At 45.3% G+C, this 144,179-nt stretch overlaps 1 protein-coding gene across 2 annotated transcripts; it reads left to right on the top strand.

Moving 5' to 3' along the window:
- The first annotated feature begins 2,799 nt into the window (after positions 1 to 2,799).
- On the top strand, positions 2,800 to 100,163 carry LOC146867306 (trypsin-like). 2 transcript variants are annotated; one of them, XM_085614900.1, is made up of 6 exons: positions 2,800 to 2,902; positions 49,387 to 49,450; positions 67,174 to 67,327; positions 67,405 to 67,546; positions 97,651 to 97,902; positions 99,192 to 100,163. In XM_085614900.1, exons 1-6 carry the CDS (start codon positions 2,879 to 2,881, stop codon positions 99,336 to 99,338), a joined length of 783 nt encoding a protein of 260 aa, XP_085471026.1. In that variant the 5' UTR covers positions 2,800 to 2,878; the 3' UTR covers positions 99,339 to 100,163. The 2 variants fall into 2 exon arrangements, with proteins under 2 accessions (XP_085471026.1, XP_085471020.1); XM_085614894.1 differs by lacking the exons at positions 97,651 to 97,902; positions 99,192 to 100,163 and adding exons at positions 86,970 to 87,221; positions 88,511 to 89,486.
- Positions 100,164 to 144,179: the final 44,016 nt, after the last annotated feature.

Raw genomic sequence — 144,179 nt, forward strand, 5'->3', positions numbered from 1 at the left:
AGTCCCTTCCTCGTTTCACTGCTCGGCGGATCTGGTTTTGCCTGTTTTCTGTCCCGGTCCTCTTTCGGAGGTTGAGGTGCGACTGCATTGTATGGACGTTCGGCTGGCTCTGGAGGTGTACTTGCTGCATACTAAGTTTTTTGTAAGGTGGATTCCCTTGTTGTGACCTTTAGGATGGCTGGTCAAGGTCTGAAGCCTTCTGGGGCTACCCTCAGTCGTTGGCTGCGGTGGGCTGTGGGGGCTGCTTATGAGGCTTGTGGTGTGTTGGTGCCCGGGTCGATTCAGGGGAGGTCGACTCAGGGGGTGGCTGCTTCCTGGGCTTGTTTTCAAGGGGCTCCCATGACAGGGATCTGCAGGGCTGCTACCTGGAGTTCCCCTTACACCTTTATGTCCCATTATCGTTTGGTGGTGGGTGGGACTGAGTCTGTTGGGTTTGGGGACGCTGTGTGGCGTTCTGCTCTAGTGGTGTGACTTTTTGCTGCGCTATAATAAAGTCTGTTTTTGCTACTGAGTGAAGCCGATTCTTGCTTTGGTATCTGCTCGTGTGGTTTGGACTGGGACGGGGAGGGCTGATGAGGAGGTAATGTTCGGTTATTTACCGGAAATATTCATTACTCTGAGTCGTAGCCCTCCCCGTCCCAGTCCGGGTTTTTCTCAACCCTCCCTCCCTGTTCGGCTTCTTGCGCTTGGTGGTACAGGATGGGGATAGTGGGGTCACATTTTATATGCCTCAGGGTGTAGGTGTGGCCTGGAGGGAAGGGATGGGCTTATAGTTTTGCTTGGGAGTTTCTGGTGGGAGGAGCTATGCTCATGTGGTTTGGACTGGGACAGGGAGTGCTACGACGCGGAGTAATGAATATTACAGGTAAGTAACCGTACATTATCATGAAGGCTCTCAGTAAAAGGACAATACAGAATAAAAGCAATGTCATTAAGGCTCTCAGTAAAAGAATAATACAGTATAATAGGCTAAATCAAACAGGGACTTATTTGGATCAAAATCAGTAGGAAATAAAACAGCATCCGTTGTAGCATAGGATAGGTCTCTGACTCACACCTAAATCTGACAGTTTGTATAAGACTTCTTCTCAGAATGAAAAATAACCTGCAGATTCATCATGGTTTGAGCAAAGAAATATATTTTCAACAAATCAGGAAACTAGATTTAAGAGTGTAACTCAGCACTTCCACCTAAGCACTAGAGCACTATATGAGTATTGGGTCAGCCCCTCTGAAGTAATGTCATTGAAAGGGATGAGAACAAACCTTTTACAAACGCAACAGAGAAACATTGTGAATGAATACAATGCTGCATGCAGGAGGAAGAGCCTTGAAGACCTGATACATCTGTGATTTCATGCCAGAGTGTTCTTGGAGAACTGTGTCATTCATAAATAAACATGCCTTTCCTAACTGTGGGCAGCAGAAATGAACAGTGAGTGTGACATCCATTTTAGAGAAGATTTGGTTGAGGCCTCGTTCGCATAAGCCAAGTATATACACTATTACTGGTCATATCAAAATGTTTTCAAAAGCAATAGCATTAGCATAAGTGTACAAATGTGAATCGAGTGTAGATTACTAGTATGCACTTTGTTAAGAATGCACTTGCAATTTTTTTTAAAGTTTCCCCGAGCCTATGAATATTCATGGGGGGTTTCAGCGGCCCTTCACCACATTCTACATGGTCCCCAACAGTTTACTTTACACCACAGAACCTAAATACATATGGCGCATTGAATTGAATATACACGCTATGCTGCATATGCATGTTCATTGTCTTGCACGCATTTAATAGAAACAGCTACATTTATTTTAGCACTTGCTTCCGTCTGCTTTCCTTGTTGTTCTTGAATCATCACACACGTTTTCTTTAGAAACTCGTTGAATATATACAGAGCTGTGGACAGCAAAACCTACTACCGGTTGAAAACTGAGGGCATATCTGTTGTGCCATGCCGTGCCGTCTAGTGACCACGTCACCGCCCCCTTTTGGTGTCGCTGTTATATTCCTGGAGACTTGTTGCTTGCATTGTTTACAATTTGCAGCAGTAGTGCGTGACAAAATTGTTGGTGTCAAAGTGAGAAGCCTTACCATAACGTGTTGTAAAGCGCTCGTTCACCCAAGGGTATCTTGGCGCTAAATAACAAGGGTCAGATTTACAAGCCCCTTGCGCCACTTTTGCGTCACTTTTAACATGGGAAAAGTGACGCAAAAGTGGCGCAAGGGGCTTGTAAATCTGCTCCCATGTTTATTCAACTTGAGCAAATGGTAGCCTAATTCCTGGTTTCCTGGTGAGGCACGTTATGAAGATAATTTGCATTCTGAGGGCAGCAAATTTATCGGTGAGCAAGAGGAAGTATTCTGCTTTCAAGGCAGGCCCCGCGCTGAAATGTCAGCACACTGGATTAAGTCGGACAGCCAGCCCTGAGCCCTCCTGTCACTGCGGTTCCCCAGGGGGCCGGTCCACTATCCGTGTCGACCTACTAGGACTTAAGGCGCCCCAAGCAGCGCAGGGTGCCCCTAACCCTTCACGGGGCTCCCACGCAGCCAATGCCAACGAAAGTCTGTAAAGTGTGGGGGACTCGGGCCCCTCATTACATTCTACAGGTGGGGCCCTCATTGTGTGTTACGCAATTGCCGACCTGTGATTTCTTCTGCTCGCCTCACGATGAGCGGCACAAAAGGCAGAAACTACAATTTTCAGCCGGGAGTGGTACACAATGGCAGTGCATCGTTATTAGGTCACTGATTGTGCGGGGTGAGGGCGGGGGCTTTCATGTGTGGGAGCACCGGGGAGCTACTCCTGGTAGAAAGGCCCGCGCGGCGCGGCACTGTGCCAGTGAGGCATTTTTTTAGCCCAAAGCCCAGACTCCCATGCCACGGAGCGTTCTACCGACGGTGAGTACTCACTTCTCTTGCCTCTCGCATGCATTTGCTTTTTGGTTTCTTCGTCTCTTGGCGCTGCAACACGAAAAAGTGTGAGTATTTTTTGTTTCCGAAAAAGCAAGCAGGGTTGAGACTGAGATTGGGGCAACACAGGGAAGACGCTAACGATAGTGTAGTGGCGTCGGCTGTTCTAAGGGTGAAGGTGTTATGGGTGAAGGGGTAAATGGTTCAGGGGTGAAAGTTTAAGAGTTAGGTGGGATGGGTAAAGTATGTAGGAATTAATGGTTTAGGGATGAAGAGTTTATGGATGAAGTAAGAAGCATTTAGTCATGGAGATTTTTGGGGTGAATAATGAAGGGTTTATGGGCAAGGGTTGAAGGGGTTAGGGTGAAGAGTTCAGGTGTAAAAGCTGAATGGTTTTAGAGTGAATGGTTTATGGGTGAAAGGTTTAAGGATGAACAGTGATGGTTTTAAGGGTGAAATGTAAAGTGTTTATGGATGAACAGTTTTGCGGCAAACGATTAAGGAGTGAATGGCTAAGGGTTCAGGTCTGAAGAGTTAAGGAATTGATGGAGAAGGATTTAAGGCTGGAGTGATTAGGGTTTACAGGTGAAGGATTTAAGGGTGAAGGATGAAGGCTTAAAGAGTGAATGCTGAAGCATATAAGCATACATGGTTTAGGGTAAAGGGCAAAGTGGTAAAGGGTAAAATGTTTTAGAGTGATTGGTGAGTTTAAGAGTGAAGAGTTTGTTATTGAAGGGCTTAAACATGAACGTTGGAAGGTTTAAGGGTGAAGGGTTTAGGGGTGAATGGGTTTAAGGGCAGGCAGTTTAATAGGTAAGGGTCCAAGAGACAAGGGTTTACGGGTAAATGGTTTAAGGGTAAATGGTTTATGGGTTTAGGGGTGTAGGATTCAGGGGTTGAAAAGTTTAAGGGCGAAGGATGAAGCATTTAGGAATGAGGGCTTTATGGATAAAAGATGAAGGGTTAAGGACTTAGAAGTAAAAGATGAATGGTTTAAGGCGAAAGGTTTAAGAATGAAAAGTGAAGGGCTTACGGATGCTATGTGAAATGTTTATGGATGAATGGTTTAGGGTCTAGGAGTGAAGGGCTAGGGGGCGAATAGTGGCGGGATTATGGATGAAAGTCGAAGGCTTTAGAGATGGGAAGTTTAAGGGTAAAGGGAATTCAGGGCGTTGATAAAAGTAACATAAAAAAGGGGGATAAACTACTTGGAAAATGGGTATTGTCACAAGACAAATGTACAGAACAACGAGAAGGTGATGAACTCATTGACCAAAATTGGGATTTTTCCCTCAACAATGAGGAAATGGTAAATGTAAAAAAAGGAAAATGGTAAACGTAAGCAGTAAAACGTTGCAAGGAGATCGAGGACAAACAAACGGCAGGAGAGGAAATGATATATATACTGATATTTTGTTTATGTTTTAAGGTAATGCTAAAGCTTGTAATGCGGCAAGACATTCTGGGGTTGGAGAAAAAGTGATTGCAAGTAAATAAGAACGGAAGTTATGCATTTGCCTGTATTTAGATATTAATAAAGTATGATGTGACAATGTAATTTGCGGCTGACAACTCTAAAAGGAGTTGCTTATTTGCTCTTGCTGAATTAGTTTAGGATGTCCTCCTCTTGGGACCAGAGTCAGTTTCCTCAGTTGATAGGAGTGTTGATCAACATGGCCTGGAGATGGCCTGATGGCTTGGTAGAGGTCAATCAATCAATCATTTGTATAGCGCACTAATCACCCGTGAGGGTCTCAAGGCACTGGGGGGGGGGTGCAGCTACTGTTCGAACAGACAGGTTTTGAGAAGTCTCCTGAAGGTCAGCAGGTCCGGGGTCTGACGCAGCTGTGTGGGTAGGGTCTTCCATGTCTTGGCGGCGAGGTAGGAGAAGGATCTGACACCGGTGGTGGTCCTGTGGATGCGTGGGACCATGGCGAGGGCGAGGTCGGCGGAGCGAAGCTGGCAGTTTGGGGTGTAGAAGGTGAGACGTTTGTTGAGGTACGCTGGTCCGGCGTTGTGGAGTGCTTTGTGAGCATGGGTGAGGAGCTTGAAGGTGATCCTCTTGTTGACTGGGAGCCAGTGGAGGTCTTTCAGGTGGGCGGTGATGGGGGTGTAGCAGGGTATGTCGAGGATAAGGCGTGCGGAGGCGTTCTGTATGCATTGGAGTCTTTTCTGGAGTTTGGCCGTGGTTCCTGCGTAGAGGGCATTGCCGTAGTCCAGTCTGCTGCTGACGATGGCCTGGGTGACCGTCCTTCTAGTTCTGGTGGGGATCCATCTGTAGATCCTGCGGAGCATTCGGAGGGTGTTGAAGCAGGAGGAGGAGACAGCGTTGACTTGCTGGATCATTGAAAGCGATGAGTCCAGGATGACCCCCAGGTTGCGTGCGTGGTTGGTGGGTGTGGGTGCAGCTCCCAGGGCGGTTGGCCACCAAGATTCGTCCCAGGCGGAAGGGGTGGAGCCGTGGATGAGGACCTCTCTCTTGTCTGATTTAAGTTTCAGGCGGCTGTTCTGCATCCAGTAGGCGACGCCCTTCATTCCTTCCTGGAGATTGGTGATTGAGAGGATCAGCTGAGTGTCGTCGGCGTAGGAGATGATGTTGAGGTTGTGCGAGTGGACGATGTTGGCAAGCGGTGCCATGTAGACGTTGAAAAGGGTGGGGCTGAGGGTGGATCCTTGGGGCACGCCGCAGATGATCTTGGTGGCTTCAGAACGGAATGGGGGGAGGCGGACCCTCTGGGTCCTGTCAGTGAGGAAGGAGGTGGTCCAGTCCAGGGCTTTATCGCGTATTCCTGTGTCGTGTAGGCGTGTGCGTAGGGTGTGGTGGCAGACGGTGTCGAAGGCGGCAGAGAGGACCAGGAGGATAAGGGCCGTGGTTTCGTTGTTGTCCAGTAGGGTCCTGATGTCGTCTGTGGCAGTGATGAGGGCAGTTTCGGTGCTGTGATTGCTGCGGAATCCAGATTGGGACGGGTCCAGGATGTTGTTCTCCTCGAGGAAGTGGGTCATTTGCCTGTTGACGATCTTTTCGATTACTTTTGCCGTTGATTGAGACCATAGCTGAACGTAGTGTAACTCTCTTATGCAATCTACCTGCCAATTGAATAGAGGTAGGATATTGGTCACTGTGAGGAAGGTGGTTTATTATATGATGTGGTTGTGCAACCTCACTATTTAATAAACTCACTATGTGCATATGACCCCGTTAGATTTCATTTGAAAAACCATAGCTCAACCCTGAGTAACTGTGGATCTGAACAGTCATTTTTTAGCAAAGAAACAAGTGTAAATCATTAAAAGTACTAAACAATTGAATGAGAAAGAACGGCAACAAAATACTTTATAAAAATAGGTTACTTTGTTATCTATAAATAGATGCCTCAATGACAAAAATCCACCAGAGGGTTCTGGAGATATGAATTTCCACTGAAAAAATAAATCACTACTTTTTCATTCAGTGCAATAAATGATTGTAATAGAACACACACGGGTTCAACTTTGCAAACATTTAGAAATCCTTTACAAAGTTGTAAACTTCTACTCTGGCGCACTCTGGACAACCGGCCCAGGAAGGGAGCAAGACACAGGGGCCACAGAGGCTTTGTTAGACTGTTACCTCACAGTCAAAGCAGCCCCAGTCCAGTACCAGGATCTAAGAGACTTCAACAGAGTGGTCCTTTGTAAGGGATACAGGATGCTGCAGGATGCATCGGAAGCTGATCCGGTGACATGGAATTAGGGGCATCAATGCTCAAAATACATGGGCAGAGAAAGTGGCATATATAATGGGATCGGCAGTTCCTAGGTGCCACCTTCCCAACCTTACTGATGTTTATATCTGACATGGGACAAGAGACCAGTAGAGCACAGAAATTGTGGTGAGGCTAACAATAGGCTCCCTGGTAAATGTACTAATGTAGAATGAGTCTTGGTACAGGTCAATGAGGGCAAAAAATAATTGACTTGTATATAAGGAGTAGAAAAGTTGGTGTAGTGAGGGTAAGGCAGGCCAGAGTGTGGCATCAGGAAAGACTAAGAGTTAGAAAAAAGCTGTTGGAGTGGCACAAACACAGAGAGTAGCGAGGAGGAAGAACTGAAACAAACAAACAAAAGAAGGGCTTTTGAGAAAAGGCAAAAGACCATCTCTGAGACCTGGGAAGAGTATGTATGATTGTATGTGAATATATATATATATATATATATATATATATATATATATATATTCACTGAAAAAACCATAGGTTTCACACACGTTATAGTTAGGAATTAGCATTTAAAAAACCTTGCAAATTCACTGAAAAAACCATAGGTTTCACACATGTTGTAGTTAGCTGGACATTTTACTCATAAAAAACCAATGAAATTCCCCCGTTATAGTTAGTGCAGGCAACTATAACTCACGCGACCGCAATCCTCTGCTGATGCTAATACTGTATTTAGACACTTATTTGCCCATATCTTCTTCCATTAAATTTTAGCTATACATATATTACAAATATTTTTTTTTCATAAAGACACATATGTCATCAGCAGAGGATTGCGGTCGCGTGAGTTATAGTTGCCTGCACTAACTATAACGGGGGAATTTCATTGGTTTTTTATGAGTAAAATGTCCAGCTAACTACAACATGTGTGAAACCTATGGTTTTTTCAGTGAATTTGCAAGGTTTTTTAAATGCTAATTCCTAACTATAACGTGTGTGAAACCTATGGTTTTTTCAGTGAATTTGTACGGTTTTTTAAATGCTAAGTTACTTTACGCCGTTCGTGGCGTGCGCGCCCACTTAACGCAGTTCGTTCCGTGCGCACCGCGTGCCCACGTTACGCTGGATGGGCCATGTACGCACGATGCGCTTCGAGCACCGTCCGCACACGGAGGACATATTATGCGCTTCGTTGTGAAAGGTAAACTATTAAATGTACCGTAGTCTAATAAGCCATGCACAAAAGGTGCCCTGCGGGCACCTTTTGCACACAGGGGGGGGAAATGTGGTTAATTTTTTTTTAATAATTAATTTTTACTGTACGCGTACGGTAAGCATAATCGCTGTTTTTTCGAAAAAATATAAAATTGAATTTTTGGCCTTGGGGGTTCTTTTGGGACACCTTAATCAAGGCTAGGTGGTTAGGAGCTGTCCAACCTGCCCCTTTACATGTTTTCAACCTTTGTTTTTCCTCCCCCCCTCAGAGTGCGAGAGAGAAAATGGCGGCCGCCGCTTCCTGGTTTCGACTGATTCGAATGTTTACTAAGATCTAACAGCCAATCAGAATCGCGCTCGCGCACGGCACCGTACGCGTACGGTAAGCTTACCGTAAGCGCACGGTAAGCGCACCGTAAGCTGCCACAGATATATATATTGATTTAAATGCTATTTTCTCAGGAACTACTGAACAGATTTACACCAGACCTACAAAAGGCACTTCCTTGACCTGTAGACTACCTCTCTGCCAAATTTCAAGTAACTCTGTTCAGCCGTTCGGGCTGTAGCTGTGTCTAAAGGTCCTATGGAAAAATGCATGGGAAAAACGCGTTTTGGGACCCCCCTTTTTTCTCAGCCCCCGCTTGACAAATCCCCCCGAGACTTTCAGGGTAGGAGCGGAGCGTAGCGCCCCATTAGTTTCGAAAATTTCGCGAGGATTCGTTGACCGGCGCCAAAGTTATTCCAAATAGAATGTTGCGGTTTTCCTATGGAAACAGGGTCCTAACTATAACTACCTACTGGCGACCGCCAGTAGGTAATATATATATATATATATATATATATTACCTACTGGCGGTCGCCAGTAGGTAGTTATAGTTAGGACCCCTTTTCCATAGGAAAACCTCAACATTCTATTTTGAATAACTTTGGCGCCGGTCGACGAATCCTCGCGAATTTCTCAAAATAGGTGGGGCGCTACGCTCCGCTCCTACCCTGAAAGTCTCGGGGGGATTCGTCAAGCGGGGGCTGAGATAAAAGGGGGGTCCCAAAACGCGTTTTTCCCATGCATTTTTCCATAGGACCTTTAGAACGAGCTACAGCCCGAACGGCTGAACAGAATTACTAGAAATTTGGCAGAGAGGTAGTCCTCAGGTCAAGGAAGTGCCTTTTGTAGGTTTGGTGTAAATCTGTTCAGTAGATCCTGAGAAAATAGCCTTTAAATCAATATATATATCTGTGGAAGCTTACGGTGCGCTTACCGTGCGCTTACGGTAAGCTTACGGTAAGCTTACGGTACGCGTACGGTGGCGTGCGCGAGAGAGATTCTGATTGGCTGTTAGATCTTAGTAAACATTCGAATCGGTCGAAAACAGGAAGCGGCGGCCGCCATTTTCTCTCTCGAACTGTCAGGGGGGTGAATAAAAAAGGTGGATAATGTGAAAAGGGGGCAGGCTCGACAGTTCCTGACCCCCTAGCCTTGGTCAGGGGGTCCCAGAAGGACCCTCAAGGGCAAAAATAAAAAAAAATTATTTTTCAAAAAATCGCCGTATGCGCGTAGCGTACGCGCACGGCGACCTGCGGAATTACGCGTACCGTGCGCGCACGGAAAAAAATTTTTTGTGAAAAGGGAAGCTTAAAAAAAAATAAAAAAAATTGTGAGGTAAGGTTGGCTCTTATAAGAGCCGTTGGGTTCATACAGGGATGGAGGAAAGAAAGAATGGGAGTATTATGAGCGTCTACAAACATGCTGGTCTATCTTATTGTTAATAAGGGGAAGACTGACCTCCCCAAAAACAATAAGACCACCACATTTTGTACACCTCATTTCAACACTCGCAAATCGAGGGTTGATGTCCAAAGGAAAAGAAGAAGGTGATGCTCCAACAACAGAGGAAGGGCTCAGCTGAGCTGCCGATGATGTACTCGGCTGAGCATCTGAGGCTGGGCTCTGGTGACTTACTGAAGAGTTTTCTCCAGTATGTCGAGCAAAGGTCCTTGGGTGTTTGTCCTGAAGGTGTCTCATCATAGAGTGATTTCCAAAGGAATATTTCCTACTTGGATTTCCTCTTGATAAAACACGATCACAAAGTATGCAAGTGACCTTTGGAGCATTGACCTTTTTCTCCCCCTCTGGAAAAGTGAAATACTCCCATACAAAAGAAGTCTTTTGTTTCCTCCTTCTCTGGATCATGGTGGTGCTGCTGGCCTCACTCTCAGAAGAGCCCTGCTGTTCTGCCATTGTATCCCAATGTCAATCCAGCTCCTGCTCCTAGAGAATCACAAGCAGAAATGAGGGGAATGGGTGTGGTGTGGGAAGAATCTGGAACTGAAAGTAGTATCAACCAATGAAAAGTGTTCTTTCAAGCAGTAAAGAGGGGAATGGGTGTGGTGTGGGAAGTTTCTGGAAGTGAAAGTAATTTCAACCAATAAAAAGTGTTCTTTGTAAGTCACATGACCTACCGTGCGCGCACGTGACGCTTACGGTGCGCTTACGCAGCGCTTACGTCACTTTCGCGCATGCGCATTACACGCCCCTGCGTAACCGCGACGTTGCTTCCGGGTGTACGCGTACGGCACGCACGTATCACGTATCGCGCATGCGCATTACACGCCCCTGCGTAACCGCGACGTTGCTTCCGGGTATACGCGTACGGCACGCACGTATCACGTAGGCGCGCTGCACTAATTACGTCCAGAGCGCGTAGCGTCAGCTTACCGTACGCGTATTTTACAAGCGCGTAGCGTCAGCTTACCGTACGCGCACGGAAAAAAATGCATAAAAAAAAAACCTTTCGATAATGCAGGATATAGTACATAAATTATTAAAAAAAGGCTTACAAAAAATGAAATAAAAAAAATTTCCATTAAATTATAATAAAAATATAAAATCGAAATAAAAAACCACTATCCACATTGACCCCACCCCCTGTGCTTTTGGTGGCGTTAAGTGGGCGCGCACGCCACGAATGGCGTAAAGTAACTTAGCATTTAAAAAAACGAAAAAAATAAACTGAAAAAACCATAGGTTTCACACACGTTATAGTTAGGAATTAGCATTTAAAAAACCTTGCAAATTCACTGAAAAAACCATGGGTTTCACACACGTTATAGTTAGGAATTAGAATTTAAAAAACCTTAGAAATTCAGTGAAAAAACCATAGGTCTCACACACGTTATAGTTAGGAATTAGCATTTAAAAAACCTTAGAAATTCAGTGAAAAAACCATAGGTTTCACACATGTTATAGTTAGCTGGACATTTTACTCGTAAAAAACCAATGAAATTGCCCCGTTATAGTTAGTTCAGCTAACTATAACTCGCGCGCCCGCAATGCACTGCTGATGACGTCACATATTACATCACTCATGACATGGTCAGTGACATCACTCATGACATCACTGATGACATCTCAAATGACATCACTGATGACATCACTGATGACATCATCCTTGTGATAGAGTGGCAGACCTCCTCTTCCCCTAATATAACCTTTGACACACACATTCAAAAATAGAGACTAAAATTTACAAAACAATGGACATACCAACAACAACCTCTTCAGTAATTCTAAGATCCACATACACATCCACTCATTCACCAACAGTCCAATACAGTCACTCATACATGTACTCACTCATCATATGTACTCATACACCTATACATCCTGTTACACAATGCCACTCATCCATAGAGCAACTCACACACATAGTCACTCATGCTAATAAAGAATCAAACATACATTTACTTGCATATACAGTTATACACACACCACCACACTTACTTCTACGGAAACTTACACATACTTAGTCTTTTAAACAATCACTTATAGAAACACATACTTATTCATACAGGAACTCTTTCAATCTCTCACATATACTCACATATATACACCAATAGTCACATATACTAGTTTTAAACATATGTAGTTACTCATAAAGACACTATTGAGACAGTCATTCACTCACTAACACACCCATACACACACTCATCCACCCATGCAGTCCTGCACACATGCTCTGTTTAACACATACAAACAGTGAGTCACTCATTCATGCACCTATGCACTACGTAATACCCCCCACCGAACCATGCAGACACTCAGACTGATACTCAAAAAACCAACTAATAACCTATATAGACACCCATGTAGCTACTCACCAACCCATGCAGCCACTTATACACAAAGTGAGAGACTGATACAGATATTTACATATTTAAACATTACTCACTAAGCCATGTATTCACTAAGATACACTTAATCAGTCAGTTATACAATCAATTTTTCAAAAGCAAATCATCCATTTAGACACTTATATACCCATTTATTCTTCCATCGTCCTTGAGATATACATATATAAAACATATTTAATTTTCAGAAAAATACACATTCACTGGATGATGTCATCAGTGATGTCATTTGAGATGTCATCAGTGATGTCATGAGTGATGTCACTGACCATGTCATGAGTGATGTAATATGTGACGTCATCAGCAGTGCATTGCGGGCGCGCGAGTTATAGTTAGCTGAACTAACTATAACGGGGCAATTTCATTGGTTTTTTACGAGTAAAATGTCCAGCTAACTATAACATGTGTGAAACCTATGGTTTTTTCACTGAATATATATATATATATATATATTATCTACTGGCGGTCGCCAGTAGATAGTTATAGTTAGGATCGTGTTTCCATAGGAAATCCGCAACATTCTATTTGGAATAACTTTAGCGCCGATTGACGAATCCTCGCGAAATTTCAAAATAGGTGGGGCGCTCCGCTCCGCTCCTTCCCTGAAAGTCTCGGTGGGATTCGTCAAGCGGGGGCTGAGAAAAAGGGGGGGTCCCAAAACGCGTTTTCCCCATGCATTTTTCCATAGGACCTTTAGTCCAAGCTACAGCCCGAACGGCTGAACAGAATTACTTGAAATTTGGCAGAGAGGTAGTCCTCAGGTCAGGGATGTGCCTTTTGGTGTAAATCTGTTCAGTATTTCCTGAGAAAATAGCATTTAAATCAATATATATATCTATAAGCGTGCACCGTGCGCGTACGGTAAAACTTACCGTACGCGCACGCTGCCGTGCGCGAGCGCGATTCTGATTAGTTGTTAGATCTTAGTAAACATTCGAATCGGTCGAAACCAGGAAGTGTCGGCCGCCATTTTGTCTCTCGCAGTCTGAGGGGGTGAAAAAAAAAGGTGGAGAACGTGAAAAGGGGGCAGGGTGGACAGTTCCTGACCCCCTAGCCTTTGTCAGGGGGTCCCAGAAGGACCCCCAAGGGCAAAAATTTCCTTTAATTTTTTTGTGAAAAATCGCGGAGTACGCGTAGCGTGCGCGTACGGCAGAAACGGAAAAATTCTGCGAACTGCGTAATGTGGGCGCGCGGTGCGCTAAGCGCACTGTGCGCGTACGGTACGCGCACGGGGAAAAACCTTAAAAAAAAAAAATACATAACTTAGCATTTAAAAAACCGTACAAATTCACTGAAAAAACCATAGGTTTCACACACGTTATAGTTAGGAATTAGCATTTAAAAAACCTTGCAAATTCACTTAAAAAACCATAGGTTTCACACATGTTATAGTTAGCTGGACATTTCCCTCGTAAAAAACCATTGAAATTCCCCCGTTATAGTTAGTGCAGGCAACTATAACTCACGCGACCGCAATCCTCTGCTGATGACGTCAGATATTACATCACTGATGACATATGTGTCTTTCTGAAAAAAAAATATTTCTAATATATGTATAGCTAAAAATTAATGGAAGAAGACATGGGTAAATAAGTGTCTAAATACAGTGATGTAATATCTGACGTCATCAGCAGAGGATTGCGGTCGCGTGAGTTATAGTTGCCTGCACTAACTATAATGGGGGAATTTCAATGGTTTTTTACGAGGGAAATGTCCAGCTAACTATAACATGTGTGAAACCTATGTTTTTTTAAGTGAATATATATATATATATATATATATCTACTCCAGAATATCAAATACCCTGGGGCATTGAAAGTAAGCTGATATAGATAACTACTGACTGACCATTCTCAAAATACCTTGATCATATACATATTACCTTGTAGGTGAAAGCATCTGGGTACTTAGGTGTGAGTCAGAGCTTTTAAAGGAAAGGTATTTTGTGTTTTCTTAGTTTATTGTCATTTGGCATATCTGCATAAAACTTTTTAAAAGAAAGTACATCCTCTTTGGGTCTCTCATGAAATGAAATGAAATGAAATGAAATGGCGATTTATAGAGCGGGAAACAATCACCCAAGGTGTCACGGCGCTTGCTCAATTTGAGGCAGGATTTTAGCTAAGGGGTTCGCAGGCACTTTAAAGTCTAAACAGTCAAGACTTTAACGCTTTCCTGAAAGCTAACAGATGTGTTTCCTGTTTCAGTTTCCACAACCTAGTTGCACCCAATACAAAGCTTCTTCCCCCCAGGAGCATTTTTTCACCCTGGGAACAATAAGATCGTGAGCAGAGGATGAGCGAAGAGTACGTGCTGGGGTGTAGGGTATCAAATTCCATTTTAAAAATCCCGGTCCTATGTCCTGTGTGGTCTTAAAGACAATACATAGAGCCTTAAACTCAATACGTGTTTTTTATTGGCAACCAATGTAAATCCTGAGCGCCTTTGACACAGATTTGTGTCTTGGGATGTTCAACAAGAGCCTAGCCGCTGCATTCTGCACCACCTGCAATGTAGATAGCCACTTTTTCCGGGGCTTGATAAAAAGTCCATTACAATAGTCAGCCCTTGAGAGGACAAGCGCTGAGACCACTAATTTATGGAGCTCAGCTGGGATGAAAGGGAAGATTTTTCGTAGAAGTTTTAGCGTATATAAAGAGAGGGAGGTAACCTGGTTGACGTGGTTTTCAAATGAAAGTTTGGAGTAAAAAATGACTCCCAGGTTCTTAACCTTGGTCAATGGTGTCGGTAGTGACCCAAATTCCAGGGGCCAGAGATTGGGTGACCAGAAGTTTGTGTGAGCACCAAAAAGTAGGACCTCAGTCTTGCTGGAGTTAAGTTTTAAGCAATTGGCAGCCATTCATTCCCCCACCTGACGGAGGCAGGAATGGAACTGTTTCATAGTGTCAGTGGGGAATCCTGACACTGAGACGATAATCTGCGTATCGTCTGCATAAGAAACAGCCGAAAAACCCAAGGACCTGATCAATTTTGCCAATGGTGCAACATAAATATTAAAAAGGGTTGGGCTCAGAGAGGATCCCTGTGGCACCCCACATGGTAATGTAAAATTGGGTGATCTGAGGTTATCCAAAGCCACAAATTGTTCCCTGCCCGATTCAAGTAGGGTGAGTGCATTCTCTTTGACACCAATTCCCCTTAGAACTTCCAGGAGTTTCTGATGGTTCACCGTGTCAAACGCTGGCGAGAGGTCAAGCAGCACACGTGCTGCACTGCCCCCCGAGTGGAGTGTTTGCCTAATCATTTCCGAAGATGTGATCAATGCCAATTCGGTACTGTGATGTTTTCGAAACCTGAACTGAGTGTCATCTAATAGAGCATTCCTTTCAATGTATAGGATATTATTCATGGCTTTCTCCGCATTTTCGCTGGTAGCGGAAGTCTGGAGATTGGGCGGTAGTTATTGGGATCAGAATCATCAAGGTTTGGTTTCTTTAAAAGGGGGAGCACGGAGGCCAACTTCCAACTGGTGGGGAAAATGCCAGCAGAAAATATTTGAATAAAAATGGGCATCAGATGAGGCCCAAAAATCTCAGGTAAGAGATGAAAGATTTTTGGAGGACATAAGTCCAGTGGAGAACCTGATTTAATGGATCTTAGCAAGTCAAATGTTGCTTCCATTGTCAGTGCCAGAAAAGTAGATAATTCAGGAGAATCCCTGAGTTCAGCGTGGATATTGGGAGTAATACTGGCAATCCGAGATCCGCCTGAAGCATCTGAAAAGGTAGCTATTTCTTGATCAGCAGTATTGGCGAAACTGTCCTAGACCGCCTTAACTTTATCTTGGAATAACGTAGCCACCCTGTCGCAAAATGCCTCGGTTTTAGGTGAGTCAGCAGCCTCAGCGCATTTGGCTAATCGTTTTACTGTCGAGAACAGTTCCTTTGACACATTTTTTGCTGTCAGTATGGCCGTAGTGAAATAGCTATTTTTTTCTTTAAAAATGTGTTCTTTATACTCAGGGAAGGCTGATTTAGAGTTAACTTTATTTTCCGGGTCGGGTGATAGTCTCTACCTCCTTTCCAGACGATGACATTTTTGTTTTTGTGTCCTAAGTTGCTCGGTATAGCAAGGTTCGGTAGGTCTGGGCCTATGGCTAGAGATGCATTTAGCTGGTAGTGTTTGGTCTATTGATTTTCTCAGCCAGTCTTCAAATGCAGCCACAGCTTCATTTGGACCTTCTAAGGGTGGTGGAGGGTTTTGGGCTAATGCAGATTGAAACACGCCCACTTCCAACCTATTTCATGCAGATCTGTCAATCTTCTCATAGGAAATTTTGCTCTCTGGCACTGAAAATTGGCTGAACAAAATCATGACAAGTTTAATATGAAGGTAGAACTTTATTCATGGGTTAAATCCTTTCAGTAGTTTTATTAAAATGGTGCTTGGGTTGGGCATGAAGAGGTTACATTTTAGAGATATCTGAACTATTAATTTGCGGCAGAGTCGCAGTACCTGATCTTCGGACTTCCACGGCTCCAATATTTTAAAAATACTCGGATCTGATGGGCCAAGAGAAAATGTTCTCCCTTCAGCCATTTCGGTGGATCCACAGTATGAGAATGATCTCATTGGTTGGCAGGAGCATTGAGAGGAAATGTTGCAGCGGTTATTAAAGTATGCTAGGAGGTAAAGAAGAGGAGCATTTAAGGAAGCATGTGTGTTACTACATTTGTATATGTAGGTACACAGATCTAGAGTTAAGAATAATAAACCTATTTAGTTGACAATAGAGTGGCAGTGGATATCTCGGAGTTCATATTTTTGCAGATCAAACCTAAAAACGTAATATTCTACTTGTACAACATATGGACACTGAACTAAGAAGAGAGAGACAATTGAATTGTCTTTATTGAACAGGAAGGAAGAGTTAAGAGCGAATGATCATGGCATAGGACCAAGTTGGGATATGGGTGATACACTGGACAAGGTAAGCTGAATGCAGCACCAAACAAATGAGAAAAAAAGGCAATCATCTAGTCAAGGAGGAGATAGAGAAACTATGAAATAAAAGAAAAAGTGTGTCAAAAAGTGCCGGAAGAAGAGAACACTATGACCTGTGAGAACCAACTTGCATCGATTAATGCTTGGGAGAAGAGAGGAAGGCAGGAGAAGGTGCAGAAGGGGAATATAAATAGATTATTTCCCGTAAAACAAGGAGAGAGGGCAAGAACCCAGTGAAGAGAGCAGAGGAAGGCAGGAGAAGGTGCAGAAGGGGAATATAAGTAGATTATTTCCTGTAAAACAAGGAGAGAGGGCAAGAACCCAGTGGAGGAGTACGATAAATTATGTTCTGATGAAACAACACAAGATGATATAAAAGCTGTAAAGGAACTGGAAACATCACTGACCACAGTTCCATACCACAAAGTACAACTATAACAAAGGCAAGCGCATTGGAAAGAGACACACAGGGGCAGTGAGAGGAATACAATGAACTTGACAGGTATAGATGATAAGGTAAGCCCAAGAGGCTGCAAGCTACCCATCATGGCCACAACAGAACCACTGGGGGGGTTACTTACTGATGGCCACTCAAGCACAGAATTAGGCAGCATGTTTTGTGTCTCTAATCAAAAAGTTACACAGGGAAGTGAGGTACACCTATTGTTAAGGGAAGAGGAATGTGAACTGGTATGTAGGTTATCTACAAATATTTTAAATCTCACTGACCTCATATAATAAAACAAATATATAATATATAAACATATACATACATAGAGGGGTGTTGGACTTGGCCCTTTTTGCAGGGTCATCCCTGAACTTTTGCCTTCCTCCTAGGCTTTTTTCTGACATGGTGTTGGTGTTTGTAGGACTCTGGGCACTTTAGCACTGCTGTCCAGTGTAAAGTGCATGCGTTCTCTGTGGTAAACATGGTAAGATTGGTCTACACCTATTTGGCGTATTTTAACTTAACTGTCAGTCCCTTGTAAAGTGGTATATCAGATACCCAGGGCCAGTAAATTAAATGCTACTCGTGGGCTTGCAGCGCTGATTGCGCCACCCACCAAAGTAGCCTTTCAAACTTGTCTCAGGTCTCTGCCATTGCAGGGCCTGTGTGCGCAGTGTTACTGCCGCTGTGACGTGACACCTAAAGTTTGTGCCACGTCTGTGACCCCCCTTTTACTGCATGTCAGTCACCCCTAAGGTAGGCCCTCGCTAGCACTATGGGCAGGGTGAGTTGTAGGTGGAAGGTAGGACAGGTACCTTAAGTGTGTGACATGTCCTGTAAGTGATGAACAGCCAATTTGGTTTCTCACTACTGTGAGACTGCCCTCTTATAGGAATGCATTGGGGATTCCCTGCTAAGTGTTTCAGTGGTAATTCCTGATATGAGAGGGGCAGCGTGGTCAAGTTTGGTATGTTTGGAATAGTAATATTAAATGCTGCATGATGGTGTGCACAGATTTATTATCACTATTTTAGAAATGCCACTTTTAAAAGTTGGCATTTCTGTGTGCTATGAGTCTGCCTGCCTGATGTGTATTGCATGTCTGGCTCTGGAGTGACAGGGGCTGGTGAGGTGTGTGGCTCCAGAGAGGGCAGGGTGAGTCAGTGCTAGGCTGAGTGGGCAGATCTGCATTTGGAGTAGTGGGAGGAGTAGTCCCTGACACTGAATAGGTCTGTGCCTGCCTGGGTGAATGCTGGCTCCGCCCCCTTGTGGTGTGTCTGATGACCGAGTCAAATCTGACAAAGGAGGGTGGGAGCCTGGTAAATAGAGTGCTTCAACCCCCCCCCCCCCGGAACTGGTTCCCCCAAGCCCTGTGCCAGGGCAGACAAAGAGAAATGCTGTATAAATATCGGGCTGTGACCCCATGAAAGAGGGCTTCCTTGTGCTGTTTGGCGGCTACTGGTGCCTGAAGGGCCCAGGAGGAACCACCACGAGGGACTGCCTCTCTGCTGGAGGGCCCTGTGAGCTGGCCTGCCTAGGCCCAGCCTTTGCCCTGCAACTTTGGGAATCAAGCGCCTCGTGAGCGCTGCACTGTTTTTCCTGTGCTCCAGGACAGGGAGAGTGCTGGAGCTCTGCAGCGCTGGGCTGCAACTTGCTCAGAAGGAATCCCGGCGTGGGGATTCCCCTGTGTTCCCAGAGGTAAAGCAGGAGCCTACCCCGAATTGTGGTGAAGCGGGAGCCCACCCCGCATGTTGGTGCCTTCGTGAGTGCAGCGGGAGACTACCCCACATTTTTGTGCTCCTCTGAGCGGGAACCTACCCCGCATTCTGTGCCTCTTGAAGCGGGAGCCTACCCTGCATTGCTGGACTGAGAGGAATCGCCGAGAGTGGTGAAAAACGGAAGCCAGGTGCCCGTGCCTTACTGTAGGTGGGGCCTGCAGCAACTACAGAGCCTCGCAGGCTACATTTCCGCCTCCCTCGGCCTCAAGGAGGAAGCAAGGCGGTTGCGGTCTGATTAGGGGCCGGAGCGAAGCCTGACCGTGGGCGGGAGCCTACCCCGCAGTGATGAGCCTCTCAGAAAGGGACCCAAGCCTCGTGGGCTCCATGCCGAAGTCCTGGTTGGAGGCCACGGTGATCGGAGGCGTCAAGGAAGATCCCGGTGAGTGGGGACCTACCGAGGCACATTGTCGGTGCCTGGAGCAGGTGCCGATCTGCCCAGGTGAGTGGGGCTGGTGTTGTGAATCAATATTGGTGCTGAGGAGTGCACCAGACAGTGCAGAGTGAATGGGGCTCTCAGGGCACAGTTAGTGCCAGTGCTGGTTTGATTTCCCCAAGCTGCACCGCAAGAAAGCAGGCAGCTGCAACGTAGGCTCAATTTGGTTCCCTGAGTCCCAGAGTGGGACCTGAGAGGCACGGTAGTGCCAGTGCGCCGCGAGAGCGCAGGTAGCTGCAACGATGGGGGCATGTTTATTTTTATAACAAGGAATGAGTGAGATACCCTCCCCCGCCCCAGTGCATTACGCACATTGGTTTTGCTGCCAAGGCAGCTGGAGGGCCACTTGGAAGGTCCCATAATTTGATGCCCTGACATTTGGCACAGAGGGCATTTGGGACCCCCGGAAGGCCAGTTGGCTGGGGGTCACTTTGGTGTACTGGTAGGGCGCAAGGCCCTAAAGGAATGCATAATGCATTTATGATAAAGGTGATGTATGCACCTGGGGCGTGTTACTAAGGTGCACTCCTAAATGGGATTAATGCCTAATGTGATGCAGACATAATGCGTTTATGTTGCTAATGCTGAGTACAGTATGTTGCCAGTAGTTACTGGTTGTTTTATATTTGCTACTTGTGCTTTCTAAAGGTTCTGACAGTGGCCCGATTGGCCCTGTCATGTATATAATCCCCTGTGAAATATTGCCTAGTGCCAGGTGGCACAGTGTACATTGGTGATTATGATTCTAATGTGTTTGTGATAATTCAACGGCTAATTTTTATATAACCTTGTGTGAAGTTCCTTTTGAAGTGTGCCTAGTGTGTTGCTGCTGTTGTGTGTGTGTTGCGCAAACGCTTTACACATTGCATCCGGGATAAGCCTGACTGCTCGTGCCAAGCTACCAAGGGGGTGAGCAGGGGTTATCTTCAGCGTGTAACTCCCTTGCCCTGAGTAGAGTGGTGGTTTCTGCCTGGCTTAGGCGCAAGCCCTAGCCAACCATAAATCCCATTTCTAACAAGGGGATTTGGGTCAGTCCACTTCATCCAATAGGCTTTTAAACTGTCATTCAAATTGTTATCCTGCCCACCACAGCATACATTGTGAGGATGTGGATCAGCTCACTACATCCATTTTTCTCTCTCACATTGTGAGTGACTGCCTTTTTTCCTGATCATCTGTGCCCAGTCACCTAAACATAGTGCACCTCAGTGCTTGGGCTGCTAGGATCATACTTTACTTTATTATTGCCTTTTCTTCTTTAATTGTTTTCCAGCTATCCTTGTCTGCTTAAACTGTGTCTTTTGGTTGCAGTGATTCAAAGCCAATAGTACATTTTCATGAGACTGATCATCATAGTCTTTATTCGAAAGTTCAAATTCATAAAAGACACAAGTATCACAAAGTTACAATTCATTAAAAACACAAAAATAAATGTAACAGGATCATAAAAGACATCATATAATAAATATTAAAATGGGTATTAAAAAAGGATTAAACAGTAAAGCAGACGACTAGATGATAGAATATCATATAAAATAAGGGGAGTTAAAACAGTAAAAGTATTCCATAACTCTATTACACAAAGCTCAATTAAGAATGACAGAGAGGGCGTAACAATTTGTTCCTTAGATACCATGCCCAGCCCAGATATTTGGCAAGACCAATGGAAATAATTGGTAGGGTATTAGTACGTAAGATCCTCAAGGCCACAATACTACTCCTAGTGCCCAAAGCCCTACACAATGGAGACAGCCAAATGCGTCTTGGGACAATATAAGCGTGGCATACAAACAAGAAATGACCAATCGATTCAGGCTGCATGCCACATACAGGGCATGCATCATTACCAGCATTTGACCAGCTACTAGTCAGTGACCTGAGTGGCAAGGAACCTATTCGTAGCTGAAAATATAATTTCCTGTCACTAGGTTTGGTAATCAGGTCCCAGTAAATTTCTAAGGCTGGAGTAATTTTTGTCACTAAGAACCAATTAGTCATCCAGGAGCTATTGACTTGGCTCCAGATCTTAAAATCAATATGTTCCCAATACAGCATTTTCAAGGAGGTCTTAGAAGGGAATGTCATTGTCAGTGGGTCACTCCACAGCCCCACCAAGCCCAAGTCAACCAAGGCAGCACGTATCTTCCTAAGCCAGCCAATCTTGTGAGAAGTGTCAGACTTGATAACATCCAAAAGTCCCCTGGCGTAGGAGGAGAGCTCCGGGGTAGACCACAACCTCCGCCAGTATAAAACAGGACGGAGGTTAGCTAATTCCAGGATAGCTCTCCTACCTAAATCATATCTTAAGGGGACCAATGGTGTACTCTGCGGTAGGCCTGTAATACTGCGTAGGAATTTATTTTCGACTACCGTTAGGGATCTCAAGGAGTCGAAACCCCATAGTTCTGCCCCATACAAGACAGAGCTTAAAGCCTTTGCCTCATAGACTTGAAGGACAGGTTTAATTGGCTTAGTAAAGGAGCTTTTAAACTCCTTGAGTAAAACCCCAGTAGTCTGCTGTAACTTCAAGGAGGACATTATGACATGCTTATTCCACTTATTATCATTGGATATGTGCATACCAAGATATATAAAGCTGTTAACCTCCTCTAGTGGCTGGGCATTCATGAAGAACTTCCTTACTCTGTAACTAGGAGGTGGGTTAAAAACCATAAGTTTGGTTTTCGATACATTTACTTCTAATCCATGGGCTAAACAAAAATCATCAAAAACGGACAAAGCTTTTTGCAAACCATTTGGTGTTTTTGACACAATAAGAGTGTCATCCGCAAACATCAGTATTGGGGTGGCTATCCCCGCCAGTTTAGGAGCATCTGTGGGAACACTGAGCATACGATCTACAATCCCATTAATATACAAAGAGAAGAGCGTCGGGGCCATAGTACAGCCTTGGCGTACACCGCGCTCGACTGGAAACTCAGTAGTAACCTCATCATAACCTCCCCATTGGACTTTAGCAAAGTTGGACTCGTGTAGTCTCATAACCAGAGTCAGAACTTCCAGAGGAAGCCCCAGCTTTGCCAAAACGAGCCACAACCTTGACCGAGGAACTAGGTCAAAGGCAGCTCTCAGATCAACAAAAGCCACAAAGAGACTGCCATTCCCCAAAGTCACAGTCTTCCAATGTAATTGGATGAAACAAAAAACCTGGTCCACTGTACTAATCGATCTGCGGAATCCTGCTTGGAATGTGGATAAAACCCCATTGTCCTCTTCCCAATCTAATATTAAATTCAGGACCATCCTCCCGATGACCTTCTGTATTGTATCTATCAGACTAATGGGTCTGTAGTTACTCGGGAGAGCCTTATCACCTTTTTTGAAGATTGGGATAATAATGGCGGCCCCCCAAGATTTTGGTACAGGGGCACCTTCAGCCACCGCATTGGCCACTAGTGCAATGTACTTACTCCAGCAAGTTCTATTCTGGAGAAAGACATCAGACGGTACCCCGTCGGATCCAGGTGCACGTCCAGTGGCTACCGAGGCCAGGGCCACAGAAACATCTTTGGGACTGAAAGGACCTTTAATGTAAAAAACATATGGGATTGTAACCAAATCACTATGTAAAGCACTACAGGCGTATTGAGGCATAAAATACCTGAGCCAATCTTCCTGTGCCACATGGTTTGAAGGGGTATCGGGCAGGCCACCCCTGTTCCACTTGATAATATTCCAAAACTTTCTTGGGTCATTCCCATAGCTTGCTCCCTTTAAATCTTGCCAAAAGAGCTCGTCCCAGGTCTTTTTTGCTTGCACAAGGCATTTTTTGTAGGCCTGCCTTGCCAGCTGAGTGCGAGTCCTATTGCCACTAGAGAGGGCTGCAGCTAGATTCGTTCTTGCCTTTCTGCATTCCCTATCAAACCAACGAAGCCGCCCAGAGGGGCGTATTTTGTTTTTAACCGCTGGCTTCAAAAAGTAACCTTTTAGTCTTTCAAAGAATAACTCATGGATACCTGTAACTTGGGACAAACCTTCGTCGGAGGCCAATGCGTCCTCTAAATGCAAGATGGCACCAGCCAAGTCAGAATCTATTTTTGCTAGGGACATATCGTTGGCCGCCACCTCCCGCCATCTAACCCTACGCATATTATTAGAGGGCACAACTTCTGGCGGATAGAGTTCAATTGTACCTACTGCAGAGGAGGTACCGCTCCACCACTGGTGGGTGACACAAATGGGATTATGGTCACTCTCAACTCTAGATTCCACCACCATATCTTTAATGGAATGCCATAAATTATTACAGCAGAGGACATAATCAATTCTACTTTTGGAGCGACCATTGTCAAAAGTGTTAGCACCCATCTTGTCACCCCGGGTTCTACCATTCAAAGCCCTAAGACCATGCTCATAACAGAGTGAATTTATCTGGACTATAACCTCAGACCAACGTTTAATTGGGGGAAGAGCCAAGGCTGGGATATCCCACAGACGATCCTCCTCGGGATCAAGACCCCATTCTGAATCTGAGGCTAGGAGGGGTTCAAACGTGACATTAAGATCTCCCGCAATAATCGTGCCCTTCGTACTGCCGTAGGTATCCATAAGAGTATCCAGAGTGGCCAGAACTTGCGACCTTTTCCCCTTTGTCCCTCTAAGATAGAGGTTAAAAATAACCAGGTCTTGCGTCGAGACCAGGGGCAACCTAACTAATTGGATATCTAGAGACCCAGTCTGGAACTCACTAGCCTTAGGGAATAAGGCCTGACGGGCCCAGATGGTTAGGCCACCCATAGGGCGGCCCTTAGGGCCCTTAACTGCTGGAATATGAAAGTTTAAATATCCTGGCAGATATAATGGCTCCACAGACCAGGTTTCCTGGAATAGACAAACATCGAAGTTACCTATAAACTCTAGCCATACAAGGGAATCCATCTTCGCCTTGAGGCCAGCAACATTCCAGGAAATCAAGGATCCAGGGCTAGATCTTGGCACCCCGCTCTGGGCATCAGAACAATGTGTGACTACCTGGGCATCAGAACAATGTGTGACTACCTGTGGACTCAGAGGCTGAATAGGCAAGTTTAGAACTTTTCCCTTGGAAGGGGAGGAAATACAAAAATCAGCCAAGGAAGGAACATCAGAATTGGCCAGTGGCAAATCAGTATCAGAGCAAGTTCCACCAGGGATCATTGCGCTAAAATGATCAACCACTGGTCAATCCATGTCATTCCAATGGCAAATACCATTATTATCATTGGGATTCAGAACAGAAGACCCACAGTTGAAACCTATCCCCGGCCAGGCGAGACCCCTTCTGTCCTCGTGGATAGCAGATTGCATGTAAAAATAGTGTAGATCATGCACCTGGATCCCCGGGAGAGTCCAAGAGGGAGCGTGGTGACATATAAAGTTAGCAACACGGCTGTCTTTAAAGTTAATAATAATAGAATCGCCGGAAACATCTTTGGGTCGTGATCCTACCCAACTAACCCTTCTTACAAGCAAGATTTTTTCATCCAGATTGTTAGGAATGGGCGTATGCCTATTTAGCCAGTAGATTACTTTATTCTTGAGTTCTTCACAGGTTTCGGGTTTTGGGTTTTTTATTTCGGGGACACCAGTTAAAACCACTACATAAGGAAGAGACTGAGGGGGAAGATGGATATGGGCCAAAGCCGGACGAGGGGTGGGTCCAATTGAACCAGTATGTGTGACTACCTTGACAACCTCTGGGACAACCTCAACAACCTCTGGGACAACAACTGGCTGTAAAGCCTTCTTAGGAGGAACACAATTTTTATTCCTTAGATTTGAGGGACCCTGTCCAGAGCTATCATGTGTTAAAACTGGTCGTGTACCAGGAAGAGCAGAGGGAGCTAAAACAACCGATGGAGAGGTGACTATAGGTGGAGAGCTCCGGTTGTCACTTGCTTTTATGGTGTGTTTAACTACATTCTTTAGGGAACAAAAGTTGTCTAGAATTGTCTGCTCTAGGTTGTCAACTTTGTCACTAACCAGTTTAATTCTTTCCAAAAGCGGTAACATTAGAGAGCGAACCAATTGCTCAATCGAGGGAAGAATATCTTTGGCTTGTGACTGTCCCATCGGGCAAATAGGAGCCTCAACAGGGTCTAAACACACTTCATGTGAGGGAGTGGCAGAAATAGAAACATTCTCTGCGATTTTGGGAATTTTACACTTTCTTACACCTTGGGCATCAGTACCCCTCTTCCTTTTGGGAGGAACTACTCTGGGTGCTTTGGATACTTTATTGTTGGCCCTGGTTAGCGGGGCAGTGCCTCCAGGGCTTACATGACCCTCATTTGTTGGAGGGAGGTTAGTAGTTTCAGAGGCATTTACACTTGTGTTTTGCAAAGATAGAAGAGGACTAGAGTCAGAGATTCTATGGTTGAACAAATTATCACATGTTTGCTCCACTGGCCCAATCGGAGACTTAGCCCGGGCCAATGCGCCAATAGATGAACGCCTATACATAGGTTCAGCTGAAAGGCGGCGTTCGGTGATAGAGATTTCATGCTCCAGGACGGAAACTGCTCTAGTGATAAACTGGTCAAGAGTTCCCGTCACTGAGGCAGTGCCCGTAGTCCGCTTCCCTCTCCCAACCATGGTATCACAGTCACAGGTGCTAGCAGAGTATTAAGTCAGTAGCAGAGATGGATTCGCAACCTCGACGAAACAGTCCACCAGTCTTACTTGTGAACTACGACCCTTATCAGTCCAGAGTTAATAATAACATATATCCCAAGGGTCTGTGCCGGATGGTGTTGCCAAATTCAAGTGCATCTGGGAGCACGAATGCAGGGCTGACGCTGAGATGCCTATATATTCGTGCACAAACAATGCTGCTTTGACGAGCAACAAAAACACAGAAGTGGTTAATAAAGCCAAGCAATCACTGGCGGCACTTACAGTTTTGATGGTCTATGGTAATTGACAGAGGGTATGCCCTGCCCGGCCTCGTACGGTCCTCGACGGGCAAGGACGGGCCCGCCCTTGGCCCGGGCTTCGCCCGGGCGCTGCCCGCGCGCGTCCCGCGCTGCGGGAGGCTGCCGGTGTTTTTCAAAGCGCCTCCAGGCGCGCTTGGCCGCGTCACTACAAGCGACCGGCTGGGGCGTCTGGGGGCTGTAGTTTTGCTGGCCGTTGCCCTCACGGCGAAGGTTTGCTGGCCGTTGCCCTCACGGCGAAGGTAAGGCGTCTCTCCCGCCTGCTGCCGCTCCTGCTGCTGCCAAAAACTGTTCCCGCGCTGCGGGAGGCTGCCGGTGTTTTTCAAAGCGCCTCCAGGCGCGCTTGGCCGCGTCACTACAAGCGACCGGCTGGGGCGTCTGGGGGCTGTAGTTTTGCTGGCCGTTGCCCTCACGGCGAAGGTTTGCTGGCCGTTGCCCTCACGGCGAAGGTAAGGCGTCTCTCCCGCCTGCTGCCGCTCCTGCTGCTGCCAAAAACTGTTCCCGCGCTGCGGGAGGCTGCCGGTGTTTTTCAAAGCGCCTCCAGGCGCGCTTGGCCGCGTCACTACAAGCGACCGGCTGGGGCGTCTGGGGGCTGTAGTTTTGCTGGCCGTTGCCCTCACGGCGAAGGTTTGCTGGCCGTTGCCCTCACGGCGAAGGTAAGGCGTCTCTCCCGCCTGCTGCCGCTCCTGCTGCTGCCAAAAACTGTTCCCGCGCTGCGGGAGGCTGCCGGTGTTTTTCAAAGCGCCTCCAGGCGCGCTTGGCCGCGTCACTACAAGCGACCGGCTGGGGCGTCTGGGGGCTGTAGTTTTGCTGGCCGTTGCCCTCACGGCGAAGGTTTGCTGGCCGTTGCCCTCACGGCGAAGGTAAGGCGTCTCTCCCGCCTGCTGCCGCTCCTGCTGCTGCCAAAAACTGTTCCCGCGCTGTGGGAGGCTGCCGGTGTTTTTCAAAGCGCCTCCAGGCGCGCTTGGCCGCGTCACTACAAGCGACCGGCTGGGGCGTCTGGGGGCTGTAGTTTTGCTGGCCGTTGCCCTCACGGCGAAGGTTTGCTGGCCGTTGCCCTCACGGCGAAGGTAAGGTGTCTCTCCCGCCTGCTGCCGCTCCTGCTGCTGCCAAAAACTGTTCCCGCGCTGCGGGAGGCTGCCGGTGTTTTTCAAAGCGCCTCCAGGCGCGCTTGGCCGTGTCACTACAAGCGACCGGCTGGGGCGTCTGGGGGCTGTAGTTTTGCTGGCCGTTGCCCTCACAGCGAAGGTTTGCTGGCCGTTGCCCTCACGGCGAAGGTAAGGCGTCTCTCCCGCCTGCTGCCGCTCCTGCTGCTGCCAAAAACTGTTCCCGCGCTGCGGGAGGCTGCCGGTGTTTTTCAAAGCGCCTCCAGGCGCGCTTGGCCGCGTCACTACAAGCGACCGGCTGGGGCGTCTGGGGGCTGTAGTTTTGCTGGCCGTTGCCCTCACGGCGAAGGTTTGCTGGCCGTTGCCCTCACGGCGAAGGTAAGGCGTCTCTCCCGCCTGCTGCCGCTCCTGCTGCTGCCAAAAACTGTTCCCCGCATTCTGTGCCTCTTGAAGCGGGAGCCTACCCTGCATTGCTGGACTGAGAGGAATCGCCGAGAGCGGTGAAAAACGGAAGCCAGGTGCCCGTGCCTTACTGTAGGTGGGGCCTGCAGCAACTACAGAGCCTCGCAGGCTACATTTCCGCCTCCCTCGGCCTCAAGGAGGAAGCAAGGCGGTTGCGGTCTGATTAGGGGCCGGAGCGAAGCCTGACCGTGGGCGGGAGCCTACCCCGCAGTGATGAGCCTCTCAGAAAGGGACCCAAGCCTCGTGGGCTCCATGCCGAAGTCCTGGTTGGAGGCCACGGTGATCGGAGGCGTCAAGGAAGATCCCGGTGAGTGGGGACCTACCGAGGCACATTGTCGGTGCCTGGAGCAGGTGCCGATCTGCCCAGGTGAGTGGGGCTGGTGTTGTGAATCAATATTGGTGCTGAGGAGTGCACCAGACAGTGCAGAGTGAATGGGGCTCTCAGGGCACAGTTAGTGCCAGTGCTGGTTTGATTTCCCCAAGCTGCACCGCAAGAAAGCAGGCAGCTGCAACGTAGGCTCAATTTGGTTCCCTGAGTCCCAGAGTGGGACCTGAGAGGCACGGTAGTGCCAGTGCGCCGCGAGAGCGCAGGTAGCTGCAACGATGGGGGCATGTTTATTTTTATAACAAGGAATGAGTGAGATACCCTCCCCCGCCCCGGTGCATTACGCACATTGGTTTTGCTGCCAAGGCAGCTGGAGGGCCACTTGGAAGGTCCCATAATTTGATGCCCTGACATTTGGCACAGAGGGCATTTGGGACCCCCGGAAGGCCAGTTGGCTGGGGGTCACTTTGGTGTACTGGTAGGGCGCAAGGCCCTAAAGGAATGCATAATGCATTTATGATAAAGGTGATGTATGCACCTGGGGCGTGTTACTAAGGTGCACTCCTAAATGGGATTAATGCCTAATGTGATGCAGACATAATGCGTTTATGTTGCTAATGCTGAGTACAGTATGTTGCCAGTAGTTACTGGTTGTTTTATATTTGCTACTTGTGCTTTCTAAAGGTTCTGACAGTGGCCCGATTGGCCCTGTCATGTATATAATCCCCTGTGAAATATTGCCTAGTGCCAGGTGGCACAGTGTACATTGGTGATTATGATTCTAATGTGTTTGTGATAATTCAACGGCTAATTTTTATATAACCTTGTGTGAAGTTCCTTTTGAAGTGTGCCTAGTGTGTTGCTGCTGTTGTGTGTGTGTTGCGCAAACGCTTTACACATTGCATCCGGGATAAGCCTGACTGCTCGTGCCAAGCTACCAAGGGGGTGAGCAGGGGTTATCTTCAGCGTGTAACTCCCTTGCCCTGAGTAGAGTGGTGGTTTCTGCCTGGCTTAGGCGCAAGCCCTAGCCAACCATAAATCCCATTTCTAACAAGGGGATTTGGGTCAGTCCACTTCATCCAATAGGCTTTTAAACTGTCATTCAAATTGTTATCCTGCCCACCACAGCATACATTGTGAGGATGTGGATCAGCTCACTACATCCATTTTTCTCTCTCACATTGTGAGTGACTGCCTTTTTTCCTGATCATCTGTGCCCAGTCACCTAAACATAGTGCACCTCAGTGCTTGGGCTGCTAGGATCATACTTTACTTTATTATTGCCTTTTCTTCTTTAATTGTTTTCCAGCTATCCTTGTCTGCTTAAACTGTGTCTTTTGGTTGCAGTGATTCAAAGCCAATAGTACATTTTCATGAGACTGATAAGAATCATATTTTCCAGTGATGTGCATTAAATATAAAAAGAAAGTTTCTATACCCATTATAAGTACACCTGCCTACTAGGAAGCTTGCATGCTTTCTAGTAAAACTGTATGCAGTGGTTATTATTTCTGATTTGAAATTTCAATTGCAATTGTATGGCTGCCAGATTTAGGTAGAGCATGTTTTTTTTCTTTTATTTTTGTGACAAGTGCCTCAAATAACAGATTAAAATAATCTACCAGCTTTTAAGGCCAACCCAATTGACTTTGCCAATGCTATTTTATTTTTGAAAGCATGCGGTGTAAGAAGTTCAGAATATAGCTATTTGACTCAGCTTTCACTGCTTATCTTGGCTGTAGAAGTAGGTGGTGGTGGGCAGTGTAGCTAGTTTTGGGTACCAGAACTTGGTTTCATCACCAGACATTAAACCACAGTAACAAAGAGAAAGCCAGAAATTAGAAAAAGCGAAAAGGAAGAAAAAGATAGGAAAACAATGATAAACGGAGAAAGCATCAAAGGAAAAGGATCTGTAAGAAAGAGATTGAGAGAAGGGACGTGCAGGGCAGTGAAATAAATAGGCATGAGGTGGAATTAAGACTGGACAGCCTTAGCATTTGATAACCTTGGTTTTCAGCACCCATGGCATTCAGTAGCGCTGGTGGTGAGATTCTAAGACAATATGACAAAAGGCCTTGCTGCAGGATAAATAATGCTCAGCAGACTTCTAGTTCTAGTACCCTTTCTCTAGCACCCTGCCCTGAAGGAGGCGTCAAACGTGTGACGGGCATTAAAAGAGATATGTACTGCATGCTCATGAAAACTGAAGCACAAATGCTCTTGAGCGGGGTGGTGGCTTTTTGTGGCATATGGTAATGTGGTGTTATTTTTAGCAGTTTGTTTGAGTGGACTGTCAAGGGGCAGTCTGGGTATAAGCAACTGCCTCACTACTATGTGGAATTTGTTTGTGGATAAACCTGATTGAATTGATTCAAGCAGTGAATTCTTTGATAGCTAAGAAGGAGCAGAATATGGTGAGCATCGAACCATTGGTGGTGGTAAATCAATAGGAGATACAACTTTACGTTTAAAGCTTGTTTTAATGTCAAATTGATTAGGACATTACAAGTACTCTCTGGATAATCTTTGACATGTGGCAGCCTTAGTCATGTGTGGGCAGCCCTTCAGAGGGATTTGTCCAAGCTGACTTCTTACCAGTAAGCCGATTGGTAGAATGGTCTGGTAGGCCTATCACAGGACCAGTAGTGCATACTTTGTACTGGTAGTTGCAAATGGTGGGCTTCAAATCTCATTTTTTGGGAGAGATTGATAGGCATAAAAGGGGAGAAATAGGAAGGAAGAGAAAGTTGGGGGAAGAGTGAAAGCGGGAAAGACAAGATGAAGAAGTATTGAAAAGATTGTGATAAAGAGAAATGGAGGTGTAGGCTGGCAGAAGAAAGAGGCATGCATTGAAATGAAAACTTGGCAGCTTTGGTATTCTGCAATCATGGTGTTAGGCAGATATGGTGTTGGGCTCCAAAGAAAAACACTTTACCCCTGTACTCATACATTCACTTATTCGTCTTAATTAAGCACTGACCAGTGGGCCAATGAAATAGGTAACAGTTTATGTAGAAAATCCATCTGTTCTACATGGGCCCCCTAGATGTTTCACCTTTTTCTGAACACTCTTTCTGCTAAACCTGGAACTCAATGCACTGTACCCCTGCTAAGTAGGAGTAAAGTGTCTGTGATTCCCTTTTAAACAAAGTTAAACTGGTTTTCCCTGATTGACATATTTAACTTCCAATATATAATTCCCTATTAAGAGCATAGAAAATGTACCAACGGCCAGGAACTTAAATGCCTATTGTGCCATACACAGAGTGGGCCTATAAAATATGGCTTCAGGCCTACCATGTGTAGTCTAACTGCAGAATCCTAGAGACCTGCTTTATATTCCTGTCAAAATAACCCTTTTTGACAATTGGGGAACCCTACATTTAATTATTATGAAGTCACAACTGAGGACACCTGTCATCCACAAATTAGGGTGAGTGATATCTGAAAGTGGAACATGTACAAAATTAAAATAGGCATGTAGGTCTAATGACGAGGCCCCAAAAAGCTATCTACACTGGAAAAACTTTACCTTAATCCTTGAAAAAGTACAAGTATAAATGTTGATCCGTTACTTTTGACAGAAAACAGCTATAAAAGTCATCCAAGAACTATTTTTTATATTGATTAACAGTACGGTTGTTGGAAGCGTCTCTTTTTGCAGGGTAACCCCAAGCTTTTTGCCTCCCTCCTCTTTGTTTTCTGACCTCAATTTTGTTGGCTTTAGGACTTTGAGCACTTTACCACTGCTGACCAGTGTAAAAGTGCATGTGCTCTGTACATAAAATGTGATGACAATTGGTTTATCCATGATTGGCATACTTATTAGTCCCTAGTAAAGTGCACTACCTGTGCCTAGGGCCTATAAATCTCATGCTACTAGTGGGCATGCACCACTGATTGTGCCACCCACCAAAGTAGCCTTTTAACCATGTCTCAGGCCTGCCACGGCAGAGCCTGTGTGTGCAGTTTTAAACTGCCATTTCGACCTGGAAAGTTCACCTACTTGCCAGGCCCAAATCTTTCCTTTTATTACATATAGGTCACCCCTAGAGAAGGCCCTGGACAGCCCATGGGTAGGGTGCAGTGTACTTAAAAGGTAGGACATGTATTTTTAAGTTTTACATGTCCTAGTAGTGACATACTCTTAGATTTGTATTTCACTACTGCAAGGCCTGTCTCTCTCATAGAGTAACATTAGAGCTGCCTTGTAACCTTTTACAAGTGTAAGTTACGAATGGAAAGTAATTGTGGTGTTTCTAGACTCACAATAAAAAAAAAATCTTTTAGTGAAGTTGGTTTTTAAATTGCATGTCTGAAAATTGCACTTTTAGAAAGATGCCATTTTCTTACTTAAACCCTTTAGTGGCTCCCGCCTGTCTCTAGAATACTCATCGTGGCTGGGGGACAGCTGAAGTCTTGCATTTCCTCTAGATAGACACAAACAAAGGAAGGATAGGTGTTTCTGAATGGTCATCTGCATTTTGATGGGTCTGCCTGGGCAAGATGTGTGGGAGGGGCAGACACTTCAACATGAAAGGGCTGGGTCCTGTCCCCACATAAAGGGCTGCATACACCCCTGAATTGAGTCTGGAACCAGGGCAGGACCTTTCTTTGAAGTCTCCTGTGAGAAGTTTCCCTGGTATATGCTATTCACTAGTTAAAGTGGACACCTTGCACCATTACAATTCGACTCTTATGGTAGTAGGTTTAATACAACCTTTTAAAGAAAGCTATCCTAGTGGTAGCTGTGGAGAGCAGCCTTCAGGCTAAGTCTTTAGAAGAATGTAAAGCAGCTTGTTTTACCTTATAATCTCTTGAATTACTAAATGAAAGGATACCACACAGGTATATATATCAAATATATATGTATTTATTACTAACAACTCTCTGCTAATCTCTTTATGAGATTAGAAGTCAGGAACATATGCACAAATCAACATTTCACAATAAGTTAAGCACAAATATGGCTGGGGCCCTAGGGGCGTACCAGACCATATACTAAAAAAGAGACTTAGAGATATCGACTTACAATGGGACAAGGCCTAGGGCCTTCAGAAGCGCTGGGGCCTCATGAAACTACCCAAGGCATGTAAGTAAAGGACCCACGGGAGACGCATGCAGTGTGAGAACACAGCCGCGAATCCCTATTGACTTCAATGGAGCAAGTCGCGATTGGAAATTAAGAGTTTTAGGATACTTCGGGAGAGTCTACAAGCAAGTCACTTACAGGGTAAGTAGTTCTAGAGCCAACACCCACAGGAGCACCGTAGTGCTGGAGTTACCTCACCCAGGGAAGCCGGGTGCATAGGTGTCTTTTGGTGTCGGGTTGCGGCGTCATTTTCAATGGGAGCGAAAGAAGACTTGCTGCTTGTGAAGACAGGAGAAGTGTTGGGTGGAATCCAAGGCTGGATTCAGAAGAAGGAAGACCTGAAAGCAGAGGGGACAGTGTTCAAAGTCACTTGGCAGTGACCCGGGGCAAGGAAGATGGATGCCCACAGTCGTCGGATGATTTCAGGTGATCACAGGTGTCTTGACTCTTCAGCTACGAGGTCCAGGAGGTATCGACGACAACCAGGAGCTGGATTTGGCGTGTCCCATGAAGTCTGCAGTTTACTGCGGTGTCGGTGACCAGATTGGAGCCAACAAGCCTTGGTAACAGCAAGTCTTGTGGAAAGAACAAAAAGTCAGCGGTGCAGACCAGCAAGGTCTGAGGGACTCACCCAGCGAAGGTAAGTCAGGGTAGGCCTGAAGCAACCAGGGGAGCCCTTTGAAACTGTAGAAAAGTCTTCTGGGGCCCCACAAGTCAACCGGCAAGGGATCACAAAGACACCTCAGGAGGATTCACTCAACAGGGGCCCACGGTCGCTCGGAATGGGGTAGGCCTCTGATCTTCAGAGGGATTCCTGCTGGAGGCTAGGACCATATGTGGTCCAATGCACAGGTTCGTAGAACATCGTAAAGGGGTTGCACTCGAAAATAGTGCACGGTACCCAGGGATTACGGTTCCTCGTCACTCGTGGGGTCCACTTGCCTCCGCATCACTGGCGACTCACGGTGACCCTGGAGAAGTCAGGAAATCCTCTTCCTGGGCTGCAGGAACTTCGGACTCCGGCAGGAGCGGGAAAGTTTGCGACCGTTGATTGCAAGATTTGGTGCCTACCAAGCAGGGGAGTCACTCCTTGACTCCAAGGGAGATTCTTCTGTCTTCCAGAGGTAGTGGAACGTCGAAGGTCCAGGATTCTTCTTCAGAGCATCGTCCAGGGATATCTAGTTTGCAATGGCAAGGGTTCCCTAACTTACACTGAAAGGAAGGGAGGGACTAGCTCTATGGCCCCACCTATGGGAGGGTCAGGGGAGTGGGTGGCTACACCCACTTCCCTTTGTCCAGTTTCGCACCAGAGCAGAGGCAGGTAGCCCCTGAGCCAGTTTGAACTGGTGTATGCACAGAGGAGCCTACTGCTCCGCCACTGCAGGACTTAAAAGCACTCTTGGAGTGCACCCACCCAGCCCCAATACACTAAACCCTGTCTGGGAGGTGGTCACACCTCCCTGTGACAGGATACCTATTATTGGGCCTCCTCCACTGCGAGTTTCGGTCATCAGCAGGAGGGCAGCCCAGTGTCTGTGACTGGTGGCATCCATTTTGTGATGCCAGGGCTCTTCAGGATTCTACCGCGTTTTCATAGTAGGTACATGTCTATCCCTCTAGAAGGGTGGTATCATAGTCCCACACCAGTTACTGGTGTGGGGGTATGATTCAAAAGCGTTTGACACCAAACACGACATGTTTTGATGCAGCCATTCCAAAGTTAGCATTAACCGCAAGGTTATAATGCACTTAAGAGTATATGGTTTGACCGCATTCACAAACAGCCCCAGAGAATGGACTCTGAGAGCTGCAGAGGGGCCCTGCTCAGGCAGAGGCACCCCCTCACATGGAAACCAAACACCCTGCCCTCAGGATTGATAGGGCCTGCCTTAGGGGTGACTGATAGGTTGAAATGTGTGTGCAGGGAGAGATATAGTGAACCTATATCTCAGTGAGGGGTGCTAGCATCACCTCACCCAGGCTGCAGTAGCAGGCCTGTGGTGTCAGATTTAGTCTGCTTCCCAGGGGTGGCATAATACATGCTTCATCCCCTGGTAGGCCTGTGAAGTACCTATGCCCTTGGTACCTAAGGTACCATATACTAGGGGCTCATAAGGTACCACAGTATCCAATCACTAGTGCACCTAATATGCACTCTAAGTTGTTTAGAGTGAACAGAGAGGCTGGGGCCCTGATTAGCAGGGTCCCAGCCAGACTATAGCCAGAAACCAGTGTAAACATCAGAAAAAAGTGGGGGCAATATAAGAGGCAGATCCTACTCTCCTACATCTCCCTACTTCAAAAGCTGAAATGGGTATAAGTACTGGACCTTAGACATCATGTACTCAGTTCACTTTTTGGACCTGAGGAGACTCTGTCAGGAAGGGCAGCTGTGTTGCAGGGGGGACTGCCACTTTGCTAACTGCTCTGCTGTGTTGGCCTGCTGCTTGCTGATTGCTTAGCTGTAAGAGGGACTTCCTCTTTGCAACTTGCCGTTCTGTGTTGGCCTGCTGCCTTTTACCTGACAGTGAGAAGGACTTGATCTACTCTCTGCATCCTCTACAAAGACAACTTAAGTAACTCCAAGGGTTTGTTGCTGTGCCCCCTGTTTAAGGAATCTTGGGGCCATCAATGACTTTGCTCCTACAAACACTCCTACTGGACCCGGCTCACTTGGAACCCTCACCTGCTGAGACCATCCAAAACCAGTCTAGGGGGTCAAACCAGGGCACCTGCAGCTGTTTGCTCATATGCTGACCGAGATAGCTGCGTATGCCTGCCTCGCGGCAGCGCCCCTCAACAGCAGCCCTGCATGGCTCAGCATACATTGCCGGCAATCCAGGGGTGATAGGGTATGCCCAGTGCGGGACTGATGGAGGGAGACTGCTGCGGTTCCCCTCTTCCTCCTCCCTGTAGAGGCTTTCCCGACTGCCGCTGTGCGCTGCACAAGGAGAACTTAGCGCGGCTTGTCACAATGCCGCAGACTGCCCAAATGAAGGTATCCCAACACCGTGAACTCCGTTCACAAGGCTCTTTAGTTTAGTCTGACTGCTTTGTACCAAGCTACCAGAGGGTGAGCACAGGTACACTTTCAGTATATCCTACACTTGCCCTGACTAGGAATTTGATTTGTGCATGGACAGACTGCATACCTCTGCCAACCAGAAACTCAATTTCTAACAGCAATTTATTAGTAAAGATAGATTTTTTAAATACATTCTTAAGAAAAGTAACTTTTAGAAAGTTACCTTTTCTGTGCCTAAAGCTCCTGAAGTGTATGTTGTATCACCTCTCCAGCAGCTGCCTAGCACGTGCTTAAGCTTAATCAGGTGTGAAAACTGCTCCCAAAGCAGGAATAATGGCCTGGGTGTCGGTATATTTTTCTTCCCCTTGCAGGAAGACCTATCAGGGTGGACCCAGGAACTTCATTTACTTGTAACTGGGCCTGCCCTTTCATTAATGAAGGTGAGACCTGTAGAAGGCAACTCTTTGTCTCCCAGCCAGGATCTTACCAAATGCAGTGGGAGCACAGCTACCCTAGAACCGGTTTGTGAGTGACCACAGAGTAGAGGACTGCTCATTTAAGGGACTGTACCTATGGGTAGACACAGCAGCGTACTAGGGAGAAAGGGTTTCTCTGTCTTGAAGTTTAGGAGTGAGGGACACTCTGGGATAGTTTGCAGTCGGGCAAACATAATTTGCTGAAAAAGTGGGTACGGTTGCCCCCTGGAACTTTTTCCCCGTTTCTTAGGCTGTGTCTAGGACTCACCTCCACCCAGTAGCTGGTGCCAAACTTAAATGAGGCACCCCAGGGAACCCTCCTCATGAGGCTTTCTGGTCCTTCGGAAGACCATAAAAGGACAGGACTTTGCTTGCTCTGATGACCTGAGAGGAGCTCTGAAGGACTAGACATGTGCCCTCTTGAACCTAGGACAGAGAAGTGGACTCCAAAGGTCACTGGGCCGACCACCTTTGTGGGTAAAAGGACACAACAAGCAGCTAGAGTCCTTTTACGTGAAGTGACCAGTTGACTAGTACCAATTGGACCTTGCTGGTTGTCCCTGCTGGAGTGTGTCCAGGGTCCTAAGCTCTGTCTCTGAAGTTCTCGTGCCTTAGAAGTTACCCACAGGAGCAGCTCCAGAAACCCTGAAAAATTGTGATATTGATCATTTTTGAACTTCCACTATCTTCAGAACTGTCTGGGGGTCTTTGCGGTAATGGTGTCTGATTCCAATGCACCTTCCTCACATAGTGCTTTGGGCATGCCCAGCTAAAGGATTTTGAATCCATAAAAAAAGATTAGGTCAGAAGATGAAATCTTTGGGACAAACGTGCTTGGGTATCTAACCTGCTCTGATTTATACTGGCCTGAAATCGTTCTTAGTTCTCAGTCTACTGTTTCAATAAAGTATCATGGTGCTGAATGCTTTTTAGTGCTGCTTTTAGTTAAAACTTTAAAAATTCCCATCTCTGTTTCCTCTTATTGGATTCTGTTGGTTTGATGTAATTTTGTCTATAAAATTTTACTCTGTTCTTCTAATTTGTATTGGGATTTTTATTGTTTGGTGTTTTTACTTTATAGCTGTTTTGGTTCTGTGTGAATACTTTGCACGTTGCTCTAAGTTAAATCTGTCTTTTTTGTGCCATAGCTACCAAGGGGTTGACCTCAGATTAATTTATTGACTTTGGGGTTCACCCCAACAGGTTAGTTTAATTGTTCTTGGAGGTGGTCGACCACCTACTAGACATATTAATCCACTGTATTACATTGATGTTTACTTGCGGGATCCAGAGTTATGTTTTGCAATATTGCGCAGTTATTTGAGTTGAAATTAGAAACCTATTTTCACATTGACAGCAAAAATTGACTTTTTAGATCTTTAGTTGGCTTTTGATGCTAATTGTGTCTTTTGTAATGTTTCCCTACATTAATTTTTGACTCTTAAGTCTAATGGGAACATGGAGGTGAATTTAGCTAAAATAGAGAGCCTTAGTATGGCACAGCTTAGGAGCAAGTGCAAATAGTTTGGGCTGCAGTTGAGCAGAGAATCCAAGATGGTGGATTGTCACATTGTCTCGAGGGTCTTGGAGGAGATCTGTCAGCTGCAGTCCACCTTGGAGGAGAATGAGAATGAAGTTGTAGAAGAGAATGAGGAAGAAGTTAAGGTGGCCCAAGTGTCATAGTGTGTTTCTCCCAAAGGAGTGGCATAGCCCCTGTTGTCCAGGGCTGGGAGCAGTGCGTCCTCCCGCAGTTTGTAGCAGTGACAGCTGGAGGACAGGCAGGTTCAGATGCCCTTTTAATTGCTCCAGGCTACTCTTCCTCTTGAAGAGGAAAAGTTGACCTTGGCTGCTAAGGAGAAAAAGTTGGCCTTGGCTGCGAAGGGTGAAAAAGTTGACTTAAAATAGAAGTAGGTTCTGCTGGCACACGAAAGGAGCCAGCACAAGAGGAACTTGAGGTCCCAATCGGCATCCTAGAGTAGGACTAGGGAAGGGGGGTAGCCTGTGGAAGCACATGTCTGTAGAAGTACTTTCCTGTTATTGGGACTGATACACTATTGGCACTAGATTCAGCTGACCAGGTTAACTCTTTCCCCGAAGAAGGCCCTCACAAGCAGATTTGGTCTAACCCCAGAGAAGTATTGCCTGCAGTTTAGGAATAGCCAGAAGCAGTTACATCATTCTTGGGAGATTTTATGGACCTGTCAAGTAAAGCATTACTTGGTCGGGTGACAGGCAATTAAATAAAGTACTTTGATGGGCTGTTTATTTTATTAATGCAGGAGCACATTTTGAGTATTTGCCTTACATAGCTGCGTACCTAATACATTTCAAGCTCATCATCCCTAGGAAGCTTGGAAAGGAAGCAGACCTGTGACTCAGGTTGGGATTTATATTATTTGGTGTATTTAATTTATAACTGTTTTCCAAGGGTAAAAATACTTTACCAAACATATAAAAATCCTAGGGTCTAACCGTTTAACTTAGCACCCACGCAAGCAACAACCAGCCTAGCACTCACCTATCCGTTGGTACTTCTGGGCAGAGAGAGCCTGCTGCCAGAGGTGAGCGCTAGGTTGGGAGCACGATCCTCTAATACCCATCAACGTAATCTGCTAATAGGAAACCGGTGAGACTGGAAGGCTGGAAGTCCCGTCCATGCGCACGCTTCAGCGTAAAGCCACTCCACCGTAACAGTGCGCATGCCTGGCAGTGAGTGTACTATATTGAACGCATGCGCCTAACAGTTTGTGAAATAATCGACAGCTCGAGAGATGATAGCGTGCATAACATCTACACATGACTGTAGAAATGCAGCAAGCGCTAATTGTCAAAAATTGTTAATAGACAATATTAGCAAACAAAAAAAAAGGGTTTGAATCAGCACAGAGAACGTGTGGAATGATCTAATGTGTGTATTCCATGGCGGTCTGGCTTTATCACATCTGTGTGTGACAAAAGGATTGTCATCCATCAAACAAATACCAGCAAAATGATTGATAATAAAAATAAGATACATAAATAGACTGAAGAGGTGCTCTCTTTCCACTAAAGGGTATATCTGTGTTATAATGGTGGTACGTATTACTCAAAGGTTGTTGAATGACGAGCATCGCCACAATCCCATCATAATCACAATTACTAATCATAGTAAAGAAGTACAGTCTGAAACTTGAAACTACTTTATAGGGACACCCAAGGGATCTCATCATTAAGATCCGTTTGGTGGCTGTAGAGCTTTTACACCCAACGCTGCTCCTTCCTAAACAGGAAAGTAGAAATGTCAGTGATATGTGTTGGAATGAAAGGTTGTTCTAGCACTGTCCATTTCAATTCTTGGGGGGAATGTCACGCTGTAACAAAGTGTTGGGTTGATTTAGTAGAGGTCTTCATGCACCGAATAGTGCTCTTATGTTCTAGAATTCATATTTTTACTCGTCGCGTCGTCATCCCCACATAACGAAGTGGACAAGGTCAGGTAATGAGGTAGATTAGATTGCTGCTATTGCAGTTAGTGTTATTTGTCAAAATCCAGGGTCTAGATGTGCCAATGTCAATTTCCGTGGTATGCTTTGTGTGTGCACATGCAGCACAGCTACCGCAGGGAAAATGACCTTGTACTGCAGGTATACTCCATAGTGTGTCTTGCTGCATTGCAAAAGCCTCCCGCAGACGAGTGTGTACCAGTCTATCTCTCATGTTGGTACTGCGTTTAAAGGCGAAGATGGGACGAGGTAGTGGTGTTGGCCCAATGTTCAGAATCTTCCAGTTGGACAGGATGCTTTTTTTGATCTGATTAGAGAAACTGCAGAAGGTGTTAACGCAAGTCAGTCTATTGGAAATCTCTTTGGAGCTTCTTGGTTCCAGCAGGGCAGCTCTATCGTTGTTGGCTGCACATTTTAAGGACTGTTTAACAAGTTTCTTAGGATAGTGTCTTGTTATAAGCTGGTTTGTTAATTCCTTCGCATTTACACCTTGCTCTAAGCTAAGTCTGTCTGTTCTGTGCCATACCTATTAGGGGGTTGAGCTCAGGTTAAATTTGTGACTTCCGAGTTCACCCTGGCAAGTTTGTGTCATTATTCCTTGAGATGGGTGATCACACACCCAAAATATTAATACAATAGCTTACAACATAGGACCCAGAGAAATTGTGTAAAAGCCAATGGGGTGCCATTAGGGCCAAACACGTGTAAGGGGATTTGTTTTGGGGGCAGATCTAAAAGAACCAATGCATTTGTTTTCTCTTTAGAATCATATTAGTTGGCACAGGGTCAAACATTTGTAATAGAATTATCCTGTCCTGGAAGCAAAATCACAGTTGTCAACTGTTCAACATGTTCTGTTTGGTTATACTCACTTTCCAAGCTCACTGACAAAATCTGCTGAACTGAACACCCAGTGAATTCTGACATGACTGGAGCATTGGAACTGCACCTAGTCCATGAGATCTCACTCCTGTAAATGAATAGAAGTGCTGCTGAAAAGAATATTATTAAACATTGCTGTCTTCTGTATTTTTAACGGTATCGCCCCAATGACTCATAGTGGCTAAGCAACTACAGGCAGTTTCACTTTTTAGCTCCAGCCCTACCAGAGAGTGCAGCTATTTGGTCTGCTAACAACATCTTGGGTACATTTGGAAAGCTTCCCCGGGAATGCAATTGTCTGTGTGATTTGTAACTCACATGTGCTTGCTTTCTATTTGTGGCCCTAATAATTTAGGCTGTCTCACTTGAATTCGTCCCTTCCATTGCCCAAATCCTATTTACTGTGTTCTTCCACCAGTGCACGATTTCTGTGAACAGGCCTTTAAATCTTTTTCTTATCTTGTCACATTTGTTGTGCTATCTAAGAAAGAGGTCAAATGTCAGGCTGTAGACTCGATGGAGCTTGGTGTTTGCTTTTCTTTCTCTGATTTCAAATTGAGAGGATTTATATGATAATCATGCTGGCTACTGGGGTTCTGTTTGTGGCAGGCTGTACGATGCTATTGTTTTTCTATCACACAACAAAATGTAAATGTCTGTAAATAAACTGTTCAGATGTTTCAGAATATATCAGAATTAGAAAAGCACAATGAAGCAAATATTTTGTAATTCTGAAATGTGGTGGAAACAAATATTTTATTGCGACCAAAACAAATCAATACACTAGACGATGCCATTTAATACACATTATCTTTGTGTGCTATATACTTTTTTCAGTAAAACTCTATGTCTGTGCAACTGTAATGGTCATTTCAATTAAATCTTTGTTGTCTGTATTGGCAGTGTGCTACCACACCATGCATACTCCATTCTACTCCACTCCACTCTGCTCTGCACCACTGCACGCCCCTGCAATCTAGTTTGCATCACTTCACGACACTCCACACTGTGTGACTGCACTCTATAGTCTGCACCACTCCACTTCATGCCACTTCACTCTACGCCTCTCTGCTCTACGCCAATGCACTCTACTCTACTACGCATCACTGCACTCTTAACCGGTGCTCTCTAATTTGCTCCACTCTGCCCCATTCCACTCTATTCTGCAACACTTCACTCTAAGCTAGTACACTCTATTATGTACCACTATTCGCTAAACTGGTGCACTCCATTCACTCTATGCCACTCTAATCAACTCCGCACTCTACACCACTTCACGTCACTCTACCCTAACATGCACCACTCCCTCTACTCTGAAACAATCTTCCCTACGCCACCGCACTCAGCACTACTGCACTCTAAGCAACTCCAGTCTTCTCTGCCCCACTACACTCTACTCTATGCCACTCTACTCCACTACTCTGTGCCACTCCACTCTATGCCTCTCCATTCAACATCACTTTACTCAAAACCAATGCACTGCATGCTAGTGCACTCTGCGGAAATCTACTCTGCACCACTACACTCTACACCACTATATTCTACTCTGCAACACCTTATGCTACTGCACTATACTCCACTGCTCTCTACATCATTGTACTGTACGTCACTGCACTGTAATCTATGCCACTGCACTTTACTTTGTGCTGCAGCATTGTACGCCACTCTACTCTACTCTGCACCACTCTAATCTAGGCCCCTGCTCTCTATACCACTGTACATGAAACCACTGCACTCTACGCCAGTGTACTGTACTTCAACTAGTCTGCATCACTGCAGTCTAGGCCACTTTACTCTGAAACACTCTACGGCACTTTAATCTGTGCCACTGCACGCTACACAACTATATAACACTGCACTCAACCTCACTGCACTGTAGGCCGCTCTATCCTATTCTGCACCAATGTACCCTATGCTACTGCTCTCTGCACCACTCTACTGCGCACCACTCTATTCTATGCTACTGCACTCAATGCTACTGCACACTATGCCACTGCACTCCATGCTACTGCACTCTACTCTGCACCACTAAACTTTACATCACTCTACTGCACTCTATGCCATTGCACGTCATGCCAGTACACTCTACACCATTACACTCTGCATCTCTCCATGCCACTCCAATCTATTCTGCACCACTGCACTCTATGCCACCTGACTCTATGCATCTACTCTTCTCCAATGCACTCTACTATATAGCACTGCACTCTTTGCTACTACACTTTTCACCATGCCACTCTTGGCTACGCCACAATATGCTACTCTACAACACTGTACTCTGTGCCACTGAACTCTACGCCAGAACACTTTATGCTAATCCACTCAACGCCACTCCAATCTACTCTGCTCTCTACCCTGTTCTGAGCCACTATATGCTATTGTGCACCACTCCACTCTACTCTGAAACAACCTACTCTCTGCCACTGCACTCAGTGCAATTCCATTCTGCTCTGCACCACTCTACTATGCGCCACTCCAGTCTACTTTACCCCACTCCAGTCTGCTCTGTGCCACTACACTCTACTCTGCACTCTACACCACTTTACCACTTTACTCAAAACCAATTGACTCTAAACCAATCTACTCTGCACCACTACACTCTAAGCCACTATACTCTATTCTGCAACACTTTGCACCACTGCATTATACACCACTGCACTCTAAGCCACTATTGTCTACTCTGCACCGCTGTACTATGCCATTGCTCTCTGCACACCTCTATGCCACTGCACTCTACACCAATGCACTCTAATATACACCACTGAACTCTACGATAGTCTACTCAACAACACTGCTCTCTCTGCCACTCTTTCTTCCACTGAACTCTACTCTTCGCCACTGCACTCTACTCTATGCCACTGCAGTCTATGCCACTCTACTCCACTTCGCATCACTGCAATCTATGCCACTGTACTCTACACCTCTCTACTCTATGCCACTTCACTCTACTCTGAAATGATCTACTCTATGCCTTTTCACTCTATGCCACTGAACTCTACACCAGTCTACTCCACTCTATGCCAATGAACTCTATGCCACTGCACTGTACGCTGTTCCACTCTACACCACTGTACTCTGCCCTGCACCACTCTGCTCTATGCCACTGTACTCTAAACCACTGCACTCTACACCAATGCACTCAACACCACTTTACTAAAAACTAAAATACTATACCAACTACTCTGCACCACTGCACCCTACATCACTCTACTCTGCAACACTCTATGCCACTTTTATCTGTTCTGCACCACTGCACTGACCTCCACTGCATGCTACTCCACTCTACCCATCCACCACTCCTCTCTGTGCCACTCAACACTATACCTCTGCACTCTACTCTGTACCACTCCACCCTGCGTCACTTAACTCTACTCTGAAACACTCTACTCTCCCCTACTGTACTCTGTGCCACTGCACTCTACTCTGAGTCACTCTACTCTATGCCACTGCACTGTACATCAATGCACTCTACACCACTTCACTCAAAACCAGTGCATTCTAGACAAATCTACTCTGCACCACTGTACTTAAAACCACTTCACTCTGGGCCACTCTACGACTCCACACTGTACTATACTCCACTCTAAGTCTCTACTCCATTAACCTCACCTCCACTCTATGGCACTCTACTCCATTCTATGACACTCTACTCTACAAGACTTTGCTTCACTCCGTGACACTCTACTCCACTCTACAATGTTCTGCGCAACTCCCTCTATGCCACTCCATGACACTTTACTCCACTCTATTCTAAGACACACTATTCCACTCTACTCCACTACTCAACTCTATGCCACTCCAGTCTGTTCCACTCCACTCTTCTCTATGCCACTCAGCTCTACAGCACTATACTCCATTCTATGCCCTTCCATTCTAGGACAACAATCTACTCCACTCCACGCCACTCTATTCTACAACACTCTACTCCACTCTACTCAGCACCATCAATGTCACTCAATGACACTCTGTCACTCCACTCTACTCCACTCAACTCTAGTCCACTTTACGCACTTCCACTCTACCACACTCTACTCCCTCCACAATGCTCCACAATACTCTACACAACTCCATGTCACTCCATGAAACTCCACTTCACTCCACGTACCACTGCACTCTACACCCAAACACTTTATGCCAAACCTTTCTACACCACTCCAATCTACTCTGCTTCTGGTCACCACTCTGCACCACTGTACGCTATTGTGCACCATTCCACTCTACTCTGAAACAATCTACTCTGCGCCAATGCACTTAGTGCCACGCCACCCTGCACCACTCCACTCTACTCTGTGCCACTACAGTCTACTCTGTGCCACTCTACTTTACTCTGTGCCACTCCACTCTACTCTGCACTCCACACCACTTTACTCAAAATGAGTGTACTCTATGCCACTGCAGTGGGGTGACATATTGCCCTTTGATGCATGCTTGAGTGGGTTGGAGAAAATTGTGAATGACACTACCACTGGCAAATGGATGAAGTATAGCTGAAAACCCCTATAAGTAATTATGTCTAACACATAGTTTTAGTAAAATTAAAAGGGCTAGGCTAACACAGACTTAAAAAAGTCAATCACTCTTCCTGTGGCTGCCAGCCTTTTGAAAGAAAAGAGATAGGTCAAGAAAGAAAGAACACAATAGGCACAAAACAAAGAAGGAACGTGAAGGCAGGAAATAAGAATGAATGCATGAAAGAAAGAAGGCACAACATAGGAGGAAAGAAAGAATAGAAAGACAAAAGGAAAGAAGGTAAGGAAAGGAAGGAAGAAGGAAGGCAAGACAGATGGATAAATAGAAGGAAAGAAGTATAGAAAGAAAGAAGAATATGAGGAAAGAAAGAAAAGGAAATAAAAAGGAAGGGAAGAAAAAATACTAAAGAGAGAAAAAAGAAAACAAAGAAGGTAACAGTTCAAGAAAGAAAGCAAAAGAAAAGGGTAATGCAAGAAAAGAAAGAAGAAAAAAGAAAAAAAGGCAAGAAGGAAACAGTTCGAGAAAGGAAGAAAAAGAAAGGGAAATGCACGAAAAGAAATTAAAGAAACGAAAAAAGAAGGCAACAAGAAAAGAAAGGAAGAAAGGAAAAAAGAAAGAAAGAAAGAAAGAAAGAAAGAAAGAAAGAAAGAAAGAAAGAAAGAAAGAAAAGAAGAAGTAAAAGGTAGAAGAAAATAATAAGGAAAACAAGGAAGAAGGAATGAAATAAGAAAAGCAAGTAAGAGAGAAAGAAAGAAAACAAGAAAGAAGGGATGAAAGATCGAAGAAAAGAAAGAAGGAAAGAAAAATGGAAGGAGAGAAAGAAAGAAGGAAAGAAAAAGCAAGGAAGAAAGAAAGAAAAGGCATGAAATAAATCAAGCAATAAAGATGAAAAGAAAGAAAGGACAGAAATATTTTTTTTTAAAGTGTTTCAAGTGCTGCAAAGTAAACAAGATAAAGGCTGGTTTTCTTCCAGGGCAAAATTTATTAAAGAGCCATTAGTCCCAGTTTGATACCGAATTGAGCCCATGATTAACGTGTTCTAAAGATTTTTCCACTTATAGATTCACTTGTATAATATTGAAGCTTTCAGTTTGTGTACCGAAAAAAAAGAGGATAACTTAATGCAGAACAGTTTCAAATTAAAACAATCTGTTAGGCTGTAAAGTCAGATAGACATAGGACACTCTAAAAAGGAATTTACAACAGCATTGGAAGGAGACAGGAACTGATAAAGCATGGAATATGGCCTGTGCTCACATCTGGTATAAAGTATCCTGCTTTCACCTCACACACTAAACTCAAAGGAAGGCCACACTAAAGTAATTATAAAGCAAAAAACACTGGCACTGAAGGGACTACCTTGTGTTGGGCTGTGCTCAATGTGAGAGAATAAAAAATGCAGTCACTCAGAGTGAAGTTAACAAGTGACTGAAGTAGGCTGGCCCACTGCCCCCTGCTGTATGCTTCTAGTGAGTGGTAGTAAAATGGGAATGGCACAACAATAGACCAATGGATAAGGAGAGGTGAATAAAAGCCCTTTTAAGGGAGTATATTATACATGTAATTTTTTATAAAATTAAAAGGTCTTGGCTAAAGCCAGACCTAAAATCACAGCAGTCAAGGGGGAGGAGGTCAGCATGTTCCTTTGCAAACAAGGTCTATAAACATCTCCATCCTGTGCTTTTAAAGTGTATGGTGTCAGAAGGGTGTATGTGTGGGTTTGTGTCCACCATTTATCCAGTGGAGAGTGATGAAGGGGGGCTGAAGATACATCCCTAGTAATGCGGTCATTTGTTGTGGCATGATAAGATGTGTGTCACATGACATAGGGCACTATGAACATCCCATTGGTCAGATAAAATAGGAATGGTTACAAAGGTTTAGCATATTGTACCAAAGATCACACAAAACCTATACTTAGCTACTCAGAGACATATGATATCAGGGACAAGCGGACCATGACTTAGGCACAGGCTTCCTCCCCTCGCAAATCATAAAGGGAGAAGTAGATGATCCCTTCTTCAGCGGTGTGATGCCATGTTTATAATCAGCCTGTGAGCAGTGCAGCACTGGGTAGTAATAGTAAGCGCTGAAAAAAGCATCTGAAAAATAGATGCTTTAGAAAATATGGAAATCTTTTTTCCGGAGTATGTTTTTTTAAGATGCTTCTAACATCACTCCCTCCGCAATGCTACCCGCCCCCTGGCAGACTGTGCAATACTCCATTATACATCCCAATGGAAGCAGAAGAACACAGCCAATAAACAAACTGTGACACCAAAATACTCTAGTGGGTTAATCCAAGATGTGATTGTTGATGTCACAATTTAATGGCTGAAGGTTCCAAGGCTAAGAAGCCAATGGCAAAAGGTGGCTCATCCAAAATCTCTAAAAGAAAGTATAGAATAAATTAAGTTGGGCATTAATGGTGCAAGCGCCATACAGGAAAGGAACAAGTATTTTCTACGGAAAACAACTTGAGCAAAACAAAAACACAAAAACGACTAGGTTAGAACAAAGGGAAAAACACAGGTAGAACTTAAAAAAATACCATTTAAATCTCCTATAATAATGGAATGAGCATTTCTTATCTGATGTAGTCGGAGTAACATTGTATTAAATGTATAGTTTTGCGAAATTACGGGGCATATTAATACTGGCTTTATCTCCGCTTTTTTGTCTTTAAAAGCCAAAGAAGCGGAGATAAAAATATTGCCCTATCAACAACAGGGTGCTAACATGCAAAATCGCATGTTAGCACCCTTTTTCACTACGTTTCCCTTTGCATCTCTAATGAGATGCAAAGTGGGCGTTCCAGAGCAAAATAATAGGAGAAATGTCGCTAAGCGACATTTCTCCTATTATCAAGCTTCACGCTAACCCTGTTAGAGACAAAAAAAGCAGCACTAACCACGGTTAACACTGCTTTTTTACGTCTGCTAGTTTTCAGATTTAGCCATGTAATCCAATGGGAGGTGGATTACATGGCTAAGTCCACCATGGACTATCAACAAGGATATCCCTATCCTTGTAGTTTTATCGCTGCATTACCAGCGATAACCTCCCAAAATGCCGCTATCACTGGATTTTTTATTGCCTAGGCGGTTAGCGTTGTTAATAACGTGATAACCAGGCGATATTATCCAGCGATCGCGGGCGTTAAAAAAATTAACGCTAAGCGCCCTTAGCGTTAATTTACCCTGTTCCTTGTTAATATGCCCCTATGTTTTTTCAAAGAAAAATGGGAGAAACAACGTCAATCTGTCTTGACATGTATTGACCTTATGACCTCAATTCCAGAAGGTGGTAGATAAATGGTGGCTCTTCACTGAATTGTATTGGGAAAGAGTAACATTTTGACAAACATTTGAAAGATAATTGTGTGGGCTGCAAAGGGACTCCTTTTAGGTATATTGCTATGGTGGCAATACTTTTCTTAAGAAGAGGGCTGGAGTTTAGAAACCATTAGTAAACGATTTTTTCTCATTTCAGGTACATGTCGACATGTTGGTCCATTGGCTTCTGAGGCTCCTGTCTTTGCTCATCATTGCTGAAGGTGACTGTACTTTTCTTTAGAAATAATTGTTATTAGGTACACAAAGTAAATTAGGTAGAATAACAAGCCTCTGTTGCCCTATAAAGTGCAAAACATATAAAACACACATTAACTGTCCTCAATCTTTGCCATTGTGGTACACACAGTTTAAGTAGTCCTCATCTGGCGGATATTTCCATGAAGACTTCTCTTGCCACCCCAGTACTCAAACTTTTGTTGTGCACAAAGCACAAGTAGTGCCTTGAAGTCTTACTCTCCTTAATATTGGTGCCCCTTCACTGTACTCCAGACTATTGGCACCCTAAAAAAGAATCCAAGGGAAGCCCAAACATCTACGTGGGCTAAATGAAACTTTGAACAAAGTCAACTCTGGCCACGGGAGCGTCTTCCCAAGCACACTCCGCCAGAACAGCCTCTAATTCTATCACTAATATTCTAACCCTTCTGTTATTTGCACCTCCTGCTCATTTCCTGCTGGATCTATCTGTCATTCTTCCAGAAAACTGGATACCACCTCAGAGATCAAGAAGAGTTAACGCTTCTAAGTTTCTCTTGGTTTGCCTGGTTACACAATCTTAGCTTCTACGCCAGTGCCTAGGAATTTCCTCTTAATGGCTAAGTTAATCTCTCATCTTCTCCATTGCCTGTCTAACATCTAGCAGCAGCAAATGAATTAAAGGAGATATTGTTCTTCCTCGATGATTTATCCAGGATTTCTTTACCCCTTTCTCCCCAGTGTTCAGTCTGACCATGAAAGTAGCACACATGCCATCACTTCATTTTTTCGATTTTACGGACCTTCTGCACAAGACCCAGTAGCTCTTCAAGCCAGCATTGCACAGAAATGGAAGGGCGCCCTTTAAGCCTCAGTTGGATATCTAATCAAGAGAAAATTTGCAGAGCTCCTATTGTTATGATTCGTAATGCACCCCAACATAGGCTTAGTTAATCACCTAACCTTTCACCTACATTTTACCGTGCCGTTATACTACATAACAGTTTTACCAAGTTAGGTGATGCATAAATGTTGTGTGGTTTTCCTCTAAAACTAGCCTAATTTATTTTGCATAAGGATTCTCTGAATCACAGCAGGATTACCATCTTCTGCATAATAACTATGTATAAGTGTCATCCAGTAGTGGCTCCTGGAGGGACTGCTGCTTGGCGGTGGGCAGGGGAGGGGCAGGGTGGGGGTTAGTAAACTCCGGCTCACGGCCGACCGGAGTAATGTAAATAAATAAATAAATAAAACGAATTTAATTGCGCGCGCTGCATCGCCATTTGGTGTTTCAGCTTTACAAATGTTGGCATGTATGCATAAGAGGAACGTCTGTAATGGAATTTGCCATAAAAGAGTATTGCTGAACATTTTGAAACAGAATTCTGAAAGACTATGAAGAGTTTGTTTTGTCTTCCTGCTCATTGAGAATGATAAAGTAGGTACAAGCTCTCTGATTTATCAAGACTTTGTATTCTTGAAAAGAGTGTCATTAAGTTACCTAACTTTTGAGGCCATTGGAACTTTGCAACAAAGCAATTTTGCAATGCTCTTATCTCCTGAACATCATCTTAACAATATTTACATTTACTGTACATAGAACACTGGTTAAAAAAGACAGCCCTACATATTTCCTAAGCTGCAGTTTCTTACTCTCCTTGACAAAAACAGAAGCCTGTTGTCTCAAGTGGTTGTTCTTTTCCCAATTCTACTTTCACACGGTATTCTCATATATCCAAGGTAGTTGAAAATTAGAAAGCAAGGTGGATGAGATGAAAAAGATTCAGAATCTTGAAAATCTTTTGGACAATTGATGAGTCTTAAGAGAAGAGGATGGCGCATTTACTATTTGCTCAAATGTCATATATTCAAACGCCTCCTCGTTGGTTGATACATAGGACAGGATGCACAGTTAGTGCCTCCTTCCTGGTTGATATAGGATAGGATGCACAGTTAGTGCCTCCTCCCTGTTTGATATAGGATAGGATGCACAGTTAGTGCCTCCTCCCTGGTTGATATAGGATGTACAGTTAGTGCCTCCTCCCTGGTTGATATAGGATAGGATGCACAGTTAGTGCCTCCTCCCTGGTTGATATAGTATAGGATGCACAGTTAGTGCCTCCTCCCTAGTTGATATAGGTTGCACAGTTAGTGCCTCCTCCCTGGTTGATATAGGATAGGATGCACAGTTAGTGCCTTCTCCCTGGTTGATATAGTATAGGATGCACAGTTAGTGCCTCCTCCCTGGTTGATATAGGATAGGATGCACAGTTAGTGCCTTCTCCCTGGTTGATATAGTAGAGGATGCACAGTTAGTGCCTCCTCCCTGGTTAATATAGGGTGCACACTTAGTGCCTCCTCCCTGGTGGTTATAGGGTAGGATGCACAATTGGTGCCTCCCCTCTGGTTGATATAGGATACACAGTGGTGAGGGGCAAGATGGCGGCTGTGTGACTGCTGTGAATGCTGCTCCTACCTCACGGGATAAAGATGTGAGAACTATACCATGAATCTTACCTTTGGAATTAGGCAATTCACGCGACGATTGGTGTCCTGGCTGACAGATGCCTTTGGCAGGTTTATCGCCGGGCGGGCATTTACCCGTGGCTTATTAGGATGCCTCCAAAAACCACTAAAGTCCTTAAGGATCGTTCGGCGAGCGGTGCGAAAGGCGCGCAGTCTTCGCAGCAAGGTTTGCCTCTACCCCGGAAGAAGCTGGCTGGCCGCACGGATGAAGACGCTACTCCCCCGGCATGTGTCGAAAGGGAGAAGGAGGAGGAGATACGCTCTACACACGGTTGTATGTCATTACAATGCATTCCGATGCAATGCATGCCTTTACCACGCATGCGTTACACTGCGAATGCCATTACCATGAATAACATTTACCACTTAAATGCCTTTACCACGCATATCGGTAAAGGCATTTTAGTGGTAATGTTCTTTTTTTTTATAATACCCCTTACCTGTACCCCTGTGCGACCCCCCCGCCCCCATTCCTTCTAATAAATTCCCCTGCCCTTAACCTTAAAATGTTTTCTTTTTGCGATTCCCCCACCCACAAACCCTTAAATTTACCCCTTCGCTACACATTCCCCTCATTATTTTCTTAAACTAAATTCCCCCTTACCTCTCTACGTCCTCTCTTCTCTGTAAACTCTTCCAATCTGCGTCACACGTCGTAAAGAGGAAGCGGAAGTGTGTTTCCGTTTCCTCTAAAGACGCCGATTGCCTCCACATCGCGACAGAATCAGGTGTGTTTTTTTGGGGGGGGAGACCCCCCAACCCCCCTTTATGTTTTGCATGCTTTTTTGGGGAAAAGGGGGGGAGATCCCCCAAGCCCCCTTTTTTAATATTATCTTTAGCACACATGCCTTTACTACGTATCACGTAGTAAAGGTATGCGTGGTAAAGACTTTTCGTGGTAACCACGCATGCGTTGTAATGCATGCGTGGTTATGGTTATTCGTGGAAATGGCTGCGTTGTAGTGTCCATTTCCCCTACACACCAGCTACGAGAGCAGCGTCCTTTGGAAGCAACAGGGAAACCCTGACAACCGACAGTCCCAGGGATGTTCTCGGGACACGGGTTACTCAGTGGTAAAAGGACATTTGGTAAAAACGGAGCGAGTAGCAAGAAGCAAGCAGGAACAAGCGAAGTGTCTGGAAATGTGAGTAATATGATCTCGGCTCATATTGAAACAGACCTGTTGAATATGTCAAATGCTTCTTGTGCATTACTGGGGGAGTGTGCGGCTGGGGGAAGAGATGTGTTAGAGGTGCAATTGGGTACTGCGGAGAGACACGGAGGGGAGTCTGATTCGGTGGGATCCAATTTAACTACAAAATCTGGCACTGTTATGACAGAACTGAAAGACATGAGAACCCCTAAAGAAGTAAAATTTGACTCCCTTACAGATGACTCTTAGCTATCTAATGATAGCGAGCTGGGGGCTTCTGATCTCGATAATTCTAGAGAGGAGTCAAATAGCACAGAGGCGGAACCCGTCACTCAGAAACTGTTTATTGCACAGAAAAGATGGAAAAGCATGGGTGGAAAAATCTCTCTAAGTGTGGGATTTGAATCTGACGTTAGCCAACCTGATCAGATGAAATGGGATTACTCAGGGACCCTTTTGGGCTCTGAGGCCAAAGAGCTAGTAAACAATAGTACTCAGTTGGAGGCTGGCAAGCTATTACCCGGATCGAATGCTATATCTGATTCCTCTCCTTCAATGGGATTGATATATTCCACACTCAAACAAATGCAAGTCGAAGCCCGACAGGAGCATAAGAGAGCACATTTGGCAACTAAAAAACTACAAGGGGCTATAAGGAAGGTCAATAAAACCTGCTCAGAAATTACGGAAAGAACTGCGTCACTAGAAGAACGGGTAGTGGTGTTGGAGGCAGGGTCCGAGGCCAGAGAACAACAAACAATGGCAAACGAGGCAAGAATGACTGATGTCATGTGGAAACTCGATGATTTCGAGAATCGTCAGAGGCGAAATAATTTGAGGCTACTTGGTATAGCAGAAAACGCAGAAGGAGAGGACATTCGTGGATTTACTCTGCGGCTACTGAAGGGAGCTTTCCCGGAACTAAAACACTGGAACTGGGATGCAGAGGTGCAGAGAGTGCACAGATTCCCTCTTATGCTCAGGAAAAAAAGGGGACAGGGCGACCACTATGATAAACCCAGAGCTATTTTGATTTTCTTTGGGTATTTTTTGTTGAGACAGGCTGTTTTTGAAAAGGCCCAACCAGAAGCCAGACGATCAGCAGAGGGACACACTTTTTGTGTCAGGCCAGACTTCTGCAACAGAACAGTGGAGAGAAGATGGAGGCTTAGACATTTAATTGCTCCTTTTCAGAAGGTTGGCTGTGAAGTGTATCTAATGAGTCCTGCACGACTGAAGGTTATATATAAGGGGGTGATTAGAGTGTTTAGTTAAGAAATTCAAGTGCAGGAGTATTGGCAGGAAATCTCGGGAGGAAAGAACTAGAGAACGCCTGTCCAATTCCTATTGGTTCCTAATAGTATATTGGTCCGGATAGTATATGGCATATTATGTAATTTTTCTCTTTAGAGGTGGCGGCGCTGGGGGCAACAGCAGGATGCAGGAGGCATCACAAGGGTCTACGGACCTATTTTGCCGGGTTCAGGGGGGCTGATTCATTGGGCAGAATTTTTTTTTGTAATGGCATGGAAACTTTGTGGCATATTAGGTGTAAATGTTTTCTTTTTCTTTTTATGGCAACTGGAAAATTAATAAATTTAATGAATGACAAAGGGTAAGCTAAGGATCGCATCTGTTAATATATGTAGTTTGAATTGTCAGCCTAAGAAGCGCAGGGTCAACGAAGACATTCAACTTCTTAATGCAGATATAATATGTTTACAAGAAACACATATCGAAGCTGGGAGACAAAATATTGCAGAATTAGCAGGTTATCAGCTAGTTTCCTTCACAACCCAAGGCAATCACACAAAAGGGTTAGCCATAATGGCTCGCAAGAAGATTTTTAGCTTCCCACGGTCTAAAGCGGATCATCTGGGCAGATGGGCAATCATGTTATGCAATGTTGAAAATTATTCCTTTACGCTCTGCTCGGTTTATGGTTCAGTGTTCGATGATCCAGCCCTTTTTAATTGTATAAATATGGAGCTTGTTGGCTGGCCATTGCTTCTGATTATTTGAAGTGACTCTAATTTAAATCTGGGGATTAACGCTCTGAAGATTGGGCCTAGTCTTTGCAGAGGTCGTAAACCTAAAGTCTTTAAATCTTTGCAGAATTTATGTATGATCCATGGTCTCATAGATGTTTGGGCCTCGCAACCACTCCACGACCCTGGCGTCACATTTTTTCAGCCCCACATCAGACACATGCTAGGCTTGATTATTTATTTGTGTCCCAGGGTCTCTCGATCAACTTTTGGATTTCTAAATTTCAAAGGGTCATGTCCAACCATAATCCGTTAGTCTTAGAGATCCCACTTCAAGCTTGTAAAAAAGAGATACCTCGGTGGACTTTCGATAGGGCACTCCTTTATGATCAGGAGTATATTGAACATATGAAAGTATGGATCCCTAGATTTATATCTGAGAATAAGGAAAGCACGCGGGTTGATATTGTATGGGATGCTCTGAAACCTTGGATAAGAGGAGAAACCTCAAGGTATGGTTGGCAGTCTCAGAAAGCGGGCAAACGCTATATGCAGGAACTTTATGGCAAGCTAGCTGAGGCGGAGGCACAACTAGTGGAAACTATTATAGATGGGGGAGATGTGGGCCAGGTACAAATTCGGGTAGAATTAGCTAAATCTCAAATCTTAGAAGTTTCAACAAACAAGGCAGCAGGGAAATATGCAGCATGGAGATCCAAAATGTACGAATGCGAGCAAGTGGGACATATACTTGCAGTATGCACTAAAGAAAGGGTGACACAGGGAGCAATTCTCAAAATTGTTGATGCTCAAGATGGGTTAGTCTCAGAGGCCTCTGATATTCAGGCTGCCTTTCAGCGATTTTATCAACAGCTTTATACTGAAGAAATCACTAGAAAGGAGAAAGAAATTCAGGATTATCTAGCGGAGCTTCCTGGAGGGAAATTAAATAGGGAAGAAAGAGAAGCATTGGAAATACCCATTATGACTGAAGATGTTATGTATGTTATCAGCTACCTGGCTAACAGGAAGGCGTCGGGCACCGACTCTATTCCAGGGGAATTCTATAAAAAACTGGCTCTTTGCTTAGTAGAACTTTTGGTTTATGTCTTTCTTAAAGCACAGTCTGGGCAGAGGGCACCCGACTCATGGGGATCTGCTAACATTGTGGTTTTTCCTAAAAAAGGGAAATCGGTTAAAGAGTTGGGGTCTTATCGGCCTATTATGTTAATTAATAGCGATGTAAAGGTTTATGCCAAGATTTTGGCAAATCGCATAGCCGCTGTGATTAAGAGGTTGGTTTCACTCACCCAACATGGGTTTGTTCCCGGTAGGAGCACAATAGATCGTATACAGAGGGTGACTGCTCACCTTGATGAGGCAGGGATTAAGGGAGACCCTATCGGGCTGATTTTGCTAGATGCGGAGAAAGCCTTCGATAGGGTCTCCTGGCCGTTTCTGTGGGCAACACTGGAGAGTAGAGGATTTGGTACAGGCTTCATCAAGGCTATCGCAATAATGTATAACAATACTGTGGCTAGAATTGCTATTATGAGGGAATTGTCAGATCCTGTGGTAATTAGCAGGGGGACGCGCAAAGGGGTGCCCTTGCTCCCCCCTTTTATTTGCTTTGTATATTGACCCCTTAGTTAGGAAATTAACAGATAATAACCAGATTTTAGCTATACACAGTAAGGGGGGGCATAAAGATCTTGGCATATGCTGATGACCTAGCTATTATGACCCCTAACCCACTTTGTGCACTAGTGGAAATCGAAAAAGAGGCTGACTTTTTTGGGCATAGCTCGGGATTTCGACTCAACTCTAATAAAACCCTTGTTGTTGTTGGTAAGGGATGTCAGATCAATGACCCCCGGGTTGTTCAGAAGGCAACATATCTTGGGGTGGAAATAATGGCAGATGTGTCTAAAATTGTGGAAACTAATTTGGATCCATTGCTTCTAAAATTTTAAACAGATTTAACTGCATAGATAATCTCAAGCTAAGCCTGATAGGGAGGAGCAACGTCATTAAGATGGTGTTTTGCCAAAAATGTTATACTTTTTCAGGGCGATACCATTGGCTATTAACAATACTTGGTTTAAAAATATGAATCAGTTATTCACTAAATTTCTTTGGGCTAATTGTCGCCCTCGGAGAGCGCTAAAATTACTGACATTACCTAGAGACAGAGGCGGATGGGCGGTCCCTAATCTACAGCTATATCATTGGGCTGCTATATTATTTAAAATTGGAAGTCTAATCAGGGTTGAACTTGATCAGGTACAAGAGGCGGCTCCAGCATCAATTTATGAGTTATTATTTGGGTCAGGGGCTAGGGGCTGTCTCGTACAATATACCGTTTTTAATTATTACAAAAGGGTGAAGTTCAAGACATTGATGTGTGCTTTTAAAATTTGGAGTTTAGTTCGAAAAAAAATTGGTCTGGGTCGCTTACATGCTTATCCCCCTCTGTATGGTAATGAATCAATTTCTTGTTTTTTAAGGATGGGTATATGAAAATGTGGTACGACAAAGGTGTCAGGAGGGTTGGTGATATTATGGAAGCAGCTGGGGTGATTTCCTTTGGCAAGATTAAAGAAACTTTTGGGATTGATAACAGGCAGTTTTTTAAATCTCTCCTGATTATAGATTTCTTAGCGAGGAAACTGGGAGGCAGCAGTGGGTTCACCAGGGTGACATTGGTGGAGATGTTACTTAAGGGGGTAGGTACACAGGGTGGGATTTATAAAAAACTAAATGAGACGATGACTGATAATCTACCCAAACATTGTGATCGTTGGCAGGAGCGGCTACAGGTTGGACTAGGGGAAGTAGAAGATTCACTTAATGTGGCCCAAACCTCATTTATAGCAGTCAATCTTCAACTGCAATGGTTTAAGACTTGGTTTAATCTGCATATAACACAGGAGAAGATTTTTAAATGGGGAGGAGGGGCAGGAACATCATGCCCATGCTGTAGCTATCGTGCAGCAGACATAGTACATATGTTTGCTTCCTGCCCCGATCTGGGTATAATTAAAAGGGAAGTTGGTATGATTCTTGAATCCCATCTGGGTCAGCAAATTGAGATGACACCACAGGTGATCGTACTAGGGGTGAGCAGCTCTCATTTACCAGCCCAGGTCCAGACCTTTCTTTTTGTAGCTATGACAGTATTTAGACTTTGTTTAGCTACTCATTGGCTCGGTCCTATTCCACCTACGGGTCAGCAATGGCTGGGGAGGCTCTTGGCAGTGTTTAGGTTTGAGACTGCAGTATATGCTAGGAGGGGGCAGAGAGCAAGAGCCAAGGGGATGGAAATTTGGGCCCCGCTAATCAGATGGTCTAAGGACAATCAAGATATCGGGGTTAGGCGCTAAAGTATATGTACATGTGATTTAATGCGTATGGCCCAATTAGCCCTAATGTTTTATGTTTGTAATATTTGCAAGATCTCGTAGCTACATGTAAGACATTGTTTTCCGTTTGTTTTTTTGGTGTCTTTCATGCCAGCAGGCGCAATTCTTGTGTTCTTTATCTTTTTTCTTTGTGCCTTTTCTCAAGGACCATCCAGGGTGGGGTGGGTGGGAGAATCTTGGGGGAGGGTGTGGGTGGGATATTTGCCAGTATGCTTTTGTATGACCTCTCATGCTGTATCTGGTGGGTGTCTAAAACTAAATAAAAAATGTAAAAAAAAGAATTTAAAAAAGGATGCACTGTTAGTGCCTCCTCCCTGGTTGATATAGGATAGGATGCACAGTTAGTGCCTTCTCCCTGGTTGATTTAAGATAGGATGCACATTTAGTTCTTTCTCCCTGGTTGATATAGGATGCACAGTTAGTGGGCTGCAAAGAGACAGAACTGAGAATCAAGGGTTACACCAAAAATTAGAAGGGGTATCACAAAGACTTGAAAGAATTGCATGTCAATAGAACACCTAAGACTTACCTATGCAAACTGTCGCTATTCTGACCGAAATAGTTTTATACTCAACATTCTAAAACCCAGCTGTGGATAGTTAATGGGTATTTAAATTTGTTACTCAGTTTTTAGAGTTCTATGAAAGTTCTGACTGAATGGAATTTTAATATGTTGAATTATGATTTGAAATGTGTATAGGGTATTTGTATGTGTAAGGCCAAAGTCGGTCTGTGGTTGCTTGTGTTTCCTTTTGGAGGGGCCTGGCATGGCAGTTCAGAATGGACTGGCAGAGTGAGTACTGATTTGCATAAGGCAGGGCTTTTTATAGAGTGGCACAGTGGGTGACTAATGATGGGTTGAAATGGTACCCAGGCAGTTTGCCAGTGATTTAGACTATCTTCAAGTATTCCTTACTACAATTCAATACAAGCTTTATTGTGTAGATTACTTAAAACCAAGACAATATAAAATATTTAAAAGGCATATTAGGCTGAGAAAAAAGGAGAACGATGGGACCTTTCAATAGCTGGCACATAGTGCCCAAAGATAATATTCAAGGTATGCAAGTAAATTTAGGGTGTTTAACTATTTAAAATCTCTTATGAGAGAGCCGGTATTAATTTTTTTATAAAGAAAGTAAAAATAGTTTAAAATCAAACACAAAATGGAGTAAATACATAGCAAATGTTAAAATTCAATTGCAAGGGGGTCAAACATTACAATGCCTAATGTCCAGGATACAGGAACTAGGAATTATCAATCCACAAGCATCTCTATCTATGGATTCCTTACTACAACTCTTGTGTGTTTGATATATGCTTTGTCGACCACCTTAGGTGGTAGATACCAAACCAAAGTTAACTAAATTCTTACATAATTGGTTTAAAGAATTACAAGAAGACAGACGTATAGCTTTGCTGCTCCCACGTGTCTCAAAATCATCAATTTATATTTACACAGTAGTAGTTTACAAATCTGTAGTTGCCCCCTTTGGAAAGAGCAAAGCTCATGTACCTTTTATTCCAAGCAAGTATCCAGAAATCAGTCCTTGTATGATCTTACGGCTCTTTTCGCACTGGTTAGTGCCCTCATCCAAAACTCAAATGTTTAGAATAGTTTACAAATAGATACATACAATAGAGACAGGCGTACTCAATACAAAGTATAATTTGCAAAGTCTAATTCACAGTTTCAAAATAAATGCCACCGTATTAGGGGCCAGATGTACGACCCTCAGTGCTTGTGACTCGCAATTTGCATTTTCTTGTGACTCGCATCTTGTGAGTCGCAAACACTGATATACAACAGAGTCTGAGAGCCTGTCTGTGATTCCCAATTAGGTGCAAAGGACCTGTCTTATTAATATTCATGAATCAGGTCACATTTTGTGAACAATTGGGCATGGCTGGAACTTACAGGGATGGTGGCCTGCTGGGGTCAGCAGACCACAATGTCTGTGATTGTTTTTTCAATAAAGCAGTTGTCTTTTTTTTTTAAAATGCAGCCCATTTTTCTTAAAAGTAAACGGGCTGCATTTAAAAAAGAAAAATGACATGTTTCATTTTTTAAGAGCAGGCATGGACCACTGCCTGCTCTTAAAAACATTTTTGCAGCCAACGACAAAGGAGAAGGGCTTGTCCCCTTGGAGGCTCTTCCTGTTTGCAACTGGCTTCCCACAAATTTGAAATTAGTGGTAAATGCGATTGTTTTGCAACCGCATTTACAATCGCAAAGAAATCTTACAACCCTCCTGCGACTCACTATTAGGGATTGTCGCCCTTAGAATATCCCTTCCTAATAGAGACTTGCAAAACCTATTTTGCGAATCTATAGCAGGTTACTCACTGGCAAAATAGATTTGGTACATGCTACAACCCTTTTTAGCGGTCACAAGTGGGCCGATTTTCCCATTAGCGACAGCTAAAAATGGTCGTACATCTGGCCCTAGGTTTCTAGAGGCCAATAGCAACTCTTTCCACATTCAGTCCATTAATATATTTAAGCAAGCCAGTTCATTGTGTCTTCCATTTTACTCTTAATTCGCTCAGCCCAACCAACGTGTTTCGTCTTCACAACAGGACTTCATACGTGATCCATGTATTCGCATATCTCTTAAAATATCCACTCCATCAGTGTTGTCATTCCATAATTCACAAAGACATATATCCTTCTATAAAACAGAAGCACCATGCCACTCAAAAGTCTGATCCCCTCTCTCAGTTTTATGTATCTATTTGTAAATTATATGGCGGTTCATTTGCAGTAGGACTTCAGGAAAGTGAATTGCAAATCAATGCTGTGGAATACAACCACAACTGCCCTAATCTGACACTGCTTTTTGTTCAGGAGACTTGCCTGAAAGCTATAGGATTAAAAAGTAAGAAGCAAGTGTAAGAAAGTGAACTATTACTTGTGGTGACCAGCGGCCTACCTGTAGAAATAATAAAACTAATTTGTTAGTGTGAACCCCAAAGGCATTAAATTAATCTGAACTAACACCCTGGTAGATGTGGAACACAGCGGGCAGGCTTTGCTTATAGCAATGTGTAAAGTATTTACTCAGGCATCAAACAGTAAATAAAGCCAAAACACCAACCAACAAAAATCCTAAACCAAATTAAAAACATAGAGTACATTTCAGTAAAAAAGAATGTCATTAAAATGAAAAAAATCCAATAAGGTGAAGCGTAGATATTAATTTTTAAATGTTGAAGTGAAAATAGTGACATAAAACATAGAGGTCCTAGTTAAGATGCCGGACGGACTTAAGTCCACCAGACACCGTCTCAGTCCTGGGACCAATCGATCGATGGTCGGCAGTCCTGACCGCCTAATTAGGATGTGACCAAACACTGTTTGGTCGCATTCCCACATTTCCCTATGGGAGCATGCATTACGGCCATAAACCGTCTGTCATATAAGCTCCCATAGGGAAATGGGAGGTGCTGTTCATCTCTCCAACCCATGGCAGGCAGGGTGCCTGCCAAAGGGTGCAGGGATCAACAGGGGGGCACCATAGGTGCTCCCTCGGCCCCCAACCGGAGAGCACACACACATGGGGGCCCTGCTGAGGGCCCCCAAACACGTTTTTCGACACGGTTTCCATGTCGGACAGGCTGGCATGGAAACCATGGCGGAAACCCTGCATCCTAATCCCAAGGGCGGGAAGGCCCATCCTTTGGGATTGCCAGCCAGTTCTGACTGGCCAATGGGCTCCTTGAGCCTGTCATAAAACAGTCGGATGACCGGCCAGTTTATTTTCTCGCTGCCAGAATTATAATGCGGTGGTCAGAAAGTAAACCAAGGGGCCGATTACGTTGCAGCCCAGAAGGCTCCTAAGTGCCAATGATAGTCTAAGGAGGTGGTAGACCAGGACCTAGGCATGATTTCAAGTTGACTGCAATGAGATACCGTGCAGATACACTAAGCAGATACACTAAGCATGTTCTTCCAGGTAAAAAGATTTACCATCTGACTTTCTCTTTTTTACTGCGATCCAAATCCCCTAGCATGTCAAGCCTTAAGCTGGACCTGAAGAAGTTGTATCAAAATCGGACACCTTTGCCGAGAGGTCCCACTGATAGCTCCAGAGGCCTTGGAAGTCCAAAAATATTCTAAATCCAAACTTTTCAGGGTTTCTGGAGCAGCTCTTCTGGTTCATTTCTGAGGCTTTTGGGTCCTCATGGACAGAATTTAGGGGAAGTGCTCTGAGGAGTGTTGCTTGGGGTGCTACATTTATAGTTTGCACTAGCCAGTGGGTGGGGGAGACTCCTAGACATTTCCAAACCAATGGGAAAATATTTCGAGGAGCAACCTCTTGAGATGTCACGGGCCTTCTTCCCTTGCAGGGAACTTGTGTGCCTACTAAGGGTGTGTGTGTAGAGAGAGAAATTAGCAGTTCCCTTGCATTTGTCCACTTCAAAATAGTTTTATGGCTACCTACCTTCCCACTGGGTGCAGAGCTAGCCCGGCTAGTGTGGGCCTTGTGGACAAAAGCTTTTCTTTCTTAAAATCTCTCCTTAAACTATACTATGAATGGGAAGTCTTCACCGATCTCCCTTTCAGGTTAATGAAGTTCCTGGGCCCATCTCAATTGTCCTTTGTGAGCTGAAAGAAATCATATGCCTCTTATCCATTCCATCAAGTCACCAGGCCTAAGCCATTGTTCTGCTCTGGGAGCAGTCATCACACCTCACTAAGTTCAAACATTGGCTGGGCAGCTGCTGGATGGCCAATGCAACTTAGCCTTCAGGAGCATCAGACATGAAAAAGGTAACTTTCTTAAAGTTACTTTTCCCAAATATTAATACAAAAAATCAAACTTCACACGGAGATAGATTTCCGCTGGAGTTTTACTAGGAATATGTGGGGCTACTAGCCAGCTCACGTTTGCATATGTACAATGAGGCAGTGAAAACAGAGAAGCTACCAGACTCTTTGTGAAGAAATTGTTGCCCACCCTAAACCCAGGGAACACATCTTAGACTGCAAATCCTACTACCCGCTATCAGTGATAAATCTGGACGAAAACATTTTAGGGAAGATACTAGCAAGGTGACTGGCGAGTCCAGTGGAGTCCGTGGTGAATCCTGATCAAGCAGGATTTGTGGGTGGACAAACAACTACCATAAAGCAATGTTCATCATGGAACATGTCTCCAAACTAATGAAAAATGTGCAATGTTGAGCCTAGATGCTCATAAAGTCATCAACACTCTAAATCGGGCTTTCATGAAACAAACTCCAAGTAGTCATGGGCTGGGAGATGGATTCCTGCAGTGGGCATTCCTTCCGTACCAAGATAGTACGAAGTGCGTTAAAATAGGTACAATGCTATCAAATAGCTGGCATATACAAAGGGGAACTAGACAGAGATGCCCTCTGTCACTGCTGACTTTTTCACTGATAGCTGAGCCCCTAAGGTGGCTGGGTTGCAGACGGCATATAGGGGATGGGATCTCCTTGGGAGGCACACACAGTATTATCACTTTATACGTAGATGACATTCTCCTGAGGATACGAGAAACCTTGGAGACATGGCATAACTAGGGGTGGGCGGAATTTGCGAAATTCACTTTCGCAAATTATCGCGAAAATGTTAAAAATCTCCGCAAACATGCGGAAATATCGCGAAGATGCCCGTTCGCGGTATTTTCTGCGTGGTCGCGGCTCGCCAACTTACCCATGCAGTTCACTTGTCTCGCGATGCATGATCGCGAGAAGAAAGACGTGATCGTGCGACGCATGACGTTACTGCGGGTGCGAACTGTCGCGAGACAGCGCAAATGGCTACCAACAATCCAACATCTCGTGGAGAACGTGACCGGATCGGGAAAACTTGTCGGCGAACGCGGGGATTCAGGTAAGGCGATCGCGCGCACGCGAGAATGTATTATTTTACAGCGCGAGCAAGAAACAAACTATCGCTAAGCTGGGGAATGCGGAAATTTTGACATTTTCGCGCTTTCCGCGGAACGCGAAAATGCCAAATTATCGCAATTTCCGCAAACGGAACGGAATTTTGGCCCAGGCCTAGGCATAACATAGAGTGCACATTAACAGAGACAGACTATCCGGACTCCATTTATATCTAAATTAGTCCTTTGTGTATCGTATGAATGGGGCGGAGTTGGAGGATGTCTCAGTAATAATGTTGCAGATTATCACAACCTCTTTCAGATACCTGGGGATAATGCATAGTAAGGATCCAGCAGAGATTTATAACGTGGAAGCAATGCTGTGTAAGTTACAGACAAATATAAATGCATGGCTGCACTTTCCAATGCATCTGATGGGAAGAATAGCTTTACCTGAGATGATAGTTCTCCCCAGGTTTCTGCATGTGTTTGCACACATGCCAATGTTGATTGCAGAGAAGTGTTTCTGGAAGTTGGATGACGTGCTGCAATTACTATACTGGGGCTCTGAAGAGCCACGATAGCGCTGGACATAAAGAGACTGGCTTGGGAGAGCTGTGGGACTGTTGGCTTGAGCTTCAGGAAATATTAACAAGCAACACAATTACAATATGTGGTCCCCTGGATTATAGAAGCTACACTAGATCCAGTAAGTCAACTGCTGAAGAAACTAATCGACCATAGAGAATTGTTGTCCACCCCGTTAATATCCAGAAATTGCTCAGGCATAAACCTGCACATCTCCAAACACTGGTTGCAGTATGGTTCATAGCTGCAAAATTGGAAGGCCATAAATGCAAGTATATGCCACAGTTAGAGGCGTGGAGAACAATGCTGTGTCCACACTTGCCCAGATTTGTAAGGGAGTGGACTCAGAGGGATAAACCCAGACATGTGGAGGATGTCTATGAGGGGGGCATTGATGGGGTTTCCTGTCTTCAGTGACAGGTGGTGCTCCCACCACTACGTTTCCAATGTATGCAGGAATAGCAGCCACAATATGGAAGGTATGGTCGGAATTTCCACAGGATCCTGAAATACACAGGGCAAACCAGCTGGTGGTGTTACTAGTGGAGAGCAGGAAGCTGTCCACCATTTACAGGGTATAGATCCCACAGGTACACAAGAGAATACAATGCCTTATAAATCACTGGCACAGGGACATGGGTGAGGAATTAGAGGGTGCGTGGTGGTACACAGTTTATTAAAGCTACAAAACAGTCACAAGTAAAGCAAGACTGTAATTTATCCAATATAAGTGTGTGCATGGAACGTATATTACTGCATTGATGCTCAGGAAAATGAACCCGGAGCAAGCGTATACTTGTTGGAATGTAAAGCGAACACTGGCACCTAAATACATATGTGGTGGGAATGCATGACATGAGACATTTCTGGAATTACGTCACCACAAACCTGAGAACACTAACAAATGTGAGCGTGCACAACATTCAGACATGTCTCTTGGTGTTCGTTTAGTGCCCAGAACTAAAAACACGAAACAGTATGTGAAGATAATAGAATTTGGGCTGGCAGTAGCAAAGACATTTATTTTGATAAAATGGAAGCAAACTGCACACCCTAACATGCGCCAAAGGGAAAAAGAATTTCTGAAGTGGATCACTGCTGAGTGTAGGGTGCATAATAGGCTTCAACGTAAAATGGACAGTGAACTACATTGGAGTGGGATCCTATAGCAATTGAATTCGAACACTTAGAGGACAAAACATAATCTGTACCAAGTGATAGTGGAGACACTGAATAAGTTGCTTGAATGTGAAAGACACAACCTGTTTGATCTGGTGCTGGAAGGTGCAGGACAGAAGGAACAAAGTGTAAAGCTGATCTTACATTTGTTATGCATCGTGATGGTTATTGAGTGCTGACTTTCATGATGGGGACATAGAGAGAATGTGTATCACTGTTATTGTAGTGTTAATGTCAAGTGAAAATCAACAAAAAAAGGAATTGCTATTTGAAGAAAAAAATCCAACCTCATCGATGAATCAGACTTTTAATAAATATGAAAAAGATTTTGAATGATCATTGCGGTCATTTTCTATCAAAAGTTACAGATTAAATGTTACAATCTGTACTTTGACATTTTCTAGGATCCAGCTACATCCTTGCCAGTGAAAATAGCATTTGCGATCTATTCACTGGAGGAACATGCAAACTTTAATTTAGCACAAGTTCCACTTTCAAATATCAGTGACTTTGAGATGTGGGTGACAAGGCTTACTTACAGGTGACTTATTACTATTAAAAGCATGATTTACCATCCACCAATAAGGGCCTTATTGACATTTTTAACATCAGGCTTTTAGGCTAATGCAGTTAGGCTATACATGGTAGGCATGAAGGCACATTGTACACGCCATACCTGTGGATGGCACAATGTTAGCTAAAGTTCCTACTTGGCATTCAGTTTCCAGGCCCTGTCTGCATTTTCTACACCATATACTAGGAGCTTTAGGCAAGTTATAGATGTCATTAAGTGATAAGACAATTTAACCATGTTTAAAGGGTAGAGTAGGCATTTTTCTAAACATTAAAGCTCCGTTAGGTTATGTATAGAATACAATATGTTCTTCTTGACTGATGCAAGCACTGTACATGTCAAACCTTACAAAGAGATGTGAGATATCAAATAGAGTGTCTTTGTTACCTGTATACTCGAGAGGTGCTGACTATTTGTTGCTTTATCTTCTTTCTAGGTGAAAATGTTGGAGACAGGATTATTGGAGGTTATAAGGTGGCAAAGAATTCAGTGAAGTTCATGGCATCAATCCAGGGCCCAAATGGACACTATTGCGGGGGATCTCTTGTAAGCCCCCAGTGGGTTCTCACAGCTGCACACTGCTTCTACCCGTATGTTTCTAAACATTACTCTTTACTTTCCATAAATGTAAAATTACTTACAATTAATGTCTCCTTTTTTGTTCCAGAATCAGCACACTAACCATCATACTGGGATTATACAACCTCAGTCGTCAGGAACCTACTTCACAGACATTCTCTGTGATAAGTGCTGCCCTGCACCCTCAATTCGACAAGAACACACTGAATTACGACGCCATGCTCTTAAAAGTAGGTGCAGCTTGGTTTTCATCAATAATATTTTACCTTCCTTATATGCAGTTCCACCAATGCACATCACTGAAGACATTGATATAGCTCTCACACTTTTCCATTGTGAAAAACCCATAGACCTCTATCCCTAGACTTCAAGCAAACCTTCCAGAGGACAAGGAAGTGCTTTAACATTATTGAATGCAAGGATATGTGCCTTGTGAAGCTTTGATCCAGATAGCACACCAGCATTTAGAAATTGGTGTTTGCGCGTACATAAATTAACATATTTTTTGAGGTAAGGGGGTAAATGAAGAGGGGGACCGACAAATGGTAAAGGGCACAGATTGGACTTGAGTCAATTGCTGAAAGCAGATATGATGAGAAAACTTAGGTGTTGAGTCTGTTCCCCTGAAGTGTTGCAGAATGGGGAGAGTCTAAGAGTAAGAGCAGCCCAATTCCAAACCTTTGATCATAAAGGGAGAAGGCTTGTTTGTGTTTATTATTTATTTTATATCTCATCACCTTTGAAGCTTATGTGGTGTGAGCAGAAAGCAATTTTGCATTGAGAACATTCCTGGGCACTGACAAACTGACCCAGAGAAAAGAGGTCCTTGTTTCCTGTATCCAGTTATGTGACTGGGGGTGAGTGGCTGAGAAGTTTAAGCGCTTCATCCATCATCCTCTTGTATTTGCTTTATTCAACCTAAGTTGGCAGGGTATGCCCAGACGTAAGTCCCTTGCTCACTTTGCCCCAGGATTCAAGCTAGCCTGGCTGAAGAGGGGTGTTACCCTGAAACCGGTCCCAGGATGCTTGTTTCCGGTCCAGGGAAGACCTGGCTTGGCAGTTCGGGCTGGACTGGTCCCATGAGGAACAGGGTCAAGACTGATTTGCATATGGGTGGGTCGGAACTGGGGTGGTGAAGTGAGCTAAACAACAATGATGGATTCAACCCAATATCTGTGACTGGGGGTGAGTGTCTGAAACATTTCAGCGCTCCGTCCATCATCCTCTTGTGTTTACTGGATCCAGTTCCTCCATCAAAAAGCCCTACAACCCAGACCATATCAACAGCTGATTACTCAATCCACCCAGTTCTAATTTTCAGTCGAACAACGATAGAACACAATCAAGCACATTACCCCAATTTATGAATCACATGGTTCAAATTAGCCTCTGTTGAGTGTCTAGACGATCGTAGACCTTCAACATACTACAGAACACTGCACCCACCTTATGGATGTTGGTGTCATCTGGTTGCCTCAAAGGCACAATAATAATAATCGATGGTAACTGACATCATTATGCTAACAGGGGTGCTTTATGGCTCCAGTGACATCCCAGCATATCCCAAGCATTTCAAGTGAATACGGTGAATATGTGGTTTAACCAGCCATGCAACAGAGAGAAGTGCTGGTCGGTGAGGATCTGTAGGTAGATATAGTATCCACTAGAGATAGCGTTACCAAAGGTAAGTAACTTTTTCTTCTGATAGATACTTCTAACTACAGATCCCTCACCTTTGGAATACATTTTTCAAGCAGTCCTTCAACCAGGAAATGGGTACATGGGTGGTTATTCCAAGAACTCTTGAAGGACTGAGCAAGCAAAGTGACCTTCCCTCCTCACAGAGCCCAAACAGTAATGCTTTGCAAAGGTGTGGAGGGACACCCAGGTAGCTGCTTTATAAATGTCTGCAACTGGCAAGAGTTTAACCAGAGCAGAAGTGGAAGTCTTGGCTCTGGTGGAATAAGCCTAAATAGCTTTCAATGGTTCTTTGCGTGCCATGCGGTAGCAGATCTTGAAGCACAAAATTATCCATCTTGACAGTATCCTCTTATGCACTGACTTACCCTTCATGTTTCCAACATGTCCCACAAAAACCTGGTCATTCAGCCTAAATTCACTAGTCCTGTCCATGTAGAAGCTGACTGCTCTCTTTGGGTCATGGCAGTGAAGTCTTTCTTCCTCAGTCTTTGGATGTGGGAAGCTTAGAACGCTGAAAGGGGAATGGGCAGGGTTAGGAAGAAGGGGGTAACCACCTTTGGCAGAAAGGCAGCCTAGTTCTCAACCCCAGCTTGTCTGGGAAGAAAGTAAATGGAGGCTTTACAGATAAGGCTTGTATTTCACTGAAACATCTTGCTGATGTTATAGCGACCAAAAAGACCGCCTTAAATGTTAGTAACTTTAAAGACAACTGTGAAACAGATCAAATGGAGAACACATAAGCAATGTAAGAACAAGTTTGAGGTCCAATTGGCGCATAATAAATGGAGTAAAGGGAAGCTAGTTAGTGAGGCATTTTAAGAATCTGATATCAATAGGAACTGCAGCTCTTCTTTACCAGTGGGTACATCTACAAGGACACTACCTCTTTAGATGCTCTTAAAAGAAAAAAACATAACAAACTGCAGGAAATGTTGAAGGCTAAGAAAACCGCTTGATTCGCACCGGACTTTAAAGTGCCCCAGAGTATTGAATATACTATACAGACTAGGTTCAAGTAAATCAAAGCTTATCTTCTCACTATGGCTTTTATTTGGAAAAGGGGTTTAGATGTGTTTTTCAATACTGCCTCTGTCCATATAACTAGTGCTAGAAACCAGCGTTTCTTTTTAAAACATTGGGCAATGCAGGCCCAACAGAGGTTCAGCAATTGCTCCTGTTGCTCTTAGAGCGCATGTAGACACCCAGACTACTGCTGCCTCCCTGCTTTCGACACCCACTAAATTTATCAGAACTTTATTCACCTATTAAGTGGTAGAAGACTAGTTGCATCTAATCTGACTTTTAAACTGATGTCCTTCGTTTGAGCCATTGTATGACAAAAATCTAAATCACTACAATTACATTCTTGCTAAGAGAACCTGTGTTGCCTCTTCCCAGATCCAAAGGAGCACTTAGGCCAATTATCTGATTGGAATACCCCAACACCTTTGTTGCTGTCGAAAGGAGGAGACAACAGGCTGGATCTAATTCTTCATTTAAATCATTTTCCAGATCTGAATACTCATAATCCTCTAATCAGTCAAGAAACCATAGCATTATTTACACTGAAACAGGTCGGCCAAGGTTATCACGTAAACAAACTTGTAAATGGTGGAAAATGCATTGACTAGCGGACTCAGGAAGGAAAAAGTAGCTTTGCCTTAAAAACAGCAAGTGAGCACCACTGCGACTGGCAGCCTTTTGGCTGATGGGGCATAGGGTCAAGAGTTTCTGCTGGTGGAGAAAGATGAGGCAAATGCAAAAACAACAGTTGATGGACAGAATGCAGAGCAATGTCATACATTCACCCCAGTACAGAGATCTGGGCCTAAATCCATCGTTTTTTTGCTCACCATGCCGTTCCAGTTTGAACCCAGCCATATGCAATTCAGTCTTGACCCTGTGCCTCATGGGAACAGTCCAGCCCGAACTGCCAAGCCAGGTCCTCCCTGGACTGGAAACAAGCATCCTAGGACCGGTTTCGGGGTTTCACCCCTCTTCAGCCAGGATAGCTTGATTCCAGTGGCATGGAGAGCACGGGACCCACGTCTGGGCATACCATTCCCACTCGGGGTGACAAATGCAAAAACAACAGTTGATGGACAGAATGCAGAACAATGCCATACATTCAGCCCAGTACAGAGATCTGGGCCTAAATCCATTGTTTTTTTGCTCGCCATGCTGTTCCAGTTTGAACCCAACCATATGCAAATCAGTCTTGACCCTGTGCCTCATGGGAACAGTCCAGCCCGAACTGCCAAGCCAGGTCCTCCCTGGACTGGAAACAAGCATCCTAGGACCGGTTTCGGGGTTTCACCCCTCTTCAGCCAGGATAGCTTGATTCCAGTGGCATGGAGAGCACTGGACCCACGTCTGGGCATACCCTTCCCACTCGGGGTGACAAATGCAAAAACAACAGTTGATGGACAGAATGCAGAACAATGTCATACATTCACCCCAGTACAGAGATCTGGGCCTACCTAAATCCATCGTTTTTTTGCTCACCATGCTGTTCCAGTTCGAACCCAGCCATATGCAAATCAGTCTTGCCCCCCTGCCTCATGGGAACAGTCCAGCCCGAACTGCCAAGCCAGGACCTCCCTGGACTGGAAACAAGCATCCTAGGATCGGTTTCGGGGTTTCACCCCTCTTCAACCAGGATAGCTTGATTTCCAGTGGCATGGAGAGCACGGTACCCACGTCTGGGCATACCCTTCCCACTCGGGGTGACAAATGCAAAAACAACAGTTGATGGACAGAATGCAGAACAATGTCATACATTCACCCCAGTACAGAGATCTGGGCCTAAATCCATCGTTTTTTTGCTCACCATGCCGTTCCAGTTTGAACCCAACCATATGCAAATCAGTCTTGACCCTGTGCCTCATGGGAACAGTCCAGCCCGAACTGCCAAGCCAGGTCCTCCCTGGACTGGAAACAAGCATCCTAGGACCGGTTTCGGGGTTTCACCCCTCTTCAGCCAGGATAGCTTGATTCCAGTGGCATGGAGAGCACGGGACCCACGTCTGGGCATACCCTACCCACTCGGGGTGACAAATGCAAAAAAACATGATGAGGCCCCACTGGAAGATACATGGTGGTTCCTCCTGTGTCTAAGTGAGGCGATGGAACTACAGGTATGAACGATTGAGAGAATCACCAGTTTACAGCAGTCCTTCTGATCTGCCAAACCCTATCTAGCCACCTTATTATTGAGAGTCCCCAATCAAAAATCGTAATCAAGTAAATATTCTTGCAATTAAGTGGATTGCGGATTTATAAGTATGATATAGAAATAAACATTTTCTCACAAATGGTGATTTGGATATTTAAATGCATGTGTGTTAACTGGTAGTATGAAAGGCAAAGTAATTAAAATTTGTAAAGCAGGAACATATTACCCCCTTAATGGTTTCAAGGCACTTTAGGGAGATTAGGTGAGCTATTGCCCAGAGTCACATGGTGCTGAGCTGCTGCCTGGATCGAACCGTGAGCCCTGCGCTCCAGAGTGAGCCGCTCTGGCACCTGCACCACACCTCTCCATATACTAGATAACTGATCATAGAGGTATCCAATTGGTATTCTGAATAGTGGACTGAGAGCTGACTTACCAGGTACCTTTACCCATAAATCTTTTGGAGATAGCTCTGTTTGTAAGTCTCCACACTTTTTCAAACATTCAGAACTTTGATGTCGGCCCCCAGCTTGAGAGTGACTCACCTGTACAGGTGATATGTTGCTCTTTTCTTTAGATCACAAAAGCAGTACACAATATAGTGTGTAGTATAGAATCCTGGGTAGGCTCCAGAAGACTATGTGGGTTTAAAAAAAATATGTGTCTCCTCATAAACTACTATAAATCCCTACATTTTCCAACCAGAGTGTTAAATTTGCATCTGCTGGTATTGAAATTTGTTAATATGACTGTGTTTTTCCAGTCTAGCTAAACACTGCTTCACACCCACTGACCATAATTGTAAGGTAGGTTCTTTGAAACTGAAACTAAAAGCCTGGTGCACTTGTGGGTCAAAAAGCTCCAACGTCAGAGCATCTTGTAACAGCTGCCTAAAGATCCATCTAATAAAACTCACCTCGTCACAATTTCCAGGTTCAAAAAAGATTACAAGAAACATAGAAAGCCAAGATTGACTGGAGTGAAGCCAAGTGGATTGGAATGTATAAGATGTCCAAACCAAATGAGTCAAAAACATTTTGGAGGTTCATAAATGCTCGGAACAAGCCAAATTCATTTGTGGGTTGAACTTCAGTCTTGGACTGTTATGCAATATTCTCATCCACATCCATTATGCAACTGATTTCCAAAAGGTCCCCATATAATTGCCTTAGGAGTGGTATCTTCTTGTCACTAATTCCCAACATATCGACATATAGTCGCCACTGGAGGCACTTTGTTTTTAAATTGAGGAGATGGTGCTTGAAAAAGATATGAGGGACTTACGACCAAATGGAATTTCAACATCTTTTTTAAGGCTCATTTTGAGTAGGTAGTCCTTAGCTCTGATTAAGGGGGCCACCATCCACAGAATCGTCTATCAGTCCCAGAATTCATCCACCGCCATCTGACATCATGGATGATATCCTTTGCCATCAATGAAGAAATATTGAAGGTGAGACGATGCTTTCAAGAGCAAGGGCCTTTTCAGGGTTGGAAAATCTTGGATGCCTGAGGACTTGAAGTGGAGGATGAGAGCACCCATGGCCTGGTTGAGCCACTTGAGCAAGCTTGACCTCAGATCAACCCCTGCTCCCTGGCTTAAAACGCTGGGAAGAGCCTGCATCAGCACCTGTAGTGGTTTGTTGGTTTGACTGTCTGCTCCCTGAGACTGGCCCCTGCCCCTTCTGGAATGCATGAAGTAATTGTCTTAAAGACCCCTGGGTCTTCCAACAGACACTGGACAGCTAATGCTGCATGGAGCTTCTAGCGCAATAACTACACTCCACGGTGTTACTTGAAGCGTAAAAGGCCATTTTATTAGGACAAGGTTGCAACAGTTAACTTTATCAACAAACCATCAATGCAAATAATATATAACTTTTATCGTAACCATACAGCTCCTCCCCAGCCATACACAAACCATCTCATCTGTTTCACACTCTCTTTTCCACTCTGCAACCTCCTACATATCCCCCATTCTCACCTTCACTTGCCCTCTAAACATCATCTCTTGAATTTCTTCCATTGCTCATTGCATCCCGCACCCCACCATCCGTCACCTGTGTACCCCCCCCGAGAGGTGGATACGTCCATATGTGACTCACCACCCCTCCAAAGTACCTCTACGTCTAATTTCCCGCAACCTGTCCTAAACTGCCACGCTAAAGCATCACCCGTACCCTTTTCCTACAACCTGTATGGTGGGTGGGTTGTCTAACTTAAACTGCCCTACCCGGTGGTGCTAGGTGTCAGGAGAGGTCGGATCCTCCTCTCCCGACACCTGTATAGCCCACCCTATTCCTGCCCCTCATCCCACTCCCTTTACCCCCTCCCCACTTTGTCCTTCCGGCCTGCGCGATGTTCCCCAGGGGAAGACTGGTCTGCCACCTTCACTCCCCCGAGGCTCGAGATTGCAAGCCGGCAGCACTGCTATGACACCATGTGCTAGAATCAACTCACCAGTCCAGAGGTCTCGCCCCTGATGTACATCCATTGATCATTCAACATGGGACAGCAGTATTAAATTATTACATGTTGAAAGGTGACCTGCCATTGGGCTACGAGGATAAGGCTTCCTACTCACTGTAAACGTCCTCTTCCTTTGTCTCTACAGTGAAAAACACTGCATTTCCTTTCTCTGCAGCCAACCACACCATGCTGCACAATGCACCAAATAGTGCATGCTCATCCTATCTAGAGAGAGGGCCTACCTCTACAGAGCTGGTAGCTTTTCTCAATGTTTTGGGCTTATGACAAAGTTTTCATTTTTTCAGTAGTGATTCACTGGTTTTGCAGTCGCTGTTTACACAATGCGGTGAATCTGCATCTCACATCCCTACTGTAGTCTTGCAGCATAAATAGGTAGGAATTTAGGGGCTCATTAGGATGGCGGGCAGACCTGAGTCCGCCCACCATCCCTGCGGTGTTTGGACCGGCTGCCAGACATGCGGCTGTCCCGCACCACGAATTAGGATGCGACCGCCACCATGATGGTCGCATTCTGAAATTTAACATCGCGGCGGGTGCACAGCAGCACCCACCGCAATGTTAAAATCGCATGTCTAGCATTTCACTGCACCACATGGCAGGCACCACACGGTGCCTGCCACTTGGTGCAGTGAAATGTATGGGGGTACCATAGGTACCCCTCAAGTGCACCCCACCTACCCCAGACACTAGGGAGGCCCGCAACAGGCCCCTAGACCCAATCCTCACCGGCCTTTCCATGGCGGCATCGCTGCCACGGAAAGGCCTTTCATTTCCCACATCCTAATATGGGAGACAGTGCCTACCAGGCACTGCCACCATACTAGTGGTCCTGCTCCATCCGCCAGGCAATCGTTACGATTGGCTCTGGCGGAAAAGCGGCGGACGGACTTTGCGTCCGCTGCGATACCACCGCCATCCTAATATGGCGGAGGGTAAATCTCATTGTAATGGCGGAACGATCGTCACCGCCGGCCCGGCGGTGGCGATCGTTCCGCCACCGTAATGAGCCCCTAAGTCTCAAAACGGCCTCTGCATATGTTCTGTTACCTGAGCACGATGGATGGTACTAACAGTAAGTGGTGACACAGCTTCTCGCAATCGTCAAGATTTAGGATGTACATTTGTTTTCCTTAGAACCAGCTCTTGTTTATTACCCTCTGTTTCAGCTTGGTGAATACTGTTAAAATCAGTATACTGAATTTAAAAATGCACTTAAATGTTTTATTCTATAGACTAGATTGTAAATAATCATATTAGTATACATTCTTCATTTAACTTCATGCCAGATTTTATGCCCCAGCCATCCCAAAAATTCACAAATTCTTAAAGTTCAGTGTTGCTGTACTTTGTTATCATATGAGGGCATGACGCATAATGTCACATGCCAACATGCACCCTCCCCACCCGCATGGGATAAGCATTTCAATGCCACAGGACAATCACTGCCATATATACCATAAAGATGGGTCAGAACATTCATGCCCTTAACCTGAAATAAAGTAAGCATTGGCAAAGCCAATAGGTTTCTCCTTTATAATGCAACTGCTAAGCTATGAGCTTTGCCAGTGCTTATTTATAAAGTAAATGAAAACAATATCAAAATTCTGGAGAAAAATAAAACCATAATTTAAGGCATCTCGAACATGAATATTGCATTCAATATATTCAATCTTTACATAGGGCAAGGTTTATTTTTAACATTTAATGTAGGGAGCTCTGAAAAGAATGTAAAAAGACTGTTGCGCATGGTCCAGCGTAAGAAGGACCAGGTGTAGGTACTTAAAAGAACATGCCAGCTGTCTGAGAAAGTGAAGGAAGTTAAACGAAAATTTCTTGCCAAATACTTTGCACATGACTAGGACCTGGAACACATACTCCCAGCGGTTTGGTGCCCTGCAGCAGCCTCTGGAGCAGTTTCTGAGTCTTCAGTCACTTTAAGGTACAGCCACTGGAATTATGGGACAGAAGAGCACCAAACGACTCGAGAGTGTTAACTAAATTGGGCGGCAAGAAAAGCCAAATTATGCAGCAAATTTGTTGACCGTATTACTTGATTATTTTTTGATTATTTACTCGTGGCAATACAGTCTCTGTAAAGATTTTACCTCATTAGTACCAGTTTAACAACCAAACACAGTAATAAACAACTGAAAGATGACCAGTTAACTTTTGCAAAGGATCTTCCTCTACGGGCGAACACATGTTGCCATGTTTTGAGTAACTTATGATCCATTTGAGCTATAAATAAATGTTTTTGGGGTAAAATCAGTAGATTATGTAGCAGATGACGGATTGTATGGCAAATGCAGCGATTGCCTAATTATGTGAAAAAAAGCTGCAGCCACAGAGTCGCATAATTCCATTGTCTCTGCTCTAAGTACATTTTCTGCCTCAAAGGCAGACTGAATTACTGCAGCTGCATGCCCCTCCCCTAGCGCCACAAACACTGCCTTTGTTCCTATAAGACTGGGCTTTCATGCAAGCATGTTAAAGGCAGGATATAAAAGAAAGCCAAGATAAGTCCGATTGTTTGTCACACCTCGCAAAAATATACCAGTTGCTTCCTTTGATAGATGGACGCGGAGAGGTGCAACAAGTAGAGCACATGAGACTGGGGATGTGAGCGGAGATGTAGTATATGGAAAAGAGAAAGAAAAAAATGCAGTCCTTTTGAGTACTTAACGAAAAAGAAAAAAATACTTCCACGATTTATGTCATTGGAAAATACGAGTCATCCAGTCAAAAGAATGTCAAAGAAGTTATGTTACAGGTATAAACAGAAGAGAAAGGAAAGATGGAAGCAAATGAGATTGGCAATATAGCCAGGAAAATAATAAGCAATGGGTTGACCCAAGGTGCACTTTAAGTGTAGGTAATGTAATAAGTCTTCAACAACAAACACTTAGGGCCCAATTCCGATTTCTTTCGGAAAGCATACCGACGACTCGATCGGGAATGCTTTCTATATGACACGGATCGGGGAGTCCGACCAAATGAGTATGATGCATTTGAATGCATACGGATACGATTTGGTTGGAATCCCATTGACTTCAATGGTAGCCAGTGTACCGAACGCGTACACAGGCTTGCATTGACAAAAAGAGGGGTTGGGGATAATCGAGCACCCTGTGGCGGGCACCCATTGGTGCCTGCCACACTGTGCATGGTTGGGAAGAGGGGATCCATGGGTGCCCCAATGGGCCCGATTCCGGGGCCCTGGGTGAAGGGGGGAGTGCTACAGGTCCCCAAAGACCAATTCCGGCAGCCGATTTGTTCCGGTCACACCGAAAAGGAAAAGCTGTCCGAATCGTTCATCGTACTCGCTCATTCGGAAAACCAAGTCCATAGAGCTGCACAAATCAGATCCAAAAGGCTTGTCCTGTCTGAATGCCTTCCGGAATCGATTTGGTCAGTGCTTATAGTTTCCAGGCATCGTATTTGGTTGTTTTGAACTGTGAACGATTCGGTCGGAAATAAGGGCTCCGGATCGGTTTAGGCAAGTCCTAATCTGAATCCGATTCAGAGCCCTTCCGACTGAGTTCGGAATTGGGCCCTTAAAATCTCCGCTGTTCGTAGTAGAGGACTACAAAATTAAAGAGGACATTCTTAATATACTAATATTACTCAAGAAAGTCAAATATGATTCAGTTGAAAACTAACAAGCACACATGATAGGATTAACTCCTGTATGATAGATCTCAAATTAGTGTGACTGGAACAATTACTGAGTCACAAACAGTGCCAGGTCAGTCAGTACAACACTTACTTACTCAGGCACCATTAGCAACAGTGCCAACAGTGATTCTCTTGATAACTTCGTCAAAACAGTGAGGCACTAAAATATTATGCAAAAATATCCTGCTGCAAAAATATTGCCGCAAAAATATCATTGCCCAAATATTGCCAGGGTCTGTTTATGGAGGTAAATCTAGGTTTACTATACTTCACTCCACCTCTATATAACGTGATGTTAGATATATCTTCAAGGTTCAGAGATGTGGAGTTGAGATCAGGCTTTGAGTGCTGCAAAAATTATGCACAAAAGGAAGCAGGGATATCTGGGTAGTTCCCAAGTTTAGGTGGAGGGTAGCTCTTATGCATGGAACGCCCTGTTATGCCACTGACATTCTGAATCTGCTCTGTTTAGATGTCTGCTTCTCTGGCAGTATTTAAGCCTAGGATAACACTGCCAACCATACCGAGCCAAACCCTTCTAACCTTTTTTTGTTATTATTTATTTGTTTTTTTAAATTATTTTTTGTTTTAAATGAAATGTACTATTGCACTGGAGTGGTTGCTACAATTCGTGATATTATTCTTGTGCTCTGAGATTCTGATCTATCATTCAGGTTTGCCCAGTCCACATGGGCATTCCTACTCCCACACCAAATTTCCCACCCCCACCTAAAGTAGCACAGTAATTATGTACGTCATGATATACTGGATTCCGGCATTAACATAACGTTTAACTTCCTGCCTCAGTCTGATGTGACCTTGTTCACACCCTACCTTTCAGCCTGGTTTGACTGTGTCAACAAAAACAACTGTATCTAAACCATTGCAAACTTGTGGGCCAACTACCACCAAAAAAAGGCACTAACTTTACTTTTTCTGCTTCCCACCTGACCAGTTCATCTATCTATTCTCCTGTTCATGTAAAAAATTCCTTAACATCCAATAAATATAATTCCATCCCTTACCTTAAAAGATGCTCCCCAATGCCACAAAAAAAAATCTACCATATCATTCTTTAAGTCGAAATGCTCAACCAAGCCTTGCTCTTCGTCCCTGCAAAACATTTGCATCTCTTTATTAGCTTTCTTTCTCGCCTTATCGATTGCTGCTGGCATGCAAGCACACCTCCAAATCCTCATAGGTATGAATTCCGTCCACGCCAATGAATTCCGTCCACGCCACAGAACACCATGACCACTTCGCTTTGACCTCCTTCAGATACTTCTTCATTGCCCTCAATAACGACAAGCCCATTTCCAGGACCATTTTATTTTCACTTAAATGTAATAACAACACCTTCATGTTGAATCAGTCAGTTCAGGGATGGAAGCAGCTCTCTCCAACACATGCCCCCCACCACGCCAAAAAACTGAAAGAGCATTCAGGTCAAACCTGAGATTACGTCCATGACCACTCTTGCCAGCTTCCCGGTCAGTCCATTTCATTAAAAATTGCCCCACGATCAATACCGTCAAGTCAGCATTCTCCCCCAAATAGAACCTGAAATGGAAAACAAGAGTAAGGGAGAATGCTGCGAAAGGTCACTCAGCACTCTCCCACGCCATATCTGGCATACAGCTTGAAAAAATTGGATGGTCATCTCCCCAGGCCCAATATTCTCTCTCTGGACGAGCCCCTTGTGCCCGCCTCCGTAGTCGTCTCGATGCGAAATGAGTGTGCACCATAGCCTGTAGCTACTAACCCCAAAGTATTGATTGCTTTCCTCAATATTGCCAACAGCTGGAATGCAGCCACAGACTTGGCCATGCCTGAAATTTTCCCCGAGGGTCCACTCGTTGCTCCCATAGTTTTCTACCCTAGGCTGCCAGGCAGAAACACTCCATAGCGTACACCAGCAGAAGTGCAGTTGTTGTTCCCATCAACCTCTGATCCGTTTTTTGAATGGCTCAGCCAGATTTCTACCCTGTCTCCTGGAACCCCACTTCCTACCATAGGAGTCCCCTACTATCTCTGCCTCCAAGCAATTCTAACACTAAATACTCCAAACAACATCCACATCATCATAGTAGAAAATAAGATAGTTTCCCATTCTAAATTGCAAATGTCTGGCAATAAACCAATACCCTTCATAAGACCTGCCACATTAGCGGCTTCCGCTTTGGTCCTGAACGACCCTGTTCACTGGCCAACCTTCAAGCATTCTCTTACCCAATTGCCCTGCCAATGGAGCTTATCCTTGTGTCCTACTCATATTTCCCCTTTCGTAGTCTGGAATCCTCTTCCTCCCACACCAAGCATCTACTCTTGTTTACACCATCACTGGGGCCTAACCTCGTGACTTCTAAGTTCTTACCTGGCATTAAGGTGGGTGCCTGCTCTGAAGCCTTCCACCTTGCCAATGAAACCCGCCTTTTCACCAACCGGGTGTCCGTGGGTCTTGTGGATACCTTTTGCATGGCCTGAAAAATACTACTCAGAGAGTGGTTAACAAACTCCCCCCGTCAGATTGCCCTACACGGTACAGCCACCACCTCTATTCTGCAGCACCCACCACACATTGTCAATCTCTCCCTCCTTGAGACTGTCCTCCTCATAATCCAACTCCACTCAGTCCCACAAATCATCCAACCATTACTTGCATTTAAAAACTGCCACCTCATGTGGCCCATGGATCCCTGCCGTGGGGTAACTGTCTGCTTTCCCCTGGGGGGAGCAGTACCAAACTCTCCCAGAAACTCCGTCATTGCAGACTGCAGTGACGTTCTGCGCTTGTCCTCCATGTGCCCTGGCAAGGCCTCACCGGACCTTGTGTCAGTTAAGTCCAGGTCCCATGAGGCAGACCATCTGGCCGCTCTGCACCATGTCTTTGCTTCACCTCGGGGTGGGTGAGTTGCACTCTGCTCTTCCAAGTCCACTGTCTGCTGATGTCCTGAGACCTGCAAAAAAGAGGATAGATTCTGTGTGCAAGACCCAATAGCCCCTACTACCTGAACCCTATCACTTGACTCCTCTCTGCCCCACATGTGAATGCCAACCCTTCCTTGGCTCTGTATGCGCTTGCACTGATCTCCCTGCGCCTGCGTTTTTACTCCTCTCCGACCACCGCGAATATACTCACTGAGGGAGGCTTTTAACTACCACCATATTCTCCTCCTGACCTTTATTCTCAATTTATTCTAGCCTTACGACCACTAGGACCAAGGCTGGACCCATTTTTGCTGCACTGGCAACATACATGTGCCCTGAAGCCTCTTGCCCCCCCTTGCTCTCTTACCCAACTCTGCCCAGGAAGGGACCCACCCCTCCAAGGCAAACCTTCTTTCCACTGTGCCTGCAGACCTCTCAGCGCCCCCTCTACCCAGTCCCACATCTCCAGGGATACCTGAGATCTGACACCACAGCCGACCCCCCAGCCTCTCTGACTGCCCCAATGCTAGTTCCCCACTGCCAGCTCTGGAAGGGGCATATACCACCCCTTCTGTTCATCAATTGTTTCTTTATTCAACCTTCCGAAGAAAGGTCATAAAAGGTACACATAATATCAAACAACATTAAAATCAAACTCATTTAAGAAAATTACAATTACAATTTCCATTTAAAATACGAAAGACCGCAGGCAAAGACAATGGTTTGATTGTGTAGCTAATGTGGCAGTGCAGATGAACTGAATAGCAGCAGGTATAGTTTAGCAGCATTAAATATTAAAATCAGTCTTGTTAAAGAGTTAGCAGCAACAATAAGCATTTTAACAGCAATACTAATACAATAAATACAGGAGCTGATAAAGTGCATTGATATTAAAACAACATACTCCTTCTTTTTGCTAAGGTGCACTTTAGAGAGCTCGCAACAGCAAAGCAAACGTCACAGTCATTAAGTTGCAGGAGAAAATAAAAAGCTGCTTTACCTGCGCAGAAGTGGTAGTAAAAATTTCCTAGTAAATGGAAGGTAAAATTGACAAAAAAAACAAAATGTAAAATAGTTTGGCTCGACTGTTCATCACAAGGACAAGTAGTAATAGTTTTAAGAAAATATTGGGCCAAATGGAAGCATATCAACCAGCGAAATAACCCCAGCCTAAATCTGGTCAGCAAATTCCTTTTCTGGACATTATTTACATATAAAAGATACGGGCACTAGAGGAAGGTACTTGAATAAGGCAATAATCTCTGACAATGGGTTTGGACACATCAAACAATCCCCTAGAGGATTTTTTGTGCTTTCGGAAGCTATCCAACACCCACTGTCGGAGCTATCTGACACCCTTCTGTTACACTGTAGGGTGTCCCCTGCTGAGTTGGGATCTATCTTCTGGCCACTCATTCCTCTCAACCCCAACTCTATCTCAGTCTCGCCTCTCTCCCCCTGTAAGTCCTTTGACCCCCTCACCCAACAACCTGGGCCTACTGCCCCTCTCCCCCTCGATCAATGTCCAGATCTGGGCAGGCGTCATACGCAGTATTAAGCCCAGTGTCCCCCAGGCCTCCGGCATAAAAGTCCACAATTGTGCCCACCCCCCTCACTGCCTCCAGTATAAGCAACTCTCCTGCGGGCCGAGAGCCCTAGCGGGGGTGCCAATCACAATGCTTCCGCTGCTGTCCCGCTGCAGCTCATGACCCTCGGAACCACCGCACCCCGACCTTTCCAACATCGAAGGGTCACTCTGCCCGCAAACAAGCTGCCCCTACTGCCTACCTTGAAGCGGCCAGCACTGCATCCACAGGGCAGAGAGCATGCAATGATGGCAGCGGCTACCCTGCCTGATGCGCGCCTCACTGGCCGGCCCTGCGCAGAGGCTTCGCCGGCTCCCACAATCAAATCCAGGCACCCCACCTCCTCCAACAGACAGAGCATCTGACAACCTTGTCCTCAGACATATTACTGATGAAATGCTCACCTACACTACAATCTGCTGCAAAAAAACAGGAAAAACGTCTTTGGCAACATAGGAATGGGCTGCCACCATGAACATCTACCACAAAATGGTGGGTGGCTGCTCAAAATGGCCTCTTATATATTCTTGGGCTACATCATCTAAAAGATGTACCCCAAACGATGCACAGTCTTATAGACTGTGCCTCTTCCCACAATACCCCCAGAGGACAGACCTCCCTCCGGTCGTGTGTCCTCCAAACCCCTTTTGACCACATCACTTTCTAATATATTTTAGCATAATATAGGTTGTGTTGGAACACTTTTTACGGTAATGGCTGTCTGCCATTCAAAGATGGCCACACCTTGGCCATACCGTCCATGTCATCACGCCCCTCATGCTATTCAACGCAAGCTCGTAAAATGCGCACAACACCCAGAACACGAGCTATATCAGTACAGGCAGCAGGTGGAATTCCATTAAGCAATCAGACATTTCCCAAACGCTAAGAGTCCAACTAGTATGCGTGTTATATTGCCGGCTCTTTTGCCACTGTTTACCAAACCATGTGATGATTTATAGACCACTACCTTCAATCATATCTCAACAAAGGCATTTTGTTTTCTGACAAGGAGCAGACATCATGCTTTTTTTTTATAGCAGTTCAAAGGTTTGCTTTACGGAAATACATATACGTATGAATAAATATTACAAATGGCTGGGAGTTGTGAGATTATATGTATTAGCATTTGTGCTGCATTGTATAGGAAGCAAAAGACACACAATTGATGGACGGAATGCAGAACAAATCAAAACATTCACCCCAAGTCAAGAGATCTGGGTTAAATCCATCATTCTTTTGCTCACCATGCCACCCCAGTTTAGACATCATTCTTTTGCTCACCATGCCACCCCAGTTTGAGTGAAACCCCGAAACCGGTCCTAGGATGCTTGTTTCCAGTCCAGGGAGGACCTGGCCTGGCAGTTTGGGCTGGACTGTTCCCATTGGGCATAGGGTCAAGATTGATTTGCATATGGCTGGGTCCAAACTGGAATGGCATGGTGAGCAAAAAAACGATGGATTTAGGCCCAGATCTCTTTCTTCGGGTGAATGTATGACATAGTTCTGTATTCTGTCCATCAATAGTTCTTTTTGCATTATATAGGAAGCCTACTTTGTATTGCTTTGTAATTTGATAAATGTTATTTTTTGGTTGATGATTAGTAAGTGATTCAATTTTGTGTTTATATTCTCAGACACCAAAGTAACAGAATAATGTCCCCCATATCAAGTACCTGGGCGGTCCGTAATGCATTGAGGCAACAAAACAAACAATGATGATGACATTCATGAAGTTATTGTAATGGGTATATTGGATTAATTTGAAGGATGCAATGATAGTTCACATTGCATGCTGCTTTGGAATTGTTTAAAGATAAAGAATTAAAACTGGAAAGTAAAACAACATGGTTTTAAATATTGATGCGTTAATGTGTGTTTCAGTGTCCATGCACCTTAGGACTGCCCTCATATGAGTACAGCTATCTGGTGTCTTATACATGTGTCTCTGGTTGTGAAGAACCAGAACCTTATGGGCCTGGCAGCGCAGGGTACGCCTTAATCTCCGGGGTTCTCCTGCTCAGCTACACAGAGACACGGGACACTCTGTTAGGCGTTAAAAGATCGGATTTATTAGCTGCAGCTAGTACAGTTATCCCAGAAGTACACGAGGTAGGTTCTCAGGAGACTGCCACTTCACTCCGTGGCACACAATCTTTTATAGTACATAGGTGAAATATACATTAACCAAAAACACACCCAATACATACATAGAGAACCAATAAGAAAAGTTGGAAAACAGAACAGAACCAATAGGAAAAGTTTGAAAATAAAGTATCAAGTAACTCGAAGAAACCTCTCCTCCGACTGTGTTTGTTACCCCTCCCACGAACTAATTCATTAACAGATCTGTAACCAACTTGCAGGTGGCGAGATACGTTTGTGTGTTTTGGAGGACAGTTGTGAAACGAGAGAATGCTAGCAGAGGACAGCGAAGGCCAGACGACAAGATAAAGTCAGAAGAGAATAGTGTGAACCAACAGATAGTTGAGACGGGGATTAGAAAAACCAGACAGGGATTAGTGTACTCGGCCAGTCCTAACACCAGCTTTGTAAATAGAGGCAGAAGGCTTATTTCGACACGAAGCTGCAGGAAAAGCAGAATAGACTTTGTTCACCATGCTGCCTGAGTGAGGGCAACACAAAATGGCGGCGGAGCACAAAATGGTGGATCGATTCGATCACGATCGAAAATCGAATTTTCTCAGTTGGAGGGTACACCAAGGGAGCACAGCCTTACATTGGTATAATTTTAGTGTAGCGTGATCATGATTTTCTGGTGTGCAGAATAAAGGTTTGATCTTTAATATCTTATTGTGGTCATCACATTTGATCAGACTCCAGGACACCTGTAACAACAGCTAAGTGATCCTACCATACCCTGCCTATCCCAAACTATCCTCAAATACCACAAACATCTAGAACTGATGCCCACCGGGTAACCTTGATCATCAGCGAATACTGTGCCATATTCTCAAACTGGGTTCCATTCAAACTGACTCATTCTTTTAGTTTACCAAGGACATACCTTGCTGTCCCAATACACTATCCTTTTCCTTCTTATGGCTTTACTAAAGGGACACTTTTAATTCCAGTGGAGCGGGTTAATACCAGCCACCACCAGCAATAAAAAGTCCTCTGGAACAATTTGGATCTGTTTAAATTCAATTGGAAATTTTGGCTATCTTAAGAAGCCAAAATCTTAAAATGAAAGTCTGGGGAAAACGAGAAATTACCAGGGAAGCACAACCCAGAAAAATAGATTACCATAGAAAGTAGTATTTCTGAATTCTCAGGGCACAACCCGGAATCCATGTATATTTCACACGTCTCGAGTTAACCTGAGCTTGTTAATCTCCTAGGGTGTGAAATTAACATCCCATACAGGGGACGCTGCTTTAGCACTACAGAGCTGTGTGTCAAGTGTCATTTCTGGATGGGGATGAAGTTACTGGACATCCCAAAACCTAGTGAAGACAGTAAGTATAAATGATAAGGTACATAGAGCACAGTAGTACACATGACATGTCACAATATCATTCACCATTCCAGCATCCAATGCACAATTTCAGCTTCTCTACAGTTTGTGTCCCCACCAGAATAGCGAGCACCACTTTACCTTCTAAGTTTCATTATATTTGGCTGTAACATGAAGATAATGAGCTATACAATGTATCTGCTCTCTTACTTACATCAGTTGTTTTAGCCCTGATACATATTATTTATGCCATATAGGTGTGCTTTCTCCTGTGTAGTAAGCTGATGTAAGGCCCATGCAGTATGTTGGTGTTTTCTCAGTGCAGTATGTTAGTGTTTCCCATCATGCTTTATGCTAGTGATTGTCTCATACTGTACATCTGTCTCTGCCTGACCCTGTATGTTGGTGTCTACCATGTATCTTATGTGTTTCTATTTGTTCTTCACAGGTCATTGATGCTTGGCCCTTGAGATATGAAATTGTTGCCCACCTCTATGTCCTTATGTGTGCCCCTTGCTATACACTTCTGCAAGCCCCCTTTTAACATACTAGTATTGTCTTCATGCTACCTTCTTTTGCACCCTCTTGAAAAACTTACATAAAGTTTCTTCTCTCTGTAGCTTCATGTTAAAGTGATTCAGACAGTGGCTGTGAAGCCAATCACACTGCCTAAACAGGGAAGCACATTCAAAGTCCCAATATGCACAGCTTATGGATGGGGAGTAACAAGGACCAATGGCTTTGCACTCTCAGAGATGCTTCAAGGAGTTGATATTCCTGTAGTAAACCAGAGCCTATGTAACCAGAGGTACCGAGGGGCAATAACTGCAAACATGATATGTGCTGGTGAGGAGAACAAAGACACCTGCAAGGTAGGATACTCTCAATACATTCTTCTGTCTTTGGGTCCGATTATGAGTTCGACAGATGCAGTAGTGTATGTCTGGATGGTGGAGGATAATATTTCCACCATCCCGCAGGTACTAACCCTGCAGGATCCAGCGGTCATATCTGTACATTCAAAAGAACCGCCGTCACTGCAATTCCTTTCTATGTACTAAAATGTTGGCGTAAGGCCACTGTTGATTTAGACTGCCGTACATCAAACTTTAGACATTGTCTTGTTTTTCAGAAAGAACCTCCAAAAGTGGAGATTGTTTTTGAAAAACAAAAAAAAATAATGACTACAACATCCTGAGAGTTTTCTTCCAGGCTGTAGGGAGTCAATATTGTTTTTCCCAGTCCCAGGTGTTGACAGACAGGGAAATAAAAAAGACATTACACTGACCACTGTGAATAGGGCAAACAGTGAAATGTCCTTTCTCCAATTGCCCATACCCTGTCAGGCTATTGGGGGAAGTATCCCATTGACGTAGCCAATGGTGGCTCTGTCAACGGAATACTAACAGTCTGCCTGTCTCTAAGGGGCTGATCACAATCACCGCTATCGTGAGGCCATTTCCAACCACCAAATTATAATGGTGGGCTAGTCAGTGGCGGTCGTAAAATCCGTCTGCCAAGCATCCGACGGGCTCCTTGAGCCCACCGGTGCGGCAGAGGCCTGCGTAGTCCCATATATGGCAGCGGGACCTATCAAGCACCGCCGTTGGGAGTATGATGCTTCACCCCTGCCAACCTTTTCATGGCAGTTCACCTGGCATGGAAAGACTGGCGGGGATGGACTTTGGGAGCCCGTAGCGGGCCCCCCTTTCACCAGGGCACTTCGGTGTTGGGTTTAGGGGGCACCTATGGTCCCCCTACATTTCCCTGCACCATGTGGCAGGTACCGCATGGTGCCTGCCACATAGTGCAGGGAAATGTAGGATGTGCATTTTTAACATTGCGGTGGGTGCTGCAGCCAGCAGCATCCGCCACAATATTAAGTATGGCACTTGCAACTGACGTGATGGCGGCCACATCGTAATCCCACCTGTGGGACCGCCTCCTTATAGGTGGGGGTCCCCTCCCCGGGACGATGGTGGACGGGCAGGAGTCCGTCCACCATTGTAATCAGCTCCTAAGTGAGGCGTGTGGACAGAGGGTTTGATGGCCAATGTACTCCCTCACGTTTGCAGAGTACCCTTTCTACCGAACTCTAAATCAGACTCTAAGTTTTTCTATAGCCATCCTTCTTCTGATAATGAATCTTCTTTTTGTCTAGGGAGACTCCGGTGGACCCTTCATATGCAATGGTGTGCTGCAAGGAATTACATCCTGGGGCTACAGCTGTGCGTCAGTGTATCCTGGAGTGTATACAAAAGTAGCCAACATTTATGCATGGATAAACAACATCCTGTCCAACAAATGACACAAGAGCATGATAAACACTTGCAGATACAAATGCTGGGATGTGAGAGCTGGACAAGAAGATTGCATTCCTTCTACACAAACAAGTTGATAACTTAAAGTCTCTGATGTGCAAAATAATGTCTTTATCTTCTTCGAACTACCCTTCATTGTGCCATTTCACTCAAATCTGGCATCTCTCCTGGTGATGTTTCTCCTTGTGGCTTCTCTCACCCACGTGATCTCTCTCACCTCTGAAATCATTCTCCGTACTGGGAACTAAAGTCTATCTCTTTTCTGCAATATTTTCTCACCATGACCTCGCCTCAGGACCTCTCCCTTATTACTCAGGCTTTGTAATGATTAGAAAAGACTGCACACCATGTAATACTCTGGAGAAAAGTCAGTCTTACCAGGCTCATTCTTAGCCTATAGAGGTAATATCTTCAAGCAGTTGATATAAGCAGAAGGTAACAATGTTCCACCAGGAACCACACACAAACTCTCTCTCTCTCTCTCTCTCTCTCTCTCTCTCTCTCTTTCTCTCTCTGGCTCTGTCTCTTTCTTGCTCTCTCTCTCTCTTTCTCGCTCTGTCTGACTATTATCAGAATGTTTCGTCTTTCACTTGGTCAAAATGAACTTTTCTTTTCTCTATCAAATGTACACACTCATCTCTCTAGTTCTCTTTCTCATTATGGTCCCCTCTCTTAGTTTGTTTCTCTTTATGATCCTGAATAATCTCAAACTCTCTCTGATAATCAATCATTGCTCTTTCTCCCAGTTCTGTCCTTCCGTTTGTCTTATTATGTGACTTCTCCATTGTGGTGTCCCTAGGTCTTGTGAAACGTTAATAAATTCATCAAACAATAATAACTGTTTTATGGCTTGGCTGTGTAGTACTATGTGGAACCCCCCCCCACCTCCCCCCCAATTTCTTCTGATCTGATAACCATCAGTTTTTACACCAGTTTTTGCACATCTCATGACCATAACCAGAGGAGCACATGCGGGCTCATGGCAAGACCAATGTGACTCCCCAGGTCTCCTATCAATTCTGCACTTTAAAATGGACCTTACTTTCAGTTAGGTATGACCACAGTGGTACTAAACGCTAATGTAATGATCCACACCACAACATATTACCCATGGAATATACACTGACAGTTGAAGCATAAAGGAGAGGGGATGCTATGAGTTTAGTGGCCACACATGAATAAAAGAATATTGATATGATTTTGTCACCTTGTTGGAATTTAAGTTCAGCTGACAACGTCCTTCAGCAGTCAAATCCCATGGAATTATAATAAAAAGTGCCCTGTTCATAGACAGTAATGTGTGCTATCTGTACTCTTGGGGATGCATTTTGATATTAATGAAGGGGCAGCATGGTTATTTCTATAAGGCTGAATGCTTGCCTTTATTTAATTTAGGCCATGTTCCATGCAAAACAGGCCAAAATCAATTATTGCTTCCATTCTAGTCACCCTTCTCGCGATCGGAGTCATCAACCATGATTGGTAACACGGTTATCCAGCTGATATCGCTATACATACACTTGAAAGGCAATTGGGAAAGATCACTGGGTGGGGGAAAGTCAGGACTGCATCCACCTTGTGGTTATGCCGAGGACCCATCTTACACCCTAAGAGCAATGTGGTTAACCCCACCCACTAAAAAGATGTACGGTATGCCTATTAACATGCCGCAGCATTTTTCATTATTCAGAAGTAAATAACTGCCGTTAGACAGCAGTGTGAATGTTGGTTTAATCAAGGGGACAGGTTTTCCTTTTAAAATGCACGCTAAGTTAGGCGCCTCTAAATTACAAGCGCCGTACAATTGTATATTTTTGCACACAAGGGAGTGTCCAATGGAAGAATCACAAGATTCACCCGTCAGATACACCACTGTGTCATCACACAAACATCTAAACTTGATGGGGAGTGACCAAACTTCATGAAGGAACGAATTTCCTAATGGTTCATAGCGGCCTTGGGGAAAATTTTCATGGATGATGTAAATTTAAATAAGGAGAACGGCAGTGTTATAACCCCATGAACAAGCCAAACAGCAGAGTTTGTTTCCACTACTGAAAACGGTAAAGGGTCTAATTTTTCTATTTGTAAAAGGGTATATGTGGCATCTTCCATGGACATAGACTGTTGTCTTTCAGTCAAATTAAAAGGCAAAAACAAAAAGGACGCGTTTACATAGTCCCATGGCACTCGACCCATTTTAAGCGTCTGCAAGGTCCATGCTAACTGCATAATAGAGCGTAATTAGTTCTGACCATGATATAACACAGATACATCATCCTGTACAATATCAACAACAGAAGAAACAATATTGTCCAATGTGTATATCCTGGAAGAATGGGTATTAATACTGTTATCTACCACAGCAAGAACTTTGTCAAGATTAGCTTGGTCTATAGCCCTTAAACGTGAAGCGGCTTCAATTTGAGACAATTTCCAAATTTCATTGTAAACTGCATCTATCCATCGTTTAAGCCTAGGGCCAATCGGGCCTTTTCTGAAGTCTGATAAATCCACATCTTTTGATAACATTGACAAATGCTGTTTAAAAGAAGCTAGGGTAGAGTGTTGTAACCAAGTTTGACATACTTTTTCAACAGAATACGTTGTAACTGAATGTGTAGTTGAAAATCGTGGCTCAGGCTTATCCTATGTGTAACCTGAAGCCCTGTTATGGAAACGCATTTGGCATGCATCTGCACTGGTCTGCCAAACCAACCAACCCATAGAGCCAAGATTCGAAATATTAAGGTGCCGATTACGATCCTGTAAAAACCGGGTACGAACCGTCGGACGGAGCATATTCCCCGTCCGACGCGTACCCGGTCGTAACAAGATACAAACATGGAAGTACAATTCGCACGGAAATACTATTTCCGTACGAATCGTACAAAACACCGACCGACGAAAATATACACACAAATGTGATCCGGGAAAGCGCCGACGTGACATCGGGACGCACGCAGCCTGCCATTCACGAACCAGGAAGCACGATTCGCACCGACGTCATCCCGCACGGAGAATATTTTCCGGCAGCCAAAAACTGCCGGGAAATCAGGACGACGCGAACAAGGAGTACCTGCACGCGACGGACAGACATGGACCCGAACCTACGTGTCATCCCGGCCCTCATAGCAGTCGACCTCCTCTACAGGTTACGACACAGACGCCGCAGAAGGTCAGAACAACAAAGGGAGGGTGGAAAGGGGGGGGGGCAGGAGCAGGGGCAGGCCACAAAACCCCCACCAAAGTCACACAGCACACATGCCCTGGACATACCTGACCCCCAGGCCCTGGTCACTATGAGGGGGTGGGGGCGTGTCCAGCAAAGCCAGCGTCCGCCACAACGGAAGTGGTTGACGACGCGAACCTGTAACACAACAATACAGGCCTTAAGAGCGTGGGTACGAGTCGTACCACGCCACCACCTCTATTCTGCAGCACCCACCACACATTGTCAATCTCTCCCTCCTTGAGACTGTCCTCCTCATAATCCAACTCCACTCAGTCCAAAAAAATCATCCAACCATTACTTGCATTTAAAAACTGCCACCTCATGTGGCCCATCGTTCCCCACCATGAGGTAACTGTCTGCTTTCCCCTGGGGGGGCAGTACCAAACTCTCCCAGAAACTCCATCTTTGCAGACTACAGTGACCGTCTGCGCTTGTCCTCCATGTGCCCTGACAAGGCCTCACCGGACCTTGTGTCAATTAAGTCCAGGTCCCATGAGGCAGACCATCTGGCCGCTCTGCACCATGTCTTTCCTTCACCTCGGGATGGGTGAGTTGCACTCTGCTCTTCCAAGTCCACTGCCTGCTGATGTCCTGAGACCTGCAAAAAAGAGGATAGATTATGTGTGCAAGACCCAAGAGCCCCTACTACCTGAACCCTATCACTTGACTCTTCTCTGCCCCGCAGGCGAATGCCAACCCTTCCTTGGCTCTGTATGGGCTTGCACTGATCTCCCTGCGCCTGCGTTACTACTCCTCTCTGACCCCCGCAAATCGCAAATACACTCACTGAGGGAGGCTTTTAACTACCACCATATTCTCCTCCTGACCTTCATTCTCACTTTATTCAAGCCTTACGACCACTAGGACCAATGCTGGACCCCTTTTTGCTGCACTGGCAACATACATGTGCCCTGACGCCTCTTGACCCCCTTGCTCTCTTACCCAACTCTGCACAGGAAGGGACCCACCCCTCCAAGGCCAACCTTCTTGCCACTGTGCCTGCAGACCTCTCAGCACCCCCTCTACCCTGTCCCACATCTCCAGGGATACCTGAGATCTGGCACCACCCCGACCCCCCAGCCTCTCTGACTGCCCCAATGCTAGATCCCCACTGCCAGCTCTGGAAGGGCCATATACCACCCCTTCTGTTCATCAATTGTTTCTTTATTCGACCTTCCGAAGAAAGGTCATAAAAGGTACACATAATAACAAACAACATTAAAATCAAACTCATTTAAGAAAATTACAATCACAATTTCCATTTAAAATACGAAAGACCGCAGGCAAAGACAATGGTTTGATTGCAGCTAATGTGGCAGTGCAGATGAACTGAAAAGCAGCAGGTATAGTTCAGTAGCATTAAATATTAAAATCAGTCTTGTTAAAGAGTTAGCAGCAACAATAAGCATTTTAACAGCAATACTAATACAGTAAATACAGGAGCTGATAAAGTACATTGATATTAAAACAACATACTCCTTCTTTTTGCTAAGGTGCACTTTAGAAAGCTCGCAACAGCAAAGCAAACGTCACAGTCATTAAGTTGCAGGAGAAAATAAAAAGCTGCTTTACCTGCGCAGAAGTGGTAATACAAATTTCCTAGTAAATGGAAGATAAAATTGACAAAAAAAACAAAATGTAAAATAGTTTGGCTCGAATGTTCATCACAAGGGCAAGTGGTAATAGTTTTAAGAGAATACTGGCCTAAAGGGAAGCATATCAACCAGCGAAATGACCCCAGCCTAAATCTGGTTATCAAATTCCTTTCGTGAACATTATTTACATATAAAAGATACGGGCGTTAGAGGAAGGTACTTGAATAAGGCAATAATCTCTGAGGGGAACAACCTTTACAACGCAACTTTTACAACGCACTACCATTACAACTAAACTGTTACAACGCAAGTGCATTGACAACGCAGGACATTACAACGCAAGTCTTTACATCGACTTGCACTCGATGGCGAGCTAACATTAAAAATAGTGTAGTTTACTATCCCAACACCTTCCCTACTGTTACGTGGACTGGAGTTGGAATAGTAAATTACACTTTTTTAATGTTAGCACGCCATCTAGTGCAAGTCGATGTAAAGACTTGCGTTGTAATGTCCTGCGTTGTCAATGCACTCGCGTTGTAAAACTTTCGTTGTAACAGCATGCGTTGTAACAGCATGCGTTGTAACGTCATACATCCATCTCTGACAGTGGGTTTGGACACTTCAAACAATTCCCTAGAGGATTCTTTGTGCTTTTGGAAGCTATCCAACACCCACTGTCGGAGCTATCTAACAGCCTTCTGTTACACTCTAGGGTGTCTCCTGCTGAGTTGGGATCTACCTTCTGGCCACTCATGCCTCTCAACCCCAACTCTATCTCAGCCTCGCCTCTCTCCCCCTGTAAGTCCTTTGACCCCTCACCCAACAACCTGGGCCTGCTGCCCCTCTCCCCCTCGATCAATGTCCAGATCTGGGCTGGCGTTGTACGCAGTATTAAGCCCAGTGTCCCCCAGGCCTCCGGCAATAAAGTCCACAATTGTGCCTACCCCCCTCACTGCCTCCAGTATAAGCAACTCTCCTGCGGGCCGAGAGCCCTAGCGGTGGTGCCAATCACAACGTTTCCGCTGCTGTCCCACTGCAGCTCATGACCCTCGGAACCACCACACCCGACCTTTCCAACATCGAAGGGTCACTCTGCCCGCAAACAAGCTGCCCCTACTGCCTACCTTGAAGCGGCCAGCACTGCATCCGCAGGGCAGAGAGCATGCAATGATGGCAGCGGCTACCCTGCCTGATGCGCGCCTCACTGGCCGGCCCTGCGCAGAGGCTGCGCCGGCACCCACAATCAAATCCAGGCACCTCCTCCAACAGACAGAGCATCTGACAACCTTGTCCTCAGACATATTACTGATGAAATGCTCACCTACACTACAATCTGCTGCATAAAAACAAGAAAAACGTCCTTGGCACCCTAGGAATGGGCTGCCACCGTGAACATCTACCACAAAATGGTGGGTGGCTGCTCAAAATGGCCTCTTATATATTCTTGGGCTACATCATCTAATAGATGTAGCCCAAACGGTGCACAGTCTTATAGACTGCGCCTCTTCCCACAATACCCCAAGGGGACAGACCTCCCTCCGGTCGTCTGTCCCCCAAACCCCTTTTGACCACATCACTTTTTAATATATTTTAGCATAATGTAGGTTGTGTTGGAACACTTTTTAAGGTAATATCTGTCTGCCATTCAAAGATGGCCACACCTTGGCCATACCGTCCATGTTATCACTCCCCTCATGCGCACAACACCCAGAACACGAACTATATCAGTACAGGCTGCAGGTGGAATTCCATTAAGCAATCAGACATTTCCCAAACGCTGAGTCCAGCTAGTATGCGCGTTATATTGCCGGCTCTTTTGCCACTGTTTACCAAACCATGTGATGATTTATAGACCACTACCTTCAATCATATCTCAACAAAGGCATTCTGTTTTCTGATAAGGCGCAGACAGCTGGCTTTTTTATAGCTGTTCAAGGTTTTTGTGCTGCATTGTATAGGAAGCAAAAGACACACATGCAGAATGCAGAACAAATCAAAACATTCACCCCAAGTCAAGAGATCTGGGTAAAATTCATCATTCTTTTGCTCACCATGCCACCCCAGTTTAGACATCATTCTTTTGCTCACCATGCCACCCCAGTTTTAGTGAAACCCCGAAACCGGTCCTAGGATGCTTGTTTCCAGTCCAGGGAGGACCTGGCCTGGCAGTCCAGTCTGGAATGTTCCCATTGGGCACAGGGTCAAGACTGATTGGCATATGGCTGGGTCCAAACTGGAATGGCATGGTGAGCAAAAAAACAATGGATTTAGGCCCAGATCTCTGTACTGGGGTGAATGTATGACATAGTTCTGCATTCTGTCCATCAATAGTTCTTTTTGCATTGTATAGGAAGCCTACTTTGTATTGCTTTGTAATTTGAAAAATGTTATTTTTTGGTTGATGATTAGTAAGTGATTCAATTTTGTGTTTATATTCTCATACGCCAAAGTAACAGAATAATGTCCCCCAGATCAAGGACCTGGGCGGTCCGTAATGCATTGAGGCAACAAAAACAAACAATGATGATGACATTCATGAAGTTATTGTAATGGATATATTCGATTAATTTGAAGGATGCAATGATAGTTCACATTGCATGCTGCTTTGGAATTGTTTAAAGATAAAGAATTAAAATGGGAAAGTAAAACAACATGGTTTTAAATATTGATGCTTTAATGTGTGTTTCAGTGTCCATGTACCTTAGGACTGCCCTCATATGAGTACAGCTATCTGGTGTCTTATACATGTGTCTCTGGTTGGAGGATACACCAAGGGAGCACAGCCTTACATTGGTATAATTTTAGTGTAGCGTGATCATGATTTTCTGGTGTGCAGAATAAAGGTTTGATCTTTAATATCTTATTGTGGTCATCACATTTGATCAGACTCCAGGACACATGTAACAACAGCTAAGCGATCCTACCATACCCTGCCTATCCCAAACTATGCTCAAATACTACAAACATTGAGAACTGATGCCCACCGGGTAACCTTAATCATCAGCGAATACTGTGCCATATTCTCAAACTGGGTTCCATTAAAACTGACTCATTCTTTTAGTTTACCAAGGACATACCTTGCTGTCCCAATACACTATCCTTTTCCTTCTTATGGCCTTATTAAAGGGACACTTTTAGTTCCAGTGGAGCGGGTTAATACCAGCCACCATCAGCAATAAAAAGTCCTCTGGAACAATTTGGATCTGTTTAACTTCAATTGGAAATTTTGGCCATTTTAAGAAGCCAAAATCTTAAGCTGAAAGTCTGAGGGAAAAGAGAAATGACCAGGGAAACACAACCAAGAAAAATAGATTACCATAGAAAGTAGTATTTCTGAATTCTCAGGGCACAACCCGGAATCCATGTATATTTCACACGTCTGGAGTTAACCTGAGCTTGTTAATCTCCTGGGGTGTGAAATTAACATCCCATACAGGGGAAGCTGCTTTAGCACTACTGAGCTGTGTGTCAAGTGTCATTTCTGGATGGGGATGAAGGTACTGGACATCCCAAAACCTAGTGAAGACAGTAAGTATAAATGATAAGGTACATCGAGCACAGTAGTAGACATGACATGTCACCATATCTTTCACCATTCCAGCATCCAATGCACAATTTCAGCTTCTCTACAGTTTGTGTCCCCACCAGAATAGCGAGCACCACTTTACCTTCTAAGTTTCATTATATTTGGCTGTAACATGAAGATAATGAGCTATACAATGTATCTGTTCTCTTACTTACATCAGTTGTTTTAGCCCTGATACATATTATTTATGCCATATAGGTGTGCTTTCTCCTGTGTAGTAAGCTGATGTAGGGCCCATGCAGTATGTTGGTGTTTGCTCAGTGCAGTATGTTAGTGTTTCCCATCATGCTTTATGCTAGTGATTGTCTCATACTCTACATCTGTCTCTGCCTGACCCTGTATGTTGGCGTCTACCATGTATCTTATGTGTTTCTATTTGTTCTTCACTGGTCATTGATGCTTGGCCCTTGAGATATGAAATTGTTGCCCACCTCTTTGTCCTTATGTGTGCCCCTTGCTATACACTTCTGCAAGCCCCCTTTTAACATACTAGTATTGTCTTCATGCTACCTTCTTTTGCACCCTCTTGAAATACTTACATAAAGTTTCTTCTCTCTGTAGCTTCATGTTAAAGTGATTCAGACAGTGGCTGTGAAGCCAGTCACACTGCCTAAACAGGGAAGCACATTCAGAGTCCCAATATGCACAGCTTATGGATGGGGAGTAACAAGGACCAATGGCTTTGCACTCTCAGAGATGCTTCAAGGAGTTGATATTCCTGTAGTAAACCAGAGCCTATGTAACCAGAGGTACCGAGGGGCAATAACTGCAAACATGATATGTGCTGGTGAGGAGAACAAGGACACCTGCAAGGTAGGACACTCTCAATACATTCTTCTGTCTTTGGGTCCGATTATGAGTTTGACAGATGCAGTAGTGTATGTCTGGATGGTGGAGGATAATATTTCCACCATCCCGCAGGTACTAACCCTGCAAGATCCAGCGGTCATATCTGTACATTCAAAAGAACCGCCGTCACTGCAATTCCTTTCTATGTACTAAAATGTTGGCGTAAGGCCACTGTTGATTTAGACTGCCGTACATCAAACTTTAGACATTGTCTTGTTTTTCAGAAAGAACCTCCAAAAGTGGAGATTGTTTTTGAAAAACAAAAAAAAATAATGACTACAACATCCTGAGAGTTTTCTTCCAGGCTGTAGGGAGTCAATATTGTTTTTCCCAGTCCCAGGTGTTGACAGACAGGGAAATAAAAAAGACATTACACTGACCACTGTGAATAGGGCAAACAGTGTAATGTCCTTTCTCCAATTGCCCATACCCTGTCAGGCTATTGGGGGAAGTATCCCATTGACGTAGCCAATGGTGGCTCTGTCAACGGAATACTAACAGTCTGCCTGTCTCTAAGGGGCTGATCACAATCACCGCTATCGTGAGGCCATTTCCAACCACCAAATTATAATGGTGGGCTAGTCAGTGGCGGTCGTAAAATCCGTCTGCCAAGCATCCGACGGGCTCCTTGAGCCCACCGGTGCGGCAGAGGCCTGCGTAGTCCCATATATGGCAGCGGGACCTATCAAGCACCGCCGTTGGGAGTATGATGCTTCACCCCTGCCAACCTTTTCATGGCAGTTCACCTGGCATGGAAAGACTGGCGGGGATGGACTTTGGGAGCCCGTAGCGGGCCCCCCTTTCACCAGGGCACTTCGGTGTTGGGTTTAGGGGGCACCTATGGTCCCCCTACATTTCCCTGCACCATGTGGCAGGTACCGCATGGTGCCTGCCACATAGTGCAGGGAAATGTAGGATGTGCATTTTTAACATTGCGGTGGGTGCTGCAGCCAGCAGCATCCGCCACAATATTAAGTATGGCACTTGCAACTGACGTGATGGCGGCCACATCGTAATCCCACCTGTGGGACCGCCTCCTTATAGGTGGGGGTCCCCTCCCCGGGACGATGGTGGACGGGCAGGAGTCCGTCCACCATTGTAATCAGCTCCTAAGTGAGGCGTGTGGACAGAGGGTTTGATGGCCAATGTACTCCCTCACGTTTGCAGAGTACCCTTTCTACCGAACTCTAAATCAGACTCTAAGTTTTTCTATAGCCATCCTTCTTCTGATAATGAATCTTCTTTTTGTCTAGGGAGACTCCGGTGGACCCTTCATATGCAATGGTGTGCTGCAAGGAATTACATCCTGGGGCTACAGCTGTGCGTCAGTGTATCCTGGAGTGTATACAAAAGTAGCCAACATTTATGCATGGATAAACAACATCCTGTCCAACAAATGACACAAGAGCATGATAAACACTTGCAGATACAAATGCTGGGATGTGAGAGCTGGACAAGAAGATTGCATTCCTTCTACACAAACAAGTTGATAACTTAAAGTCTCTGATGTGCAAAATAATGTCTTTATCTTCTTCGAACTACCCTTCATTGTGCCATTTCACTCAAATCTGGCATCTCTCCTGGTGATGTTTCTCCTTGTGGCTTCTCTCACCCACGTGATCTCTCTCACCTCTGAAATCATTCTCCGTACTGGGAACTAAAGTCTATCTCTTTTCTGCAATATTTTCTCACCATGACCTCGCCTCAGGACCTCTCCCTTATTACTCAGGCTTTGTAATGATTAGAAAAGACTGCACACCATGTAATACTCTGGAGAAAAGTCAGTCTTACCAGGCTCATTCTTAGCCTATAGAGGTAATATCTTCAAGCAGTTGATATAAGCAGAAGGTAACAATGTTCCACCAGGAACCACACACAAACTCTCTCTCTCTCTCTCTCTCTCTCTCTCTCTCTTTCTCTCTCTGGCTCTGTCTCTTTCTTGCTCTCTCTCTCTCTTTCTCGCTCTGTCTGACTATTATCAGAATGTTTCGTCTTTCACTTGGTCAAAATGAACTTTTCTTTTCTCTATCAAATGTACACACTCATCTCTCTAGTTCTCTTTCTCATTATGGTCCCCTCTCTTAGTTTGTTTCTCTTTATGATCCTGAATAATCTCAAACTCTCTCTGATAATCAATCATTGCTCTTTCTCCCAGTTCTGTCCTTCCGTTTGTCTTATTATGTGACTTCTCCATTGTGGTGTCCCTAGGTCTTGTGAAACGTTAATAAATTCATCAAACAATAATAACTGTTTTATGGCTTGGCTGTGTAGTACTATGTGGAACCCCCCCCACCTCCCCCCCAATTTCTTCTGATCTGATAACCATCAGTTTTTACACCAGTTTTTGCACATCTCATGACCATAACCAGAGGAGCACATGCGGGCTCATGGCAAGACCAATGTGACTCCCCAGGTCTCCTATCAATTCTGCACTTTAAAATGGACCTTACTTTCAGTTAGGTATGACCACAGTGGTACTAAACGCTAATGTAATGATCCACACCACAACATATTACCCATGGAATATACACTGACAGTTGAAGCATAAAGGAGAGGGGATGCTATGAGTTTAGTGGCCACACATGAATAAAAGAATATTGATATGATTTTGTCACCTTGTTGGAATTTAAGTTCAGCTGACAACGTCCTTCAGCAGTCAAATCCCATGGAATTATAATAAAAAGTGCCCTGTTCATAGACAGTAATGTGTGCTATCTGTACTCTTGGGGATGCATTTTGATATTAATGAAGGGGCAGCATGGTTCTTTCTATAAGGCTGAATGCTTGCCTTTATTTACTTTAGGCCATGTTCCATGCAAAACAGGCCAAAATCAATTATTGCTTCCATTCTAGTCACCCTTCTCGCGATCGGAGTCATCAACCATGATTGGTAACACGGTTATCCAGCTGATATCGCTATACATACACTTGAAAGGCAATTGGGAAAGATCACTGGGTGGGGGAAAGTCAGGACTGCATCCACCTTGTGGTTATGCCGAGGACCCATCTTACACCTTAAGAGCAATGTGGTTAACCCCACCCACTAAAAAGATGTACGGTATGCCTATTAACATGCCGCAGCATTTTTCATTATTCAGAAGTAAATAACTGCCGTTAGACAGCAGTGTGAATGTTGGTTTAATCAAGGGGACAGGTTTTCCTTTTAAAATGCACGCTAAGTTAGGCGCCTCTAAATTACAAGCGCCGTACAATTGTATATTTTTGCACACAAGGGAGTGTCCAATGGAAGAATCACAAGATTCACCCGTCAGATACACCACTGTGTCATCACACAAACATCTAAACTTGATGGGGAGTGACCAAACTTCATGAAGGAACGAATTTCCTAATGGTTCATAGCGGCCTTGGGGAAAATTTTCATGGATGATGTAAATTTAAATAAGGAGAACGGCAGTGTTATAACCCCATGAACAAGCCAAACAGCAGAGTTTGTTTCCACTACTGAAAACGGTAAAGGGTCTAATTTTTCTATTTGTAAAAGGGTATATGTGGCATCTTCCATGGACATAGACTGTTGCCTTTCAGTCAAATTAAAAGGCAAAAACAAAAAGGACGCGTTTACATAGTCCCATGGCACTCGACCCATTTTAAGCGTCTGCAAGGTCCATGCTAACTGCATAATAGAGCGTAATTAGTTCTGACCATGATATAACACAGATACATCATCCTGTACAATATCAACAACAGAAGAAACAATATTGTCCAATGTGTATATCCTGGAAGAATGGGTATTAATACTGTTATCTACCACAGCAAGAACTTTGTCAAGATTAGCTTGGTCTATAGCCCTTAAACATGAAGCGGCTTCAATTTGAGACAATTTCCAAATTTCATTGTAAACTGCATCTATCCATCGTTTAAGCCTAGGGCCAATCGGGCCTTTTCTGAAGTCTGATAAATCCACATCTTTTGATAACATTGACAAATGCTGTTTAAAAGAAGCTAGGGTAGAGTGTTGTAACCAAGTTTGACATACTTTTTCAACAGAATACGTTGTAACTGAATGTGTAGTTGAAAATCGTGGCTCAGGCTTATCCTATGTGTAACCTGAAGCCCTGTTATGGAAACGCATTTGGCATGCATCTGCACTGGTCTGCCAAACCAACCAACCCATAGAGTCAAGATTCGAAATATTAAGGTGCCGATTACGATCCTGTAAAAACCGGGTACGAACCGTCGGACGGAGCATATTCCCCGTCCGACGCGTACCCGGTCGTAACAAGATACAAACATGGAAGTACAATTCGCACGGAAATACTATTTCCGTACGAATCGTACAAAACACCGACCGACGAAAATATACACACAAATGTGATCCGGGAAAGCGCCGACGTGACGTCGGGACGCACGCAGCCTGCCATTCACGAACCAGGAAGCACGATTCGCACCGACGTCATCCCGCACGGAGAATATTTTCCGGCAGCCAAAAACTGCCGGGAAATCAGGACGACGCGAACAAGGAGTACCTGCACGCGACGGACAGACATGGACCCGAACCTACGTGTCATCCCGGCCCTCATAGCAGTCGACCTCCTCTACAGGTTACGACGCAGATGCCGCAGAAGGTCAGAACAACAAAGGGAGGGTGGAAAGGGGGGGGGGCGGGAGCAGGGGCAGGCCACAAAACCCCCACCAAAGTCACACAGCACACATGCCCTGGACATACCTGACCCCCAGGCCCTGGTCACTATGAGGGGGTGGGGGCGTGTCCAGCAAAGCCAGCGTCCGCCACAACGGAAGTGGTTGACGACGCGAACCTGTAACACAACAATACAGGCCTTAAGAGCGTGGGTACGAGTCGTACCACGCCACCACCTCTATTCTGCAGCACCCACCACACATTGTCAATCTCTCCCTCCTTGAGACTGTCCTCCTCATAATCCAACTCCACTCAGTCCAAAAAAATCATCCAACCATTACTTGCATTTAAAAACTGCCACCTCATGTGGCCCATCGTTCCCCACCATGAGGTAACTGTCTGCTTTCCCCTGGGGGGGCAGTACCAAACTCTCCCAGAAACTCCATCTTTGCAGACTACAGTGACCGTCTGCGCTTGTCCTCCATGTGCCCTGACAAGGCCTCACCGGACCTTGTGTCAATTAAGTCCAGGTCCCATGAGGCAGACCATCTGGCCGCTCTGCACCATGTCTTTCCTTCACCTCGGGATGGGTGAGTTGCACTCTGCTCTTCCAAGTCCACTGCCTGCTGATGTCCTGAGACCTGCAAAAAAGAGGATAGATTATGTGTGCAAGACCCAAGAGCCCCTACTACCTGAACCCTATCACTTGACTCTTCTCTGCCCCGCAGGCGAATGCCAACCCTTCCTTGGCTCTGTATGGGCTTGCACTGATCTCCCTGCGCCTGCGTTACTACTCCTCTCTGACCCCCGCAAATCGCAAATACACTCACTGAGGGAGGCTTTTAACTACCACCATATTCTCCTCCTGACCTTCATTCTCACTTTATTCAAGCCTTACGACCACTAGGACCAATGCTGGACCCCTTTTTGCTGCACTGGCAACATACATGTGCCCTGACGCCTCTTGACCCCCTTGCTCTCTTACCCAACTCTGCACAGGAAGGGACCCACCCCTCCAAGGCCAACCTTCTTGCCACTGTGCCTGCAGACCTCTCAGCACCCCCTCTACCCTGTCCCACATCTCCAGGGATACCTGAGATCTGGCACCACCCCGACCCCCAGCCTCTCTGACTGCCCCAATGCTAGATCCCCACTGCCAGCTCTGGAAGGGCCATATACCACCCCTTCTGTTCATCAATTGTTTCTTTATTCGACCTTCCGAAGAAAGGTCATAAAAGGTACACATAATAACAAACAACATTAAAATCAAACTCATTTAAGAAAATTACAATCACAATTTCCATTTAAAATACGAAAGACCGCAGGCAAAGACAATGGTTTGATTGCAGCTAATGTGGCAGTGCAGATGAACTGAAAAGCAGCAGGTATAGTTCAGTAGCATTAAATATTAAAATCAGTCTTGTTAAAGAGTTAGCAGCAACAATAAGCATTTTAACAGCAATACTAATACAGTAAATACAGGAGCTGATAAAGTACATTGATATTAAAACAACATACTCCTTCTTTTTGCTAAGGTGCACTTTAGAAAGCTCGCAACAGCAAAGCAAACGTCACAGGAGAAAATAAAAAGCTGCTTTACCTGCGCAGAAGTGGTAATACAAATTTCCTAGTAAATGGAAGATAAAATTGACAAAAAAAACAAAATGTAAAATAGTTTGGCTCGAATGTTCATCACAAGGGCAAGTGGTAATAGTTTTAAGAGAATACTGGCCTAAAGGGAAGCATATCAACCAGCGAAATGACCCCAGCCTAAATCTGGTTATCAAATTCCTTTCGTGAACATTATTTACATATAAAAGATACGGGCGTTAGAGGAAGGTACTTGAATAAGGCAATAATCTCTGAGGGGAACAACCTTTACAACGCAACTTTTACAACGCACTACCATTACAACTAAACTGTTACAACGCAAGTGCATTGACAACGCAGGACATTACAACGCAAGTCTTTACATCGACTTGCACTCGATGGCGAGCTAACATTAAAAATAGTGTAGTTTACTATCCCAACACCTTCCCTACTGTTACGTGGACTGGAGTTGGAATAGTAAATTACACTTTTTTAATGTTAGCACGCCATCTAGTGCAAGTCGATGTAAAGACTTGCGTTGTAATGTCCTGCGTTGTCAATGCACTCGCGTTGTAAAACTTTCGTTGTAACAGCATGCGTTGTAACAGCATGCGTTGTAACGTCATACATCCATCTCTGACAGTGGGTTTGGACACTTCAAACAATTCCCTAGAGGATTCTTTGTGCTTTTGGAAGCTATCCAACACCCACTGTCGGAGCTATCTAACAGCCTTCTGTTACACTCTAGGGTGTCTCCTGCTGAGTTGGGATCTACCTTCTGGCCACTCATGCCTCTCAACCCCAACTCTATCTCAGCCTCGCCTCTCTCCCCCTGTAAGTCCTTTGACCCCTCACCCAACAACCTGGGCCTGCTGCCCCTCTCCCCCTCGATCAATGTCCAGATCTGGGCTGGCGTTGTACGCAGTATTAAGCCCAGTGTCCCCCAGGCCTCCGGCAATAAAGTCCACAATTGTGCCTACCCCCCTCACTGCCTCCAGTATAAGCAACTCTCCTGCGGGCCGAGAGCCCTAGCGGTGGTGCCAATCACAACGTTTCCGCTGCTGTCCCACTGCAGCTCATGACCCTCGGAACCACCACACCCGACCTTTCCAACATCGAAGGGTCACTCTGCCCGCAAACAAGCTGCCCCTACTGCCTACCTTGAAGCGGCCAGCACTGCATCCGCAGGGCAGAGAGCATGCAATGATGGCAGCGGCTACCCTGCCTGATGCGCGCCTCACTGGCCGGCCCTGCGCAGAGGCTGCGCCGGCACCCACAATCAAATCCAGGCACCTCCTCCAACAGACAGAGCATCTGACAACCTTGTCCTCAGACATATTACTGATGAAATGCTCACCTACACTACAATCTGCTGCATAAAAACAAGAAAAACGTCCTTGGCACCCTAGGAATGGGCTGCCACCGTGAACATCTACCACAAAATGGTGGGTGGCTGCTCAAAATGGCCTCTTATATATTCTTGGGCTACATCATCTAATAGATGTAGCCCAAACGGTGCACAGTCTTATAGACTGCGCCTCTTCCCACAATACCCCAAGGGGACAGACCTCCCTCCGGTCGTCTGTCCCCCAAACCCCTTTTGACCACATCACTTTTTAATATATTTTAGCATAATGTAGGTTGTGTTGGAACACTTTTTAAGGTAATATCTGTCTGCCATTCAAAGATGGCCACACCTTGGCCATACCGTCCATGTTATCACTCCCCTCATGCGCACAACACCCAGAACACGAACTATATCAGTACAGGCTGCAGGTGGAATTCCATTAAGCAATCAGACATTTCCCAAACGCTGAGTCCAGCTAGTATGCGCGTTATATTGCCGGCTCTTTTGCCACTGTTTACCAAACCATGTGATGATTTATAGACCACTACCTTCAATCATATCTCAACAAAGGCATTCTGTTTTCTGATAAGGCGCAGACAGCTGGCTTTTTTATAGCTGTTCAAGGTTTTTGTGCTGCATTGTATAGGAAGCAAAAGACACACATGCAGAATGCAGAACAAATCAAAACATTCACCCCAAGTCAAGAGATCTGGGTAAAATTCATCATTCTTTTGCTCACCATGCCACCCCAGTTTAGACATCATTCTTTTGCTCACCATGCCACCCCAGTTTTAGTGAAACCCCGAAACCGGTCCTAGGATGCTTGTTTCCAGTCCAGGGAGGACCTGGCCTGGCAGTCCAGTCTGGAATGTTCCCATTGGGCACAGGGTCAAGACTGATTGGCATATGGCTGGGTCCAAACTGGAATGGCATGGTGAGCAAAAAAACAATGGATTTAGGCCCAGATCTCTGTACTGGGGTGAATGTATGACATAGTTCTGCATTCTGTCCATCAATAGTTCTTTTTGCATTGTATAGGAAGCCTACTTTGTATTGCTTTGTAATTTGAAAAATGTTATTTTTTGGTTGATGATTAGTAAGTGATTCAATTTTGTGTTTATATTCTCATACGCCAAAGTAACAGAATAATGTCCCCCAGATCAAGGACCTGGGCGGTCCGTAATGCATTGAGGCAACAAAAACAAACAATGATGATGACATTCATGAAGTTATTGTAATGGATATATTCGATTAATTTGAAGGATGCAATGATAGTTCACATTGCATGCTGCTTTGGAATTGTTTAAAGATAAAGAATTAAAATGGGAAAGTAAAACAACATGGTTTTAAATATTGATGCTTTAATGTGTGTTTCAGTGTCCATGTACCTTAGGACTGCCCTCATATGAGTACAGCTATCTGGTGTCTTATACATGTGTCTCTGGTTGGAGGATACACCAAGGGAGCACAGCCTTACATTGGTATAATTTTAGTGTAGCGTGATCATGATTTTCTGGTGTGCAGAATAAAGGTTTGATCTTTAATATCTTATTGTGGTCATCACATTTGATCAGACTCCAGGACACATGTAACAACAGCTAAGCGATCCTACCATACCCTGCCTATCCCAAACTATGCTCAAATACTACAAACATTGAGAACTGATGCCCACCGGGTAACCTTAATCATCAGCGAATACTGTGCCATATTCTCAAACTGGGTTCCATTAAAACTGACTCATTCTTTTAGTTTACCAAGGACATACCTTGCTGTCCCAATACACTATCCTTTTCCTTCTTATGGCCTTATTAAAGGGACACTTTTAGTTCCAGTGGAGCGGGTTAATACCAGCCACCATCAGCAATAAAAAGTCCTCTGGAACAATTTGGATCTGTTTAACTTCAATTGGAAATTTTGGCCATTTTAAGAAGCCAAAATCTTAAGCTGAAAGTCTGAGGGAAAAGAGAAATGACCAGGGAAACACAACCCAGAAAAATAGATTACCATAGAAAGTAGTATTTCTGAATTCTCAGGGCACAACCCGGAATCCATGTATATTTCACACGTCTGGAGTTAACCTGAGCTTGTTAATCTCCTGGGGTGTGAAATTAACATCCCATACAGGGGAAGCTGCTTTAGCACTACTGAGCTGTGTGTCAAGTGTCATTTATGGATGGGGATGAAGGTACTGGACATCCCAAAACCTAGTGAAGACAGTAAGTATAAATGATAAGGTACATTGAGCACAGTAGTAGACATGACATGTCACCATATCTTTCACCATTCCAGCATCCAATGCACAATTTCAGCTTCTCTACAGTTTGTGTCCCCACCAGAATAGCGAGCACCACTTTACCTTCTAAGTTTCATTATATTTGGCTGTAACATGAAGATAATGAGCTATACAATGTATCTGTTCTCTTACTTACATCAGTTGTTTTAGCCCTGATACATATTATTTATGCCATATAGGTGTGCTTTCTCCTGTGTAGTAAGCTGATGTAGGGCCCATGCAGTATGTTGGTGTTTGCTCAGTGCAGTATGTTAGTGTTTCCCATCATGCTTTATGCTAGTGATTGTCTCATACTCTACATCTGTCTCTGCCTGACCCTGTATGTTGGCGTCTACCATGTATCTTATGTGTTTCTATTTGTTCTTCACTGGTCATTGATGCTTGGCCCTTGAGATATGAAATTGTTGCCCACCTCTTTGTCCTTATGTGTGCCCCTTGCTATACACTTCTGCAAGCCCCCTTTTAACATACTAGTATTGTCTTCATGCTACCTTCTTTTGCACCCTCTTGAAATACTTACATAAAGTTTCTTCTCTCTGTAGCTTCATGTTAAAGTGATTCAGACAGTGGCTGTGAAGCCAGTCACACTGCCTAAACAGGGAAGCACATTCAGAGTCCCAATATGCACAGCTTATGGATGGGGAGTAACAAGGACCAATGGCTTTGCACTCTCAGAGATGCTTCAAGGAGTTGATATTCCTGTAGTAAACCAGAGCCTATGTAACCAGAGGTACCGAGGGGCAATAACTGCAAACATGATATGTGCTGGTGAGGAGAACAAGGACACCTGCAAGGTAGGACACTCTCAATACATTCTTCTGTCTTTGGGTCCGATTATGAGTTTGACAGATGCAGTAGTGTATGTCTGGATGGTGGAGGATAATATTTCCACCATCCCGCAGGTACTAACCCTGCAAGATCCAGCGGTCATATCTGTACATTCAAAAGAACCGCCGTCACTGCAATTCCTTTCTATGTACTAAAATGTTGGCGTAAGGCCACTGTTGATTTAGACTGCCGTACATCAAACTTTAGACATTGTCTTGTTTTTCAGAAAGAACCTCCAAAAGTGGAGATTGTTTTTGAAAAACAAAAAAAAATAATGACTACAACATCCTGAGAGTTTTCTTCCAGGCTGTAGGGAGTCAATATTGTTTTTCCCAGTCCCAGGTGTTGACAGACAGGGAAATAAAAAAGACATTACACTGACCACTGTGAATAGGGCAAACAGTGTAATGTCCTTTCTCCAATTGCCCATACCCTGTCAGGCTATTGGGGGAAGTATCCCATTGACGTAGCCAATGGTGGCTCTGTCAACGGAATACTAACAGTCTGCCTGTCTCTAAGGGGCTGATCACAATCACCGCTATCGTGAGGCCATTTCCAACCACCAAATTATAATGGTGGGCTAGTCAGTGGCGGTCGTAAAATCCGTCTGCCAAGCATCCGACGGGCTCCTTGAGCCCACCGGTGCGGCAGAGGCCTGCGTAGTCCCATATATGGCAGCGGGACCTATCAAGCACCGCCGTTGGGAGTATGATGCTTCACCCCTGCCAACCTTTTCATGGCAGTTCACCTGGCATGGAAAGACTGGCGGGGATGGACTTTGGGAGCCCGTAGCGGGCCCCCCTTTCACCAGGGCACTTCGGTGTTGGGTTTAGGGGGCACCTATGGTCCCCCTACATTTCCCTGCACCATGTGGCAGGTACCGCATGGTGCCTGCCACATAGTGCAGGGAAATGTAGGATGTGCATTTTTAACATTGCGGTGGGTGCTGCAGCCAGCAGCATCCGCCACAATATTAAGTATGGCACTTGCAACTGACGTGATGGCGGCCACATCGTAATCCCACCTGTGGGACCGCCTCCTTATAGGTGGGGGTCCCCTCCCCGGGACGATGGTGGACGGGCAGGAGTCCGTCCACCATTGTAATCAGCTCCTAAGTGAGGCGTGTGGACAGAGGGTTTGATGGCCAATGTACTCCCTCACGTTTGCAGAGTACCCTTTCTACCGAACTCTAAATCAGACTCTAAGTTTTTCTATAGCCATCCTTCTTCTGATAATGAATCTTCTTTTTGTCTAGGGAGACTCCGGTGGACCCTTCATATGCAATGGTGTGCTGCAAGGAATTACATCCTGGGGCTACAGCTGTGCGTCAGTGTATCCTGGAGTGTATACAAAAGTAGCCAACATTTATGCATGGATAAACAACATCCTGTCCAACAAATGACACAAGAGCATGATAAACACTTGCAGATACAAATGCTGGGATGTGAGAGCTGGACAAGAAGATTGCATTCCTTCTACACAAACAAGTTGATAACTTAAAGTCTCTGATGTGCAAAATAATGTCTTTATCTTCTTCGAACTACCCTTCATTGTGCCATTTCACTCAAATCTGGCATCTCTCCTGGTGATGTTTCTCCTTGTGGCTTCTCTCACCCACGTGATCTCTCTCACCTCTGAAATCATTCTCCGTACTGGGAACTAAAGTCTATCTCTTTTCTGCAATATTTTCTCACCATGACCTCGCCTCAGGACCTCTCCCTTATTACTCAGGCTTTGTAATGATTAGAAAAGACTGCACACCATGTAATACTCTGGAGAAAAGTCAGTCTTACCAGGCTCATTCTTAGCCTATAGAGGTAATATCTTCAAGCAGTTGATATAAGCAGAAGGTAACAATGTTCCACCAGGAACCACACACAAACTCTCCCTCTCTCTCTCTCTCTCTCTCTCTCTCTTTCTCTCTCTGGCTCTGTCTCTTTCTTGCTCTCTCTCTCTCTTTCTCGCTCTGTCTGACTATTATCAGAATGTTTCGTCTTTCACTTGGTCAAAATGAACTTTTCTTTTCTCTATCAAATGTACACACTCATCTCTCTAGTTCTCTTTCTCATTATGGTCCCCTCTCTTAGTTTGTTTCTCTTTATGATCCTGAATAATCTCAAACTCTCTCTGATAATCAATCATTACTCTTTCTCCCAGTTCTGTCCTTCCGTTTGTCTTATTATGTGACTTCTCCATTGTGGTGTCCCTAGGTCTTGTGAAACGTTAATAAATTCATCAAACAATAATAACTGTTTTATGGCTTGGCTGTGTAGTACTATGTGGAACCCCCCCCACCTCCCCCCCAATTTCTTCTGATCTGATAACCATCAGTTTTTACACCAGTTTTTGCACATCTCATGACCATAACCAGAGGAGCACATGCGGGCTCATGGCAAGACCAATGTGACTCCCCAGGTCTCCTATCAATTCTGCACTTTAAAATGGACCTTACTTTCAGTTAGGTATGACCACAGTGGTACTAAACGCTAATGTAATGATCCACACCACAACATATTACCCATGGAATATACACTGACAGTTGAAGCATAAAGGAGAGGGGATGCTATGAGTTTAGTGGCCACACATGAATAAAAGAATATTGATATGATTTTGTCACCTTGTTGGAATTTAAGTTCAGCTGACAACGTCCTTCAGCAGTCAAATCCCATGGAATTATAATAAAAAGTGCCCTGTTCATAGACAGTAATGTGTGCTATCTGTACTCTTGGGGATGCATTTTGATATTAATGAAGGGGCAGCATGGTTCTTTCTATAAGGCTGAATGCTTGCCTTTATTTACTTTAGGCCATGTTCCATGCAAAACAGGCCAAAATCAATTATTGCTTCCATTCTAGTCACCCTTCTCGCGATCGGAGTCATCAACCATGATTGGTAACACGGTTATCCAGCTGATATCGCTATACATACACTTGAAAGGCAATTGGGAAAGATCACTGGGTGGGGGAAAGTCAGGACTGCATCCACCTTGTGGTTATGCCGAGGACCCATCTTACACCTTAAGAGCAATGTGGTTAACCCCACCCACTAAAAAGATGTACGGTATGCCTATTAACATGCCGCAGCATTTTTCATTATTCAGAAGTAAATAACTGCCGTTAGACAGCAGTGTGAATGTTGGTTTAATCAAGGGGACAGGTTTTCCTTTTAAAATGCAAGCTAAGTTAGGCGCCTCTAAATTACAAGCGCCGTACAATTGTATATTTTTGCACACAAGGGAGTGTCCAATGGAAGAATCACAAGATTCACCCGTCAGATACACCACTGTGTCATCACACAAACATCTAAACTTGATGGGGAGTGACCAAACTTCATGAAGGAACGAATTTCCTAATGGTTCATAGCGGCCTTGGGGAAAATTTTCATGGATGATGTAAATTTAAATAAGGAGAACGGCAGTGTTATAACCCCATGAACAAGCCAAACAGCAGAGTTTGTTTCCACTACTGAAAACGGTAAAGGGTCTAATTTTTCTATTTGTAAAAGGGTATATGTGGCATCTTCCATGGACATAGACTGTTGTCTTTCAGTCAAATTAAAAGGCAAAAACAAAAAGGACGCGTTTACATAGTCCCATGGCACTCGGCCCATTTTAAGCGTCTGCAAGGTCCATGCTAACTGCATAATAGAGCGTAATTAGTTCTGACCATGATATAACACAGATACATCATCCTGTACAATATCAACAACAGAAGAAACAATATTGTCCAATGTGTATATCCTGGAAGAATGGGTATTAATACTGTTATCTACCACAGCAAGAACTTTGTCAAGATTAGCTTGGTCTATAGCCCTTAAACGTGAAGCGGCTTCAATTTGAGACAATTTCCAAATTTCATTGTAAACTGCATCTATCCATCGTTTAAGCCTAGGGCCAATCGGGCCTTTTCTGAAGTCCGATAAATCCACATCTTTTGATAACATTGACAAATGCTGTTTAAAAGAAGCTAGGGTAGAGTGTTGTAACCAAGTTTGACATACTTTTTCAACAGAATACGTTGTAACTGAATGTGTAGTTGAAAATCGTGGCTCAGGCTTATCCTATGTGTAACCTGAAGCCCTGTTATGGAAACGCATTTGGCATGCATCTGCACTGGTCTGCCAAACCAACCAACCCATAGAGTCAAGATTCGAAATATTAAGGTGCCGATTACGATCCTGTAAAAACCGGGTACGAACCGTCGGACGGAGCATATTCCCCGTCCGACGCGTACCCGGTCGTAACAAGATACAAACATGGAAGTACAATTCGCACGGAAATACTATTTCCGTACGAATCGTACAAAACACCGACCGACGAAAATATACACACAAATGTGATCCGGGAAAGCGCCGACGTGACGTCGGGACGCACGCAGCCTGCCATTCACGAACCAGGAAGCACGATTCGCACCGACGTCATCCCGCACGGAGAATATTTTCCGGCAGCCAAAAACTGCCGGGAAATCAGGACGACGCGAACAAGGAGTACCTGCACGCGACGGACAGACATGGACCCGAACCTACGTGTCATCCCGGCCCTCATAGCAGTCGACCTCCTCTACAGGTTATGACGCAGACGCCGCAGAAGGTCAGAACAACAAAGGGAGGGTGGAAAGGCGGGGGGGGCAGGAGCAGGGGCAGGCCACAAAACCCCCACCAAAGTCACACAGCACACATGCCCTGGACATACCTGACCCCCAGGCCCTGGTCACTATGAGGGGGTGGGGGCGTGTCCAGCAAAGCCAGCGTCCGCCACAACGGAAGTGGTTGACGACGCGAACCTGTAACACAACAATACAGGCCTTAAGAGCGTGGGTACGAGTCGTACCACGCCACCACCTCTATTCTGCAGCACCCACCACACATTGTCAATCTCTCCCTCCTTGAGACTGTCCTCCTCATAATCCAACTCCACTCAGTCCAAAAAAATCATCCAACCATTACTTGCATTTAAAAACTGCCACCTCATGTGGCCCATCGTTCCCCACCATGAGGTAACTGTCTGCTTTCCCCTGGGGGGGCAGTACCAAACTCTCCCAGAAACTCCATCTTTGCAGACTACAGTGACCGTCTGCGCTTGTCCTCCATGTGCCCTGACAAGGCCTCACCGGACCTTGTGTCAATTAAGTCCAGGTCCCATGAGGCAGACCATCTGGCCGCTCTGCACCATGTCTTTCCTTCACCTCGGGATGGGTGAGTTGCACTCTGCTCTTCCAAGTCCACTGCCTGCTGATGTCCTGAGACCTGCAAAAAAGAGGATAGATTATGTGTGCAAGACCCAAGAGCCCCTACTACCTGAACCCTATCACTTGACTCTTCTCTGCCCCGCAGGCGAATGCCAACCCTTCCTTGGCGCTGTATGGGCTTGCACTGATCTCCCTGCGCCTGCGTTACTACTCCTCTCTGACCCCCGCAAATCGCAAATACACTCACTGAGGGAGGCTTTTAACTACCACCATATTCTCCTCCTGACCTTCATTCTCACTTTATTCAAGCCTTACGACCACTAGGACCAATGCTGGACCCCTTTTTGCTGCACTGGCAACATACATGTGCCCTGACGCCTCTTGACCCCCTTGCTCTCTTACCCAACTCTGCACAGGAAGGGACCCACCCCTCCAAGGCCAACCTTCTTGCCACTGTGCCTGCAGACCTCTCAGCACCCCCTCTACCCTGTCCCACATCTCCAGGGATACCTGAGATCTGGCACCACCCCGACCCCCCAGCCTCTCTGACTGCCCCAATGCTAGATCCCCACTGCCAGCTCTGGAAGGGCCATATACCACCCCTTCTGTTCATCAATTGTTTCTTTATTCGACCTTCCGAAGAAAGGTCATAAAAGGTACACATAATAACAAACAACATTAAAATCAAACTCATTTAAGAAAATTACAATCACAATTTCCATTTAAAATACGAAAGACCGCAGGCAAAGACAATGGTTTGATTGCAGCTAATGTGGCAGTGCAGATGAACTGAAAAGCAGCAGGTATAGTTCAGTAGCATTAAATATTAAAATCAGTCTTGTTAAAGAGTTAGCAGCAACAATAAGCATTTTAACAGCAATACTAATACAGTAAATACAGGAGCTGATAAAGTACATTGATATTAAAACAACATACTCCTTCTTTTTGCTAAGGTGCACTTTAGAAAGCTCGCAACAGCAAAGCAAACGTCACAGTCATTAAGTTGCAGGAGAAAATAAAAAGCTGCTTTACCTGCGCAGAAGTGGTAATACAAATTTCCTAGTAAATGGAAGATAAAATTGACAAAAAAAACAAAATGTAAAATAGTTTGGCTCGAATGTTCATCACAAGGGCAAGTGGTAATAGTTTTAAGAGAATACTGGCCTAAAGGGAAGCATATCAACCAGCGAAATGACCCCAGCCTAAATCTGGTTATCAAATTCCTTTCGTGAACATTATTTACATATAAAAGATACGGGCGTTAGAGGAAGGTACTTGAATAAGGCAATAATCTCTGAGGGGAACAACCTTTACAACGCAACTTTTACAACGCACTACCATTACAACTAAACTGTTACAACGCAAGTGCATTGACAACGCAGGACATTACAACGCAAGTCTTTACATCGACTTGCACTCGATGGCGAGCTAACATTAAAAATAGTGTAGTTTACTATCCCAACACCTTCCCTACTGTTACGTGGACTGGAGTTGGAATAGTAAATTACACTTTTTTAATGTTAGCACGCCATCTAGTGCAAGTCGATGTAAAGACTTGCGTTGTAATGTCCTGCGTTGTCAATGCACTCGCGTTGTAAAACTTTCGTTGTAACAGCATGCGTTGTAACAGCATGCGTTGTAACGTCATACATCCATCTCTGACAGTGGGTTTGGACACTTCAAACAATTCCCTAGAGGATTCTTTGTGCTTTTGGAAGCTATCCAACACCCACTGTCGGAGCTATCTAACAGCCTTCTGTTACACTCTAGGGTGTCTCCTGCTGAGTTGGGATCTACCTTCTGGCCACTCATGCCTCTCAACCCCAACTCTATCTCAGCCTCGCCTCTCTCCCCCTGTAAGTCCTTTGACCCCTCACCCAACAACCTGGGCCTGCTGCCCCTCTCCCCCTCGATCAATGTCCAGATCTGGGCTGGCGTTGTACGCAGTATTAAGCCCAGTGTCCCCCAGGCCTCCGGCAATAAAGTCCACAATTGTGCCTACCCCCCTCACTGCCTCCAGTATAAGCAACTCTCCTGCGGGCCGAGAGCCCTAGCGGTGGTGCCAATCACAACGTTTCCGCTGCTGTCCCACTGCAGCTCATGACCCTCGGAACCACCACACCCGACCTTTCCAACATCGAAGGGTCACTCTGCCCGCAAACAAGCTGCCCCTACTGCCTACCTTGAAGCGGCCAGCACTGCATCCGCAGGGCAGAGAGCATGCAATGATGGCAGCGGCTACCCTGCCTGATGCGCGCCTCACTGGCCGGCCCTGCGCAGAGGCTGCGCCGGCACCCACAATCAAATCCAGGCACCTCCTCCAACAGACAGAGCATCTGACAACCTTGTCCTCAGACATATTACTGATGAAATGCTCACCTACACTACAATCTGCTGCATAAAAACAAGAAAAACGTCCTTGGCACCCTAGGAATGGGCTGCCACCGTGAACATCTACCACAAAATGGTGGGTGGCTGCTCAAAATGGCCTCTTATATATTCTTGGGCTACATCATCTAATAGATGTAGCCCAAACGGTGCACAGTCTTATAGACTGCGCCTCTTCCCACAATACCCCAAGGGGACAGACCTCCCTCCGGTCGTCTGTCCCCCAAACCCCTTTTGACCACATCACTTTTTAATATATTTTAGCATAATGTAGGTTGTGTTGGAACACTTTTTAAGGTAATATCTGTCTGCCATTCAAAGATGGCCACACCTTGGCCATACCGTCCATGTTATCACTCCCCTCATGCGCACAACACCCAGAACACGAACTATATCAGTACAGGCTGCAGGTGGAATTCCATTAAGCAATCAGACATTTCCCAAACGCTGAGTCCAGCTAGTATGCGCGTTATATTGCCGGCTCTTTTGCCACTGTTTACCAAACCATGTGATGATTTATAGACCACTACCTTCAATCATATCTCAACAAAGGCATTCTGTTTTCTGATAAGGCGCAGACAGCTGGCTTTTTTATAGCTGTTCAAGGTTTTTGTGCTGCATTGTATAGGAAGCAAAAGACACACATGCAGAATGCAGAACAAATCAAAACATTCACCCCAAGTCAAGAGATCTGGGTAAAATTCATCATTCTTTTGCTCACCATGCCACCCCAGTTTAGACATCATTCTTTTGCTCACCATGCCACCCCAGTTTTAGTGAAACCCCGAAACCGGTCCTAGGATGCTTGTTTCCAGTCCAGGGAGGACCTGGCCTGGCAGTCCAGTCTGGAATGTTCCCATTGGGCACAGGGTCAAGACTGATTGGCATATGGCTGGGTCCAAACTGGAATGGCATGGTGAGCAAAAAAACAATGGATTTAGGCCCAGATCTCTGTACTGGGGTGAATGTATGACATAGTTCTGCATTCTGTCCATCAATAGTTCTTTTTGCATTGTATAGGAAGCCTACTTTGTATTGCTTTGTAATTTGAAAAATGTTATTTTTTGGTTGATGATTAGTAAGTGATTCAATTTTGTGTTTATATTCTCATACGCCAAAGTAACAGAATAATGTCCCCCAGATCAAGGACCTGGGCGGTCCGTAATGCATTGAGGCAACAAAAACAAACAATGATGATGACATTCATGAAGTTATTGTAATGGATATATTCGATTAATTTGAAGGATGCAATGATAGTTCACATTGCATGCTGCTTTGGAATTGTTTAAAGATAAAGAATTAAAATGGGAAAGTAAAACAACATGGTTTTAAATATTGATGCTTTAATGTGTGTTTCAGTGTCCATGTACCTTAGGACTGCCCTCATATGAGTACAGCTATCTGGTGTCTTATACATGTGTCTCTGGTTGGAGGATACACCAAGGGAGCACAGCCTTACATTGGTATAATTTTAGTGTAGCGTGATCATGATTTTCTGGTGTGCAGAATAAAGGTTTGATCTTTAATATCTTATTGTGGTCATCACATTTGATCAGACTCCAGGACACATGTAACAACAGCTAAGCGATCCTACCATACCCTGCCTATCCCAAACTATGCTCAAATACTACAAACATTGAGAACTGATGCCCACCGGGTAACCTTAATCATCAGCGAATACTGTGCCATATTCTCAAACTGGGTTCCATTAAAACTGACTCATTCTTTTAGTTTACCAAGGACATACCTTGCTGTCCCAATACACTATCCTTTTCCTTCTTATGGCCTTATTAAAGGGACACTTTTAGTTCCAGTGGAGCGGGTTAATACCAGCCACCATCAGCAATAAAAAGTCCTCTGGAACAATTTGGATCTGTTTAACTTCAATTGGAAATTTTGGCCATTTTAAGAAGCCAAAATCTTAAGCTGAAAGTCTGAGGGAAAAGAGAAATGACCAGGGAAACACAACCCAGAAAAATAGATTACCATAGAAAGTAGTATTTCTGAATTCTCAGGGCACAACCCGGAATCCATGTATATTTCACACGTCTGGAGTTAACCTGAGCTTGTTAATCTCCTGAGGTGTGAAATTAACATCCCATACAGGGGACGCTGCTTTAGCACTACTGAGCTGTGTGTCAAGTGTCATTTCTGGATGGGGATGAAGGTACTGGACATCCCAAAACCTAGTGAAGACAGTAAGTATAAATGATAAGGTACATCGAGCACAGTAGTAGACATGACATGTCACCATATCTTTCACCATTCCAGCATCCAATGCACAATTTCAGCTTCTCTACAGTTTGTGTCCCCACCAGAATAGCGAGCACCACTTTACCTTCTAAGTTTCATTATATTTGGCTGTAACATGAAGATAATGAGCTATACAATGTATCTGTTCTCTTACTTACATCAGTTGTTTTAGCCCTGATACATATTATTTATGCCATATAGGTGTGCTTTCTCCTGTGTAGTAAGCTGATGTAGGGCCCATGCAGTATGTTGGTGTTTGCTCAGTGCAGTATGTTAGTGTTTCCCATCATGCTTTATGCTAGTGATTGTCTCATACTCTACATCTGTCTCTGCCTGACCCTGTATGTTGGCGTCTACCATGTATCTTATGTGTTTCTATTTGTTCTTCACTGGTCATTGATGCTTGGCCCTTGAGATATGAAATTGTTGCCCACCTCTTTGTCCTTATGTGTGCCCCTTGCTATACACTTCTGCAAGCCCCCTTTTAACATACTAGTATTGTCTTCATGCTACCTTCTTTTGCACCCTCTTGAAATACTTACATAAAGTTTCTTCTCTCTGTAGCTTCATGTTAAAGTGATTCAGACAGTGGCTGTGAAGCCAGTCACACTGCCTAAACAGGGAAGCACATTCAGAGTCCCAATATGCACAGCTTATGGATGGGGAGTAACAAGGACCAATGGCTTTGCACTCTCAGAGATGCTTCAAGGAGTTGATATTCCTGTAGTAAACCAGAGCCTATGTAACCAGAGGTACCGAGGGGCAATAACTGCAAACATGATATGTGCTGGTGAGGAGAACAAGGACACCTGCAAGGTAGGACACTCTCAATACATTCTTCTGTCTTTGGGTCCGATTATGAGTTTGACAGATGCAGTAGTGTATGTCTGGATGGTGGAGGATAATATTTCCACCATCCCGCAGGTACTAACCCTGCAAGATCCAGCGGTCATATCTGTACATTCAAAAGAACCGCCGTCACTGCAATTCCTTTCTATGTACTGTACTAAAATGTTGGCGTAAGGCCACAGTTGATTTAGACTGCCGTACATCAAACTTTAGACATTGTCTTGTTTTTCAGAAAGAACCTCCAAAAGTGGAGATTGTTTTTGAAAAACAAAAAAAAATAATGACTACAACATCCTGAGAGTTTTCTTCCAGGCTGTAGGGAGTCAATATTGTTTTTCCCAGTCCCAGGTGTTGACAGACAGGGAAATAAAAAAGACATTACACTGACCACTGTGAATAGGGCAAACAGTGTAATGTCCTTTCTCCAATTGCCCATACCCTGTCAGGCTATTGGGGGAAGTATCCCATTGACGTAGCCAATGGTGGCTCTGTCAACGGAATACTAACAGTCTGCCTGTCTCTAAGGGGCTGATCACAATCACCGCTATCGTGAGGCCATTTCCAACCACCAAATTATAATGGTGGGCTAGTCAGTGGCGGTCGTAAAATCCGTCTGCCAAGCATCCGACGGGCTCCTTGAGCCCACCGGTGCGGCAGAGGCCTGCGTAGTCCCATATATGGCAGCGGGACCTATCAAGCACCGCCGTTGGGAGTATGATGCTTCACCCCTGCCAACCTTTTCATGGCAGTTCACCTGGCATGGAAAGACTGGCGGGGATGGACTTTGGGAGCCCGTAGCGGGCCCCCCTTTCACCAGGGCACTTCGGTGTTGGGTTTAGGGGGCACCTATGGTCCCCCTACATTTCCCTGCACCATGTGGCAGGTACCGCATGGTGCCTGCCACATAGTGCAGGGAAATGTAGGATGTGCATTTTTAACATTGCGGTGGGTGCTGCAGCCAGCAGCATCCGCCACAATATTAAGTATGGCACTTGCAACTGACGTGATGGCGGCCACATCGTAATCCCACCTGTGGGACCGCCTCCTTATAGGTGGGGGTCCCCTCCCCGGGACGATGGTGGACGGGCAGGAGTCTGTCCACCATTGTAATCAGCTCCTAAGTGAGGCGTGTGGACAGAGGGTTTGATGGCCAATGTACTCCCTCACGTTTGCAGAGTACCCTTTCTACCGAACTCTAAATCAGACTCTAAGTTTTTCTATAGCCATCCTTCTTCTGATAATGAATCTTCTTTTTGTCTAGGGAGACTCCGGTGGACCCTTCATATGCAATGGTGTGCTGCAAGGAATTACATCCTGGGGCTACAGCTGTGCGTCAGTGTATCCTGGAGTGTATACAAAAGTAGCCAACATTTATGCATGGATAAACAACATCCTGTCCAACAAATGACACAAGAGCATGATAAACACTTGCAGATACAAATGCTGGGATGTGAGAGCTGGACAAGAAGATTGCATTCCTTCTACACAAACAAGTTGATAACTTAAAGTCTCTGATGTGCAAAATAATGTCTTTATCTTCTTCGAACTACCCTTCATTGTGCCATTTCACTCAAATCTGGCATCTCTCCTGGTGATGTTTCTCCTTGTGGCTTCTCTCACCCACGTGATCTCTCTCACCTCTGAAATCATTCTCCGTACTGGGAACTAAAGTCTATCTCTTTTCTGCAATTTTTTCTCACCATGACCTCGCCTCAGGACCTCTCCCTTATTACTCAGGCTTTGTAATGATTAGAAAAGACTGCACACCATGTAATACTCTGGAGAAAAGTCAGTCTTACCAGGCTCATTCTTAGCCTATAGAGGTAATATCTTCAAGCAGTTGATATAAGCAGAAGGTAACAATGTTCCACCAGGAACCACACACAAACTCTCTCTCTCTCTCTCTCTCTCTCTCTCTCTCTTTCTCTCTCTGGCTCTGTCTCTTTCTTGCTCTCTCTCTCTCTTTCTCGCTCTGTCTGACTATTATCAGAATGTTTCGTCTTTCACTTGGTCAAAATGAACTTTTCTTTTCTCTATCAAATGTACACACTCATCTCTCTAGTTCTCTTTCTCATTATGGTCCCCTCTCTTAGTTTGTTTCTCTTTATGATCCTGAATAATCTCAAACTCTCTCTGATAATCAATCATTGCTCTTTCTCCCAGTTCTGTCCTTCCGTTTGTCTTATTATGTGACTTCTCCATTGTGGTGTCCCTAGGTCTTGTGAAACGTTAATAAATTCATCAAACAATAATAACTGTTTTATGGCTTGGCTGTGTAGTACTATGTGGAACCCCCCCCACCTCCCCCCCAATTTCTTCTGATCTGATAACCATCAGTTTTTACACCAGTTTTTGCACATCTCATGACCATAACCAGAGGAGCACATGCGGGCTCATGGCAAGACCAATGTGACTCCCCAGGTCTCCTATCAATTCTGCACTTTAAAATGGACCTTACTTTCAGTTAGGTATGACCACAGTGGTACTAAACGCTAATGTAATGATCCACACCACAACATATTACCCATGGAATATACACTGACAGTTGAAGCATAAAGGAGAGGGGATGCTATGAGTTTAGTGGCCACACATGAATAAAAGAATATTGATATGATTTTGTCACCTTGTTGGAATTTAAGATCAGCTGACAACGTCCTTCAGCAGTCAAATCCCATGGAATTATAATAAAAAGTGCCCTGTTCATAGACAGTAATGTGTGCTATCTGTACTCTTGGGGATGCATTTTGATATTAATGAAGGGGCAGCATGGTTCTTTCTATAAGGCTGAATGCTTGCCTTTATTTACTTTAGGCCATGTTCCATGCAAAACAGGCCAAAATCAATTATTGCTTCCATTCTAGTCACCCTTCTCGCGATCGGAGTCATCAACCATGATTGGTAACACGGTTATCCAGCTGATATCGCTATACATACACTTGAAAGGCAATTGGGAAAGATCACTGGGTGGGGGAAAGTCAGGACTGCATCCACCTTGTGGTTATGCCGAGGACCCATCTTACACCTTAAGAGCAATGTGGTTAACCCCACCCACTAAAAAGATGTACGGTATGCCTATTAACATGCCGCAGCATTTTTCATTATTCAGAAGTAAATAACTGCCGTTAGACAGCAGTGTGAATGTTGGTTTAATCAAGGGGACAGGTTTTCCTTTTAAAATGCACGCTAAGTTAGGCGCCTCTAAATTACAAGCGCCGTACAATTGTATATTTTTGCACACAAGGGAGTGTCCAATGGAAGAATCACAAGATTCACCCGTCAGATACACCACTGTGTCATCACACAAACATCTAAACTTGATGGGGAGTGACCAAACTTCATGAAGGAACGAATTTCCTAATGGTTCATAGCGGCCTTGGGGAAAATTTTCATGGATGATGTAAATTTAAATAAGGAGAACGGCAGTGTTATAACCCCATGAACAAGCCAAACAGCAGAGTTTGTTTCCACTACTGAAAACGGTAAAGGGTCTAATTTTTCTATTTGTAAAAGGGTATATGTGGCATCTTCCATGGACATAGACTGTTGTCTTTCAGTCAAATTAAAAGGCAAAAACAAAAAGGACGCGTTTACATAGTCCCATGGCACTCGACCCATTTTAAGCGTCTGCAAGGTCCATGCTAACTGCATAATAGAGCGTAATTAGTTCTGACCATGATATAACACAGATACATCATCCTGTACAATATCAACAACAGAAGAAACAATATTGTCCAATGTGTATATCCTGGAAGAATGGGTATTAATACTGTTATCTACCACAGCAAGAACTTTGTCAAGATTAGCTTGGTCTATAGCCCTTAAACGTGAAGCGGCTTCAATTTGAGACAATTTCCAAATTTCATTGTAAACTGCATCTATCCATCGTTTAAGCCTAGGGCCAATCGGGCCTTTTCTGAAGTCTGATAAATCCACATCTTTTGATAACATTGACAAATGCTGTTTAAAAGAAGCTAGGGTAGAGTGTTGTAAACAAGTTTGACATACTTTTTCAACAGAATACGTTGTAACTGAATGTGTAGTTGAAAATCGTGGCTCAGGCTTATCCTATGTGTAACCTGAAGCCCTGTTATGGAAACGCATTTGGCATGCATCTGCACTGGTCTGCCAAACCAACCAACCCATAGAGTCAAGATTCGAAATATTAAGGTGCCGATTACGATCCTGTAAAAACCGGGTACGAACCGTCGGACGGAGCATATTCCCCGTCCGACGCGTACCCGGTCGTAACAAGATACAAACATGGAAGTACAATTCGCACGGAAATACTATTTCCGTACGAATCGTACAAAACACCGACCGACGAAAATATACACACAAATGTGATCCGGGAAAGCGCCGACGTGACGTCGGGACGCACGCAGCCTGCCATTCACGAACCAGGAAGCACGATTCGCACCGACGTCATCCCGCACGGAGAATATTTTCCGGCAGCCAAAAACTGCCGGGAAATCAGGACGACGCGAACAAGGAGTACCTGCACGTGACGGACAGACATGGACCCGAACCTACGTGTCATCCCGGCCCTCATAGCAGTCGACCTCCTCTACAGGTTACGACGCAGACGCCGCAGAAGGTCAGAACAACAAAGGGAGGGTGGAAAGGGGGGGGGGCAGGAGCAGGGGCAGGCCACAAAACCCCCACCAAAGTCACACAGCACACATGCCCTGGACATACCTGACCCCCAGGCCCTGGTCACTATGAGGGGGTGGGGGCGTGTCCAGCAAAGCCAGCGTCCGCCACAACGGAAGTGGTTGACGACGCGAACCTGTAACACAACAATACAGGCCTTAAGAGCGTGGGTACGAGTCGTACCACGCCACCACCTCTATTCTGCAGCACCCACCACACATTGTCAATCTCTCCCTCCTTGAGACTGTCCTCCTCATAATCCAACTCCACTCAGTCCAAAAAAATCATCCAACCATTACTTGCATTTAAAAACTGCCACCTCATGTGGCCCATCGTTCCCCACCATGAGGTAACTGTCTGCTTTCCCCTGGGGGGGCAGTACCAAACTCTCCCAGAAACTCCATCTTTGCAGACTACAGTGACCGTCTGCGCTTGTCCTCCATGTGCCCTGACAAGGCCTCACCGGACCTTGTGTCAATTAAGTCCAGGTCCCATGAGGCAGACCATCTGGCCGCTCTGCACCATGTCTTTCCTTCACCTCGGGATGGGTGAGTTGCACTCTGCTCTTCCAAGTCCACTGCCTGCTGATGTCCTGAGACCTGCAAAAAAGAGGATAGATTATGTGTGCAAGACCCAAGAGCCCCTACTACCTGAACCCTATCACTTGACTCTTCTCTGCCCCGCAGGCGAATGCCAACCCTTCCTTGGCTCTGTATGGGCTTGCACTGATCTCCCTGCGCCTGCGTTACTACTCCTCTCTGACCCCCGCAAATCGCAAATACACTCACTGAGGGAGGCTTTTAACTACCACCATATTCTCCTCCTGACCTTCATTCTCACTTTATTCAAGCCTTACGACCACTAGGACCAATGCTGGACCCCTTTTTGCTGCACTGGCAACATACATGTGCCCTGACGCCTCTTGACCCCCTTGCTCTCTTACCCAACTCTGCACAGGAAGGGACCCACCCCTCCAAGGCCAACCTTCTTGCCACTGTGCCTGCAGACCTCTCAGCACCCCCTCTACCCTGTCCCACATCTCCAGGGATACCTGAGATCTGGCACCACCCCGACCCCCAGCCTCTCTGACTGCCCCAATGCTAGATCCCCACTGCCAGCTCTGGAAGGGCCATATACCACCCCTTCTGTTCATCAATTGTTTCTTTATTCGACCTTCCGAAGAAAGGTCATAAAAGGTACACATAATAACAAACAACATTAAAATCAAACTCATTTAAGAAAATTACAATCACAATTTCCCTTTAAAATACGAAAGACCGCAGGCAAAGACAATGGTTTGATTGCAGCTAATGTGGCAGTGCAGATGAACTGAAAAGCAGCAGGTATAGTTCAGTAGCATTAAATATTAAAATCAGTCTTGTTAAAGAGTTAGCAGCAACAATAAGCATTTTAACAGCAATACTAATACAGTAAATACAGGAGCTGATAAAGTACATTGATATTAAAACAACATACTCCTTCTTTTTGCTAAGGTGCACTTTAGAAAGCTCGCAACAGCAAAGCAAACGTCACAGTCATTAAGTTGCAGGAGAAAATAAAAAGCTGCTTTACCTGCGCAGAAGTGGTAATACAAATTTCCTAGTAAATGGAAGATAAAATTGACAAAAAAAACAAAATGTAAAATAGTTTGGCTCGAATGTTCATCACAAGGGCAAGTGGTAATAGTTTTAAGAGAATACTGGCCTAAAGGGAAGCATATCAACCAGCGAAATGACCCCAGCCTAAATCTGGTTATCAAATTCCTTTCGTGAACATTATTTACATATAAAAGATACGGGCGTTAGAGGAAGGTACTTGAATAAGGCAATAATCTCTGAGGGGAACAACCTTTACAACGCAACTTTTACAACGCACTACCATTACAACTAAACTGTTACAACGCAAGTGCATTGACAACGCAGGACATTACAACGCAAGTCTTTACATCGACTTGCACTCGATGGCGAGCTAACATTAAAAATAGTGTAGTTTACTATCCCAACACCTTCCCTACTGTTACGTGGACTGGAGTTGGAATAGTAAATTACACTTTTTTAATGTTAGCACGCCATCTAGTGCAAGTCGATGTAAAGACTTGCGTTGTAATGTCCTGCGTTGTCAATGCACTCGCGTTGTAAAACTTTCGTTGTAACAGCATGCGTTGTAACAGCATGCGTTGTAACGTCATACATCCATCTCTGACAGTGGGTTTGGACACTTCAAACAATTCCCTAGAGGATTCTTTGTGCTTTTGGAAGCTATCCAACACCCACTGTCGGAGCTATCTAACAGCCTTCTGTTACACTCTAGGGTGTCTCCTGCTGAGTTGGGATCTACCTTCTGGCCACTCATGCCTCTCAACCCCAACTCTATCTCAGCCTCGCCTCTCTCCCCCTGTAAGTCCTTTGACCCCTCACCCAACAACCTGGGCCTGCTGCCCCTCTCCCCCTCGATCAATGTCCAGATCTGGGCTGGCGTTGTACGCAGTATTAAGCCCAGTGTCCCCCAGGCCTCCGGCAATAAAGTCCACAATTGTGCCTACCCCCCTCACTGCCTCCAGTATAAGCAACTCTCCTGCGGGCCGAGAGCCCTAGCGGTGGTGCCAATCACAACGTTTCCGCTGCTGTCCCACTGCAGCTCATGACCCTCGGAACCACCACACCCGACCTTTCCAACATCGAAGGGTCACTCTGCCCGCAAACAAGCTGCCCCTACTGCCTACCTTGAAGCGGCCAGCACTGCATCCGCAGGGCAGAGAGCATGCAATGATGGCAGCGGCTACCCTGCCTGATGCGCGCCTCACTGGCCGGCCCTGCGCAGAGGCTGCGCCGGCACCCACAATCAAATCCAGGCACCTCCTCCAACAGACAGAGCATCTGACAACCTTGTCCTCAGACATATTACTGATGAAATGCTCACCTACACTACAATCTGCTGCATAAAAACAAGAAAAACGTCCTTGGCACCCTAGGAATGGGCTGCCACCGTGAACATCTACCACAAAATGGTGGGTGGCTGCTCAAAATGGCCTCTTATATATTCTTGGGCTACATCATCTAATAGATGTAGCCCAAACGGTGCACAGTCTTATAGACTGCGCCTCTTCCCACAATACCCCAAGGGGACAGACCTCCCTCCGGTCGTCTGTCCCCCAAACCCCTTTTGACCACATCACTTTTTAATATATTTTAGCATAATGTAGGTTGTGTTGGAACACTTTTTAAGGTAATATCTGTCTGCCATTCAAAGATGGCCACACCTTGGCCATACCGTCCATGTTATCACTCCCCTCATGCGCACAACACCCAGAACACGAACTATATCAGTACAGGCTGCAGGTGGAATTCCATTAAGCAATCAGACATTTCCCAAACGCTGAGTCCAGCTAGTATGCGCGTTATATTGCCGGCTCTTTTGCCACTGTTTACCAAACCATGTGATGATTTATAGACCACTACCTTCAATCATATCTCAACAAAGGCATTCTGTTTTCTGATAAGGCGCAGACAGCTGGCTTTTTTATAGCTGTTCAAGGTTTTTGTGCTGCATTGTATAGGAAGCAAAAGACACACATGCAGAATGCAGAACAAATCAAAACATTCACCCCAAGTCAAGAGATCTGGGTAAAATTCATCATTCTTTTGCTCACCATGCCACCCCAGTTTAGACATCATTCTTTTGCTCACCATGCCACCCCAGTTTTAGTGAAACCCCGAAACCGGTCCTAGGATGCTTGTTTCCAGTCCAGGGAGGACCTGGCCTGGCAGTCCAGTCTGGAATGTTCCCATTGGGCACAGGGTCAAGACTGATTGGCATATGGCTGGGTCCAAACTGGAATGGCATGGTGAGCAAAAAAACAATGGATTTAGGCCCAGATCTCTGTACTGGGGTGAATGTATGACATAGTTCTGCATTCTGTCCATCAATAGTTCTTTTTGCATTGTATAGGAAGCCTACTTTGTATTGCTTTGTAATTTGAAAAATGTTATTTTTTGGTTGATGATTAGTAAGTGATTCAATTTTGTGTTTATATTCTCATACGCCAAAGTAACAGAATAATGTCCCCCAGATCAAGGACCTGGGCGGTCCGTAATGCATTGAGGCAACAAAAACAAACAATGATGATGACATTCATGAAGTTATTGTAATGGATATATTCGATTAATTTGAAGGATGCAATGATAGTTCACATTGCATGCTGCTTTGGAATTGTTTAAAGATAAAGAATTAAAATGGGAAAGTAAAACAACATGGTTTTAAATATTGATGCTTTAATGTGTGTTTCAGTGTCCATGTACCTTAGGACTGCCCTCATATGAGTACAGCTATCTGGTGTCTTATACATGTGTCTCTGGTTGGAGGATACACCAAGGGAGCACAGCCTTACATTGGTATAATTTTAGTGTAGCGTGATCATGATTTTCTGGTGTGCAGAATAAAGGTTTGATCTTTAATATCTTATTGTGGTCATCACATTTGATCAGACTCCAGGACACATGTAACAACAGCTAAGCGATCCTACCATACCCTGCCTATCCCAAACTATGCTCAAATACTACAAACATTGAGAACTGATGCCCACCGGGTAACCTTAATCATCAGCGAATACTGTGCCATATTCTCAAACTGGGTTCCATTAAAACTGACTCATTCTTTTAGTTTACCAAGGACATACCTTGCTGTCCCAATACACTATCCTTTTCCTTCTTATGGCCTTATTAAAGGGACACTTTTAGTTCCAGTGGAGCGGGTTAATACCAGCCACCATCAGCAATAAAAAGTCCTCTGGAACAATTTGGATCTGTTTAACTTCAATTGGAAATTTTGGCCATTTTAAGAAGCCAAAATCTTAAGCTGAAAGTCTGAGGGAAAAGAGAAATGACCAGGGAAACACAACCCAGAAAAATAGATTACCATAGAAAGTAGTATTTCTGAATTCTCAGGGCACAACCCGGAATCCATGTATATTTCACACGTCTGGAGTTAACCTGAGCTTGTTAATCTCCTGAGGTGTGAAATTAACATCCCATACAGGGGACGCTGCTTTAGCACTACTGAGCTGTGTGTCAAGTGTCATTTCTGGATGGGGATGAAGGTACTGGACATCCCAAAACCTAGTGAAGACAGTAAGTATAAATGATAAGGTACATCGAGCACAGTAGTAGACATGACATGTCACCATATCTTTCACCATTCCAGCATCCAATGCACAATTTCAGCTTCTCTACAGTTTGTGTCCCCACCAGAATAGCGAGCACCACTTTACCTTCTAAGTTTCATTATATTTGGCTGTAACATGAAGATAATGAGCTATACAATGTATCTGTTCTCTTACTTACATCAGTTGTTTTAGCCCTGATACATATTATTTATGCCATATAGGTGTGCTTTCTCCTGTGTAGTAAGCTGATGTAGGGCCCATGCAGTATGTTGGTGTTTGCTCAGTGCAGTATGTTAGTGTTTCCCATCATGCTTTATGCTAGTGATTGTCTCATACTCTACATCTGTCTCTGCCTGACCCTGTATGTTGGCGTCTACCATGTATCTTATGTGTTTCTATTTGTTCTTCACTGGTCATTGATGCTTGGCCCTTGAGATATGAAATTGTTGCCCACCTCTTTGTCCTTATGTGTGCCCCTTGCTATACACTTCTGCAAGCCCCCTTTTAACATACTAGTATTGTCTTCATGCTACCTTCTTTTGCACCCTCTTGAAATACTTACATAAAGTTTCTTCTCTCTGTAGCTTCATGTTAAAGTGATTCAGACAGTGGCTGTGAAGCCAGTCACACTGCCTAAACAGGGAAGCACATTCAGAGTCCCAATATGCACAGCTTATGGATGGGGAGTAACAAGGACCAATGGCTTTGCACTCTCAGAGATGCTTCAAGGAGTTGATATTCCTGTAGTAAACCAGAGCCTATGTAACCAGAGGTACCGAGGGGCAATAACTGCAAACATGATATGTGCTGGTGAGGAGAACAAGGACACCTGCAAGGTAGGACACTCTCAATACATTCTTCTGTCTTTGGGTCCGATTATGAGTTTGACAGATGCAGTAGTGTATGTCTGGATGGTGGAGGATAATATTTCCACCATCCCGCAGGTACTAACCCTGCAAGATCCAGCGGTCATATCTGTACATTCAAAAGAACCGCCGTCACGGCAATTCCTTTCTATGTACTAAAATGTTGGCGTAAGGCCACTGTTGATTTAGACTGCCGTACATCAAACTTTAGACATTGTCTTGTTTTTCAGAAAGAACCTCCAAAAGTGGAGATTGTTTTTGAAAAACAAAAAAAAATAATGACTACAACATCCTGAGAGTTTTCTTCCAGGCTGTAGGGAGTCAATATTGTTTTTCCCAGTCCCAGGTGTTGACAGACAGGGAAATAAAAAATACATTACACTGACCACTGTGAATAGGGCAAACAGTGTAATGTCCTTTCTCCAATTGCCCATACCCTGTCAGGCTATTGGGGGAAGTATCCCATTGACGTAGCCAATGGTGGCTCTGTCAACGGAATACTAACAGTCTGCCTGTCTCTAAGGGGCTGATCACAATCACCGCTATCGTGAGGCCATTTCCAACCACCAAATTATAATGGTGGGCTAGTCAGTGGCGGTCGTAAAATCCGTCTGCCAAGCATCCGACGGGCTCCTTGAGCCCACCGGTGCGGCAGAGGCCTGCGTAGTCCCATATATGGCAGCGGGACCTATCAAGCACCGCCGTTGGGAGTATGATGCTTCACCCCTGCCAACCTTTTCATGGCAGTTCACCTGGCATGGAAAGACTGGCGGGGATGGACTTTGGGAGCCCGTAGCGGGCCCCCCTTTCACCAGGGCACTTCGGTGTTGGGTTTAGGGGGCACCTATGGTCCCCCTACATTTCCCTGCACCATGTGGCAGGTACCGCATGGTGCCTGCCACATAGTGCAGGGAAATGTAGGATGTGCATTTTTAACATTGCGGTGGGTGCTGCAGCCAGCAGCATCCGCCACAATATTAAGTATGGCACTTGCAACTGACGTGATGGCGGCCACATCGTAATCCCACCTGTGGGACCGCCTCCTTATAGGTGGGGGTCCCCTCCCCGGGACGATGGTGGACGGGCAGGAGTCCGTCCACCATTGTAATCAGCTCCTAAGTGAGGCGTGTGGACAGAGGGTTTGATGGCCAATGTACTCCCTCACGTTTGCAGAGTACCCTTTCTACCGAACTCTAAATCAGACTCTAAGTTTTTCTATAGCCATCCTTCTTCTGATAATGAATCTTCTTTTTGTCTAGGGAGACTACGGTGGACCCTTCATATGCAATGGTGTGCTGCAAGGAATTACATCCTGGGGCTACAGCTGTGCGTCAGTGTATCCTGGAGTGTATACAAAAGTAGCCAACATTTATGCATGGATAAACAACATCCTGTCCAACAAATGACACAAGAGCATGATAAACACTTGCAGATACAAATGCTGGGATGTGAGAGCTGGACAAGAAGATTGCATTCCTTCTACACAAACAAGTTGATAACTTAAAGTCTCTGATGTGCAAAATAATGTCTTTATCTTCTTCGAACTACCCTTCATTGTGCCATTTCACTCAAATCTGGCATCTCTCCTGGTGATGTTTCTCCTTGTGGCTTCTCTCACCCACGTGATCTCTCTCACCTCTAAAATCATTCTCCGTACTGGGAACTAAAGTCTATCTCTTTTCTGCAATATTTTCTCACCATGACCTCGCCTCAGGACCTCTCCCTTATTACTCAGGCTTTGTAATGATTAGAAAAGACTGCACACCATGTAATACTCTGGAGAAAAGTCAGTCTTACCAGGCTCATTCTTAGCCTATAGAGGTAATATCTTCAAGCAGTTGATATAAGCAGAAGGTAACAATGTTCCACCAGGAACCACACACAAACTCTCTCTCTCTCTCTCTCTCTCTCTTTCTCTCTCTGGCTATGTCTCTTTCTTGCTCTCTCTCTCTCTTTCTCGCTCTGTCTGTCTATTATCAGAATGTTTCGTCTTTCACTTGGTCAAAATGAACTTTTCTTTTCTCTATCAAATGTACACACTCATCTCTCTAGTTCTCTTTCTCATTATGGTCCCCTCTCTTAGTTTGTTTCTCTTTATGATCCTGAATAATCTCAAACTCTCTCTGATAATCAATCATTGCTCTTTCTCCCAGTTCTGTCCTTCCGTTTGTCTTATTATGTGACTTCTCCATTGTGGTGTCCCTAGGTCTTGTGAAACGTTAATAAATTCATCAAACAATAATAACTGTTTTATGGCTTGGCTGTGTAGTACTATGTGGAACCCCCCCACCTCCCCCCCAATTTCTTCTGATCTGATAACCATCAGTTTTTACACCAGTTTTTGCACATCTCATGACCATAACCAGAGGAGCACATGCGGGCTCATGGCAAGAGCAATGTGACTCCCCAGGTCTCCTATCAATTCTGCACTTTAAAATGGACCTTACTTTCAGTTAGGTATGACCACAGTGGTACTAAACGCTAATGTAATGATCCACACCACAACATATTACCCATGGAATATACACTGACAGTTGAAGCATAAAGGAGAGGGGATGCTATGAGTTTAGTGGCCACACATGAATAAAAGAATATTGATATGATTTTGTCACCTTGTTGGAATTTAAGTTCAGCTGACAACGTCCTTCAGCAGTCAAATCCCATGGAATTATAATAAAAAGTGCCCTGTTCATAGACAGTAATGTGTGCTATCTGTACTCTTGGGGATGCATTTTGGTATTAATGAAGGGGCAGCATGGTTCTTTCTATAAGGCTGAATGCTTGCCTTTATTTACTTTAAGCCATGTTCCATGCAAAACAGGCCAAAATCAATTATTGCTTCCATTCTAGTCACCCTTCTCGCGATCGGAGTCATCAACCATGATTGGTAACACGGTTATCCAGCTGATATCGCTATACATACACTTGAAAGGCAATTGGGAAAGATCACTGGGTGGGGGAAAGTAAGGACTGCATCCACCTTGTGGTTATGCCGAGGACCCATCTTACACCTTAAGAGCAATGTGGTTAACCCCACCCACTAAAAAGATGAGAATAGTTCTTTGCTACACAGTTGATAAGCATACTTTGGAATCCTGGCTTGCACCAGTATCTGCTGCAAAGAGTACTGCACCATTTTTACTTCCATGTACAATGCAGTCTGTTGTTCTTTCCAAATAATTCAATCTTTGGACATTGATATTCCCATTTCACTACTTAGGAACAATTAAAGTCGCTCCTGCTGCTCAGTTAACACAAACTTCCTACGTCAGAAAAGAAAAAGAATACTTCTGACACTGTTTCATTCAGTGGCGAAACATATTTCCATTGCCCCATTTTAATGCTTCGGGCCATTTTGGTTCACACAATTTAAGAAAAAAGACACAATATAGATTAGAATGCAAGCAATAAAAATATCTATAGTGACTTGCAATTACTGATTAAAGTCACACCTTGGTTCAGCTATGATAAATTGGCTAAAATAGTACAAAATAAGATTTAAAGACCACAGTGTGCAAAAAATATTTCCTGTTGATAGCATAATTCAGTGCCTAGAGAGGATGGTGGAATACAGAAACACACACAGCTCAGTACTCTAAAATATATAAATCTCCACTTCCGCTCAAGATGGCAATTGGAGCAGAATGAGCTTCGATTGCTCCAGTCTACGCCTGCTAAACATCTTCCTGTTGCAGGGATTCTGCACATATATAGAACTATGCAAAGGAAACCAGGACTTCGGTGTATTGTGGTGTACCAAAAACACGCCTCAGTGCCCAGAACCCCTATCCGGCTAGCTATAGTATCCGAATCGTTATCCGTACTACAGTGGAGCTACCAATGATTGGATATCCTAGAACATGTGACTCAGGGCCTCTCAGAATTCGTGGGAACAAGACACTCTTTCGCTTAGATACTAACACTTGTTCACAATGTGAGTAACCAGAGACACTGTATAGTTTAAAACGTTTATTTCAACTAACATGTTCTGTAATGCAGTACACGTGCTAACATTAGTAAGTAAATGCATAAAAACCATATAATCAGCATGGTTACAATTCCATATAATACGAACGGGGATAGCATATTATAATGACAGTGGATGAAGCCTTATAACGCTTTACCACCCTCCCCGTGCTACAAGCTATGTTTTTATATCAGTGGAAGATCTCTGGGCTTGGGCAGCGAAACCCCCTACCTCAAGTCTTAGATGATAGGATTTACATCTCCTGACAAGCACAGCTCTTCCTCTGGAAAGGTTTTCTCCAAGTGTTGATAACTTGCATTCTGTGCAATATTAAAAGCACCCGAAAAAGTCAGAAGCGCAGCTGTGTTCCATGTTATGTCTATATGTGTGTGGGACGGGCCAAAGCCGATTAACCGGTGGAGTTGTTTTCTGGCCTTGAACACGATGTACAGATGAGAACTCAGAGCACAACAGAAATAGTGAAAGGCAGATAGTTCCCATATGAAGCAGCACGAGCAAAAGTGTTTACGGAAACCAAGGCATGTAGTGTCGTGTGCATAAACGGCAAGATGGCGGTGATGCAAAGCACAGACTAATGCTAACTTAGCAACGTCCGCTGGCACCCCTAAACCCTCACGACACCCTCCCCTTGCGCAGTCCTACGCACAGTGATCAAAGTAGAACCCTGAGTTCAAAAAGTCAGAGCAACAAGAGCGTATGCGACCTGGAAGCGAAGAATGTCAATTGGGTCTGAAGAAGAGTAAAGGTTTTTTCGTTTTAAAAATATCCTTTTGGAAGTAAAATAAAAAAATTATGAAAATAAAAAATAAAAAGATGTCTTGGTGGCCTGGTCTTATCAATCCATCAGTGTGTACGCGCAAAAAGTGGCAACAGCTTCCAACAGGAAATTATTGTCATCGTCTGAAAAAGTAGACGCCATCCACTTTAATAAGTCAAAAGAGCAAACATGCTCATTAATGATGGGTGCTTCCAGGACCAATGGTGGGCAACTTGCGTGGTATTTGATGTAACTCTGTTGCATGAAATCATGTGCTGCTGCACCGATATCACTCTGAGCTAGTACTCCGAGTGCGGCTGCACAGGCCATCGGACCCATACCGGAACAGTCCTGCTCATGAGACACTAGGGGCCTCATCAGTAAGGCAAAGTCCGGGTCAGGAGACGCTGTGTTTGTAAGGCAGAGATCCAAAGCCCATTGAAAAGGACACTCCAAGCATGAGAAAACTGGTTGAACGCAAGTGTACCATGGAAATCGGAAAGACAGATTATAAGCCACGCTTAGAGTTGCCAGTGGCAAGGTACCGTAGCACTGAAGCATGCGGTTACGAAGCAGCTGTAGCTGGGCCGGGTTGTGAACGACTACAAGAGGGGCAGCTATTTCTGAGCAGGCAAATCAACAGGAAGACCCCGGCAGCTAAGGCCAGTATTAGTGGCAACCCGCCGAAGACGCTGGAAAAAATAGCATGAATGAAAGCCGGGATCACATCAAAAATAGTTTGAAAATATGTTACAGGGCCATAGCCCACAGTTTAAACAAAATGAGCCAGCCCCTTTGTATGGGAAGCATTGAAAATAGAATGAATAAGCTCACCAAAATGTTGTGGGAGGTCAGTGTTTAAAAGTGCTTGAACTTCCGTTCTTGTATTACTCACCTGCAGGACATAGGTCTCACGGGCAGAAGTGAGAGAAACTTCTTTCTGGGACAATAAAGCTCTTATTCAGCTCAGCTTGTCGAACTCTGCCTTCAAGGTCAGAATGGAAGGCAAAATTGAGATATCGGGACTCCCATGAGGTGGAGGAAACAGCACATTTTTACAGCAAACTACACGTTGTGACACAGGCACAATGTACGGTATGCCTATTAACATGCCGCAGCATTTTTCATTATTCAGAAGTAAATAACTGCCGTTAGACAGCAGTGTGAATGTTGGTTTAATCAAGGGGACAGGTTTTCCTTTTAAAATGCACGCTAAGTTAGGCGCCTCTAAATTACAAGCGCCGTACAATTGTATATTTTTGCACACAAGGGAGTGTCCAATGGAAGAATCACAAGATTCACCAGTCAGATACACCACTGTGTCATCACACAAACATCTAAACTTGATGGGGAGTGACCAAACTTCATGAAGGAACGAATTTCCTAATGGTTCATAGCGGCCTTGGGGAAAATTTTAATTGATGATGTAAATTTAAATAAGGAGAACGGCAGTGTTATAACCCCATGAACAAGCCAAACAGCAGAGTTTGTTTCCACTACTGAAAACGGTAAAGGGTCTAATTTTTCTATTTGTAAAAGGGTATATGTGGCATCTTCCATGGACATAGACTGTTGTCTTTCAGTCAAATTAAAAGGCAAAAACAAAAAGGACGCGTTTACATAGTCCCATGGCACTCGACCCATTTTAAGCGTCTGCAAGGTCCATGCTAACTGCATAATAGAGCGTAATTAGTTCTGACCATGATATAACACAGATACATTATCCTGTACAATATCAACAACAGAAGAAACAATATTGTCCAATGTGTATATCCTGGAAGAATGGGTATTAATACTGTTATCTACCACAGCAAGAACTTTGTCAAGATTAGCTTGGTCTATAGCCCTTAAACGTGAAGCGGCTTCAATTTGAGACAATTTCCAAATTTCATTGTAAACTGCATCTATCCATCGTTTAAGCCTAGGGCCAATCGGGCCTTTTCTGAAGTCTGATAAATCCACATCTTTTGATAACATTGACAAATGCTGTTTAAAAGAAGCTAGGGTAGAGTGTTGTAACCAAGTTTGACATACTTTTTCAACAGAATACGTTGTAACTGAATGTGTAGTTGAAAATCGTGGCTCAGGCTTATCCTATGTGTAACCTGAAGCCCTGTTATGGAAACGCATTTGGCATGCATCTGCACTGGTCTGTCAAACCAACCAACCCATAGAGTCAAGATTCGAAATATTAAGGTGCCGATTACGATCCTGTAAAAACCGGGTACGAACCGTCGGACGGAGCATATTCCCCGTCCGACGCGTACCCGGTCGTAACAAGATACAAACATGGAAGTACGATTCGCACGGAAATACTATTTCCGTACGAATCGTACAAAACACCGACCGACGAAAATATACACACAAATGTGATCCGGGAAAGCGCCGACGTGACGTCGGGATGCACGCAGCCTGCCATTCACGAACCAGGAAGCACGATTCGCACCGACGTCATCCCGCACGGAGAATATTTTCCGGCAGCCAAAAACTGCCGGGAAATCAGGACGACGCGAACAAGTAGTACCTGCACGCGACGGACAGACATGGACCCGAACCTACGTGTCATCCCGGCCCTCATAGCAGTCGACCTCCTCTACAGGTTACGACGCAGACGCCGCAGAAGGTCAGAACAACAAATGGAGGGTGGAAAGGGGGGGGGGCAGGAGCAGGGGCAGGCCACAAAACCCCCACCAAAGTCACACAGCACACATGCCCTGGACATACCTGACCCCCAGGCCCTGGTCACTATGAGGGGGTGGGGGCGTGTCCAGCAAAGCCAGCGTCCGCCACAACGGAAGTGGTTGATGACGCGAACCTGTAACACAACAATACAGGTACGTCCCGTACCCACGCCTTAAGAGCGTGGGTACGAGTCGTACCACGCCCACACCTACGTCACCCCAACAATGGCGGGATGGCTGTACCCACGTGGCAAAGGCCTGGGTACGGCCCGCACAAGCATTCCACAGCGTGGATACGGATATGTACGGACCGTACCCCCACTCCCGTATGCATGGAGCGTACCCCCCATGCTAACAGTGTACGTACGGACTGTACCCCCACCCCGTATGCATGGAGCGTACCCCCACCCCAACAGTGTATGTACGACCCGTACCCTAACCCGCGTATGCATGGAGCGTACCCCCACCCCAACCGTGTATGTACGACCCGTACCCTCACCCGCGTATGCATGGAGCGTACCCCCACCCCAACAGTGTATGTACGACCCGTACCCTCACCCGCGTATGCATGGAGCGTACCCCCACCCCAACAGTGTATGTATGACCCGTACCCTCACCCGCGTATGCATGGAGCGTACCCCCACCCCAACCGTGTATGTACGACCCGTACCCTCACCCGCGTATGCATGGAGCGTACCCCCACCCCAACAGTGTATGTACGACCCGTACCCTCACCCGTGTACGTATGGAGCGTACCCCCACCCCAACCGTGTATGTACGACCCGTACCCTCACCAGCGTATGTATGGAGCGTACCCCCACCCCAACCGTGTATGTACGACCCGTACCCTCACCCGCGTACGTATGGAGCGTACCCCCCATGCCAACAGTGTACGTACGGACCGTACCCCCACCCCCGATGCATGGAGCGTACCCCCACCCCAACCGTGTATGTACGACCCGTACCCTCACCCGCGTATATGTATGGAGCGTACCCCCACCCAAACAGTGTATGTACGGACCGTACCCCCACCCGCGTATGCATGGAGCGAACCCACACCCGTGTATGTTCTAAGCGTACATATCCTGAAATAGAAGGGTTGGGTGCAGAGCCCACCCAGCAGTGCCCAGACACAGGAGGGGTGTGTGCAGAGTCCTCCCAGCAGTGCCCAGACACAGGAGGGGTGTGTGCAGAGGCCTCCCAGCAGTGCCCAGTCATAAGAGGGGTGTGTGCAGAGTCCTCCCAGCAGTGCCCAGACACAGGAGGGGTGTGTGCAGAGTCCTCCCAGCAGTGCCCAGACACAGGAGGGGTGTGTGCAGAGTCCACCCAGCAGTGCCCAGACACAGGAGGGGTGTGTGCAGAGGCCTCCCAGCAGTGCCCAGACACAGGAGGGGTGTGTGCAGAGTCCTCCCAGCAGTGCCCAGACACAGGAGGGGTGTGTGCAGAGGCCTCCCAGCAGTGCCCAGTCATAAGAGGGGTGTGTGCAGAGTCCTCCCAGCAGTGCCCAGACACAGGAGGGGTGTGTGCAGAGTCCTCCCAACAGTGCCCAGACACAGGAGGGGTGTGTGCAGAGTCCACCCAGCAGTGCCCAGACACAGGAGGGGTGTGTGCAGAGGCCTCCCAGCAGTGCCCAGACACAGGAGGGGTGTGTGCAGAGTCCTCCCAGCAGTGCCCAGACACAGGAGGGGTGTGTGCAGAGTCCTCCCAGCAGTGCCCAGACACAGGAGGGGTGTGTGCAGAGTCCACCCAGCAGTGCCCAGACACAGGAGGGGTGTGTGCAGAGTCCTCCCAGCAGTGCCCAGACACAGGAGGGGTGGGTGACTGACACTCCCAGCAGTGCCCAGACACAGGAGGGGTGTGTGCAGACTCCTCCCAGCAGTGCCCAGACACAGGAGGGGTGTGTGCAGAGTCCTCCCAGCAGTGCCCAGACACAGAAGGGGTGTGTGCCGAGTCCTCCCAGCAGTGCCCAGACACAGGAGGGGTGTGTGCAGAGTCCACCCAGCAGTGCCCAGACACAGGAGGGGTGTGTGCAGAGTCCTCCCAGCAGTGCCCAGACAGAGGAGGGGTGGGTGCCTGACACTCCCAGCAGTGCCCAGACACAGGAGGGGTGTGTGCAGAGGCCTCCCAGCAGTGCCCAGACACAGGAGGGGTGTGTGCAGAGTTCTCCCAGCAGTGCCCAGACACAGGAGGGGTGGGTGCCTGACACTCCCAGCAGTGCCCAGACACAGGAGGGGTGTGGGCAGAGGCCTCCCAGCAGTGCCCAGACACAGGAGGGGTGAGTGCAGAGTCCTCCCAGCAGTGCCCAGACACAGGAGGGGTGGGTGCCTGACACTCCCAGCAGTGCCCAGACACAGGAGGGGTGTGTGCAGAGTCCTCCCAGCAGTGCCCAGACACAGGAGGGGTGTGTGCAGAGTCCTCCCAGCAGTGGCCAGACACATGAGGGGTGGGTGCCTAACACTCACAGCAGTGCCCCTGCAAAGAAAAGGGTGGAGTACTCACAGAGCAAATGGCCACAAATGTCAGTCAGGTGCACAAAGATCCTGCAGTACATGTACCACATGTGTGCGAGGCTGGGAGTATACACATGCATAGCGCCGAAAAGAAAACATGTCCACATGAAGTCATGACAACAGTCTACATACACAAGTACAGTGACCACCAAGGACGCCACGAATGATGCAGGTGGAGACATCGCTCAGCATGCATGGCCCAAGTCTAACGAGTCCGTCACACACCCATCCAATGTAGACACAGCTCAGCACCACATATTGGAATGACCCTGCAGGGAAGATGTCAGGTTACACAGAGGAAGGAACACACCTTGGGACGATGTCACCATGCAGTAACTGCTTACATGAACAAAGCGATGTAGCCAACAGCTTGTGACGGCACACAGATACCAGGATCCACCCTATGACCAGCACAAGACTACAATTCCCACACACCCAACACATTATCACCACCCAAAATAATGGAGCAGGTCCACCAACAGCAATACCAGACAGACAGTAGTGTACTAAGGAAAATGAAATTGCTTTATTCAGCATCCAAAAATCTGTTTGTCCCTTGAAAGTTCAAAATGTACAATGCCAATAGGGCAATCCAAAGTTCAAATCCAGGTGGGGGACACAGTGGGACGCGTGTCCCCTAGCTTGCCTGCACAGTCAGACTCCTTCGTGTTCCAGAGGGGGGGGGCATCATGTGGGGGGAAGGACCAGGCACCGCAGGGACATGAGGGCGAAGGGTAGGCGTCGTGGGTGCAGGGATGGAGGACTCCACCACAGGGGGTGGGGCAGCGCCAAAGGCGGAGGCCAGGATGTCGCTGCACACCTTAGCAAGGTCCTCCAGCGACTCCCCTGCACCCGAAGGAACCACAGGCCCCAAGGAGGGGGGGGTTCAGAGGGATGGGTCGCAGCGCCACTGGGGGAGGGTGTGGACAGGGGGGGGACTCAACTCCCCTGCCGGTGTCCTGCCTCCACCGCTTGCGGGGTGGTGCCACACTGGAGCTGATGGACAGACTGGGCAGGACTGACCCTGTATCCGACTTTTGGCCAGGAGAGATGAGGGGAGGGGATTTGGAGGGAGTGGATTTTGTGGAGTGCGGACTCCCACTCTGGCTGCGTGTCTTACGTTTGCCCCCCGACCCAGTGGGTGTGCCTACTTCACCCTGTGTGTGCGTGCCAGGAGGTGTGCGTTTGACCTTCCCTGCTGGTGTGGTGCCTGTGTCTGTTGTGGTGGGTGCATGCTGATGTCTGGGTGTACGTGGGACAGGCATGGGAGTGGGAAGTGTGGATGGGTCAGGGGTAGGGGGTTGGACGAAGCGCTGCAGGAGACCCACTGCTGCAGTCAGTGTCGAGTCAATGGACCTCAGCAAGTTGCGTTGGTCAGGCTGCGATGAGAAAATGCCCTCCAAGTATGCCTCCATGTTGTTCAGCACTTGGCTGTGGCCATGGAGGACATTAAGCATCGCAGCCTGACCAACCTGCAACTGCCGCTGGATGTCCACAGACTTGGCATTGGCGGCAGCAGTGGAGACAGGGGCAGGGGGTGCGGTGCCTGGCAGGAAGGAGACATGTGGTGACCGGGCACGCTGGGAAGGGACACGAGCAAGTGGGAGGCGGCTGATGGCATTGGAGGGGGCGGGGAGAGATGTTGTGCCGCTGTCAGCTGCTGGTGCAGCCTCCGCCCACTCGGAGAGCTCATCCTCGGACCCGTCAGCTTCATATTCTGTGGTGGCACTGGACAGGTCCTCGGCCTCACTCTCCTCCGCCTCAGTTCCACTCGATGTGCCAGCCAAGATGTCACCGCTGGCACTGGTGCTCGGTCCCTCCGCTCCGTCTGTGCTGATGTCTCCCTCCGTGTCCCCCGACGATGCTGTGGGCAAGGTGAAGAGACAGCAATTAATCATACACCTGTATACATATGTCACATGAGTCCAATCTACATAGGTTACAGTGCATAGCCAGAAAAGAAAGATGAGTAACATCTACAAAACAAGGTACATATGTAGGGCATGCAACACACAGTTGGTTGACCCACCATGCCACTGAAAAACTATGGAGAGCATGACACAATAGCAAATGAAATGAAATGGATTTTGACAGAGGAGCCAGGCTCTGGGGACAATCCAGCACTGCATCTGCACAACACAGCGTTGCCAAAAATAGGGATGAGCAGGGACCATATCCATGAACTTGAGGCACATGCTGCATAGGTAATACTGAAAACATACCCACCATGACTGGCTCACTGCACCTTGAGTGTATGTCCAGACAAACATCACACACTGGCCAGACCTAGCAAGGAGATATCAGGTTTTGACATGTAGGCTTTGCCCGCACCAACCACCCCCTACATGAGACAATTTGTTGAGACACAGGAAGCACTTACATCTCTTAGTCTGGGTGAAATACACATGGGCTGGATAAACGCAAGATTGGACACAAAATACCCAAGGTGCGACTGTCCAAATAATCATGTACAAATGGTCATCATCAGATGATTGTAACAAGACACACAGGCACTGGCCACCGTGAGTATGAACAAGGAAAATCAGGTCAGGCTGTACAGTGGACACTTGTACTACATTTTACGTCAATATACATGGTGCCAGGGGACAATGGCACAGAGCACAACCTATGCTGTAGACACTGAGAGTGTCCACATTTTGTGATGACACACATGACACCTAGGAAAATATGCCCCAGGGGACAGTAGTGGCCACACAACTCCATGGTCCTGAATGGGAATGACTGCAACACACGCCACCATCCCTGCACCATGCGTATCGCACACCCATGCACATCATGTCACAGGCCACAACATAGGACATGCGTGCTGTAAGGCATGACACTTGAGAGACTAACTCCCATGTCTGGACTCAGCATCAGTGCCAACTGACATGGAACCTACAAGTACTGAACTGGACAGTGCACAGGCAAGGTCCCAAACCATGTAACACACCACCCCCACACATGATGCTACAGGCATTGTTCACGTGGATAAAGTGCCAGCCTAGATAACCTTGTGAAGGAGTGACTACACACAGACCAGGGAACACATTGCAAGGAGGGGAAGGGAGGCAAGAGAGCACCGCTATACTGTGGGTAACCGGATCTTCACAGCACCTTTAAACCCTGGCAGTGTATCCATGCAACTGTGCACTTACAAATGCTGGTGACACACAACAAACACACATGTACCTACCCCCTTCCTGCTGCTGCTTCTCCTGTAAGCGCCTGTCCAAGTCTGGAAAGACCACCGCCAGCACATGCTTGTGGATGTGGGTCAGACGGCGGCGCCCGCGGTTCTTATGGGTCTCAGGTGAGTCCCCCAGCAGGACCCGTGCAATCCTCCGCGTCCAGCACCGGATATCCTGCCAGCGTTTTCTCACCTGGGCCAGGCGCCGCTTTCGACCCTCCGTCCTCCTCACGGCACTGACGGCGTTCATCCAGATCTGCTTCTTGGCAGAGGCACCTACCTGTGAGGATGAACAAGTGACACTACATCAATACACCTGGCACATGTCACAGAGACACATATTAGAACAAATTTGCTGGTTACAACAAGGCATAGTATGCACCCAACGCATTGCACCTTTGTCATAGGGACATGATCCTCTGGGGAAGGGCAAAAGCAGTACGTGCCATTGAAAGTACACAGGTGGAATGAGGGCAACGACACAATCAATGATCCAGGCTCACACTGTGCATCACAAGCTACACCAGGATTATGTGCAGCACCTCTAAGCAGTCACATGCCACAGGCCACTGACGCTACCTCAGCAGAGTACACAGACACACACAGGCACAGGACATTCACCTGCCATTGCCAAATGCAGCGACAAACCTCACTCTGCACATGTGCCACTAGACGGGGGGGGCTCACAGGTGTGGGGCTGGCTCTGCACGTCAGACACACAGCACTGCTCCCTGCTCACATCAGATGGGCAGGGTATATCCATCCCTCATGCAGCCCGGGTGCTACACTCCACATATGCACCCACCCACATGACAGGGGACTTACACACACACCGATGTCCAGGGTACAAATACATCATGTGGACACTCTCAGCACAGGTACACTGAACTAACACACATCTGTGGGTACAGTCACCTGTCACACTGGGCTGACCACAGAATCACATGAGGACTGTAGAGGCTACATTCCCAGGAGGATAAGACAGGCAGAATGTGGCATGCACCATGCAGTGATTGTCACAGTAAACACAATGCAAGTGAGGACGGCAGACATGCACCACAGCATGCTCTGGCTGGGAGACATCAGGCATTCCCCCCCCCTGG

This window comes from Triturus cristatus, chromosome 1_2 (genome assembly GCF_964204655.1).
Source record: "Triturus cristatus chromosome 1_2, aTriCri1.1, whole genome shotgun sequence".
NCBI lineage: Eukaryota > Metazoa > Chordata > Amphibia > Caudata > Salamandridae > Triturus > Triturus cristatus.

Coding starts and splice junctions, on each gene's coding strand:
- LOC146867306 (XM_085614900.1), top strand. CDS start 2,879: ATGCCACGGAGCGTTCTACCGACG. Junction 2,903..49,386: donor CACGGAGCGTTCTACCGACG/GTGAGTACTCAC, acceptor TTCTCATTTCAG/GTACATGTCGACATGTTGGT. Junction 67,547..97,650: donor ACGACGCCATGCTCTTAAAA/GTAGGTGCAGCT, acceptor TTCTCTCTGTAG/CTTCATGTTAAAGTGATTCA.